Here is a 141336-nt window from a genome sequence, read left to right as displayed (position 1 = left end):
TAAAACAGTTAAGTCTAGACACTAGAAATATTTTTGAAAATTAAATATTAAATATAAAACACACACATACTCACACTTATATACATGTATTACCCAAATGGGGTCTAACAAATGTGTACTTTTTTTATTACATTTTTCCATTTATTTAATTTTCTTTAATTAATTACATTTGTGCCTATTTAATTAATTGCTCAATTTAATCAATGTAATAAAAAGTGCATTGCATTAATTTGAATTATTCAGTTTTATTTTTATATATTTTCATGATTTTTAGGAACTTAAACTTTGGCTCACTATTTAATATATCATTTTATGTTCTTTAATAATAAAACCCAAATTATCCAATTTATCTCAAAGGATTTTACTAATAGAAATTTGGCCAAAATCTCATCATACCTAACCATTAATGTTAAAAACAAGGGTTTTATCTTGATAGTGGTCTTAAACTAGACAAACAAGTAGCTTGTAGCACAAGCTTCTATCACCTATGCCAGTTAACCAAAGTCAAACAATTGTGAAGTAGAGATAGCTTTAAAATAGTCATTCACACTTTCGTTTCCACATGTATTCCTCGATTTCTGCAACTCACTGTACAGTATGTCGGACCACCTCTCTCCTCAATCTCTCGTCTTTAGATGGTTCAAAAGGTGGCTGCCTGTCTGCTAACGGGTGGCTGGATACGTGATCAAATCACCCCAATTTAAAAAAAATAGTATTGTGGGAAGTGTTAGCTCAGTAGGATAAATGGTTTTCTGATCTAGCATTTGGTGGTAATTTGACAAATAAGCAATAAATTTATTACACTGCCACTTGTAAATAAGCTATCTATGCACTTCATGTTTAGATGCTAACTGCATTTCATTGGCTCAGTACATGTACCTTGCACAATAACAATAAAGTTGAATCTAATGTAATCTAATATAAAAAAAATATATTATATATTAGGCTGTCAATTGCAAAAAATATTTAATCGCATAATTGGTGTAAGTTAACTCACGACAAATGTGTGCTGCATTAATCATGTGTGAATAAAATTAGTGCCGTTAAAATTCATTTGTGTTAACGCATTATCAATGCTATATATATATATATATATATATATATATATATATATATATATATATATATATATATATATATGTTTTTTAACCCTATGTTTATATTTTATCATTATACTTTATACTTTTAACATACTTTTATACTACTTTTTATTCTTTATTTCTATTTATTTAGTTTATTACTATTATATTATATTGTTATTTTATTTACTTCTATTTTTTTTACATGACGTAGCAAGCATTTCATACTCTGTTTGAATTTGTATGTGACAGATACCGCTTTGATATTTTTCCAAAAATCTTGGAGCTATCCCAAGACCACAGATCTTGAGATATAGGCTGCCTCAAATACTTCTGTCTCTCAATCTCAGACAGACTCATTGACATTGCTGCCATTTAAAAAAAAAAAAACCTTTCTACCTTGTGTCTGGTTGCTCTGCTCAGTCTTGCCATGATGAAGGACCTGTGACATGAAACTGTCTTTCACTGCCTCAACTTAGTAGCAGAGTTTGTCTGTTCATCACCTGTTTAAAACTCATACACAGCTGTTTCTGTTTCAATTAATGACTGGGTTTAATATACATATACAACCTACATATAATATTGATGATGATTAGCATTGCTATAACTGGTTCATCAGACACCTGACGCTGATCCCACAAAATCCTTGAACTTTGTGAAATTAAACAAAGTGTGCAATTGTAAGAACTGAAAGTCAAAAGGTGGTCACACCAAATATTAATTAGATTTAGATTTTTATGTAGTTAATTTACCTTTCATTTTATTAATTGATAAAAATACATTTGTTTAATACCTGTCTAAAGCTTTTGCACAGTACTGTACTGTATTTATATGATGTTAATAAAAAAAAAGATAGATAGATAGATAGATAGATAGATAGATAGATAGATAGATAGATAGATAGATAGATAGATAGATAGATAGATAGATAGATAAAATTAGTCTTTTGTACAGTTGCCATCTACCAGACATGCAAATAATGCAGATAAATATGTAGCATATTTACAGAATAGGATATATATATATATATATATATATATATATATATATATATATATATATATATATATATATGTAAACATATGTTCAGTGAATCAATATAAAGGCTATAGCAGTACAGAAATGTGTGAACATTGTTGAAAAGTACAGGTAAATGGTTGTAAGGCTATGGCATTGAAAACTAAACGTGCAGAAGTAGAAGGTATATATACTATATATATATATATATATATATATATATATATATATATATATATATATATATATATATATATATATACAGTACAGACCAAAAGTTTGGACACACCTTCTCTTTCAAAGAGTTTTCTTTATTTTCATGACTATGAAAATTGTAGATTCACACTGAAGGCATCAAAACACATGTGGAATTATATATGGAATTATATACATAACAAGAAAGTGTGAAACAACTGAAAAATGTCATATTCTAGGTTCTTCAAAGTAGCTACCTTTTGCTTTGATTACTGCTTTGCACACTCTTGGCATTCTCTTGATGAGCTTCAAGAGGTAGTCACCTGAAATGGTCTTCCAACAGTCTTGAAGGAGTTCCCAGAGAGATGCTTGGCACTTGTTGGCCCTTTTGCCTTCACTCTGCGGTCCAGCTCACCCCTAAACCATCTCGATTGGGTTCAGGTCCGGTGACTGTGGGGGCCAGGTCATCTGGTGCAGCACCCCATCACTCTCCTTCTTGGTCAAATAGCCCTTGATGCCTTCAGTGTGACTCTACAATTTTCATAGTCATGAAAATAAAGAAAACTCTTTGAATGAGAAGGTGTGTCCAAACTTTTGGTCTGTACTGTATGTATATATATATATATATATATATAGGAATACATATATAGATATACACACATAGAGGTACGTAAAGCACAATATGTGTGGAGAATGAGGAGTATAAAAGATATACTATGTAATATGTACATTGTATGTATAATTGTACAGAAGTTAGATACAGTGTTCTAACGGTCTAGTGTAGAGTTCAGTAGTGTGATAGTGGATGGAAAAAAAGCTGTCTCTGAACCTGCTGGTTCTGGTGCGTATGTTTCTGTATCACCTTATTGATGGAAGGAAGTTAAACAGTTATGAGAGAACTTTGAAGACTGACCCTCTAAACAGCATTCGAAATCTAGAATATTTTTATATAAACCTTTGTTCTCAGATACAGAAATTTTTAACCCTGTTATCAGCCCACTAACAGTGCATCTGCTACTCACCTCTGACCTCTCTGCTTAATGGTGGCTTCATTTCTCTCTGCTGCTCATTTTACTCGTATTGTCCGATCACATACCGATTAGAGTGTAATTGCCACACCATTTGCATGATGTTTTCTAATTAGCCAGTTGATTAAAGTTTAGAGTGCTGTCCGGAAACCATTAGCACTGACTGATTGCATGTTTGCAAACACAAACCTCATCAGCGCAGGGAGGCAGTGAAGTACAGAGTAGAGGTTTAGGTCTACTTTATGTTATGTGTGTTTATGTGTCAGGAATAAACAGGAGGTATCCTTAATGGCGATATGTGACGCTGTTAGGGCATTTGCTAAATTATTTCCTGATTATTTACAATATTTGGATTGTTGTATTTGAATGCATTTGGCAACATTCTAATACTTTACATTATCATACATTGAAACTGAAATGTAGCATTCTGCATTGGTCTTATATTTATTTACCCACATCAACAGTAGATTTTACATTTTTTCCAGAACTGGACAATTTTCTTGTAATTAAGCTAAACCACAGTTTCTTATCTTCACCTGACTGCCTAGAGTATAATATCATGGCATTATAGACCTTAATAATTGCACCATATGCCTAATATAACACCATCTGTGTATGTGGTTTAGGCAAAATAAATACTGATTCCAATATATACCAGTTTTAAAAGCTGTTAAATTAAATGCCTGTGAGAAAAAACAATATTACGACATTTTTCGTTTGTGTTTCAGATCAATTTAAAGTCTGATGTGGACAAGTGTGTGTGTGTATATATATATATATATATATATATATATAAAATTGTGTGTATATTACACTGAAACAGACATTCATTCATTTGTTCACTTGTCTGATTGTTATTCTGCTGTTGTCAAGATGAGAAAGCTCTGTCACCAACCACAGAGTCACACAGCTCCTTCTAAGGGGCTTCTCAGATTTTTCCCAAACCAACTGTAAGATAGAATCTCCTCAGCAGGACCCAGGTCAGCCTCAAGGTTCATGTGCAGTGGCACGTTTCTGATACAGCTCCAGAGAAAGTTAATAAGGTCGCATCCTTGGAAGGTGCCAAACCTTGGCTCCAAGGCTCTCAACAGTCTCACCCTATACCAGAGAGTAATCTCATTTTTACCACCAGTACTGGTAGTCTTATTCTTTTGATCTCTACCTGCAGTCTCTTAATCACAGGGAAAGGACAGGTGCAGAGTTTGATCAGTAATAGAGAGTTTCATCCAGAGGCTGAGCACTTGCTTTAGCGTCACAGACTGGTACAGTGACTCTGGCATCGTTTTGCTTCATTCGACATTTTCAGAACTGTCTTTTTCCATTCTTTGTGTTTGCTTCTGCTTGGCCTGGCTGCCAGGTTGCCAGTATTGGAATGGTCACTGCAGGCAGTGCTGGATCTGGCTACCACAGATAAAGGCTTTATTGGAGATGGCCTTCAAGCTCATACACACCCTATATCCTTCTCTGGTGCTATACATACTGAGGGGCTTATATTTCATATGAAGGTCCTACAGAGAGGGCAAGTAAACTATGAAGGTGTGTAAAAGAGATATGAATAGCTGGCCCCACAAATTTGTATTGCTTTTTGCACTAGTCACACAATCGGCAAGTATTTACTTCCTTTTCTGTAGCTTCTCAAGCAGTCTTGAGAAAAAAAATTAAACAAAAACCCTTCTCACTTCAGGTTTATTAAATGCCAATATGAATGTAAATAGTGCCACTGTGCCCCTAGTGTAAGAGATCCATTACATTACATACCACTTTATTGATATTGCTCATATTGTTTTTATTTTGAGGTAGCTTTTATTGCTTTAGGAATTATGTCTAGGCTAATGATCTTGATGTGTGTGGGGAAAACTCTCTTATCATGTCATTGGTATTTTAATCAACTTATTGTGTATGTCTGGTTCATTTCTTTCCATAAGTGTGTGTGACTTGGGGTAGTATTGGTGGTGGAGATGGAGATGGAGATGGAGAAAAGAGATCGCCATTATCTCTCCCTAAGCCTTCGTAAGTAGAGCTGTGACAGACTGCCAGACCTGCTTGTGCTATTACTGAGACTAAAGAACGACTATAGCGTTGCTTTTATGTGTGTTAGAGCACCTATGTGCATCTTGATATGCGACAGTTGCACCATAGCTCTTATCGGATACACAGTGCACGCAGATGTGTATAGTCATGGTATTTTAATATTTCAATGTTTTTTCAGCATAATTTTGGTCTGTTCCATTTGTAGCGTACGTGTTACCATGGGAATCAATTTTGACACGAGTTCCTGTACTAAAAGATGAAAAACAACAAAATTCAATAAAATGCATCCTTGAAATGGGTGTCTCAGGGCAGCAGTAGACTTCTGTCAATAAACCTGCAGTATAGGGCTATATATTTATAATATATATATTCAAAGCTGCAATAATTACATTTCAGTGGTAAAATTCCTTGAAGGTTTTTTGGGGGATGATTGATGCTGCTTTCTACCACTGGAGCAATACAGGCAATGTTATTATTATTATTATTATTATTATTATTATTATTATTATTATTTACATTTTCTGCATTATTTTATAGTATCCCATTGAAACATGTTTTATAGGCTGTTTTTTAGATTTTGTTTTGAGCTTTTTTTGCAGGACAGTACAACATGTCTGAATTGTTTCATAAGTATTTACTCCCCCTAGATCAGTATATGTAGAATTAATTTTGGACTGCATTTACAGCTGCAGGTCAGCTGAGACACATTATATGGAAAAAAGTATAAAAACACCTGACCTTTAACACCATATGTGGTTCTTCCCCAAAATGTTTTCACAAACCTGGAGGCAGACAGGTATATAGGACATCTTTGGATGCAGTAAAAATAATTTGAACTAGGAGAACCAAACCTGTACCAGCATGACACAAAGGAAACTCCATTAAGATATGATTTACATAGGATGGAGTGGAAGATCATGACTGGCCTTCTATAGAGCTGTGACCTATTGAACACTTTTGGAATGAATGTAACAACGACTACACCCCAGGCCTCCTCACCTCACCTACATCAGTTCCTGACTTTACTAACAAATTTCTGTCTGAATGAGCACAAATCTCTACAATCTAGTGGAACATCTTCCCAGAAAAGTGGAGGTTATTATAACACTAAATAGTTTCTAAATGTGGAATGGGATGTCCATAAAAAGCACATATAAATCGTATGGTCAGGTTCGACAAAAATTGTCTATACTATGTGTCTCTTTGTCAACTTATTGTGCAAAACTGGATTCTGATGTTTTTGCTAATTATTCCTAGCAAAATTGTTACAATTACATATATAGCATTTGGCTGATGTTCTTATTTAGAGTGACTTACAATTATCTAATTTATACTATACTTATAGCAGTTTAGGTTTAGGGGCAGCTTGGTGGTGCTGGGATTTGACCTCACAACCTTCCAATCAGAAGTTTAACAGTGTAACCACTGAGCTTCCCCCCTGCCACTGGCTCCCCATAGATCAGCATCAGAACATCAGATTGAGGTCTTGACATTGACTGACGTATTCTAACCCATAAAGGTTATTGGTTCTGAACAGCTGTAGTGCAGCTGTGGTGTCATGCTCAGGGTCACTGTCCTGCCAGGAGCTGGACCTTGTAGTCTCTATAAAGAAAAGCTTGTGCACTGTGTTTGGCTTTTTCTAATTTGCCTTCATATCAAATAATATTTCTAGTTCCTGATGATGAATCTCCTCACCACATGATGCTACCACTGCTATGTTCTTAGGGTGATAAACAAAGGTGGGTTGCAAACCATTGTTTTAAAGTCAGAACATCAAAAGGGAATGTTTTTTTTTTTATGTTTATCAGGCAAGAAATTGTTTGAATTTGCTATTTTTTAAATTTGTAAATCATTTTATTGACTTTTATAGTTTTGTAATTTTGTAGTTTTAATTTCCTTTAGATTTTTCCATTTATATTCGATTCAACTTGATTGTCATTGTGCAATTGAGCCAATGAAATGCAGTTATCATCTAAACAAAAGTGCATACGTGGCCTATTTCTAATCAATAGCAATGTGGTAAATGAGTGATGGGTGCATATATACAATGGTGAGAATGATTAATGTACAGAAGGTGCAGTAGGTAGTAAGATTGTATATTAGGGATGTAACGATACACAAAATTTACGGTTCCTACCTCGTTTTTAAGTCACGGTTCGGTTTATTTTCGGGAGGGTTAGGGGGAAGAAAAGCAAAACATAAAATAGCTTGTCAGGTTTTAATGACGCAGTTTTTTTTAAACATCAACAGCTTACATTTTTAAAACAATTTTATTTAAAATGCCTGCTTGGTTAAATAATATATAAAATAATATTTTATAATAGGATATAAAAAATAAAATCAAAATAATTTCATAATATTAGCAAAGAATAAGCAATTTAATGCAATACACATTTATATTATATTGATTAAATTGAGTAATCGGTTAAATTGGCACAAATGAAATTGTGAAAATAAAATAAAGTTAATGGAAAAATGTAATTAAATTGTTTACAATTGTTAGACCCGATTTGGGTAATGCAGATGTGTGCAGATGTGTGCGTGTGTGTGTGTCTCTGTGTCTGTGTCTGTGTCTGTGTGTTTTACATTTGATATAGAATTTTCTAAAGATATGTTCTTCTTAACTGTTCTATGTATTTTAGCAAACTTTAACAAATGTCTTCATTTTCTTCCATCCTTCATTTATTCACTCCCTCAACATGTGCAATTGTCAGGATTTTCTCCATTTAATAGAAATTCTTGAAGCTGGACATAAAACGCTAAAGAATCCATATGACTTGACTGTCATCAAAAAACATTGGCGATGGCAGGAAGTGGTGTGATTTTGTGTACTTTTTCGTTAAACAAAGAACTACAAATCGTACTTCTGGTATGAAGTGAGTGGCCACAGTGACACTGCGCTAACTCTAGCTTATTTTTTAAACCCCTGGTATTGTTGTGTATGTTTTCAAGTTTAATAATAATAAAAAAAAACAACAGTGACCCTGCGCTTAAAGTGCGAGGCTGAGACTAAACAAACTTGCGGTCTATTTGTGAGGGAACTCAGATTCTTTCCACACTGAATCGTGTGTGTGTGTGTGTGTGTGTGTGTGTGTGTGTGTGTGTGTGTGTGTGTGTGTGTGTGTGTGTGTGTGTAATAGAGATACAGCAGAGGGGAAGCAAAGAAATTACAGATCAGAGAACACTCACTATTGGCTTTTACTACTTCACCCCTGCCGGTTTATTTAATACAAACTGTCTTGCTCCTGTCAGATCTTATGTTTACTCTTATCACACACACACACACACACACACATACATAGACAGACAAAACACAAACATTTTTAGGTCAATTGAAGCTTGATTTTTTTGGTATGTGATGCCCACATCTGTGTGTGTGTGTGTGTGTGTGTGTGTGTGTGTGTGTGTGTGTGTGTATTTACACGTGGGTGTTAGTTGGATGCACTCCTTTGTTTAATCACTCCCCCATGCAAACGCATAAAGACATTAAAAATGCTCCATGCGTGAGACAAAACTACAAAGTGCTTTTCTTCCCACACTGACAAACCATCATCTCAGCCTTCGGAAGCCACAGGCGGCTGATGAAATGACTGCTGAGGACGCAGACGACGACAATTATGATGACGCTGATGTGGAACTCGACTCTGAATAGTGTATTTGTAGCAGCGGGATGGGAAAAATTTGGTGGTCTGATACAGCATGGGTTAAAAACGTCTGTCAAATATTTTTTTTCTTCATCCTTGTCACTAGCTATGGAGTAGAAAAACAGAAATATGTCTGTCTTGAGGATCAGAGATGGAAGCTGTTATCTGTCACTGTTGTGAGCAAGAACAAGCAAAATGAACATTAGATTGAAAGAGAGAGAACGAGAACACACCAGCTCCCCTTCTTCACACTCGCTATGTTGAGAAAGAGCCAAATCAGTGCTGCGCCTTAAAGGTGCTGCCAGGCTAAAAAAAAATAAGAGGAACGCTCTAATCCCTGTGTAGTAGACCATCAAATGACAGTGTGACAGTTGATTTCGAACCTGACAAAATGGCACCACCTAGTGTTTTCCTAGCGTTTTTGCACTGTTGAAAGTTTGCTAATATAAAAGATACGACTTATAACAAACTGCACTTTTCATTTATTTCCAAATACAGTAAATATTTAGAATTATTCACCTATATTTAAAAAATACAGTTATCAAAAGTATTTGCCAAACTTCTGTTTCTAATTAAATCTATAAAAACAATTCAGGAACTTAATGTAAGTAACACTGAGTATAAAGAGAGCATTCAGTTCTGTGGAAAGCAGTTCCCTGGATCGTATTATGTTTTTAGGGGCGACAATACACGTAACATTCACCTGTATTATGATATTAAATATGCCTCAGATCTCTGGGGATTGGGGCTGGAATCCTGCCTCTATCCTGTGATTTTGTATGCTGCTCTGGGTTTTCCTTTAGTGACTGGTTTCCATGCATCGTAGGCTGATTGGCATCTCTAAACCATGTGTAATGTGTACATTTTGTGTGAAATAGAATTGGTATTGAAAATAAATGAATGATATTAAAAAATGGTTTGTTTTTTTTCTTGTAGTTTGTGTTCTGTCGGGACTGTAAGGAGGAGTACCATGAAAGCGAGTGTAGACTGCAGTCTGCCACTGCAACAGGAGGTCCCATGCAGGTATTCGACATACACGTACATTCACATATAAGCCATTCTTGATAGAAGTCAACAAATATTGTTATTCATTAATGCAAATATGGCCTCCACGGATTGCATTACTCACAACAAGGAAGCAAATGTAATTATTTACTGTACTTAAGTAGCTTTTTCATGTATCTGTACTTAATCGAAGTGTTTTAATTTGGGGAGACTTTTACTTTTCCTTCACCACTTTTTAAAGTTAAATATTGTAGTTTTTATTCCACTACATTTTGCGAAGTGGACTAATAACGTAACTGGTCAATCACGCAGCAATTCTCCAAAACAATTCTCCTTGTTTTAATTGCCGCTTGGTGGTACAGTGCATCCCGAAAGTATTCACAGCGCTTCACACATTTTATGTTACAGCCTTATATCAAAATGGATTAAATTCATTCTTTTCCTTCAAATTCTACAAACAATACCCCATTATGACAACGTAAAAGACGTGTATTTGAAATCTTTGCAAAATTGTGAAAAATTACATGTACATACGTTTTCTCAGCTTTTGCCATGACACTTAAAATTAAGCGCAGGTGCATCCTGCTTCCACTGATCATCCTTAAGATGTTTCTACAACTTGATTGGAGTAAATTCATTTGATTGGGCATGATTTGGAAAGGCACACACACACACACACACACACACACACACACGTGTCTATATGATTTTCCACAGAAAACTTTCTGCAAAATTAAAGGTACCAATGAACACAGTGTCCTCAATCATCTGTAAATGGAAGAAGTTTGGAACCACCAGGACTCTTCCTCAGGCAAAACTGAGTGATCAGGGAAGAAGGTCCTTAGTCAGGGAGGTGACAAGAACCCGATGGTCACTCTAAAAGAGCTCCAGCATTTCTCTGTGGAGAGAGGAGAACCTTCCAGAAGAACAACCATCTCTGCAGCACTCCACCAATCAGGCTTGTATGGTAGAGTGGCCAGATGGTACCCACTGCCCAGTAAAAAGCACATGACAGCCTCCTATTTTGCACAGTACTGTATAATCAGAGTATACAGTAGGTTTACTGGTCAGCTGTATTTTGTGCTTTTTTAGATTTGTCCACCAGACCACATACCCATAAATTCATATACATAATATTCAAAGTTATATATTATCCTAATCGGGTTTCTCTTTTGCTCTCCTCTTGTGTGTTATGTGACAGGGTTATGTGGTTGATGAAGATGCTGCCCTGAGGTCCCGTTGGGAACAAGCCTCACAGGACACTATAAAAGAAACAACACGGCCCTGTCCCAAATGCAGAGTCCCTGTGGAGAAGAATGGTACACCCGTCTTCATTCCACTTCAACTTTGCTATATATATATATATATATATATATATATATATATATATATATATATATATATATATATATATATATATACTCCTGCCTCTCTCTTCCACCCACTTCACCCTGCCTTTACTTCTCGAACACACTCTCCATTACTTTGTACTGTTGACCCTATGTCAACTCCTCCTCCTTCACCACCTCTTCTCCCTGCAACCCCACCACTCCACTGACCTCCATCTCATTTAGACACATGTACTTTGTCTTACTCCTACCGACTTTCATTCCCCTTCATCGTCCATGTAGACTTCTATCTGAACTCGTCCAGTCCATCAAAACTGCAAACATGAAAGGGCTCAGAGCCGATCCTTGATGGAGACCCACCTCCAACTTGAACCAGTCTGTCATTCCTACCGCACACTTTACTGCTGTCACACTGTCCTCATACATGTCCTGCACCACCCTCACATACTTCTCTGACACACCTGACTTCCTCACACAATACCACAACTCTTCTCTCGGCACCCTGTCGTACACTAAATCCACAAACACACAATGAAATTCCTTCTGTCCTTCTCTATACTTCTCCATCAACATACCCAAAGCAAATAATGCATCTGTGGTGTTCTTTCTCGGCATGAAACCATTCTGTTGCTCACGGATGTTTACCTCTTCTCTCAGCCTGCCTTCCACTAATCTTTCCCATAACTTCATGGTGTGACTGATCAACGTTATTCCCCAGTAGTTACTGAAGGTCTGCACATCTCCAGTATTCATAAAAGATCAGTTCCAGCATGCTCCTTCTCCATTCCTCAGGCATCTTCTCACCTTCCAGAATCTTGTTAAACAATCTTCTTAAAAACTCCACTGCCATCTCTCCTAAACATCTCCATGCTTCTACCAACATTTCTTCTGGTCCAACCGACTTTCCACTTTTCATCCTCTTAATAGCTGCTCTCACTTCCTCCCTACTAATCCTATCCACTTCCTGCTTCACCATCTCCACATCATCCAACCTTCTCTCTCTCTCTCATTTTCCTTATTCAGCAGCTGCTCAAAATACTCCCTCCATCTTCTCAACACCCTCTCCTCACTAGTCCACACATTTCCATCTGCATCCTTTATTGCTCTAACTTGCAGCACGTTCTTCCCAGCTCGGTTGTTGATGTAACAGATGTTAATAGCTATTTATATATACATATCCCATTACACACATATAAACACTGACAATTTGCACATTTCATTCTTTTTTTTCTTACTTTTTGAATTGTTTTTTATGTAGCAACACCCCCAAGGATCAATAAAGTATATCCAAGTCTATGTCTAAAATAAGTTATAAATGTATATTTTATAATTATAATATATTTTTTTATTCTAATATCTGTTCTATGACTATATTCTCAGGTGGCTGTATGCACATGGTGTGTCCTCGAGTGCACTGCAAGTTCGAGTGGTGCTGGCTGTGCCGTGTGCAATGGAACAGAGACTGTATGGGCAGCCACTGGTTCGGATGAGCCGCTGTATATGCCATGTGTACCTGTGTATGTGAATAAAAATTACAGACCAATGGTCTGTATTTGTCTGTATCGTATTGCACATTAAATCCTATTCAATTTATTTAAATCATAGCCTCTGAGTCATTATTCAGGTATCTACAGAATATGTAATAGTCATATTTTTTATGTACACTTGTCAGGGGACAGCCTGCCACGCCATTCCCCAGCTCCACACACACACGTAGTCTGTCCCCATCATACTAAGTATCGGCACCTGCGGCTCGTTATCATCAGCCCTACATAAACCCCTCTCCTGCTCTCACTCACTGTCAGTTCTACTACTTCACGTAGAAGACCCAATTCCTTAGTGTTCAGCATTTCTGTTGTTGTCTTTTTTTGTTGCACTCTTACTTCAGTTTTCACTACCCTGGAGTTTTTGCTTCCGTCACTTCGCAACCGTGACAGAAGAACTGACCAAACTAAACAGAAGGAGTAAGAAAGAACCACGCAGCCTTACCGATGGAACCTGATCCTCAGCCGGGTGCAAACGCGGAGCTTCTGCGAGCTCATCGGAGCGCTCCGGGCTGCGGTCGCCGCTAATCCGGTTCACCGGGCTCCACCTCCGGCACCTCCGCCACCCTCTAACAACCCGATGGCTCTCCCGAACTCCTTCTCCGGGGATGCGGCTGAATGCCGCGGCTTCCTGCTTCAGGTAGAGCTATACATCGCCATGCAGCCGCACCGCTTCGTCTCCGACCGCGCAAAGATCGCCTTTCTGATCTCGCTGCTATCCGGAAGAGCTCTCGCGCTATGGAGCGCAAATAGCGTAGCTCTCGCCTCCTTCGCGGTGTTCACTACGCACGTAACGGAGGTTTTCTGCACGGGAACAGGAGCGCTAAACAACGCGGATGAACTGCATCTCCACCAAGGAACAGACGGCGTGGCGGAATACAGCCTTCGTTTCCGCACTCTAGCGGCCTCCAGTGGTTGGAATGAGAATGTACTGTTAAGTGTATATCGGCAAGGTCTGAATCCGGCGATTTGAATGGCAATGGCCACCCATGTTGATGCGGTGGGACTAGAGACCTTTATACAACGTTCCATTTTGGTCTGACAACATCTATCTGCCTGTTCCATGCCGGATTCCACGTCTCCCACTGCATCGGCCGCTGCATCAGGGCCGAACCCCGAACCCATGCAGTTGGGGTTTCAGCGTCTGTCTAGGAGAGAGAGAGAGAGAGAGACGCCAAACCACCGGGGCCTGCCCGTACTGTGGTAATCCAGGTCACTCCCTTCCACAGTGCACCGTTCGACCCCAACGCGCTGAGGTGAGCAATATCGCCTTTTCCTCTGGAATTTCTCGGTTAACCACACTTTCTGTAACCCTTCTCGGTCCTAACACCCGCCTTTCCACCTCCGCTCTAGTCGACTCAGGTTCTGCCGGGAACTTCATCTCCCAGGCATGCCTAGACCAGCTCCAGCTACGCCGGAGCGGGACACCACGATCTGGCCGTCCAGACTATCCAAGGACGCCCGCTTGGACAAGGCTGGATTAAATACTGCGCTCCCGTCATCACCCTCCAGATCGGCCTGTTCCATCAAGAACGTATACAGTTCCTGGTCCTGGAAAACTCCACAGTGAACATCATCCTGGGGCGTCCATGGCTGACTAAACACTCACCTCGGTGTTCCTGGGGCCCTTGTGACATCCTCGAATGGAGTCCCTGGTGCCACAAACACTGTCTCCATGGTCTTCCCACTCCACTCAACCGAAGGGTGACCATGGCCGCCACGCGGGTTGAAAACTCCCCTACACCCTCTCATACGGAGATCCCGCCTGAATACTACGAGTTCGAGGAGGTGTTCAACGAACAAGCCGCAACCCGACTACCTCCTCACCGACCCTGGGATTGTGCCAAACTCCCGAAGGGCTGAATCTATCCCCTGTCCGTTTCTGAACGCACATCCATGGAACAATACATCCAGCAGGCCCTCGACCAGGGCTTTATCACCCCGTCCTCCTCTCCCGCTGCCTCGAGCTTCTTCTTCGTAGCAAAGAAGGATGGGGCCTCCGGCCTTGTATCGACTATCGGGGCCTCAATGCCCTCATCACTCCTCTCCCTTATCCGCTCCCGCTTGTCCCTGCCGCACTAGAGGACCTCTGTGAGGCACGCTACTTCACCAAGCTTGACCTCAGGAGTGCCTACAACCTCGTGCGGATTCGTAAAGGAGACGAGTGGAAGACCACCTTCATCACTCCCGCTGGTCACTACGAGTACCGGGTCATGCCGTACGGCCTTTCCATCTCGCCGGCTGTGTTTCAGGGCTTCATGAATGAGGTGTTCAGGCCACTCCTACACCGATCCGTAATCGTCTACATCGATGACATTCTAGTCTACTCCCGGACACTTCAGGAACATCACAACCACGTGACCCAAGTGTTGGAGCTCCTGCGTAAACACCAGCTATACCTGAACCTCCCTAAGTGCGAGTTCCACCAAACCAGGGTCCAGTTCCTCGGCTATGTGATCAGCGCCAAGGGAATCCAAATGGACAAGAAGAAAGTGCAGGCGGTGCAGGAATGGCCGCCCCGCTCTGTCAAGGAGTTACAGAGGTTTCTGGGGTTTGCGAACTTCTACCGGCGCTTCATACGGGGTTTTACTACTCAATCACCCGAACCCGGAACGCCCCTTTGTCTGGGAGGTGGACGCATCATCCACCGGGGTCGGGGCTACGCTCTCCCAGCACTCCGGGTACCCCGCTCGACTTCACCCCTGTGCCTACTTCTCGAAGAAACTGTCCCCCGCCGAACAGAACTACAATATAGGGAACCGGGAACTCCTCGCCGTTAAACTGGCACTCGAGGAGTGGAGACACTGGCTAGAGGGAGCAAAACATCCGTTCATGGTGATCACGGACCACAAGAACCTGCAGTACCTCAGAGAGGCCAAGAGGCTAAACCCCCGGCAAGCCCGATGGGCCCTGTTCTTCACCCGGTTCAACTACACCCTGACCTATCATCCGGGGTCCAAGAACGGCAAGGCCGACGCCCTTTCCCGCATCTACGGTCCGGATGAACCTATTGAACCAGAACCAATCATTCCTCCCGAGTTGTTCGTATGCCCCATCGTGTGGAACCTGGAAGAGGAAATCCGCTTGGCCGCAAGCCAGGAGCCCGCACCCTCCGGGTGCCCAGAAGGCAGGACGTTCGTCCCCACAGCCTGCCGTCCCGCATTGTTGAGCTCCATCCATGACACTCCCGGGACCGGCCACCCAGGACGCCAGGGGACCCTACTACTCCTCCAAGCCCGGTTCTGGTGGCCCAACATGCACAGGGATGTGGTAGTTATGTCCAGGGCTGCCCGACCTGTGCCATGTCCAAGGTCCCGCGCCACCTACCTGTGGGTAAGCTGGTCCCGCTGATGATCCCGGAACGACCCTGGTCCCACCTAGGCATCGACTTTGTTACGGACCTGCCACGGTCTGAAGGTCACACCTGCGTACTCGTGGTGGTGGATCGATTCTCCAAAGCCTGCCGCCTCATACCTCTCCCTGGTCTGCCCACCGCCCTGGAGACCGCCGAAGCTCTCTTCCAGCACGTGTTTCGGAACTTTGGCCTCCCGGAAGAGATAGTGTCAGACCGCGGACCGCAGTTCACGTCACGCGTCTGGAGGGCGTTCTTTCGCCTTCTCGGCGTGGCGGTCAACCTATCATCCGGCTACCATCCTCAGTCCAACGGGCAGACCGAGAGGAAGATCCAGGAGTTGGGGCGCTACCTACGGTCGTACTGCCATGAGGATCAGACGGAGTGGAGCCGATTCCTGCCTTGGGCGGAGTACGCCCAGAACTCCCTACGACAGAGCACCACTGGCTTGACCCCGTTTCAATGCGTGCTGGGGTACCAGCCCCCCTTGTTCCCGTGGTCGGACGAGCCGCCCAACGCCCCTGCCGTCGACTACTGGTTCCAGGAGAGTGTCCGGTGTGGGAGTCGGCACACCCAGCTCCGCCGAGCCCGTGATGACACGCGACGACATGCGGACGCACGCCGGCTGGAGTCTCCTCCTACCATGCAGGAGACAGGGTATGGCTTTCCACGAGGGACCTACAGCCCTGTCTCCCGTGCAGGAAACTGAGCCCCCGGTTCATTGGGCCCTTCCGGGTTATTCGCCAGGTCAACGAGGTCTCCTACCAACTCGACCTCCCTCCTCTGTAGCGAATCCACCCCGTGTTTCACGTGTCCCTTCTGAAACCCTTTCGCGCCGACTACACCACCTCCTTAGGTGGGCAGGGATCCTCCGCTGCCGGACATCAGGGGACAGCCTGCCACGCCATTCCCCAGCTCCACACACACGTAGTCTATCCCCATCATACTAAGTATCGGCACCTGCGGCTCGTTATCATCAGCCCTACATAAACCCCTCTCCTGCTCTCACTCACTGTCAGTTCTACTACTTCACGTAGAAGACCCAATTCCTTAGTGTTCAGCATTTCTGTTGTTGTCTTTTTTTTTGTTGCGCTCTTACTTCAGTAAAAACCCTTTTTCACTACCCTGGAGTTTTTGCTTCCGTCACTTCGCAACCGTGACAACACTACATGAACCATAGCCATAAGATTTGTATGTGCTTTTTTTAACATCCCATTTCACTTCTAGTCACTATTTACTGTTATAAAAACCTTCACTCTTCAGAGAAGATGTTTCACTAGATTTTGGAGTGTGCTTGTGGAGATTTTTGCCTGTCCACCCACAAGGGTGTTAGTAAAGTCAGGTACTGATGTAGGTGAGGCGAGAAGTCCTGGGGTGCAGTCAGTGTTCACATTCATCCCAAAGCTGTTCAGTAGGGTTGGAGCTGTCCTGCTGGAACAGGTTTGGTTCTTCAAGTTAAAGAAGGGAAAATGTTATGCTATCACATTCAAAGAAACTCTTGTGTGCCCCCGACTTAATGGTAACATTTTGGAAAATAACCACATAAATCAAATGTACTAAAACTTTTGTCCATACAGTGTATCTTTTCAAAAATGCAGTCAACATACTCAGATTCCCGTTCTCTCTCTCTCTCTCTCTCTCTCTCTCTCTCTCTTCATTCCTTCATCATGTCTAATTTCAGCTCTTAATAATAACCACGTTGCCAAAATCATGGCCTTAATGCTTAAATTTGACCTCCAACCAGCTGATAAAATTGTCAGTATGCTATAGGTCAATTTTTCTTGTTTCACATTCCAGAGCAGCTTAATCATGGGTATGTTGTCGTTAAATGAATTCTATATAAGATTTATTATATTAGTTGTGATTTGAAATGATTGTGGGTTTAGTTTTTTGATGAAGTGTGCTTTATACTTGTCACATGTACATTACAGCACAAATTCTTTCTTTGCATATACCAGTAATGTTCGAAAGCTGTTTAGAGTGCAGGTTCAGCCATGATACAGTGCCTCTGGAGCAAAGAGGGGCTAAGGGCTTTGCTCAAAGGGCCACATGCTTGGCAATAGAAGGGGTTGAAACCCCTGACCTTGCTATCAGTAACCCAGAACCTAAACCACTGAGCTACCTCCTTTTCACCACTTCATGGTGGTGGTGGCATTTTTTTCCCTTTTTGTGTTTCACTCACTATTTAGCAGAGATGGCAAATGTACACACATTCTTCACTCTAATGGTAGAAGTACAGATACTCATGTTCTAAAAAGACTGGTTAAAGTTGAAATACTGACTACACTTTTTCACTCAGGTTAAAGTGAACAAGTCTGGGTTCTGACATGTTCTTAAGTAAAAAGTAGCCACACTGGTAACTGGACCTTATATCATATTCATATATTAATACAAAAGAATAAAAAATTAAGTTATCGAATGAATGTATCCAGGCTGAACATCCACCATATAGAACACAATCAGAGAAAAGTTGATGACAAGGTAACCAGGAATGTCTCTGTTCATGTCTGTTCAAGTCATGTTTACATCGCTGACGCCCTCTGTCTCATCCACATTAACCACGTACATCTTGTTACCTTCTGCCTCACTTGTTGTTAGCTTCATAGGCTAGCCTATGTCTGTGGTGTGTGATAGCCTGGAAATGATACACCAGTGGTTGAAAAAGCTGCACAATGACAAGAACTAGGTTGACGATTAAAAACGGCGCACATTGAGAAGAAAAATATTGACCATGTCACCAAATAGATTAAAACTGTTTTGAAAATGTAAGAAGTAGAAATAACAGATATTTGAGTAAAAAATGTAATGAGTGAAAGTAAAAAGTTGTCTGAAAAATAAATACCGAAGAAAAGTACTGATACCCGAAAAACTACTTAAATACAGTAACAAAGTATCTGTACTTCGTTACTTCCAACCTCTGTTATTTAGTAATGTAATGAACATTCTCTTTGGTTTATAACATATCTTCTCAATTACCAGCAATATTTATGGAAATATTGGAAACACAAAGAAGTCACACAAAGTCACATGCGTGAGGAACCTTGAGGAAGTCAAAAAGAGACCGAAGGAATGTGACCGTCAGTAAAAAAGGTCTGTCCTTTCTTCAATTTAATTACTAAAGACCTTTCTTCAGTAATTCGAGGCCTGTAACTGATCTACCACAGACTTTCGATCTGTTGTGTCAGATGTAATTAATTTGAGTGATAATTAACAAAGCAATATGATTCATATTAAAAAGGAATTATATCGTGCGTATGTTGGTTTGCCGATGCACATGATTATCCTAGTGTTTACCTGGTGATTATATGTGCTTTATGTCAGAAGCAGATAAAGTTGCCATAAACATAGGCTTTGTCTTGTCTTCTCGTTTTTCTTCTCGTGCAAATTCTGCCCTTATCAAACATTATGAGATAAATACAGTTACAGTGCATTACATTGCAGTAGGTTTATGAGTTAAGGGCAGATGGACTGTTGCATAATGAGGACACGAGGGTGCTTTTTACGATTCGATGGCTAGAAGTAGCCGAGGAACGGACCATACAAACACAGGAGGATTTAAATACAGTGAAGGTCACACAACATACTTAAATATATTCACTGGAGAGTCAAAACAGCTCAGACTTCACATGTGGCAAGGTATTGTACAAAACAATGTTTTTAAAGGTTACATTTAGTATAGTTTTCACAAAAAAATTTACATCGGGTTGTCTCTTTTTTGTTTGTTTGGTTAGTACAGGTCATGTGCTTTATTTAGTCATGTGAGAAATAAGCTTTTAGCTGGTGATTTTGAATTGTAACCTTGTGGGCTGTAAATGTGGTGTAATCAGAATCTCTTTTGTTTAAGTTTTAAAATATCTTAGTATTGAACTATGGAACAAATGTGTACAGCAGTTTGTGAGAATTATGATGCAACCTAGATAAATAAAAATAATTTCGCTCTTGTCGATGTAGATGTGTTTTCCAAAGACATCATCGAGACCTAGCCTACAGTAGCCTAGCCTACCCAGGAGTCTTAAGAATGGTGATAACTATGGAGTAGTTAATATTTTAACAAATTACAGTATATCATTTAGCAAAAGAGAGCCATTTACAGTACCATAATGTATAAACCTTACAGTATAAATGTATGTAGCAGTGTACAAGCGCCGATGGACAACGGAGCCAGACACACTCTGTTTCAGCAGCCGGCGACGTCAATAAAAAGGGCAGACACGAGAGCTAAAATTGGGCTTTGAAACACCAAAAACCCAGAACAAATGTCCACTCTAACACAGAGACAACAACTGCTGGCAAGAGTACGGCATGACACAAGGCGGGAAATGTTTACATCCTGGCAGTGTTCCAAAGGATCATATGAAAATTTAAATGCGGCATAAAATTACAAAATACGTAAATAGTTTTTAATCACTATCGTCATCGTAAGATTGAAAAAATCTTAATTTGAAACATTGGAACTTAGGGTTTATCTCTACTTATATTAATATATGCTTATATAAAATAATAATCTGTTTAACCCAGACAATTATCATCTTTAACGAATTTCCAGAAATGTATTCCATTCAAGAATTCAGAAAAGTCCATAAGGACCAATATAAAATGAATTCATGTATATGTGTTGGGTATAGGCAAATTTGGACGTAAATATAACAATATTAGTCAGTGTAGTTTTTTTCATGATCAAATATACAATATGGACTACACTATATGGACAAATGTTTGTGGACACCTGATCATAAGATTAATATGCACTTTTTGAACATCCCATTCCACATAATCATAATTTGCTTTTATTATAATAACCACCATTCTACTGGGAAGATGTTCCACTATTTTTAGAATGGGCTTGTGGACAGGGACATTATCATGATGGAGCAGGTTTGGGTCTACAAGTTCAAATAAAGAAAAGATGTAATGTCCAAAGATGTCCTGTACAAATTGTGTGCCTACAAATTAGTAGCAATAGTTTGGGGAAGAACCACATATACCTGGAAAATTCAGGTGTCCCAATACTTTTATCTGTATAATTTGTGTTATTCAATGTTAACTAAGGTAATAGTTAAATAAGGAATGATATTTCCCATCTAAAGGCAGTAGCAGTGAGTCAGTAAAGGAAACAACCGGAAGAGTGTTGGGTCGAGATCAAGTATGAAGAGATTAAATCGCGTTTCCCCAAGTGGTCATGACAACCCAGGTCTGGAGCTCAGGAATGCAATGTCCAGCCAGGTAAGGATGTTAAGATTACTGTGAGTGTGTAATGCATTTGTCTGCAGTAACCTTAAAAATATATTCCATAAAAGTTTGTTATCAGTGGTCTTGTGTTGTTTTTTTATCATTTTGTTTGCATGTTGACAGTTAATGCAGCAACATACTGGTACCAGTACCTCTGTAAGGTCAACCTCAGTGGTGCGCTCTGTTAGCCAATGGGCTTCATATGCCCGGGGTCGGTGGAAACGTGCTACTCGTAAATGCACAAAGAGAAAAGCCTCAGGTACATGACATATTTACAAGCATTATCAATCACACTACCAGGCATCAGTTGAATCAGTTTAAAGAGCAAGATAAAAAACCCAGTGCATATTATTTTATTTCGATTTATCGTTATACATTAGTTTACTAATTAAAGTGTAACAGCCATGTGAATTTTTTTTATGTGCACAGACCCACCAACAATGTCTGTTTTAAGTATTACAGAAACTACTGATCTCCTGGGATTTCCAAACACAGTAGTCTGAAGTGTACACAGAATAGTGTGGGGGGAAAAAATATGAGCAAACGATAGTTATCTTTTTGTGGAAATTAGTTACTTATTTATATCGTTTTTACAACTTGTTGATGGTTAAGGGTTGTGCTCAAGGACCCAGCAGTGGCAGCATGGCATAGCTGGGATGTTGAAGTTCAACATCTTAACCACTGAGCTACCAATTCCCATAAGTCAATAAGTGAGCTTTGAGCAATCAAGAAGAATGTAATAACACTAATTTTTACTTTTGACAACCGTGGAACACTAAAAAGCATCTTAGTGTGCACCAATCATTGAACCTTGAGGTGGATAGGCTTCAACAAGAGTAGACATTATAACAGCAAGTGGGGACTAGTTCAAGTTCAAGTTTATTTCTACAGAGCTTTTCACAATAGACATTGTCTTAAAGCAGCAATTAAAGTGACTAGATGTGGAATAGGATGTTCAAAAAAGCAGTTAGGTTTTAAAATACTTTTGTTCATATAGTGTACATACACACATACAGCAATCATTAAGTGCAACATTGTAGTGAAAATTGCAACCCCTGTGTGATTACCCACTCACGTTAATGTTATTGTGTGCTGACAGGGGAATCTTCAAGCAACAAGTATAAGGGCCTTGCCTGGGAGGAAGATGTTTTAGATGGAGCTGCCAAAGAGCATCAATTAAACAAACGCCTGCTGGATCACTTCAGAGTGCTGGCTGCCAACAACGAGGACACAGATGAGGTTGTTAGTGATGGTATTTTGTTTGCTATAGTGTTGTGTAGGCCAAGAATGAGCTGTGTTACAGAGCTGTTTAGAAAGGTGTGTGCTTTGAGAAAGCCTGATGTCATGTTTGCTCTTATTGATCGGTTTGGCTCCAGGTTGATCTGCAGTACCTGAACGAAATCCTTGGAGATGGCGCTGATCCCAATTCAGCAGACAAATATGGACAGACAGCACTTCATGAGGTGAGTTTTTATGGCCTCTAAACGTCAAATGTTGTATCGAAGATGCAGCTGCCGTATTCTGGGGTTCACTCGCAAGCAAACATTTGCTGTTGGTTCAAGCTGCAAGTATTTAAAAATCACATACATTTCACGTGTGATTACGTGAATCAAATGTAATTGCATTTGAAACATTGTTTTACATTTAATTGAACTTTAATCTATGTAAAAAAAAAAAACAAGCTAACATAATACTATTGTGCAACTATAAATGTGTGCTCTGGTAGATCTCACGAGCCTGGAATGTAGATGTGATGAGGTTCTTCTTTGAGAGAGGAGCTGATATCTGCAGACCTGATGCATTTGGGGTTACACCTCTTCACGTGGCTGCAGCCTTGGACTATGAAGATATGATCCGTTTTCTTCTGGAAAGAGGAGGTGCATTTGTTAAGAGTGAATCTGCATTAACATTTATAACCCAAACCAGGTTCTTACACCAGGGTGTACTCATAGGTACCAGCATCTGGTCTACTTCAAAATTAAGGTTTGAGGAATGGTTCATGGATATACAGGTGTGGGCTGGGACTGAGCATTTAATAATATCATTAGTAGAGTTTGATTATTGTCTAGATAATTGTCAAGTTTTACACTTTTGCAGAGAAGTAATTTAATCGCACGTAACTATAAAACCTCTACAAGACATTTATTTGTTTAAAGCATTATTTATTTTTTCATCTGTATCAGGATTATGGTCTTGGACTATGGTTCCCATCAGCCATGGTACCCTCACATGACAAGTGGCATGGTTAATTTTCATAGTGAGCTTTATGCTCACAGTCCTCTGAACTCTTTCCTTTGTCTTTCAATGTGTTTTCCAGTGTACCCAACACTGAGTTTCTTGGGTAGTTTACCTGTTCACACCTCATAAAGAATGATCTGAACTTGCATTAATTTCTTCTATAATACATGATAAACTCCTTCAGCCACACAATGTATCAAAATAAACTACTTTATTGCTGAGGATGGAGCCACCAGGAAGGAGGAAAAGAGGAAGGCCAAGAAGGAGGTTTATGGATGTGGTGAGGAAGACATGCAGGTAGTTGGTGTGAAAGAGGCAGATGTAGAGGACAGGGGGGTATGGAGACGGATGATCCGCTGTGGCGACCCCTAATGGGAGAAGCCGATTTTCAAAACTACATAAATACAAAACACTAAAGTATTTTTAAAACAAAATATGAAGCTATTTTCAACAAACCTATCAAAAACAAATTACAAAAGCCTATTTTATATTTGAAATACGTATATGATATACGTATTTCAAAATACTGTTTATTATTATAGTTTTATTGATTTCTTATTCAAACTTAACCAAAACAACAAGAGAGCTGATCAGTCAACACACACAGCATGCATTCAAACCTATTAATACAATATAACAACAATGTATTGTTATTTTGAAGAAGTGACCATGGAATGGCAAAGGGCAAGTCAAGACATGCAAAAGAAAAGGAAGAAAAAGATGGAAAAGGAACATAAGTCAGGGCTAGGGTCTTGCTTGTTGAACTAAATCCCACAAAGTGGCCCATAACTGCCAGAATAATTCAGATTTGTTCTGTAAGTTTTTCCAAAGGAAGAAGATTAGCCACTTGTGCTAAACACATATTCAGAGTTGGAACCTAAGAAGATGAACATAGAAAAAGTATAAATTTCTTTGCCAAATAAATGATAACATTTAATAAAGAGTGTGAATCAGTAGAGAAATCTAGTGATGTCTTACTGTTTAGGAAGTATATAGCTGGAGACATAGTGAATTTTCTAGCCAGCATTTTCTGAACCATATCATGTACCTCATGCCAGAAGGGTTCACGTTTTTTACAGTCCTAAAATAAATGCATTAATGTTCCTATTTTAGAATTATATTTGAAACACAGCTGAGAAACATTTGGGTACATTTTATGGATTTAAAGTTTTGCTCATACACAAAGCTTGAGGTTGATTTATGAAAACCTCCTCACATATAGAGAGCAATTCATCATCAGTAAATGATTGGCCCATATCCCTTTCTTAAATCATTTAAAGGTGAAGAGGCTTCTGATAACAGAGAATACAGACAGGAAATCTGACCCTTTAGCGCCCCCCAGAAGAAGCAGACGATTTTTAATATCAGAGAGTTCCCAGTGTATTTTCCTCTGTCTCATTTCAGACTGAATAAAATGATGTAGTTTTGTAAAAATGTGTAAAAATCTGTTTTAGGAATTTGGTGATCTATTGTAAGCATCTAAAAATATTTTAAACATTGCCTGTAAATAAACTGGATAGTAATAAACCTTTCTACCCAGGTCTGAAGGCCAATATTGGCTAATGAGGCAGGGAAGTCAGGGTTCCAAGAGATTGGGGATTGCATGGTCAGATTCCTGGGGATATTAAGATGCTTGAAGATCTTTCGAATCCAAAAGGGTGTTAAATAACAAAAGGTTTTTACCTACTGTGGCTGTCACACTCGGATCAACAGTCGGAGACCGGAATACAGTCAATAAGCTTTATTTGCCTTAGTACACGAGACAGGAGCTTCGACAGAAGCACAAACCGGGAAGTACAGGGATGATCTCTAGTGCAAACTGTAGATCGGACGGTGAGTGAGTGGGAACGGGGGCCTTATAAAGGGAAGAGTAAATTCAAGACAGGTGAAGGTGATTAGTATTGGGCGAGGCGTGGCTGGTGGTTCCCTGACAGTGGGATTTTTTTGGAGGCAGGAACAAACCAGAGAACTTGGATGAAACTTGGACATTAAAACACAACAGAAGCAGTAACCCAAGCTCAAGATCAAACTGGGGGACTCTGGAGCTGTGAGGCAGCAACACATTTTCCACCACCGTGCCCTAATAATAATAATACAATAAAAAACATTTCAATAGTGACACATATAATCATTGATCGATGGTGAAAGAAATTCAGTATAACATAACTCTCTATTTACTCTAACATGGTCAGCATGTATGTATCTGTTGTTTCAGCTGACGTTGAGGCCCAGACATACAGGGACATGCAAACACCATTACACTTTGCTGCTAAGAACGATGCGACTGAGGCCATTCAGATCCTGCTGCAGAGCGGAGCAAACATTGCTGCACACGACTACAAACAAAGAACTCCACTACAGCTTGCTGCCAACTTGGGTATAGCTTTCTATAAAGAAATGTTGTCCTATTGAATATCCAAAATCTATACTTCATATTGGGTTAGCAGAGTAAAATATGTATAAAAGCTCATTTCATAGGAGGAAAATAAAATATCACTGAATGCCTACATTAAAACCAGTATAAACATGGAAAAAAAAAGATGCATGAAAAGAATAATGCACCCGAACCCCATAATAATAATAATAATAATAATAATATTATGATTAATAATAATTAATAGAATATTGAGATTTTTTACTTCCATTTGATCGAGAAGTTGTGTATGTGTTCTTAAAGATCGCAGTGAAGCCGCACAGACCCTCTTGGAGCTGGGGGCAGATGCTGGGGTTCAGGATTCTGATGGACAGCTGTGTATCACTGCCATGATTGACAAGATGACGCCTGTGGTCAGAGTCAATAATCCATACCTTCATAAATTCACGTATAGCAACCGTTCTCGCAATGTACTGTCTGTCCAAATGTATTCATCTTCCACAGGCCAATTTGGCACTAAATCAATTTCTTGTGAAAGACCGAATGACACGCCAGCAGTTCTTCTACCTTCACTTGCTGGAACCAGAGCGAACATGGCAGAAAACATCGCCAGGTAGTGACAGTATGGAATCAAGAACAAATGTGTTGCAGCTGAGGAAATACAAATGTTTAAATTAATGCATAAATCTCTTTTTTATTTTGCCCTCTAGGGAAAACTAAAAGTGAGCCGACATCACCGGTACTCCATCATCAGCCTGACAAGACTTCATCATTCTATTAATTTTAGTTCTTGTATATTCAATAACTAGAGCCAATTCTTGTGACATTGATTGATCGATTCTAATAATGCACTCTCACTGTTGAACAGCTCGCGTTTATAGTGCATCAAGGGAAACTGGATCTTATTATGCATCCGGTCATGTTAAAGCTCATCACAGTCAAATGGAACCTGTATGGCAGGTGAACACCGTACTATTTACTATTTAAATGCAAAGCATTAGTTGGAAAATGAAACAAACTGGGATCTCAAATTTTCATCCACAGACTCGGTGCATGGATCCTCCTGCTGCTCAATTTTTTATTTATCGTTTCCTGGACCACAGTGGCCATATCGGTGTCTGTGTCTTCAGATGAGGAAAAACGCTATGTTTTCCCTAAGGTATGAAGCCCAACACAAACTGCTGATTAACCACACTCTCAGCCTGGCAATAGACATGGATACATACCTATACACAGTGCATTCAGAAAGTATTCAGACTCCCTTCACTTTTTTTAATGTTGTTATGTTGTAGCCTGATGCTAGAACCGTTCAAATTGATTTTTTATGTGTCCATAACTATTCAGACTCTTTACTCAGTAATTAATTGAAGCACATCTAGCAGCAATTACAACCTTCAGCATTTTTAGGCATGACACAACAAGCTTTACACACCTGGATTGAGGGATTTTCTGGCGTTCTTTATGCCATATCCTCTCAAGCTGAGTCGGGTTGAATGGGGAGCATCAGTATAGCCTCTTTCAGGTCTCTCCAGAGATGTTTAATAGAGTTGATATCAGGACTCTGGCTGGGCCACTCTAGGACATTCACAGATTTGTTCCTAAGCCACTCCTGTGTTCTCTTGGCTGTGTGTATAGGAACGTTTTCATGTTTCAATTTCAATCTGAGGTCTTGAGTGCTGTAAACCAGGATTTCTGTTGAGGATATCTCTGTACTTTGCTCTATTCAGCTTTCCATCAACCCTGACCAGTCTCTCAGTCCCTGATGCAGAAAAACATCCCCACAACATGATGCAGCCACCATTATGCTTCACTGTTGGGATGGTTTTGGAAAGGTGATGAGAGGTACCTGGTTTCCTCTAGACATACTGTAAAGTTTAGAATTACGGCCAAACAGTATTTGTTTCATCAGACAAAAGAATCTTGTTCCTCACAGTCTGAGAGTCCTTCAAGTGATTTTTTGCAATCTTAAAACGGCCAACTTCCATAGTTTTCACACAGAGGAAAAGCTTCTAGCTTCTTCTAGCTACTCTGCCATAAAGCCCAGATTGGTAGAGGGCTTCACCATCACTTTAGCTCGGGGCAAGATTTTCTCACCGGCTTACTAAGTCCCTGAGTGTACTCTTGCCACCCTGCCTGTTCCTGTTCCTGATCCTGACCCTGACACCTGATTCCTGCTCTGCCTCTGTTTCTGGTTTGGACTCTAGTTTGTTTTTGGTTTTTGGCTTTGCGCTGCCCTATATTGCTCTATTTGTCAGCTCTCGGATTTTGGACTGTTTTGGATTTCTGATTTTGGGTTTCCTTTATTGCTCTTTCTCCTGGCTCTTGGACTTGGACTGTTTTTTTACCTGTGTTTTTCCCCCTGCCTCTTTTCCCATTGAAACCTGCTTTGACCTTACACCTGCTTGCATCCTGCATTTGGGTCCACTCAGTCTCACAGTTTCCTAACAACAGATGGACTTTGATCAAGGTTTAGAAACATCTCAGCAATAAACAAAAGACAATAACTTATGTACATATGATATTTCAGAGTTTAATTTTTCATACATTTGTAAAACAATTCTAGAATTCTGTAAAAAATAATAATAATTTAAGTGATTGTAGTATCATGCTGCAGTATAAAATAGAAAATTGTAAAAGGGGTCTAAAAAGTTTCTGAATACACTGTCTACATATTATGTACCATCTCTCTACAGGACTGGTGGCGTGTTATTGTGGTTATGATAGCCTTAGGGCTGACTATGCTGGAGGTGTACAGGGAGGTGATGGAGATTCTGCGCTCTGTTAAAAAGCTCAAATATTGGCAGCAGTGGTGTGAACAGAGACTCAATGAGGATCTTGCCTGCACACACCCCATGTGGCCAGAGGTACTACATCCAACATGCAGAATTATTAAAGAGTTCATTCTGGGGTGTATTTAGGATATAGTTTATAGTACCTAATAATACATTATGGCTGAAACTGTGTTTGTTGTTATTAAGACTGTAAATACACTGCAGAAAAAGTATGCAATGTCATTAAAGTATTAATCGTGCATATGGCTCTATTTTATGGCTCAATAAATTGTATTACAATAAACTTGCAAACTGCAGCTGTAACCATAACAGTGCTGAGTCAGCTGATCCATTAAATCTACAAGCATAAAAACAGGGCAAATGATCCAAAACATAGGCACAATTAATTAATCCTAAATGTAAAAATAGCACCTGAGAGCATGAAAAACATACATTACGTGTACACACAACAATGCAATGTCATGACCTCAATTTGTATCTCATTGTCTCATTAAGTGTCCAGTACTACATCAACAAATGAAATGGGGAAAAAAAATGAAAATTATTTTGTTGAATTTAATAGCTTTGTTTTTCAGTGATGGCAGAAAATAGACTCTTTCTAATATATTATTTAAGAAATAGAATGCCCTTTTCAAATGCTTTTTTATAGGTTGGAAATCAATGAATGTGGGTGTATTTACAGTGATTGTGTGAATAACATGATTATAATGACTAGGATCTTTCCTACTTTTAATTAACCCTATTAGTCTGAAAAGTATGTTATACTTTTACATTTCTGCTACACCATATTGGAATTGACACTAAGTATGGTAGTATGTTTTGTCACTTCAGAGACATGAACATTCATTTCATAATAGTAATTGTTGTCTGACAAGAAATGCAAGCAAATATGTACGCTGACACCGAATATACTGTCGAGAACCTTGTAAATATTGACATTGCATTTTCAAATGAAGTTCCAGACTCTGAATACAGAATACAGCAACAACAACAAAAACAATCAAACTGATCAACTAAAAATGAACAACCTTTTCTAAAGAATAATTCACATATCCAGTTCATTGAAAAACATGCTGATGTATTTTACTTGTGTCCTAAAGGAACGTCATTACTTTGAGGGTCAGATTAAATTCATTCACAGCATCAAGGGAAGCTACATGCAGGATCCCTGGTAAAACTCCAACATTCTTCCTCCAAAAATATATGTATATGTGCAAATTGTAAATTATTTTAGCAAATGATTTCTTTGCTATTCATTTTCATAGGAATATATTTGATTGGCTTGTGTACACATTGCTGATAGCAGTTTTGGGTCTTCACATGGCTGATGTTTACCTGGTGTCTCAAACACTCAGAATGTATAGCCTCCGAATGTTTGCTGTGGCCGTCATCGTCCTCTGGCTCAGGTTGATGAAGCATGTCAGAGGATTTAGGTAATAGGTGTCACCTTTTTGTGCTTGGTGTTGATTTCTGTAATAGACATTACCTATTAGTAGAAAATGCTAGAACTACTAGATCTACAACTACATTTACTTCTGCTACTACTTCTACTACTAGTAATAATAATAATAATTTAAATTTAAGAGATCATTTGAAAACTAAAAATGGACTTTGTAAAGTTAAAGAATAATTTATTTTCTTTTACATAACTTACATTTCTAACTAGCACTTATAGAATACAGAATACTTTTATATAAAAGATAATGAATAAGTATTGAATGCATATCAAATTGTTATACAATCAATAAGGATTCACCCCTTCTTCTTTCAGTATTATATATTTATACATTAATAGAAATGTCATTTCTAAGAGCTTTAAAACTTGTGCAACATATGTAAAACAGGGAACACATGTCACATTGTGTCCAAACTGAACAGTGAAATATCACTAAATATTTATAAAAATCAGCTAAAATTGATTGATTGAGATGGTTTGGACATGTGCAGAGGAGGGACATGGGGAATATTGGTAGAAGAATGCTGAGGATGGAGCCACCAGGAAGGAGGAGAAGAGAAAGACCAAGAAGGAGGTTAATGGATGTGGTGAGGGAAAACATGCAGGTAGTTGGTTTAAAAGAGGCAGATGTAGAGGACAGGGGGTATGGAGACAGATGATCTGCTGTGGCGACCCCTAATGAAGCCGAAAGAAGAAGAAGATGATCAGCTAAAATCTCCGGTCAGATAAGAAATATATGGAGAAACTGAAAAAGTTATAGCACTGAAGAGATTTTAGAGCTCACTGGCTGAAATAGGAGAACCTGCACACACCTTGACAATATCGTAAGCTCTTCATGGATATGGCTCTAATGGAAAAGAAGTTCCTGTGACCACTGTTCCTGCCCCTCTCCCCTCTGTGGATCTTCCCACTTCGTCCAGGCCTGCCTCTGGATAGTGTTCTCTTCGACTGGAGGCCACTCTGTGCAGCTTGGTACGGTTTCTCATCAACGCCTTGGATGGTTCCATTAAATTCCGGAGTAAGAATGGGCGCTTTTGAGGAAGGATTGGACTGTAGTTAATGTCAACAGTCTCCTACACTGACTGAGGACTACTTTTCGCTTCTGATCATCATCACTGTACCCCGCAACATCTTATATCTGCAATAAATGGACATTCGGTGCAACCCAGATGAGGATGGGTTCCCTCTTGAGTCCGGTTCCTCTAAAGGTTTCTTCCTTATGCCATCTCGGGGAGTTTTTCCTTGCCACAGTCACCACCGGCTTGTTCATCAGGGACAAACTTACTTATAAAGAACATATTCACTTTAAATCACCACATTATCTGTGTAAAGCTGCTTTGAGACAATGTTCATTGTTAAAAGCGCTATACAAATAAAAATAATTGAATTGAATTGAATTGAATTGAAAGAAGGACAAAGGAAGCCATGGAGCTTTTGGATAATATATCATTGTCTAATGAGGTTAATGCCCACCCATTTGCTCTAAAAGCAAAGCATTATGCGTGGTGCAAAACAAATACGGATCTGTATCCAATTAACACCATACATGCAAATAAGCATTTTGGTGGTAGCATCATGCTCTGCTTTTTTTTAAGCATGCTGAACTATAGGAGGGGATAGCTTGCGTTTTGCCATGGCTTGTTGCCATCCTAAGCAAAGATGATAGAGCCAACTAAGCTATTTATTGAGCGCAAGCCAGACAGACAGAATTTAGGGAACAAAATGTATGTTCCAACAGGACAATGAGCCAAAGCACCTGGCACAGAATACAAGCAAAGAGAGACAGTTGAGACACCTGAAATCTATAGTTGCTGCCAAAGGACAGTTCACGGGGTGGTGCGGGTGAAAACATTTGTTTTTTACATTTTCAAATAACTAGCAAATAAATACAACTACATAACCAGGGAGAAATAATCATAACTATTACTTCACTGCAATATAAAATTCATGAGACATGAGTTTTATTGCAATATAGCTATATACAGTGAGGAAAATAAGTATTTGAACACCCTGCTATTTTGCAAGTTCATCGTAGGTGCATGTCCACTGTGAGAGACATAATCTAAAAAAAAAATCCAGAAATCACAATATATGATTTTTAAACTATTTATTTGTATGATACAGCTGCAAATAAGTATTTGAACACCTGTCTATCAGCTAGAATTCTGACCCTCAAAGACCTGTTAGTCTGCCTTTAAAATGTCCACCTCCACTACATTTATTATCCTAAATCAGATGCACCTGTTTGAGGTCGTTAACTGCCTATAGACACCTGTCCACCCCATACAATCAGTAAGAATCCAACTACTAACATGGCCAAGACCAAAGAGCTGTCCAAAGACACTAAAGACAAAATTGTACACCTCCACAAGGCTGGAAAGGGCAACGGGGAAATTGCCAAGCAGCTTGGTGAAAAAAGGTCCACTGTTGGAGCAATCATTAGAAAATGGAAGAAGCTAAACATGACTGTCAATCTCCCTCGGACTGGGGCTCCATGCAAGATCTCACCTCGTGAGGTCTCAATGATCCTAAGGAAGGTGAGAAATCAGCCCAGAACTACACGGGAGGAGCTGGTCAATGACCTAAAAGAGCTGGGACCACCGTTTTCAAGGTTACTTTTGGTAATACACTAAGACGTCATGGTTTGAAATCATGCATGGCATGGAAGGTTCCCCTGCTTAAACCAGCACATGTCCAGGCACGTCTTAAGTTTGTCAATGACCATTTGGATGATCCAGAGGAGTCATGGGAGAAAGTCATTTGGTAAAATGAGACCAAAATAGGACCTTTGGGTCATAATTCCACTAAACGTGTTTGGAGGAAGAAGAATGATGAGTACCATCCCAAGAACACCACCCCTCTAGTGAAGCATGGGGGTGGTAGCATCAAGCTTTGGGGGTGTTTTTCTGCACATGGGACAGGGCGACTGCACTGTATTAAGGAGAGGATGTCCATGTATTGCGAGATTTTGGGCAACAACCTCCTTCCCTCAGTTAGAGCATTGAAGATGGGTCGAGGCTGGGTCTTCCAACATGACAATGACCCGAAGCACACAGCCAGGATAACCAAGGAGTGGCTCTGTAAGAAGCATATCAGGGTTCTGGCATGGCCTAGCCAGTCTCCAGACCTTAACCCAATAGAGAATCTTTGAAGGGAGCTCAAACTCTGTGTTTCTCAGCGACAGGCCAGAAACCTGACTGATCTAGAGAAGATCTGTGTGGAGGAGTGGGCCAAAATCCCTCCTGCATTATGTGCAAACCTGGTGAAAAACTACAGGAAACATTTGACCTCTGTAATTGCAAACAAAGGCTACTGTACCAAATATTAACATTGACTATCTCAGGTGTTCAAATTCTTATTTGCAGCTGTATCATACAAATAAATAGTTAAAAAATCTTACATTGTGATTTCTGGATTTTTTTTTTAGATTATGTCTCTCACAGTGGACATACACCTACGATGAAAATTTCAGACCCCTCCATGATTTCTAAGTGGGAGAACTTGCAAAATAGCAGGGTGTTCAAACACTTATTTTCCTCACTGTATATATATGCTGCCTATTGGTTTGTGTTCTAATTATCTTAATTATATTCTTTTATATAAAAAAAGATAGATGATTAAAAATAATTATACAAGTTTTAATTGTCTAGAATCAATAGCCTAAAACGACAGGGGAAATGAGCATTTCTATCGTTTCCAATTTAAGGTGAACAGAAGATAATATTTCAGCAGTGCGGTCAGTCTGAACTCATCTGATAGATTTTTAAGTGTTTCTGCAGTAAGTTGTCTAATATTCTTGGTCTAATTTTTTTTTCATTTATATTCATTTTGTCTGTGGATGATTTGAATTATTATTACTTTTTTTTTTTACTTTTTACATTTTTAAATAATTAGCAAATAAATACAGCTAAATAACCAAGGAGGAAGAATAACAGGAGGATTAGCAGCATTTGATTTATTTTTTTTGTGTCTTTTCCCCATAAATTTTGTTTATTATAATAATTACAATAAAAATATGGTATACCGAGTGTTAAAAAGTTTTCACTAATTGGTTGAATGGAAAATTATTTTTTCCTGGTCAGTTGGAAGTGCAGAGTGATGAAGTCACCAAAACACAAATGATCACTTGCTTGGTGGATTCTATTCCCATGATTCCACTGGCTTTTGATAGATGTTCTCAGACTTATAGATGAGAAAACACCTCCTAAGAAATCATTGCACATCTAGAGTACCCCATTAAGAAAAGTACCATGCGGTCAGTTGCCTTTTCTCAGGTTTCACTACACATAACAGGTGCATCTTTGTGTTTTAAGTAACCATGGTGATTCAATGGCCACTCAATACCAAAGTAGCTATAGAAACCTGTTCATTAGTGGCTTGTGCACCATAGTCCACAAATTTGGAGTCATTTATGGACAGAACATTCGCTGTCTTTTTTGTATAGTGATGATACTGATTAATATTTTCACAGGGTTATGGGTCCTTTCATTGTCATGCTGGGGAAGATAGTTGGGGATGTTCTGCGCTTCCTCTTCTTATACGCTGAGATCTATGTCCCATATGCCTGTGCTTTCTGGATTATATTTGGAGGTGACAGCAATCAACAACTCGACTGCCCTGTCTAAAATTCCATACTATATGCTGTATTTTCTTGTAAAATAATATGTTTTTACTAACTTTCCTCTCTTGCACAAAGGCTCAACAGCTGTACCTAGTATGAAAACCGTGCCACAGATGCTCTATAGCCTGTACCGTATTACACTAGTGGACGATTATGAGTTTGATGCTATGGTAGCTGTAGACCCTATTATGGCTCACTTGCTCTGTGGTACATTCCTGGCCCTGTCTGCTGTTCTGTGTGTCAACCTAATGATTGCTCTGCTCTCAGACACCTTTCAAAGGTAGGAGGAATTGTCCACTTGTTAGATAAGTACATTGTTTGGGTCATTCAGTAAAGCTGCAGTGAATTGTTTCTTCAGAGTATATGACAATGCCCTGGCGAACGCAGTGATGCAACAGGCATCCATAATCCTGCAGGTGGAAGAATCCATGCCTCAGCTGTGGCATTTCTATGACAAGCAGTATATCCACAGATGCTGTGCCCCACTTGGGGAGTTTTATGATGATGACCTCCTAACAGATCCAGACCAGCATGAAAGGATGAAGAAACTTGCAGCAGAGATTAAGGTACAAGCTACGGTCACCCTGCACTGACCACACATATTATATGTTCACAACAAGGAGCTGTGATTCCTGTGACAACAGTAAACATTTGAAATTAATTCATTTTCTTTTATTATTATTATTATTATTATTATTATTATTATTATTAGATTAGATTAGATTAGATTCAACTTTATTGTCATTACACATGTACAAGTACAAGGCAACGAAATGCAGTATATGATTTTATACCAACAAATACAATGACTGGCACAGTGAATTCCTTCGACCAGCCCTGAAATTCATCTTTTCTCATCTGAGGAACTTCAATTTACTTCAATGTCTGTTCATTAATAATTCAAAAATGAAAGAAATAGCTATGGGTTCACTGCAATATAAAATACATGAGACATGAGTTTTATAGCGATATAGCTACAAGTTTTATATGCTGTACACTTTACAATTAATTATTGCTGCCCATTGGTTTGTGTTTAATTTTGTTGAGATTCTAGATAATTGTCTAGAATCAGTAGCCTAAAATGACAGGGAAAATTATCATTTCTACCATTTCCAGTTTAAGAAGTATAGAAGATAATATTTCATAATAATATTACCAGCAGTGCGGTCTGTCTGAACTCATCTGAGTTCTCATCTGATAGATTTTTAAGTGTTTCTGTAGTAAGTTGTCTAATATTCTTGGTCTATTTTTTAATTTATATTAATTTTGTCTGTGGATGATATGAATTATTATTAATTGTTTTTTAACTTTTTACATTTTCAAATAATTAGCAAATAAATACAGCTAAATAACCAAAGACAAATAATAATAGGAGGAGATCTATGTTTTCGGGAGGCATTGTATACGTGCCATTATGAGAATTAGTCTGCATTTGATAGATTTTTTTGTGTCTTATTCCCATAAATTTTGTTTATTATAATAATTACAATAGAAATATGGTATACCGAGTGTTAAAATGTGTTCACTAATTGGTTGAAAGGAAAATTCTTTATTCCTGGTCAATTGGAAGTGCAGTGATGAAATCACCAGAACACAAAGGATCACTTGCTTCGTGGATTTTATTCCCATGATTCCACTGACTTCTGATAGATGTTCTCAGCCCTATAGATAAGAAAACACCTGCTTGGGGATCATTGCACGACTAGAGTACCCCATTAAGAAAAGTAACATGTGGTCAGTGGCCTTTTCTCAGGTTCCATTCCACTTTACAGGTGTCTAATTCTAATTAGGTCTAATTTTAATTTATATTTATTTTTTCTCTGGATACTGCTCCTTGTCTGACACTGTTGTGGGCCTATTTAATCCCTCTGGCCCAAAATTTTAATTGACCTTGACCTTTCATTGCCTTTTGGATGAAAACATACAAAATGTTTTGACCATTACAATCACCTCCTAATAACAACTCTAAGACAATAATAACCCAAATCCTATTACCCTAATCCTATAATCCTAATATCCTATAATCCCAACCCTATCACCCTAACCCTATAACCTTAACCCTAACCTATAACCCTAACCCTATACCTTAACTCAATAATCCTAACCCAATAGCTCAAATCATATAACCCTAAACCTATAACCCTATAATACTGCAACCTTAATCATATAAACCTAACCCAATAATCATAATCCTATAATCCTTTAACCCTAATCCTAATCCTATAAACATAATCCTACAATCCTATAACCCTAAACATATAATCATTTAACCCTAATCCTATAACTCTGTAATCAAAATCCTATAAACCTAACCCTATAATCATTTAAAACTTATCCTTTAAACCCTAACCATATAATCCTATAACCCTAACCCTTATAACCCTAACCCTAATCCTATAACCTTATAACCTTAATACTATAAACCTAATGCAATTATCTTTTAACTCTAATCCTATAACCCTAACCACATAATCCTATAACTCTAATCCGATAACCCTAACCCTAATCCTATTACGCTAACCTGATAATCTTATAATCTTAACCCTATAATCCTAACCCTATAATTTTAACCCCATAACCCTAACCATACAATCCTAACTCTGTAACCCTAATCCTATAGCCCTAACCATATAATCCTAACCCTATAACCCTTATCCTATAACACCATAACCCTATTCCTATAGCTATAACCCTAATCCTAATTATAGGTTTATAGGATTAGGGTCATCGGGTTATGGTTGTAGTATAAAGGATTAGGGTTACAACCTAATTCGGATTATAGGATTATAGGGCTAGGGTCATAGGGTAAGGGTTATCGGGTTATAGGGTTATGGTTATGGTTATAGTTATAGTTTCACAGGATTAGGGTTACAGCCTAATCCTGTGAAACTATAGCCATAATTCTATAACACAACAACCCTAACACTATGACCCTAACCCTATAAACCTATAATACTAAGACTATAATATTAACCTAATAACCCTATAACACTAACCCGATAACCATATAACCTTAACCCTCTGACCCAAACTCTATAACCCTAACTCTACAACCCTACCCCTTTAATCCTTTAACCTAATCCTATAACCCTCACCCTATTGCCCTAACACTATAACCCTAATCATATAGCTATAACCCAACCATAATCATTCTATAACCCAACTTCTATAATCCTAATCCTATAAACCTAATCCTAGAACCCTAATCCTATAACATAACCCTTTAATCCTAACACTATACCACACACTATATGTCTCTAATTATATAACCTAACCCTAAAACTCTATATCCCTAAACCTAATTCTATAAACCTAATCCTGTAACCCTATAACCATAACCCTTATTCTATAAACCTTATCCTAATCCTTTAACCCTAATCCTGTAAAACTATAACCATAACCCTACAACCCTATAACCCTAACCCTATGACCTTAACCCTATAAACCTATAATCCTAACCTAATAACCCTGTAATCCTAACCCGATAACCCTATGAAAGAATGACAAAAAGACTGTAATGTATAAATGTGCAACAGTGTTAGAGAATTTGTACATGTAACGTTTTTTGAATAGGTGTTTGTAAACAGGTCCATTTGGGCAAATAAAAACCTTGAACCTATAACCCTATCCCAATACCCTAACTCTACAACTCTAATCCTAACCCTATAACTCTACCCCTATAATCCCAAAACACTAACCAAATTACCCTAATCATATAGCCCTAAAACCTTAACCCTATGACCCTAACTCAATGGAGTTATGATTATAGGGTTAGGGTCATCTAACCCTATAACCCCAAAACACTAACCATATCATCCTAACTCTATAATCCTAACCTTATAACCCTAATCCTAATCTTATAACCATATAACCCTAACTCTATGACCCTAACTCAAGTTCAAATTGAATATATAATTATAATACAAATAATATAGCAGTGTTTTATTCATGTGCAGGAAAATGTCTACAGCCTGCAAATGAAGCACTAACCAAAGTGCAGCTTAAAGAGGGATCTGTAGATCTATGTTTTTAATAAAAACACAACAGTGTGGAAGAACTTTGTGTTTGACACACATCCATGCAGCGTTCACACACATGAATATGTTCCACTAACCAAATAATATTTGGTTTCATTGTGGTTGAAGATAAATGAATTTTTCCTGGGTTTTTCCCAGTTTCACAAACTTTAAGCCAAAAAACTAAACCCCATAACATTGGACCAATGACATTTCTGAAAGGAAACGAAAAAACGCACCTCACCTGTGTTCTGAGCTGCACGGCATCGGGAGAAATTTTTTTTTTTTAAACGCACGACGATGCCAAAAGAAAAACTCTTGAGAGAAATAGTTCTAAAAGAAAGGAGGAAGACAGTGAACAATTGCTTTCTTGGTAGGCTACTGTTTAGATACAAGCCGTTGTAACGCGTTGAGTCTGGGTCATGGTAACTCCAGTTGCAACAGAAATCATATAAGCACAGACAGGTTTCCAAAACTTGTGCTTTTTTATTTTTCTTGGCGTTTTCAGCGTTACGGGTTAGTCAAAGAAACTTAGAAATGAGCATCAGAAAATAATAAGGACATATTCCTTGGTCTTGCAGACATGCAGTAACACTGGAAAAATGCGGCGGCAGCCTATTCCCAAAATACCGCTATGCTCCTAAATGAGCCACAACATATTTCACCCGTTACACCGTGTTACAGACACTGTCTTTCGTTAAAGCCTGTGTAAAGTTCATTAGTTTCAGTGTAGACAGCGGCTTATAGACAGGTGCGGCTTATTTATGTTTAAAATAAAAATCTTTGTCAAATTCAGCAGCTTATATAAGGGTGCGCTTTATAGTCTGGAAATTACGGTACGTATATGGATCTAATTTTGTTAAAACTACAGGATACTTTGAATGAATACCTGAAAATCCAAAAAGAAGCCAAACTACTCAACCCAGTTCAACCTGATAATGATAACCGATCTCCCAGGTGAGTTTATCTGGGATGAAATGGTAAAATGCAATCCCAATATTACACTGCAATAACTTGATGAATAAAAGTATACAATTTATGCCCTATGAAGGAATAGTTCCTCATCTCAACATGAACCTCTGAGCAGTCTAATGAGGCTGGAAAAGGACCAACAGCAGCAGATTAAAGATCTGCAAGACCTAAGGGAAGATGTAAAAAAGCTCCAGGGATTACTGCTACAGCTAATGCAGACAAGATCTACACCATGTAAGTGCTGTTGTGGAAACAAGCAAGAAGAAAGTTAATAGTTGTTTGCTGTTTGTCTTCTCTGGCAGGTATTAATGTGAATAAAACAAATAATACAATAAATTAGAATCACTTATGTGGATGTGTCATGTTCACAGCAGATGATGCTTCAAATACAGCTTCAAAAGGGCTTTGCTAGGCTGGAACCAATCTTGTTTGCATTCGTGGAGTTTGACAAGAAGCAAGCCCTGAAAGACAGCAGGATATTTTTACTATAACAAATGCTCTAGTACATGTAGGTTACTGTTGAAGTTCTAGAAATTGACGATGTACCGACTTACAATGTCGTTTTATTTTGTTCTACAAAGTTTTGACATCAATTAATTGGTTAAACAAATTTACTATGCTATCGGAGATTTATACAACTGTAATATTTTCATGCGTGTACCAAAAGTGTGTCTATATGTAGATTGATTTTTCAATCGTTAAACGTGTTCCTCAAGCGCATTCTCTCGGCGTGAATATGACGTATCAATTCACTATGGAGACCGGAGCGTATTCTGAGAGTCACATAGAATACAGATTAACATGGCAGAGGTAGAGCTGCATCTTCCTGCAGACAGAAAAAGAAAAGAATGTCTGGATTTATTTAATCTCTTTTCTCTTTTTTTTGCCCTACAGGCCTGTTTGTGAAAGGGCAATGCGTTAGAAGTCAGAAGGCACTTAAGTTAATTGATGCTTTGCCTTCTATCTGAACCAAAGAAATGAAACTGAACTATCTGTACAATATTGAATTGCATCATATTTTTTCCATTGCATCGAATTGTATTGAATCTAATTGAAATCAGATCGCACTGCATCATAATAGAGGTGAATCAAATCGCATCAGTAGCTGCTTCATATGTACCTACTATACAACAGACAGGGCAGGATTTAGACCTCTAAATGCAGTTTACTTAAGTACAAAATACAGCGACATATCAAGAATCGCTCTAAATGGAAGAAACAAAGACCCAAAGACAACAGATGAAGCAGAAAGTGGTGGAGACAATGATGAATGAGAGGATACCAACTGGGAGTGTTCAAGTGTTCAGTGTGAGTTAAAAATTGTTCAACTAAGTGAGAAACTACAATTTTGGCAATGGTGCAGTGTTTAAACCTATTTTATGTCAGAATGGTTTATAAATGGTAAAGACACATATGCACTCCATTGCAATGGCTGCCAAATCACTTTGTATTGTTTTGTAGCAAATACAGCATGCAAACTTGAAGTGGGGTGACGAACGTTGTTTGTTTTGACCTGAATATGCATTAACATTTGTGAGGTCAAGATATTGCATGCCTGAAAGAATCTGAACCTTATTTTAAAATAGTTTATTTTTTTATATTTAGATTACATGGTCCATTTAGGGACACACAGATGTGGTTGTTGTGTTATGCATACAGCACACCATATCACACCATACCAAATAAGTATTTACATGTGGGTTGTGTGTGTATGTGCTGTTTCACTGCTGGAAAGTTGATTATTTTCTGTACTTTAGTGTGGGAATATTAATACTGAAGACATTGAAATGATGACAGAACCAATATAGAATTATATAGTCAACAAAAACATGAATAACCCAGAATGTTTTAAATATTCATTTCTTCAAAGTAGCCACCTAATGTTTTGATGACAGTTTTGCACACTCTTTGCATTCTCTCAGTCAGCTTTAGAAGCAGTCACCCAGAGGTGATGAGAACTTGGTGGCTGCTTTTTCTTTACTCTCAGGTCAAGCTCATCACAAAACATCTCAAGTTTAGATCGGGTGATTGTGGAGGGATCTAATGCAGAACTTCATCACTCTCCTTCTGGGACAAAGCTCTTACATAATCTGGAGATTTGTTTGGAGTCATTGTCCTGTTAAAAAAGTAAATGATGGTCCTATTAAGTGCAAACCAGATGTGATGGCATGTCACTGCAAAACACTATGCTTGTAAAGTGTGCCCTCAATTTTGACTATATCGCCAACAGCGTCACCAGCAAAGCACCTCCTCCATGCTTTAAAGTGGGAACCACACATTCAGGAACCGTCTCTTCACCCTTTGTACGTCTTACAAAGACATGGCGATTAGAACCAAAAAAGTACAGTTTTCCACTAATCTAATGTTCATTCTTTGTTTTTCTTGGACCAAACAGGTTTCTTTCACTTGTTCTAAAAACAAAAAAAACTTTGTTTACTTTGATGCAATTTGACCATAAAGACCTGGTTCACACAATCTTCTCTGAACTGTGGATGTTGAAATAATGTCCGTCACTTGAACTGCGAGTATTTATGTAAATCTGCATTTTTTTGTGGCTGGTAAATCTAATAAACTTATCGTGTGCAGTAGAACTAGCTCTTGGGCTCCTCTTGGGCTTCCTGCAACCATCCTCATGAGAGCCTGTTTTTGCAGACTGCACTTGGGGATACTTTTAAAGTTCTTAGGCAAGACAGTTTTCTTGATTTTCCTCACCAGGGCATCACCACACATGCTGTACACCATCTGAGTCGAACAAGTTTATCTTAATCTCATCAGATCACAGGACATGGTTCCAGTAGTTCAGGCTTTCTTCTGTGATGATGGCAATGCAAACCAACTTTTTGCAGTGTGCAGCGTATGGTCTGACAAGTGAACCATCCGCTTCTGCAACCTCTAAAGCAATGCTGCAGCACTCATGCATCTGTTTTTTAAAGCAGCTTCTGCACCTGACGCACAGCATGAGAAAGCAGCTTTTTTGATGGACCCTTGCGAGGCCTGTTTCGAGTTGGAACTCGTCTTAGAAACCCTCTGTATCACCCTGACCACTGTACTGTAACTCAGTTTCAGGGTGTTACTGATCTTGTAGCCTCAGACATTTTTGTAAGAGTATATATTATCTCTTATTTGAAAATTTGTATGATCCTGTCAAGCAGACAAAAACATGAACATGAATAGGACATGTGGCTTTGCATCGTTACTTACAGCTGTTATCACTTTGTTGCCAGCTATTTTGACAATAATGGCAATATGTTGAGTTATTATCAGAGGACAGTAAATCTCTACTGCTATACAAGCTGCACATTGAAATATATCCAAGTTTTATTTTTATATTTGGTCCCTTGAGAAGATATACTAAAATAGTTGCTAAAATTTTAGGGGTGTACTCACTTTTGTGAGATACTATATGTCCATTAATCATATGATGATGATAATGGTGATGATGATGATTATGATAATGATCTTGATGAGGACAATTGTGGTGATGATGGTTCCTCAACGTGGAGAAGACCAAATAAATTTTTATCGACTTCAGAAGAGGACCTCCACAGCACCCCCTACTAACCATCAGCGGTGCCGCAGTGGAGAGGGTGAGCAGCACAAGTTCCTGGGAGTGCATATCTCTTAGCATCTCACCTGGATGACAAACACCACATCACTAGCCAAGAAAGCTCATTCACGCCTCTACTTCCTACGCAAACTAAGGAAAGCACGAGTCTCACCTCCCATCATGTGCTCCTTCTACCGGGGCGCCATTGAAAGCATCCTCACCAGCTGCATCACTGTGTGGTACGGAGGCTGCACTTCTTCCTGTCAAAAGACTCTGCAATGCATAGTGAATGCAGCCAGCAAGATCACCGGTGTCACTCTGCCCTCCCTTATGGACATATACCACACCCACCTCACTAGCAGAGCCATCAGCATAGCTGAATTTACAGCTCACCCACACTTCTTCATTGCACAAAAGACACTTTATACTCTCTGCAGAATTCTGCATGAATGGACATGTTTACATACACCTATTTAAAAACCATACATGTACAAATTATTTGAATCTGACCTTGTTGCATTTGTACACATTACAGTCTTTTTTGTACTCCTGTCACAATGCTGCTATCTGTCTTGCACCTTATAAATGCCTTTATACTCAGAACTTCAGTATGTTAACATATACCAGGATGTACATTTTGACCTTACACATTCAGATGTTTACAATATATATTCATGTCTTTTTATATAGACTGCTTAAACAAACTTTCTATATTGCATTGACAATGGAAACACTTGAGAGAGAAGAGAACTGGTATTTTGATTCCTCTGTATGTCTGCACATATGGTGGCATTGACAAATAAACCTTTAACCTTAATGATAATGATGATGATCTTGATAATGAAAAAGGTGGTGGTGATGATTCTGCTGATAAGAATGATGTTGATGATGAATTTGATGGTGATGATAATGATGATGATCAGAATGGTGATGATTGTGGTAATGATGATGATGGTGATGTTGAAGATGATGATGATGGTAATGATAATGATGGTGGTGGTGTTGATAATGAGGATGATTAAAATGGTGATGGTGATGATGGTAATGATGGTGATTATGATGATGGTGGTGATAAAAATGATGATGATGATGGTGGTAATGATGATGATGATGATGTAGAAGATGAGGGTAATGATAATAATGATGATGGTGATGATGATGATGATGATGATGATAATGCTGTTGATGATGAGAATGGTAAATGTGATGATGGTGATGATGATGATGTGGTGGTGATGATGATGATGATGAGAATGGTGATGGTGGTAATGGTGGTGATGATAATAATAATAGTGGTAAAGATGATGATGGTAATGATGATGATGGTGATAATGATGGTGTTAAAGATGATCATGGTGGTATTGATTTTAATAATTATTATTGCTTTGAGTGTCATCATCCTTCATACTAGAGTTACAGGATGTTGTTATGAAACTCCTCCACATGTACCATATTTTCGTGGGACTTTCTTTCATTAGTCAGCAAAAAATAAAGTTAGCTCGGACAGCAAAAGTTGTGCGAGCGGCTGATTTCCGGTTCCGTCGCTTTGCGCTCCGCCAGTGAAGTGAAACATGGCGGCGGCTGAGACTGATCGGGAAGCGGCGAGCGTTCTCTGCAGCGAATTCCTCCATTTCTCGGCAAAGGACACTGCTGCGGTAGGCGACAGTTCTCTTGAACACATCAGAAACCGTTCCCCTTTCGCATGGGGTCCGTGTGAAAGCGGCTCGTGTTTGTTTCGCGGTGATAAATTTCACCATTTTCCACTCGGCTTGTTTTTTTCACCGAGGCGTCCTGCCTAATGCTAATGCTAATGGCAGCGCTATGATAACTAGCCAGGTTCTTACTTGTTTTTTTTGCTGCTCGCAAGTACTCCAATAACAATGACTTACCAATTAGCTATTATTAAATGCCTTATTCACATTTAATCTCGTTTCCCACTATTGCTAACTTGTTTTTTTTTTTGCTTTTATTTGTCCTTTTTAAATTTTTATAAACTGTTTTTATGACGAATTAGCTAGCTGGCTAACTGTAGGGATGTTTTGTCATAGCAGAGGAAACTGATAAACAACACTGGCTTTGTTCTGCTCTCAGGCAAGCTGGGGACAGCTCTGTACTGCATTAATGGATTCCAACCTGTTGCTCTTTATTTTTTTTATTATTTTTTAATTAACCTTCTTCTGTTTTTGTGAACAGCCACTCGGGTCTGTATTTCAGATTTGGTCAGGTCAGGGATTTTGCTTAGAAATGCAAATAGCTCATTGCAGGTTGGACAATCCCATGACATTACATGTATCCCATAACTTTGGATATATTTGGCTTTATAGAAAATAAATAATTGCTTTAGTGTTTTAATGACGTTTTTTTTTTTCTTTAAAGTAGGTATTTATCATCCGTCAAAAACTCCAGGTCATCACAGTGATCATGACTCGGCTTTATATTGACGTTCAGCCACTTGTCATGATACAGTGTAGGACTGCTGCTTTCGATTCGTTTAGTAATCGAGTATTTTAACGATTATTTAATTAAATAATCAAGTAATCGGATAAGATGTACCTTTTCTTTATCAAAGAGCAATACTAAATGAGAGAGAAAATAAGACTGGTCTCTTAAAATAAACAGGACATTTTTATTTATTTATTTATTTTAAATGTAAATTTCTATTGCTGAAATTGCATAAAAGAATATCAGTCAAAACCAAACCTATTTAGTGCATTTAATAGCCATATTGCATCAAAATACAAATACAGTTGCGTTTGAAATGTCCCTCTGCCGTGGCCGTGTAGAGCAAGTTATGGGAAAATATTCGTTTAATGAAACTCATGATTATTCTCACTCATGTATTTATTAAATCTCTGTGATTTCTTGTCTCCGGAAAAGCTGCTTGAAATTGTCCATGCACCAAATCCATGCATTTATCAGCAGCTTTATTTAATTAATTAATTACAATTAGATTAATTTGCATTTTCGTATTTTATACGCTGCTGGAAATCAGCCGACCTTCTTTCCGGTTCTTCCTCACTGTTCGTTCTCTCCGACGCACACTCGCAAGCGATTTAAATCGTCCCATCAATCCAGTCTTTCAATTCTGCCGTTCTGGGACATTTCCAGTTGCATAAGATCATCCTGACACCTCGAATACGACCTTAATAAGAATATATGCATTTTTGGTTGTTTGTTGGGTGCCACTTGCTTATCTTCAAAACACCTAGGCTTTCTTTAGGTATTTCTTGGCATTTGCACCAGGATGGGTAACCTTAAAAACATTCTCATATTAAATGAAAATAAGTGTCTTCCATTTCATTGCATTTCCAACATAAATTATTATTATTTTTTACTATTTTAAGTCTGGATGTATGCTTTTATGCACATTGTATAGATTGTCCAGCCGAACATCATTAATTTTAATCCCCAAATCATTCAAACGTATTGTCGTTTAAGTGGCATTAACTTTAGACCAAAACCCTTTTTTTTTGTTTTTGCTTTGAATAATACTGTTAAATGAAATATTTCAATTTGTCATCACCTATTTGTTCTTATTATACATGCTGAGAAAAAGCAGACTGTACCAACTAAAAGTTGTGTATTGCAATGAATTCAGTGGTAATTAGTGATGTAGGTTAGTAGGTCAGAAAAGTGCCTTGTAATCCCTTTGCACCTGCAGCCTTTTAATACCTTTTTCAAGGAAACACATTTGAGAATTACACGCAAGTATAATTAGCATTATACCATACAATAGAGATCAGATTTGGTGCTATTGTTGAAGCCAAAAGTTTACAAATCCCCCAGGCTAAAGTCATATCAACAATGTTGCAGTCCCTGTGTCAAGCCAGTTTATTTAAATGGTATGATCTCAATTCCATAAGAAGTCATTTTAGAATTTCAGCTCTATATATATCATATCATGTCGGTGCTGTTTAGTGCCTTTTGCTTAACCTAAATCAGAAGCTTTTAGTAGGGCTCAAGCTTCTTACAAAACTTTGCACAATTTTTGCTCAACCCTCTACAGAATTGTGGGGTAAACCGTGAAGCAAGAACGCATGATCAGGGAACTTTTAATGTCTCAAACTGTATCACAGGGGTTGTAATATCTTCAGCTAGGTAAATTATCATGACAACCAACTTTATATGACTAACCTGCTAAGTTGAAGTCTTGTCCAATCAGAGAGCTAGGATTTATGATAGGCAATTTTTCTGGATACTTGGTTTGTTTTTGAATAAGGTGAAATGTTCCAGAGGATTTTAATTTGTTTTGTTTTTGTATTTTAAAAATCAGAATAAATCAGCTATCGATGATGAATCTATTTTATTTTTTTTTTGAGTAATTGCTGCATTATACTGCACACACATTACTTGTTAAAGCGGTTAGTGCACAGGAATTTATATTAATAGTTTGTCTGTATATAGCATCAATGTTTAGGTAGTCTATTTATTACATGCAATATGCAGTATCTATTAGTAGCAAAGTGGAATTTAAACAGACAATAACAGAAAGCCATGACCTCTTTTCGCCCCTATTTGCATGACTTGTGATTAGTCCATGACTACCAGCGTTAAGGCAAATTGGCCTACGCCATTTTTCTATTTGTCAGTCTTAAACTACATGGAGCTTGGCATGGATCTTGATTCCCTAACGGTATTGCTTTCTTAAAATGTTTGTCCATTCTGCATTACCAATCAGTTTAACGATCAGTTTGTCGATCAGTTCAACAGCCCAATTGGAGGGCTGTTAAACGCAAGTTTCTCTTTCAAACATCCGTTTGGTATCTGACTATGGGAATCACCTCAGGCGTGAACAATTCTGGAAGCACCTATCGCACAACGGCTGTCAGTTGACGGACCAATCACCACAGTGATGCGGGGGTCCCGCCTCCCTATATACACCCCTCTAGAAGGTCCCTGCCTCATTCTCATTCTCTTCCCTGTGAAGATCAATTTTGGAAGCTATCCTCAGCAGATCCTCTTAGGGGTTGGCTAAACTGTACATGGGTGAGCCATTTTGGTACGCCGTCGACCACTGAGGCTTCTTTTGCGGGAAATGTTCACTGTTAAGGTGAATATTTTTCTTCTGCTCTTCCTGTTTTTCCTTTAGTTGTTACAGCTCTTTTCCTTCATTTTTCCCTCTTATGTTAAGTGGGCCTGATATCAAGAGGTCTCGTTTATCTCCTGGTGTTCGCATCTCTGTTATGGTGACTGCGAGCCCATCTAGTTACCCAGCGGTAGGAAAAGGCCCCTTTCGTCCGTGTGCATGTGTGTCTATGATGTCATCCCCAATGGATAGCGTGTTTGGAAGTTAGCACATGCTAACCCGTTAAGGGTTTTGGAGCGCTGACGGGCCGCACATAAAGGAAACCCATGTCTCTCTCTGCTACCCATGGAAAGGGATGAGTCTGCTTCTCAGGCATGGTGTTGTTTGGGAGAGTTGATGGATGAAGTCCTTTTTGACCTTCCTCCCTTCTTTGATTTAAACTTTATAGTGTGTGACAAGGAAGAGGAGGAAGATGATGATGAGGATGCTTGTCTATTGGAGGATTTGAAGGAAGACGAGGATTGTGTGATTCTCCCTCCTAATCTTCTTTCCAGGGATTTTTGGGACAAACCCTTCTTGCATAGAGTACCTGTTTCTCTAGACTGGAGGTGCACAATATGGAGGATTTGGGGATGTCCGACCCTCCCTAGTTGAACTGTCAGTGGCAAGTCGCCTCCACCCAATTGGCGGGCAGCCCTATTCTCCTCCTCCCCTTCACTGCCGAGACGGACAGAGAGACTGTCTGCCTCTCTTTGCCAAAGCCCAGAGGCAATGCCTATTTTACAGCAGCAATGGGTAAGCTTTGCCCAGCTTACTCTCAGGGAGGAAAGAAGAGATGGGCAACCTAAACTGGGGTCTGGTTTTGGGTAAAAACTGTAGCACACCTCTACTTAGCACAGGAGTTTTGTTTCCCGTTTTAGCACAGGAGCTGTTTCCCAAATGGGGATGGGTTCCCCTTTTGAGTCTGGTTCCTCTGAAGGTTTCTTCCTCATAACATATAAGCGAGTTTTTCCTTGCCACAGTCTCAAAAAATGTTTTCTGTGCATTTCTGGGCAGTGTGCCGAGGCCCCGGACGTGTGTAAAAAGTCAAACAAAAACACACCCAAAGACATACGAATTAGTGTTGCAACCACCAGCTCCGGGCTGGTGGGCAGCGGCCCATTCTCTGCTCGTGCGGAGAGTTGGTGAGCATGCGCAGTTCACCCTTGGGTATTTTCCACAATATAACGAGGGCGCACAGAAAATTCCTCGGGTTTGCCTATCGGGGCACAGCCTACAAATGTTGGACAGTTCCGTTTGGGGTGGCACTAGCCTCAAGGATCAAATGTGTCGAGCACTAGCACCTCTGTGTACAGTGGGTCTCGGAGTGTCAGCATATTTGGAGTCCTCTGTGCTTTGTCACAGCGGGAGGTGGAGGTGGATACAAATTACCCCTTGCCTAAAGGGTGTAGGCTTCGAAGTAAATGAGACAAAAAGCTGCTTAGTGCCCAGGCAGGAAATCATTTATCTGGGTCTCAGGCTGAACTCAGACCTGTACCAGGCTTTTTATCAGAGGAGCACATCAGGTTGATTGTTGGTTGCCTTTCCCTCTTCCAGTGAGGCAAGAGACTCCCAATCAGACTATGCTTATGCCTTCTAGGTCTGATGGCCTCGGCAATGTCTGTCATCCCGAATGAGAGAGTATCAGTGCTTGGTAGCTTTGCTTGCACGCTCTCTGCCACTGGAGAAAAACACGTTTTTCGAATCAGGAACCCCGGTGGGAGCTGTTTCCCGGAGAAAAGTAATGACAACTGATGCGTCGCTCACAGGTTAGGGTGCAGAGTGCAAGGGCAGAATAGCGAAAGGGAAATAACCCATTTTTATTCAATACGGGCGACTCATCCCAGGAGTAATAAATGCAGGGGCGTATCTCCTGTCCAGGGGAAATCCCCTGTACGGGGAGTGGATTCTCCACCTTCAGGTGCTGGACCTGTTGTGGGAGAGGTTCGGCCGGGCTGCTGTAGATTTTTTTTCGCCTCGCACGAAAATACTCATTGCCCTCTATTCTTCTGTGGATGCGTTGGCTCACCCGTATGATCGTACCGACTCTAAAAAAAGAGTAAGTGAATGCGGTCACTCAGTAATATTGATCTCTTCGAACTGGCCAGGGAAATTGTGGCTGACAGAGATAATGCATATGAGAGGAAATGGACTGTATTTGTGCAAAGACATATTGTCCCCTTTCCCTGTTCTGTGGGAGAGGTGTTCTGTTTTACTGCAAGAACTTTTAGATAAGGGCAGAGCCTTTTCAAATCAAAGGTTTATCTCGCCGCTATTTCTGCATGCCATTTAGGGATTGACAGAAATGCTTTAGGTCATTTACCCCGCTTGTGTGCAGGTTTATGAGGGAGCGCGGCGCTTGAACACAGTTTTAAAGCTGCTGATTCCGCCGTAGGATCTGTCTGTGGTCTTAGCGCGCGCTCTCAGCCTCCTTTTGAGCCGATGGAGAGTATTGATTTGAAGCTCCTTTCACTAAAGGTTACTTGATGAGCTCTTTCAACCGCGAAGCGGGTTACTGAACGTCATGCTTTGTCGGTTCATAACTCCCGTATGTGGTTTGCTATGGATTTCTCACCAGTAACTCTCAAGACTAGTACGCCATTTGTCCCTAAGATGAGCGAGTTAGCTTTCGCCTGCACACAGATGGATTTGCTGTTTTTTCCATCCGCCCTTTTTTCGTCGTTGGCGGAGGAGCGGCTTCATTGTTTGTGCCCAGGACAAAGGGATGAGACGGAGTAATCGGGGCTGATTCTCATACGGGTAAATTTCAACCAAAGTGTGTTAAAAAGATAATCAATAAATAAATAAAGACCTCGCAAGCGAAGGATGGTTACATTTTTCACATCTCCACTCTCCGGAAAGGGTGGAGCGCTTGTATAAATTTTGCCACAAATTGCTAAGTTGCTATGTTTGAAAGAGAACTTTAGGTTACCTTCGTAACCCCGGTTCTCTGATAACAGGAATGAGGTATCTCGCCACACTTCTCTCCTTGCAGTGGCAGATCTGAGCTATATATGAGTAATATATGAGAATGAGGCAGGAGTGTATATAGGGAGGTGGGACTCCTGCATCACCGACAGGTGTTGTGTGATGGCTTCCAGGATTGGTCTCACCCGAGGCGATTCCCGTCGTGACATACCTCACTCCTGTTATCAGAGAACCAGGGTTATGAAGGTAACCTTAAGTTCACTTGCCTGAACTACCTGATCACTCACTAGCCACAGCCTGGTCTTCAGGGTCAGGATTAAAATGGGCTTTCAATTGTTTGACAGCAGGCTTGTGACATTTGGTGCATCCTGTCATCATAGAACAAACAGAGGACTATTCCTTACCCTGGTCACTGTGAATTATCAGTTATCTAATCACAACTAACACAAAAATTACTAATGGCCGGTAACTGCTTTATTTATTTTATATGTAATTACTAGGGTTGTAACAGTACACATGCATACCGGAATTTTTCGGTAAAGGGGTTTTGGTGCTAGAAAGCTTTACACATTGAAAATAAATTTTTTTTGGTTATTTTTTTATTATTATTAAACACCACAACAATGTCAGGGGTATAAAAAAATTACCTAGAGTCTGCGCAGTGTCACTGTGGCTACTTTACACCAGATTTGTTTTGTGCATGCATGAAAACGCTTTATGTCTAGCTTCAATTCCTCGAGTAATCGGAGAAACACTTTTTACTCATTACAGAGCAAAAGTAAATATAGAGAAAAGAGAAAATAAAACAGGTGTGTGTGTGTGTGTGTGTGTGTGTGTGTGTGTGTGTGTGGAGGGGGTAGAGGCGATAGGCGGAGGGAAAACTTGTTTTTTACTATCACTCCTGTACACTACATATCCCTAAACGTTAAAATTTTTACTTTTTCTTCTTTGCTTATCTTAATTTTCGGCACAATTCGCTTTCTGGCTTCGCTTCGCCATCTAGCAGCGGCGTCTTGAGCTCGTACCTCAATTTTTTGCTTGCGTAACAAAGCCAAAAAATCGACAGAGTGACCGCTTGTATTTCGGAAAACTCGTACATTAATGCACTCACAGGTCAAGGTACCACTGTAGTTGTGAAAGGAAGGAGGAACACAGTGAACAATGACTTACTTGATCGGCTACTGTTTAGATACAAGCCGTTGTAGCGCGTTGAGTCTGGGTGAAGGGAGAGCTCACTAAAACTACAGTTGCAACAGAAATCCTTTAAGCACAGACAGGTTTTCAAAACTCGTGCTTTTTTTTTTCCTGGCAACAGCGTTATGGGTTAGTCAAAGAAACTAAGAAATAAGCATCAGAAAATGAAAGAAGGACATAATCCTCGGTCTCCACACACGCAGTAATACCGGAAGAATGCAGTGCCGGTCTTTTCCCAAAGTACCGCTATGCTCCTAATAGAAGCGCAACATATTTCACCTGTTACACCATGTTTAACGTGTCTTTCGTTAAAGCCTGTGTAAAGTACATTAGTGTAGACAGGCTTATAGACAGGTTCGGCTTATTTATGTTAAAAATAAAAATATTTGTTAAATTCAGTGGGTGTGGCTTATATAAGGGTGCGCTTTAAAGTCCGGAAATTACGGTAAACGTATTTGTCAAATTTGTAGCCTTAGTGTTACATTTCCAGCTTTTCCATCAGTATGCAATCAATCCAAGTAGACTAGATGGGCATTCACTTGCTCAACTTAACCATAACCGACATTGTGTTGCTGATTATGACTACTCATGCTACAGCCCTCTGGGGTAACACTGTTAGGTGTGTGGGCCACTTTGCCCTGACATGCTTTTTTATCTTGGTCCACAAATGGGATTTAGGTCAGGCCGTTGCTATGGTTGCTCCAGTACTTTTGCTCTGTTGTCTTTAAACCAGTTTGTTACTTTGGTGGTGAGCTTTAGTTCTTTGCCGTCCTTAAATAATCTAGTTAGAAAGAGGTTTTTAACTTTATTTTAACTTTCTGACTGATGTCTCGAGGGAGGAAAGTGGAAGCTCAGTGGAAAGACTGATCAGAAATTTCTAATCCCAGCACCACTGCTGGTTTTTCTTTAAAAAAAAAAAAAAAAAAAAAGGCTCATAAATGAAATTTAGTTGTTCAGGATGACTACCCAATAACAAATGTTATTTCCATTGTTCTATCAGACAAGAGATTAATTCTCCAAAAGTCTTGGAACAAAGGGGTTCTCAGCAGTCTGTTGTTCACTTGTACCCTTGAGACCAACCTTTCTTCTTCCCTGAATTTCGCTGTGTTTATAAAGATTTTTTTAGTATTTTCAGTTGTTGAAATTTCTCTTGAGAACTGGAACTGTGAAAGGCACCAAATAATAAGGTTCCAATCACAAGACTTTAATTATAGCTACAGCTAGACAAGTTAAACTCTCAGGGCAAATCGGTGCTCTAATTCCCAACGACTTGTTACGGTGCTGGTGTTTTGCATAAAAGCAATGGTACAGCCCTTTGGTGTAACTCTGCATCTCAGCCATGTTTTTGCGCCAACCTTATCCGAAATACTCTTTCAGTTCAATCCACAAATAGGATTTATGTCAGGGCTTTGTAATGGTCACAATCAATGCATTTAATTAGCCTTTAGGACAACTTTGGAATAATGTTTAACTTAAAAGTCCAGCTTTATGACTTGGGTGTTTCCTCCCAGTGATGCTGTCAATGTCCTTTACCAGTCCCTTTTTCCAGCGAATATGCATTCCATCTAGCAAATCCTGCAGTCTTTTTTTTTCTTTACTAGATCTGTATTGCTTTAAATGTCCTGTTCTAGAGATTCAGACCGACTGAATTGACTGACGAGACAATTGCTTGAAAGTATAAGGTGTTCCTAATAAAGTGCTTGCTGATGTCTGTGTACAGAATTGTGCTGTAGTTATTAAATTGCTGTTATTTAATGAACCTAGTGTCTAGTTTTGTAGTTGTATTTGATTGAAATGCTACAAATAACCTTTTACATATGTTATTGGTATTTAATCTATTTTTAAAACAATTCATGCAGTCATTAAATTAGTCCCCAAGTATCTACCGTATCTTTCGGACTATAAGCCGCTAATTTTTTCCCACGTTTTGAACCCCTTGGCTTAAACAACAAAGCGGCTTATTTATTGATTTTTCCTGGGTTTTTCCTGGTTTCACAAACTTCAAGCCAAAAAACGGAGCCCTATAACATTAGACCAATAAAATTTCCGAACGGAAACGAACAAAAACACCTCACCTGTGTTCTAAGCTGCACGGCATCGGGAGAAAAAAAAACGTTTTTTTTAAACGCGCGACGATGCCAAAAGGTGAATTCCCAAGAGAAATAGTTGTGAAAGGAAGGAGGAAGACTGAACAATGACTTTCTTGGTAGGCTACTGTTTAGATACAAGCCGTTGTAGCGCGTTGAGTCTGGGTCATGGGAGAGCTCGCTAACTCCAGTTGCAACAGAAATCATAACTTTTTTATTTAATAACTTTTTTTAATCAAATATCTTTTTTATTATTCTTGGCAACAGCGTTACAGGTTAGTCAAAGAAACTTAGAAATGAGCATCAGAAAATAATAAGGACATATTCCTCGGTCTTGCACACAGGCAGTAATAGCGGAAAAATGCGGCTGCAGCCTATTCCCAAAATGCTGCTCTGCTCTTGAAGGAGCCAGAACATATTTCACCCATTACACCATGTAACAGACACTGTCTTTCGTTAAAGCCTGTGTAAAGTTAATTAGTTTCAATGTAGACAATGTAGACAGGCTTATAGACAGGTGCGGCTTATTTGTTTAAAATAAAAATCTTTGTCAAATTCAGTGGGTGCGGCTTATACATCGGTGCGCTTAATAGTCAGTAAATTACGTTAATTAATCTCACTTCAACTATTTTGGCAATGAGGCATTTTGTTGTTTATTTTCTCTGTAGGTTGCTCTGAAACTGTGTACCCAGAAGGTATGAGACAGAATTGTTCTTTTGAAAATCAGTATCTGGTGAGGGGAAAATGCTGGCTAGTACCATTTTTCCGTTTAATATTTAGTTTGAGCTCTACATTAGCAGCCAAAAAAAGCGAAGCCAGTCAGAATGCAGCGTAAGAGGAGTACAATAAGAATTTTTTTTAATTTAACTTATTTCTCCTCATGACACATTTTACTGACACTCAATCCAGAATAAGTGCCACGACAGAAAAAAAAGTTGCTTTTTTTATTTTATTTTATTTTATTTTTTTAACATCCCGATAAAACTTTCCTACAATTTAATGTATTGATATTGCAGTTGTTTGATATGTTCTCATTGAAATAAATACATATATTTTGTTTGCAATCCTCCCATTTAATATCGTCTCCTTAAGCCTGTTTTGGAGGGTGTCTCATATTGTGACTTAATTGGGTAGTTTAGTGTTTAGTGACTGCCATACAATGCAGGATGACTTCATGTCATGATGGGCTTCCATGACGCATACATCTGCATCTGGTTGTGGTTTGAAAAGGTCTTGTACAATCTTAAAAGCATTTTAAGATCATGACATTTTGGTGGTTTTTGCAGACTAGTCCTCAAAGGCAGCAGGTTCAACATCTCAGCTCACTAATGCACTCTTTATGACCGCAGTCAGACAACACACGCATTTTTAAAAAGCCATTCTGGTTTCCGGATTAGCCGTATATCAGAACATGTTGATATCTTAGATATTTCTTTGCTTAATTTCTGGTAATTACACCTCGGTGTGGTTTGGTTTCTACTGGGGTGTTTGATGTTCAGGCATTAATAGTGGTGAGGTCCATGATTAGTTTTTGTTTGTTTTATTTAAACTTTTTCTTTACTTGTGTTTTGCTTAATTATACAAATGTGCATTTATTTATTTACAACCACAATATAAAAAACTTGACAGTGTTAAATGTAAATTAAAAAACAAATGTAATTTGCAAATCTCATAAATCCCTATTTTGTTTACAATAAAACAAACAAACAAAATGTTTAAACTGAGAATGAATTAGGTCTTTTTGAATTTGATGGCTGTAACAGGTCTCAAAAAAGTTGGGACAGGGCCATGTTTACCGCTGTGTAGCATCACGTTTTTTTTGTCTGTATACTTCTGGGAACAGAGGAGACCATTTGCTTAAGTTTTGGAAGATGAATGTTGTCCCATATGCGACTGATACAGGATTTTAGCTGCTTAACAGTTCTGGGTGTCTTTTGTTGTATTTTTCATTTCATGATGCGCAAAATGTTTTCAAATAGTGAAAGGTCTAGAGTGTACGCAGTTCAGCTCAGCACCCGGACTCTTCTACTACATATGCTATTCTATTATTATGCTATAACGTGTATATACCATTCAGTATTGCTGGAGCCTTTTCGAATGTGCAAGCTCCCCATTCCACAGGCACTAATGCACCACCATACTATCAGAGATGTGGCTTTTCCAAACGAGCGCCGATAACAAGCCAGACGGTCCCTCTCCTCTTCGGTCCAGGAAGTGGTGTCCATGGTTTCCAAAATAAACGTTTTCCGAACAGAGCAGTTTTTTTTACTTACTTTACTTGAGCGATTGAGACTTTTAGAAGTCTAGTTAATGTACCAAATTTTTGGACTATAAGCCGCTACTTTTTTCCCCATGTTTTGAACCCCACGGCTTAAACAACGAAGCGGCTAATTTATGGATTTTTTCCTGGGTTTTTCCCGATTTTACAAACTTCGAGCCAAAAAACTGAGCGACATAACATTAGACCAATGAAATTTCCAAACAGAAACGAAAAAACGTACCTCACCTGTGTTCTGAGCTGCACGGCATCGGGAGAAAAACTTTCACCGGTGTTGATTTTTAAACGCACAACGATGCCAAAAGATAAACTCTAGAGAGAAATACAGTAGTTGTGAAAAGAAGGAGGAAGACAGTGAACAATGACTTACTTGGTCGGCTACTGTTTAGATACAAGCTGTTGTAGCACGTTGAGTCTGGGTGAAGGGAGAGCTCACTAATTCCAGTTGCAAATGAAATCATATAAGCACAGACAGGTTTCCAAAACTCGTGCTTTTTCATTTTTCTTGGCAACAGCGTTATGGGTTAGTCAAAGAAACTTAAAAATAAGCATCAGATAATAATGAGCAAATAATCCTCAGTATCACACGCACACACATGAAGTAATACCTGAAGAATGCAGTGACGTGCTGTTCCCAAAATGCCGCTCTGCTCTTAAAGAAGCCACAACATATTTCACCCGTAACACCGTGTAACAGACACTCTCTTTCGGTAAAGCCTGTGTAAAGTTCATTAGTTTCAGTGTAGACAATATTTTTAAAATTCAGTGGGTGCCGCTTATATAGCGGTGCGCTTTATCGTCCAGAAATTACGGTATGTGCTGCATGTTGAGCAGCCTAGTTAGTACATCATTTGAATCTACGTGTGTTTCAAATTCAACCATGGGCTAATTCTCAGCTCTTCTGTTCACGCTACAGAAATGGCTTCAGGCGACAGATCTGCCCAAAGACGTTTACCAGCATCTGGCTTGCTACGTGCCCAAAATCTACTGCCTTGGGCCCAACCTGAACCCTCAGAGCGAGGACCTGCTGGCCCAATTGCTGCTGCAGGCACCAATGGAGTGGTACCTGTGTGGAGAAGAGCCTTCAACCGGGCTAGCCAAGCTCGAGCAGAACAACCAGCCTTCCCAGCTGTGTGGTCACGTCTTTAAAGTGGGGGAACCCACGTACTCCTGCAGGTAGGAGACCACTTCAGATTTATTAATTTTTTTTAATAGCTGGAAGCTTGCCAACTTTTTTTATTTTTTTTGTGTGAAATATACCAAATAGTACGGATTAGGGGTGGACGCTGTATCGATTTGTACCTGACTACTGGTATTATGTTGAGCCATGATATGGATTTTGCTATACAGAGGATGCAAATTTACAAATTCTAATTTAGTCCAACTCCTTACTGCGCAGGCATTAGTAATCATCCACAGAGCATTATAACAGTCCAGCTTATTAGAGCACAAACCGCCTAGTCAAACGCACACCAGCAACAAACTAGTTTGCCAACTAACGAGATTTAACATTCGGCATGGCAAAAGGGAACAAGACGATCGAACACGCAGAAAGTCACGTTGAAAAGCTTGAGGAAGAATTGGTTAAAAAGAAAGGGGGGCTCCTCTGCTGTATGGAACTGGTTTGGGTTGCCAATCTCGCAACATCGACCAATACTATGCATGTGGTGTCGCCGTGTTGTAGCCAAAGCTGGAAACCCCAGCAATCTTTTTAACCACTTGAAAACCATAAAAGTTCCTGAATATGAAGAACGCTCCCAAAATGCATGCAACAGATATTCCCGCCCGAAAACGAGCACAGCTTCCACTCAACAATCATAAAATCTTTATTCTCTGCCGCTACTCCTTATGACGAGACAAGCAAGAAAATGGAAAGCCATAAGTGAAATGGCGCATCACACGGTAAAGGACATGGTACCCATTAAAACTGTGGAGAAGGAAAGTTTCAGAAACTAGAGATTTGAAGTCAGAATGTCCTATAGAAGTGTCCAAAGTCACAGCAAATACACAGCATTTTAATACTCTTCCTCAGAGCATGGATAACACTGTTCTTTCTTTTTTTTTTTTTCTTCAACGGTTACCTCATCTTCCACCATTATCTCCAAGATTTTCATTGCTTTTCATTATATTGACAATGGTGGCAAGTCCCATCCATTTTTTTTTGTATAAATTAGGCTGACCTGTCCATTACCTTCAAACATGTCATGCATCTGCACCTGCTAGAGACAAATACTTTCACACATTTGCACACATTAATCACTTACTGTGGATATACTGATTATAATTAATTGTCGAGAAAGTTTAAAACACACCTTTAAATGTAATTCCAATTTTTTTTACAGAAATTATTTGTTTGTTGCTAATTGGCAACAGAGGTTAAATTGAGAACTGCAGCTTTTCTTAGACTCTGAGGCTGCTGGCCATCCTTACTGATGAATGATAGGTTGTTATTAGGTTAAGTGATTCAGGGCAGATTTCTGTAAGCCTGCTGGAAGGCCAGAGCGTGTGTCTTTTCTGCTGACTGAACTCAAGGAACTAATGGTTATGATGACTCAGCACACATTGCTCATACCCATCTGCATATTTCATTGTTAGAACATCAGTCTTGTTTGGTCAGTTGTATCACAGTGAAAATGCCAAATGTTTTGCCATCATTTCTATGTTTATGCTACATTTAATGGCTAAAATCTAATTTGTTGTTTTATCATGGAAACCTGGTTATTAATGTAACAATCTCAGTTAATCTACTCAGTTAAATAAATGTAAAATTGTTCTTTGTTAATGTTAACCGAGGCAAATTAAACACTGACGTTTTAAGAAAATTCATGCATTTTTGATGTCTAAAAATGTTTGTATTCATTTCTCCTTTTTTTAGGGAATGTGCAGCAGACCCAACGTGTGTGCTGTGCATGCAGTGCTTTTTAGGCAGTGTGCATAAGGAGCATCGTTACAGAGTAAGCGCAGACACGCCTGAGCGCACACATCACTTTCTGGCTTCCTGTGGAATCTCTGTTTCTGAGAGTTCAGATGGGAAGATCATTATTTAGAACAGTGTGTGCCGGCTGTGCAGGAGTCAAATGTTTCTATGTGCAAAATGTGTCTCGGTTAACACGTGTCTTGGGCTTAAGGTTTGCTCTACACACAACGAGGAGGTCAGCAGTGAAGCAATGCTTCCGAATTTTTAAAGACCCCTCTAGTATAATCACTCTGCATTGAAACCATGTCTCCTGTAAGCAGAGTATCTCCTGCACCAGTCGCCACATGTCTGTTCCAGGCTGAGCGTGTGTGAAAATGTCACTTCCTTAATTTGGTTAACGTGACCCTGCCCTAAACGGCAATCTACTGTGTCTGATTCCTTGAGAGTCCTGATCCAGCCGGACCTGTCCTTGACACATGACTCTTTCTCTCCCTCTCTTTTTAGATGACAACCTCTGGGGGAGGGGGGTTCTGTGACTGCGGAGATACAGAAGCATGGAAGAAGGGTTTTTACTGTCAGAAACATGAGCCCAACCTCGGTGACTCCACTCAGGAGGTCAAACACCAGTTTGTCTTTTAGCTTATATCTAAAGCACTAATAAGAGCACAGTTATAGGGATACAAGTGGCTTAAGAAGTTAGTTTAAAATCCATGTTGCTTAGTCATACGTTCCAAGTCACACAAATAAACTAATGGCATGAATCAGCTCATTTTTATTTCGGCAACTTTAAAAATAAAGATCATAAAAAGACCAATAACCATGCCATGAGTTTGTGACTTTCTGTTTTTGTAAATTCAGCACAAAGTTTTAGAACTTTTTTGGTTCTATGTAAATTGAAGTGTTAGGTTGTGAATTTGCTACATTTGAGTTGCCATCTCATATTTCTTTGACACTGAAATTCAATCCCACTTATTTCAGGATCCCCTTGCCAGTTTCTCTGCAGACATGATTGCCCGCACTTACAATATCTTTTCGATCCTCCTGAAATATGCTGTGGACATGCTCACATGGGACAAGGAGGATGAGCTACCCCTAGGCCTTGAACCACCGTATGTACAAACACCAAACATCATTTGCTGCTGCTGCTTTTTTTCTTTCCTTTTTTTAAATTTTAAATCAGCCTGACATTTTCACTTAAAAGCATTTCTTGTAAAGTGGATATGCTTTCTTTTTTGCAGAGAGCGTGGAGACACCTATTACTGCATGCTGTTTAACGACGAGGTGCACACTTATGAGCAGGTCATATACACTCTACAGAAAGCTGTGAACTGCACACAGAAAGAGGCTGTCAGCTTTGCTACCACAGTGGACAGAGATGTAAGATTCTTCCCTATTCATGACTAACACTGTAGTTAGTAGAGGTCGACCAATTCATAGGTTTTGCTGATTAATTGGCACCGATAGTTGATTGCTGGAACTATCATCTATCAGCAAAAATCCATAGAGTTTTTCCGGTTTCCAGTCACTAGAGCGGCCTCTAGAGGTGAATCACTGACACCACATGCTGGTTTTATTTACGCATGCGACTGCGCACTTCACAAAGAGCGCAATACTGTATTATATTCTTTACTATAGAACCATAAACTTTGTTCTGGGTGCATTCTCAACGTTCTATTGTGTTCAATTAGGCATTTCTATTGTGTTCAATTAGGCATTTAAAAAAAAAAAAAAAAAAAAAAAAATATATATATATATATCCGATTTTTCAAATTGTACATTTTTATGATGCAGTACTTTTTTTTTGTAATTAAAGTTCTAAATAATGTCATTTCATTTATTTATTATTTTATTGTTTTAAATCCTGTATTCTTTTACAAAAAATATTAGTTGATTAATCGGTTATCGATTAACTGTTTCCCCACAAACCATTATAAGGTTTAGAAACGCCCATTATTTTCTCCTATGTTTAAAAGCAAGCCATTTTAACAGTTGGTTAAATAATTAGTCATTACTGTTCTGTTTGGAGCAGCTCATTTGTAGGGGAAAATCAGTAATGATAAATGTTCTGTATTTGTAATGCATCATAGGAATGTTTTGAAAGAGGTGATGTGCAACCATGATTTACCCGCCTCATTAATGTAATACAATTAGCCTTTATTTATTCAGTGTTTGGGGATATACAGTGGTACCCTGCTTATCGACCGGCTCGGACATCGACCCGAAATTTGCGCCCGCTGAATGACCAAATGCCCGCTTATAGATCTTTATTTTTTTAAAATAAATTTATTTATTTTTATTACCCCGACCCACGTGGAGCGACGGAAAGGATCTTCCCAGTCTCGCCTCAGCCTTTGTGGAGAGAGCATCTATCGTAAATTATACTTTGGTTTGTGAACAATAGTGTTATTTAGCGGTCAATATAACAATTTAGTGCGTGTATATTGTATATTGCGTGTACATTCGCTCTTCGACCTTTTGCATTTTGACCGTTTTAAGGAACGGATTAAAGTCGATAAGCGGGATACCACTGTATTAATATTCAAGCCAAAATATTCAACTTTTTATGCACACGTGTTCCTTATAAACATGATGCAAGTTTTCGGGTAATTTTCTAAATTGATCCTAGTTTAAATTCTCCCCTATTTTCTTGTGTAAACTCTGTACCCAAGGTGTGTGAGATCATGTGGTTCAGCATCTACATCATTGGTTATAGCAAATGAGGAATAGTCTGTTTTCTAAAATAGTTGCATTTAAAGTCTTTTGTTTTTTCCACTGCAATCCTCTGCCTCTGCCCCAGCTTAATATTTCTGTACCAGATCCTCAGTTCTTTGTTGTGTGTTTTGGTATTTCAGGGGCGGAAGTCTGTGCGTTATGGGGATTTTCAGTTCTGTGAACAGGCCAAGTCGGTCATTGTGGTAAGTTGTGTGTTCGTGTTTCAAATTTCTTTGCCTCACTCTTGTAGACATGCCGCTTCTGTACTGTAATGTGTTTGTGTAAAAAGTATCTAAACTGCGTTTCTGCAGCGGAACACAAGTCGTCAGTCGAAGCCCTTGCGAGTTCAGGTCATGCACTCCTCAGTGGTCGCACACCAGTGTTTTGCTCTCAAAGCACTCTCCTGGCTTGGCTATATCATCAGATACTCAGGTTTCTGCCTAATACTAATCCGTTGCATTCTTGTACACCCTGAAGCTTTATTTTAATACAATACGCACATTCGGATTGACGCACAAAATCTCTGCTTTTTTGATTCTTTAGTATGTCACTTGTACGCAGGTTTATGTAACAATCAGTTTTCTTTCTTCTAGATGCCCTGAGGAGAATCCTGTGCCAAGTAGGGCTACAGAATGGCCCTGATGGAGAGAACTCCCTTGTGGACACTTTAATGCTTTGTGACTCCAAAATGTGGAAAGGTGTGTGTGTGTGTGTGTGTGTGTATTTTTTTAGGTTTATTATAATTCATGACATTTAAAGGGTTTTAAAAAAAAAAACTCTTATTTTCTTTAGGTGCAAGAAATGTGTACCACCAGCTATTCATGAGCAGTCTGCTTATGGATTTGAAGTATAAAAAGCTTTTTGCTATTCAGTTTGCCAAGGTAAGATATCTAGTCCCTTTTGATTTTTGGGGGGGGTTTTTTGGTTTGTTAGTTCAGTCTCTCCCTAAATTATTTGTATAATCACGTTTATATATATATAATATATAATATTAAATTCACACAAACACACACACCCATCACATTTAGAAATAAAATTTGGATATGTTTTAGAGTAGTCAATATGCAGTACAGATTTCTTGTTCTCTGAAAATAACTTCTTTAGCCTTTATTGTCTATATAACTGTCAACAAAAGCTGAGTACACCCTAAGAGAACATGCTAAAACTGTGTCCAAATCTCAATATTTTGTTTGACTGAACTTTTTTGATGGACCCTTGCGAGGTCTGTTCGGATTGGAACCCGTCTTGGAAAACCTCTGTATGACCCCGGCCGCTGTACTGTAACTCAGTTTCAGGGTGTTACTGATCACCTTTTAGCCTTAACCATCTTTGTGGAGAGCAACAATTCTAATTCTCAAATCCTCAGTGTGTTTGCCATGAGGTTCCAGGATGAACATCCAGTGGTCAGTTTGAGAGAATTGTATTTGAAGCACCAAATTGTACCTGCTCTAATACAAGATACACAAATTTGTATGGTCCTGTCAAGCAGACAAAGATATGCCCATGATGAATAGGACATGTGACTTTGCATGGTTGCATGACATACAGCTGTTATCACTTAGGGTGAACTTACTTTTGTTGCCAGCTATTTCTACAACAATGTGTGTGTGTGTGTTGATTTATTATCAGAGGACAGTAAATCTATCCAAGTAAGTCTATACAAGCTACACATTGACTACTCTAAATTATGCAACTTGGACATATTTTAGAGTAGTCAATGTGTAGCTTGTATAGATTTACTTGGATAGATTTACTGTCCTCTGATAATAAATCAACACACAATTGTCTCATGTTTATGGTTTCAATCATGTGTCAAACTTGTTTTTGGTGATTTTGATATTATGGCAGACATGATGATTTGTGTAAATTAACAGATTTTTGCCCATGTATAAAAGTAAGAGATTTCACAAGGATTGTTTGTATAGTGTACCATCATAGTCCATTTACTTTGCTGCAATAGCTCCCATTAGCATTGCTTTTTCTGGCTCTAGTAGTTCCACACAATCTCTGCCCTCCCTATCTCAGTTTCAGGCTATTGCTCAATAGGTCACAGAACTGCACAGCATAGGATGTGTTTCTCCTAATAATGTAAGAGGAACTGTAGAATACACACTTACAATACCAATATTATCCCGTGCCAATTTGGCAGTTTATTATATTCCCCTGTGGATGTTTAAACAATACTTCTGGCGGTTTTACTTTTAGCTCTCACCTTCCTGTACTATAGTCCGTACCTCTGGTTTAAGCACCGGGTATAAGTGAAGGGTGAGGTGTCCCCTGACCTCTGACCCAGAAGATGAATGTGCCCCCATCCCCTTTCCCTTGTCGTAGAATTACCAGCGCCTTCAGACAGATTTTATGGAGGATGATCACGAGCGCTTAGTGTCAGTGACCTCTCTGTCTGTGCAACTCTTCACCGTCCCCACCCTGGTGAGTACCTCAACCCCAAACACTCGTTTTCTCTTTCTTCTGTCTCTCTCCTCTCCTCCGCCTGCCCTGCTGCTCCTGGCAGAACTATGAGTGCTTGCAGAGTGACTACGTAAAAGACGACCATGACCGAGAGTTCTCCATTACTGACCTGTCAGTGCAAATTTTCACCGTGCCTTCCCTGGTGAGTAGAGGAAGACTTCAGAAAGACTGCTCCAAGTGATAGTTGTTTTGTTTATTAATTCTCTTGGGTCTGTGTTTCCCCACATACTCGCTACCGAGGTTATTTTTATGTATCATTAGTGTGGTCATGTCCACACTAATGTTTGTGAACAGAAATGTAGCCTTGTAAATTTTACTTAAGCTGGCCACCAACTTTTTTTTTTTTTTTAAACTTGCTAGATTGCAATCAGGCTCGATCCACCTCCCTTTTTTTTTCTACCTCTGTTGCTCCACCTCACCTCATTCATCCTGGTAACACAAAACTGTATTGGTCACAACCAATTTAGAAGCAAGGCATAACAATTTCTGAGAATATGTAAGTAAATGACTTTAAATAAATACACTTTTTTTTTTAATTCTTTAAATAAATGACATTTTTAAATAAATATAAATGCAGTTGCAGGGAGAAGAGGTGGAGAAGGTGGAGGCGTTAAAGTACCTGGGGTTAACAGTGCAATGTAATGGAGAGTGTGTTAGAGAAGTGAAGAAAAGAGTGCAGGCAGGGTGGAGTGGGTGGAGAAGAGTGATATCAGGAGTGATTTGTGATAGAAGGGTATCTGTGAGGGTGAAAGGGAAAGTTTATAGGACTGTGGTGAAACCTGCGATGTTGTATGGTTTAGAGACAGTGCTATCGAGTAAAAGGCAGGAGGTGGAGCTGGAGGAGCAGCAGCTGAAGATGTTGAGGTTTTCGTTGGGAGTGACGAGGATGGACAGGATTAGAAATATGTTTATTAGAGGGACAGCGCATGTAGGACGTTTTGGAGACAAGGTGAGGGAGGCGAGATTGAGATGGTTGGGGCATGTGCAGAGGTGGGGCATGGGGTATATCGGTAGGAGAATGCTGAGGATGGAGCCACCAGGAAGGAGGAAAAGATAAAGGCCAATGAGGACATTATTGTTTTTTCACAAGACTTTACTAAATTAACTCAGTTTGTGTGAAAAGACTGTTACTCTTAATACACCAGTCTATTAACAGAATGATGATAATAAGTCAAACACTGATATCTATTACAAATTATCATGAGCCCAAAAGCTTAAAAGAATCATCAAACAAATCAGGCCACGGGTGGTGTCTTCCATCTTTTATTCCCTGAAAATGTTCTGCTTTCTGCTGTACTCGTGCTGAACTGTGCTGCTTGGTGGCACCAGCATAATCAACACAAGGTCAAAACGGAGCATGAGCTCAACCCTGATTGGTGGATTGCTGCGTGCCTGACCAGTTAAGTTTTTATCCAATCATTAATCACAAGGAACGACTGATGCATTCAATTCAATTCATTTTTATTTGTATAGCGCTTTTAACAATGAACATTGTCTCAAAGCAGCTTTACACAGATAATGTGGTGATTAAACGTAAATATGTTCTTTGTAAGTAAGTTTGTCCCTGATGAGCAACTGTGGCAAGGAAAAACTCCCCGAGATTGCATAAGGAAGAAACCTTGAGAGGAACCAGACTCAAGAGGGAACCCATCCTCATCTGGGTTGCACCAAATGTCCATTTAAAGCAGATATACAATGCTGCGGGGTACAGTGATGGCGATCAGAAGCAAACTGCACTCCCGAGTCAGTGCAGCAGACCGCCGACACCAACTGCAGTCCAATCCGTCCTCAAAGCACCCGTTCTACTCCGGAATGTAGTAATGTAGTTGAGATAAAAGTACAATATTTGACTTTGAAATGTAGTGAAGTTAAAGTAAAAGTCTCCCCAAATGGAAACAATTGAGTAAAGTACAGATACGTGAAAAAGCTACTTAATTACAGTAACGAATTACATTTACTTCATTACTGTCCACCACTGGTAATTATAGAGTGGTTGGTTAAAGTGGCAGGGTCAATTCCAGCAGCAACTTTAGGGAAAACATTTATTTGGTGGGTTGAATGAAGCGTACCGACTTTTTACTGATGATTGGAATTTTGTTATAATGTGGATCACTATTAGATGTTGAAAGAGGTAGCTGTAGAAGTAATATGGAGACGGCTTAACCCTTCATGCTGACCGCCAACGGGAGCAGCCGAAAGAACAAGGATCACTACATGATATACTGATTAACTTGACTGTTATTTCCATTGCCGCAGGCACGGATGCTGATCACAGAGGAGAACCTGATGACCACAATCATTCGCACGTTTGTTGATCACCTGAGACATCGAGACTTGCAGGGACGATTTCAGTTTGAGCGCTACACTGCACAACAGGCCTTTAAATTCCGCAGGGTCCAGAGTCTTATAGGAGACCTCAAGTAAGACGGGGCAAAAAAGGCTGAATGCGTGAATTCTGTACATGAATTTTAATTCACACAGCTGAACGTGTCATGTTTGTTCACTTTGAAAACAATGGTACATGACTTGTCCTTGTATAACAATTTCAAACTTTTCTCCCCTCAGATATGTCCTGATTAGCCGTCCAACGGAGTGGGTTGACAAACTCAGGGAGAAGTTTCTGGAAGGACTCAATGCTTTCTTGGAGCTGCTCAAGTGCATGCAGGTAATTACAAGTTGCATACTTGCAGTTAAAGTTATAATGATTATGCCGAGTGCGGTTGTGTAACGAGTGGTTTGGGATTTCTGTAGGGTATGGACCCAGTGGTACGACAGGTGGGCCAACACATCGAAATGGAACCGGAGTGGGAGGCAGCCTTCACGTTACAGATGAAGCTCACACACATTATCTCAATGATGCAGGAGTGGTGTGCCAGTGATGTGAGTACCAACTAGTGATCGTATATTACAACAAAGCTGGTTGTATATTTAAGACAAGAGCCTTCAGTATACTCCCAAACCTCTTTTCATTAAAAGTGTTGTTTCATCACCTCTTTCATCTCTTACAGAACATAAATCTAGACCAGTGAAGAATATAAACTGACTTGATCAGTTGTAAAACCACATGATCTGTTTATTCAGGGAGATTTTGGAACTTGGAGTTGGTGACACTGGGGCGCCGGTGATCGTTTGGAACCAGTGCATTCAGTGGAACCCTTTGTCATTAGTTATAATGGAGCGTGAAGTCGTGCGCAATAAGCTTTCGCAGTAAAATGCGTTTTTATAAGAATGGTGGTAATGCGAGTGTCGCACAAAGACAAATCTGTCACGATCGTGTCCCATCCGCCAATGCTATTACAACACAGATGCGTCATTTTGAAGGGCTCCTCGCTGTGGCAGCTCGAACAGCTGCAATATTCGCTGGTGCGGGTGCCGATCAAACACAACGTCGGGGCTTTGACGCTGAACCTGTTTCTTTGAAATCAGGGACATGATAATGACATCCTAACTGGTAAACAGGTCAAAGTTCCCTTTTTTTTCCCACAGGTTTTTACTGTGTACGCCTGTTGCACACCAATCCATTGCTCCATTATAACTAACGACAAGTTCTTAACACTGGTTCCTAATACTGAGTTTGAAACACAGAGTTCCTGCACTGGTTCCAGTGCAAACAATTGCACTGGTTCCAAATGATTGCCGATGTCCCAGTTCCAACATTGCCACCCAGTATGTCTGAATGCAGTCGTAAAACTAATTTCAGTGGTCAGGTGCCAACTCGGACATTTGAAGTGTGGGACTTCCAAGACACACCCAACAGTCTGCTCTTAGATTCAGATGTGTCCATACTGAGCCAGTTATTTATGTTTCCAGGAACGGGTGCTAATTGAAGCCTATAAGAAGTGCCTAACAGTTTTGACTCACTGCCACAGCGGTTTTACTGATGGAGAGCAGCCCATCACTCTCAGCATGTGTGGCCACTCAGTGGACACCATCCGCTACTGTGTCTCACAGGAGAAAGTCAGCATTCACCTACCCGTGTCTAGACTGCTGGCAGGTAGGGGAAAAAGACTGTGCATGGTTTACCTTTTTTTTTCCTCCAGATTTTATGCTTATGATTGTATGCCTTTTTTTATTTATTTCTTTTTTAAGGACTTCATGCTCTCCTTAGCAAAACAGAAGTGGCATACAGGTTCCCTGAACAGCTACCTCTGGTAAGTCAGAATGTCAGTTAGTTGGTGTGTCTCTGTGAGTGAATATTTACACCAACAAATGTTATGTGATTTTTTTTTTTTTTTACACAGAGTGAACTGAGCCCTCCCATGGTGATTGAGCACCCACTTCGCTGCCTGGTTCTCTGTGCTCAGGTGCATGCTGGGATGTGGAGGAGAAATGGCTTCTCGTTAGTCAATCAGGTATGCTTTAAAAAATAATATTTATACTGTTGAACACTGAAATTTCAAACACTAATCACCCCCATTATTATTATTAATCTTTTTTTTTCTTTTCTTCAACAGATCTACTACTACCACAATGTAAAATGTAGGCTTGAGATGTTCGATAAGGATCTCATGATGCTACAGGTTGGTATTTATTTTTATATAAACTGTGTCTAACAGGTTGATCTGTTTGATGATCATCTGACACATGATTATGGTGCATTGTAAATAGGCAGGGGCTTCCATGATGGATCCCAACCACTTTCTGATGATTGTGCTCAGTCGTTTTGAGCTCTTCCATATCTTCAGTTCAGCAGACTGCAGGAAGAGATACAACAGAGAGAATGCCAACAAGGTGTGTGACATTATATTATTATGATTGCGTCTCGAAATAATCTGCATTTTCTCATTGTTTCTTACAGTGATTTTCTGTTCCAGGATGTAGTTCAGCAGAACAGCACTTTAATAGAAGAGATGCTGCACCTCATTATAATGGTTGTTGGTAAGTGCAGACTGTATTCTGGAGCACTTGGGAATGGCATTTTAGTGTACTGCATTATATTTGTAATAATAAACACCTAGAAAGAAATTTGTGCCTAACAATTGTGACTTTTCTTACTACATTGCCTATATATGAGGTGGTATCAAAAAGTTTCAAGTTTAGTGCTGTCTACAAGGAAGTACTCTAAAATAGTCTACTTGCACAGCAATACAGTGCTCCCACTGTTCCTGCAACTTCTGGAAAGTTTCCTGAATGTCTTCTTTTTTTTTTTTATTTTTATTTTTTATCGTGTCCGACACCTTCACACTGGATCTCCGCAATAGGATCATCAACTTGGGGGAGAGGGCGAAGTCCGCTCCTGAAGCACGTGTGCTCGTTGCAGCGGCAACGTTTTTCAAACTTTTGTCGTGTCAAACGTCTCCGTGGCAGATTTGCCCAGTTTCATGCAGAATTTCACGCTTTCTCTTTGTTCTCACTTGCTGTCCATGATGAAATCGCAGATGTGGTCAGAAGCACTATTAGTCTCAAAACATTTTTATACCACCTCATACCTGTATCGCAATGCATTTATTGATGCTTTTTAAAAAAAAAATGTTATGTTACTGGATGTCCTCCAAATGATTTAAATGCACATAAATGTTTGTATTCTAGGTGAACGCTTTATACCAGGTATTGGGCACGTCGCAAGCTGTGACGAACTAAAGCGAGAGATCATTCATCAGCTTTGTATTCGTCCAATGGCTCACAGTGAGCTGGTCAAAGCCTTGCCTGAAAATGTGAGTACACTTGCACATAGAACTATTCAATTCCTCGTAGATTTTCTGTGTGCTGGCTTTCAGTTATATTATATTTGAAATCTACGTATGTGTTGGAAAGGCTGTAAAAGTCTGTTTTTTCCCTTTAGGAGAATAAAGAAACAGGACTGGAGAGAGTCATTGATAGTGTTGCATTGTTTAAGTAAGTGTCCCTCTCATTCAACATCCAGGCTTGATGCCATATTATAAAGTAAACCTTTACCTGGAACTCATTATTACTTTTTACTTGCGTTTACTGTGTTTAACAGGAAGCCAGGTGTGACTGGTAGAGGATTGTATGAACTCCGTGCAGAATGTGCCAAACAGTTCAACCTCTATTTTTACCATTACTCCAGAGCTGATCAGTCCAAGGTACGCAATCTTAATCAAACATTGTCAGAACCCAAAGCCCTTCTCTGAGAAGACACATTCCCAGGCTTCACCTTAGATTAGTTACTTACATACCTAATACTATTCAAATGTAAACTTTAAATAACAAATGAGTAAACAAATAACGTAGTGTTCCAGCCATGGATGAGGAGGAGCAAAATGCTTCATTGGATTCAAACAGCACGTCTTAAAAAAGCTCTTCCGGAGGCACTTCTGCAATGGCACAAGCCAGCAGTAGCATACAAGTGCAACTTCAAATCGTTTTTAAAGTCTCGTTGACCTCATTCACAATATATATTAGATTCAACTTTGTCATTACACAAGTACAAGGCAGCGAAATGCAGTTTGGGTCTAACCAGAGTGCAATATTAGCGAGTGCAGGATATACAGTGTTTACATGATTTACATAAATTGAATAAAATGGTATTATAGGACTATAAATAGTAGTTTACAAATGTGTATGTACTATGAATATAATATACAGATGAATATATATGTACTATGAATACAATATACAGATGAATACCGTATTTTTCGGACTATAAGCCGCTTTTTCCTACGCTTTGAACCCTGCGGCTTAAACAACAAAGCGGCTTATTTATGAATTTTTCCTGGGTTTTTCCCGGTTTCACAAACTTCAAGCCAAAAAACTGAGCGAGATAACATTAGACCAATAAAATTTCCGAACGGAAACAAAAAAAAAAAAAACCCACCTTACCCGTGTTCTGAGCTGCAGGGCATCGCGAGAAAAGCCTTCACCGGGTGATTTTTAAACGCATGACGATGTCAAAAGAAAAACTCAGAAAAAAATAGTTGTGAAAGGAAGGAGGAAGACTGAACAATGACTTTCTTGGTAGGCTACTGTTTAGATACAAGCCGTTGTAATGCCTTTAGTCTGGGTGAAGGGAGAGCTCGCTAACTCAAGTTGCAACAGAAATCATATAAGCACAGACCGGTTTCCAAAACTCGTGCTTTTTTTTTTTTAATTTTTGCAACAGCGTTACGGGTTAGTCAAAGAAACTTAGAAATCAGCATCAGAAAATAATGACATAATCCTCGTCTTGCACACATGCAGTAATAGTGAAAAATGCAGTGGCATGCTATTCCCAAAATACCGCTATGCTCATAAAGGAAGCGCAACATATTTCACCCGTTACACTGTGTGTAACGTGTCTTTCGTTAAAGCCTGTGTAAAGTTTATTAGTGTAGACGGCTAATAGACGGGCTTATAGACAGGTGCGGCTTATTTATGTTAAAAATAAAAATATTTGTAAAATTCAGTGGGTGCGGCTTATATTTGGGTGCGCTTAATAGTCCGGAAATTATGGTATATATGTACTATGAACATAGTATACAGATGAGTATAAATGTACTATGAACATAATATACAGATGGCTATTACTATAAACAGAAATTTACAGAAGGATGTGAACGGTGAACATAATATATTGCTATTACTATAAACAGAAAACAGGTATATATATACAATGGTAATTAGGTAATGGTGAGCAGCAATGCACAGAAGAGTAAGTGTGCAAATGAGCATAGTTTTGTGTAAACAGTCCATTAGTGCAATAACCAAGTGTGAGGTAAGAAATGAGCAAGTGTACAAGTGAGTATATGTTTTTGTGTAGACAGTCCATTAGCGCAATAACGAACAGCTCTAGAAAAAAATTAGCTCCTTTGTCTTGGAGGTGTTAAGGAGCAGGTTATTGTTATTGCACCATGTGGCTAGGTGCTGGATCTCCCCCCTGTAGGCAGTCTCATCACTGTTGGTGATGAGACCGATCACGGTAGTGTCATCTGCAAACTTGATGATGGAGTTAGATCCATTGACAGGCCTGCAGTTGGAGGTAAAGAGGGAGTAGAGGAACGGGCTCAGCACACAGCCCTGTGGTACACCAGTGTTGAGTGTGATGGTATTGGAGCAGATGGCGCCAGATCGAACCTGCTTGGGTCTGTTAGTCAGAAAGTCCATAATCCAGTTGCAGGTGGAAGTGTTAATGCCCAGATCTACAAGTTTGGCTATTAACTTGGATGGAATGATGGTATTAAATGCTGAGCTAAAGTCAACAAACAGCATACCTGCATAAGTGTTCTTATTGTCCAAGTGTGTGAGCACAGAGTGCAGTGCCATGGAAACTGCATCTTTTGTGCTCCTATTGCTGCGGTAGGCAAAGTGGTGAAAGTCCAATGTGGATGGTAGAGACTCCTTCAGGTGTGCCAGGACTAGCCGCTCAAAGCACTTCATGACAATGGGTGTCAGTGCTACAGGGCGGTAGTCGTTCAGGCACGTTGGGTTGGAGTGTTTTGGCACTGGCACAATGGAGGTGCATTTAAAGCAAGTAGGAACAGCTGCTTGGGCAAGAGACAGGTTGAAGATGTCAGTAAAGACCCCAGCGAGCTGCTCGGCACATGCCTTGAGTAAGCATCCAGGGATGTTGTCTGGTCCAGCGGCTTTGTGTGTGCTGATCCGGCTCAGTGCATTGCAGACATCTGTGGAGGAGAGTGTGATTGTAGAGTGATCAGCTGAGAGTTTGAGCTTGGTGGCAGTTTCTCTGTTGTCTCTCTCAAAGCGAGCATAAAAGTCATTAAGCTCATTCAAGAAGAGGACATCAGTGGCTGCGGGGGTGGAATGGGAGGATTTGTAATCACAAATGGCCTGGATGCCTTGCCACATGCGTCAAGGGTCAGAGTTGGAAAAATGCTCTTCTATTTTTTGCTTGTAGCATTGCTTGGCCTCTTTGATGCCCCTCTTCAGGTTAGCTCTGGATGTGATGTAGACCTGAGCCTGACCTGAAGACAGGAGGCGCACCTCCTTGTTCATCCATGGCTTCTGATTTAGGTATGTGATCTGTTTCTGAGTAGTAACACTGTCTATGGTGGTACTTATGTAATCCAGTACAGCGGAGGTGTAGCAGTCGATGTCCGTGCGAGTGTCACTGGTGGCCTGAGAAGCAAATGTACTCCAGTCTGTGTGTAAAAACCTTTCCTGAAGTGTGAAATCTGCCTCTACATGCCACACCATTATGGTTCTCACTGATGGCTTCACCCGATTGATGAGGGGTGCATATTTGAGGGTGAGAGCAAAGAAAGGTGATCTGACTGTCCCAGGTGGGGGAGGGGGGTCGCAACGTAAGCCATGTTTGTGTATACATGGTCTAAGGTTTTGTTCCCTCTGGTGTGACAGGAAACATGCTGGTAAAATTTGGGTCTCCAAGAATACAGGAAAATTGCAGGTTAGACTTTTCTGGAAGAGACTGTGCTGTTATTGTCTCTGGAGCAGGCATCAGTTAATATTGGAGCGAATAACAACATTATAATACTAAAACTGGTTGTAATATGTGAAGCATGCACTTGAGCTCCTTCTATACAGAGACTAAAAATGTATTTGGATCTCTCACTTTACGTTTTTCCTATTATTATCGTCTCTTTAGTGCGGACTTTTCAGCCTGCAGCTAAACTGCCATAAATGACACAAATCCTTAATCTGTGTATTTGAGTGCTTAGCAGTTTAATTCGAAAATTCAGGTTGGCCTTTTATATCTTAATATACGCTTGGAACCATTTGCATTTTAATAGGCTGATAGTGCTTGGGATGTCTGAAGTGATGTGTTGCTTTTGGCAACACTTTGGTCATAGGAGAATGTGGCCAGTTGAAGACGTATTAGATTTTTCATCTTGGCGGACCTCTCGTGATTCGCTGGATGTTGAACTCAAAGCCTTTGGTTTTGTGGTTTATTTTGTACAGGCAGAAGAAGCACAGCGGAAGCTTAAGAGACAGAATGGAGAGGATCCAGGTATGTTATTTCTGTAATGATTGCAGTCTAATCTTAAACCTTGTTTAAAAATGATTGGTCAATTGTTTGCAGATTGCTAAAGTGTGTGTGTGTGTGTGTGTGTGTGTGTGTGTCGCAGCTCTGCCTCCTCCTGCCCTGCCTCCATTTTGCCCACTGTTTGCCAGCTTGGTAAACATTCTGCAGTGTGACGTGTTGCTTGGCATGCTGGGAGCTGTGTTGCAGTGGGCTGTGGAGCCCAGCGGAGGGCACTGGTCTGAGTCCATGCTGCAGAGGGTAATTGTTTTATATTATATTTTTTAACGACATGATGCGATGTGGTAAACTCAGCAATTTCGCACTTATGATACAGATCTCCAGTATATTTAATTGCTCAGTAGTGTTCACAGTTGTACGTGTGCTGCTGCAGGTGCTGCACTTGATAGGCATGGCACTACTGGAGGAGCAGCAACAGCTAGAGAGCAATGATGATGATAACGAAGTTACCTTCAACTTCACCCTCAAAATCTCCCGTAAGTTTTGTACATTAGCTCACACGATAGAAAGCCTCAAAACAGTAGCCATATCTGTGGTTCTCTTTGTACACCAGGTCCTGGTGAAGCTCCGAGCAACGCTCCGAGTATCCTGGCTCTGTTGGAGACTTTGCAGAGCGCTCCTCACTTGGAAGTGCACAAAGACATGATTCGATGGATCCTAAAGGTAAAATGCTATTTTGATTGCGTATACATTTTTGCCTCTCTGTGCAGCGTAAGTATACTTTACATGCGGACTTTGCCAAGCATTAGGGCACCTACAGATGATCAGCACTTGGCAATTCTCTCACTGTGAAAGTAGGGGCATCATGAAGTTAAATCTGTACTGTATTTTCAAGACCTGTTTAAAAACACAAGCAGTAACTCAAAGTGATGTTTGTAAGCAGAGCAGAACCTCTATGATCTTAGGGAAACAAAAATATCACCATCGCAAAGTGCTTTTGCTGCAGATCATCTGTTTGGAATCATATATTGTGCATACTGCTTAAGTCAACATGAATTTTTCCAGGATTTGGAGGTCGACTGATAGTGGATTTCAACGATACCGATAGCTAGACTGGATCGTATTTGCCCATAACTGATGTTTTTTAAAATGGTTACTGGCTAAAAAAAAAAAACCAAACACAACAAACTATAAAATAGTGCTGAACTGTATTCCAAAAATAACATCATAACTTTGAAATGTTCAAATAAAATACATTTGAATACATTAATAATTATTGAGGAAAATAACACATGCATTCATACTGAACACTTTAATCCAAAAAAAAAAAAAAGACTTCAAGAATAAACAGCATGAGACCTCAGTAATTTGCCTCAAGAGGCTGCACTTGTACTGTATAATGTGACCTGGAAAGTATGTATCATTATGGATATTTGCAAATAGTTCCAGCAATTAACTATCGCCAAACCGATGAATCGCACCATCTGTGATTTCAATTTTTGTGATGAAGCTTGTGCTAATTTTACATTCCTATTTACTCTAAACATACATAAAAATAATCTGAAATGAGCAGATCTTGTAGGTGTTATAGCGAACATGATGCACAATAGAAATGTTCTTTATGCTAGTTTTGTGTTTGCTATACTTATAGTATCCACCTATAAAAATTTGGAGTGAAGGTGGGCTGTGACTGCCTCATTGTTTGCTTTCACCACCAGCATTCAGTGAACGTTTAAGATACATTAAGATTCTTATGAACTATTAAAAGGAATGATGCATTATAAGGAGTAGTATTTCAAAGGGAAGCATGAAAATTTCACATGCACGAAGGTGTCATTCGAAGCGAAGGTGTTTACAGAGCTCCAGGTGATGTTTACATGCAGTCCTCAAAAAAAAAAAAATGCTTGTGTTATTTTATATGAAATGTGTGAATTGGGTATCTTTTTTCTGCACAGATGGTGGTCAGCATTAAAACTATGCGTGAGCGCACAGCGGCTGCACCTCTCTGTGAGGGAACAGGGCACTGCCATGAGGAGGTCGGTCTTTTACATCCATTGACATTATTAACCATTACCCGTTAGTGTGTTAAAGGTCTTAAACCGACCTGTGTGTGTGTGTGTGTGTTGCAGACTGTGAGGGATAAGGACAAAGCCGAGAGAAAGAGGAAGGCAGAGATGGCGAGACTGCGCAGGGAGAAGATCATGGCTCAGATGTCAGAGATGCAGAGGCACTTTATAAACGAGAACAAAGAGCTGTTCCAGCAGAGCTTAGAAGATCTGGACACCTCTGCATCTACGTCAGCAGAGCACAGGTACCAAAGCATCACGTTAAACACAGGCTGTTTTCAATAAGACAGTTTTTAAGCAATCGTTCGAAACGTAAAAAAGCTCGTCGCTTTTTTTTTTTTACGTTGTTTATTAAAATGCGCAAAACCAAACTGCTGGTCATCCCAAGTGATTCATCTCTAGGTCAGGATCTCAGAATAACTCTTCATAACTCTCTGCTCTCCCCTTCAGCCACTGCTCACAACCTTGGTGTAACTATGGACAGTCAACTGTCCTTCTCCTCACATGTTGCTAATGTGGCTTGTTCTTGTCAATTCCTTCTCTACAACATCCGAAGGATTCGAACATTTCTGTCCACACACGCTGTTCAGGTGCTTGTTCAGTCTCTTGTCATTCCGAGACTGGACTACTGCAACTCTCTGCTGGCAGGTCTTCACCTGAACGCTATCCGTCCACTGCAAATGATCCAAAACGCAGCTGCACGACTTGTGTTCAACCTGCACCAAGTTCTCCTACACCACCCTCCCGCTGCGTTTCCTACGCTGGCTTTCAGTAGCTGCACGTATTCGATTTAAAACACTGACGCTTGCCTACAAGGCCAAAAATCTACTTCAGAGATCTCGTCACATCTCGCACTGCACCACGCTGTCTGAGATGCTCCAGCACTGCTCGCCTGGTACCACCTTCTCTCAGAGTAAGAGGTAAGTATACTGCAAGGCTCTTCTCTGTCCTGGCACAGAGGTGGTGGAATGAACTTCCCTGTACAGCGGAGTCGCTGGCTATCTTCAAGCAATGGGTGAAGACCTTCCTGAAAACACTTAAAGTAACACTGTCCAAGTTAGCTTTGTTTAAAAAAAAAAAAAAACAAGCAAACAAAAACCTCTCAACAATGTTGTAGGCTGATTTATCTTAAGTTGTAATCTCCTGTACAGGTGAAGATTTATTACATTTTCTAGAGACTGGACAAGGGCGTCTGCTAAATGCCACAAATGTAAACATTTGTAAATATTAAAAGCTTAGGTTTTTAGTTTTTTTTTTTTTATCATTTTAAATAAAACGCCTACTTGGTTTAAATAAATAAATAGTATATATGTAATAGAATAAATCACAAATTCTCCAATAAAGTAAATACTTCTCAAATAAATGAAACTTAATATAAAATGTAATTTATAAATGAGTAGCGATTACAGTGCAGCTTTAACAATCACAGCTTGTATTCCTGCTCAGATTTCCTTTTCTTTATTTTTTTCTTTTTCTCACATTGTCTTAAGTACAACTACAACTCCTGCTTATTGCTCTGTTCAGTTTCACTCAACTGTCATGATCAAAAGAATGAACTTGTCTACACAGTCCACAGTAAGAGCAGATCTGCTGGCAGTCACAGTGTCTCCTGCTTTAGAAATCCCCTTTTACTAAGGCAGCAGGTACAGCAAGGTAGCACTTTGCTAACTTGGCAAAATGAGGCGCTATGGACTCATTGGTCACAAGAAAAGTAATACCTGTTTACAACTCATGAAAATTGACACTTGTTTTTTTTCCCCATGTAGCAGTGATATTCACATTTGTGTGGTGTTATTTCAAATGAGTTATGAAGCTTGATGGGTTGCCAGATACATACCCAATCACTGATGAACAATGACTGCACGCTGCGTTTGTCTTTTCCACCTGTCTTTGTCTGTTGTAATTCACTGGAAACCCGAAGTGTTGCCAAACGGAAGACCTGAAAGATAAGGGAGGGTCTTTAAGCTCTGGCTTGTCATTTGCGTTCACCAGCCAGAGGCTAGGCTAAGCATGCTGTATGTACAGTGTGCCTAAAGTGCGATGCGTAGACTAAACAAACTCGAGTCCACCACTTGATATAACGGTTCAGTATGAATACTTGTACCTCTACACCCCTAATGGGTGCTATCATATAAAAATGAGAAATATGTAATACTACGGGTCTCTGGTCTTTGGTTCAGCCCCAGTTCATGTGACAGCGCTCTGGTGTGTGTGGGACCTCGTCGATGGCGTGCCAGAGGCGGAGAAAGGAGGCAGGTGGTGACGTGTATCCTGTGTCAGGAAGAGCAGGAGATCAGACCTGATGGCAGAGCCATGGTGCTTGCTGCATTTGTTCAACGCTCTACAGTCATGTCTAAGAACCGCAAAAGACCTCCTCACAAGCCAGGTAAGGATCTGCTTTAACAGTTTACACTGTGCAGGTGCATTTGATAGGCTTGAGTAGACAGTGTGCATATTACATAAGGATGCATGTGTGTTACAGAGAGCTATGATCCCCTCTTCATGCACCCTGACCTGTCCTTCGGCACTCACACCGGCAGCTGTGGTCACATCATGCACTCTCACTGCTGGCAGAGGTGAGGAGCTCGGCGAATCTTCTAGCACGTTCAGCCTTATCCAAAATGAGAGTTTTGCTGGTTTGAATTGTTTGCAGGTGTAGGTAAAGATGCGCAAATCAATAAATTCAATTTGGATAAAAAGAGAAAAAGAAAATTGTATGACCTATGACCTCTAAATTTGATGAAATTGTTTCATTCCTTGTCACTGGTCACTGGTACATAAGAGCATGCTTAACCGAACAAGACTGTGTCACCTTTATCAGGAAGTCGTTAGAGGTGAAAAAGCCTACAGTAGCCTAATTCTGATTTGAAGATATCTTTTATTTGACTGATGCAGGGCTGTAATGATTTCTTGCTTATTTAATTTGCCTCGACGCGTCGTTCAGTCCATTTAACTAAACACAGAGCACTGTGTTTCCCACGGATCATTACCACTCACGCACCACCCGCTAAACTCTGGAGCGCTCTGGACAGAAGACGCTGCAAAATAAAAAATGGAAGCCCGTTTCCGTCTCATTAAATAAAAAGTTTGCCTAATATTTTTTTCCCAAACTGTTTTTCTTGTAATTAAGATTTTTTTCTTAATGGAAATGAAATTGGAAACAATCAATAGAATCGCATGGTATTAAACTAAGCCTTCGATCCCTGGAGAGAACTCTTAACAATCAGCTCTGGAGGAGACAGAACAAGACTGATGAAGCAGAGGAGCTTTGTTCAGGCTGAGAACATGGTTATTGGTGGATGCACCAGAAATGTCAGATGTTTACAAGAAGTATAGTTGGAATTGTGGAAAAAAATTTGAATTGCAAGAAACTAAATCAGAATTGCGAGAAGAATGTTGGAATTAGGCAAACTTTTTTTATGTGGTGGAAACAGGCTTCTATAGGATTCAGGCCAAAGAAAGAGAAGTTGTTTCCAATGTTTGGGATTATTTCTAACTAAAACATAAAGAAAACACCATACAGTGTGTTTTATATATATTTTTCATTTCTGAATTTTTTTTTTCTTGAGTAATCTAAAAAAAATTAGATTTTTTAATGCATCTATTTGTATTTACATTTTTATGTAATATGGCAGTTAAATGCATTATATGGGTTTAGATTTTATAAATATTCTTGTATGCAATTTCAGCAATAAAAATGTTCTAAAAAGGAAACAAATTACCGTATTTTTCGGACTATAAAAATAGAGGTGAGAGGGTAGAGGTGATAAGTGGAGGCGGAGGGAAAACTCGTTTTTTACTATCACTCCTGTACACTACATATCCCTAAACTTTAAAATTTGTACTTTTTCTTCTTTGCTTATCTTAATTTTCGTCAAAATCTTCGCTTTCTGGCTTCGCTTCGCCATCTAGCAGTGGCGTCTCGAGCTCGTACCTCAATTTTTTGCCTGCGTAACAATGCAAAAAAATGACCGAGTGACCGCTTGTACCTCGGAAAACTCATACATTAATGCACTCGTAGGTTAAGGTACCACTGTAGTTGTGAAAGGAAGGAGGAAGACAGTAAACAAGGCCTTATTTGGTCGGCTACTGTTTAGATACAAGCTGTTGTAGCGCTTTGAGTCTGGGTCATAGTATAGCTCACTAAAACAGAAATCATATGAGCAGAAATCATATGAGCACAGACAGGTTTCCAAAACTCGTGCTTTTTTTATTTTTTTGGCAACAGCGGTATGGGTTAGTCAGAAAATAATAAGGACATAATCCTCAGTCTCACACGCACACACGCAGTAATACCGGAAGAATGCAGTGACGTGCTGTTCCCAAAATGCCGCTCTGCTCTTAAAGGAGCCACAACATATTTCACTCGTTACACCGTGTAACAGACACTCTCTTTCGGTAAAGCCTGTGTAAAGTTCATTAGTTTCAGTGTAGACACCTGCGGCTTATTTATGTTAAAAATAAAAATATTTGTAAAATTCAGGCTTATATAAGGGTGCGCTTTATAGGTCCGGAAATTACGGTACTTGTTCATTTTAAGAGCCCCGTCTTATCTCCCCTTTTATATGTAGTATTGCTCTTTAATAAAGAAAAAGTACTTATTCGATTAATTGTTGGACTAATCGGTAGAAAAGTTAATTACTAAAATAATAGATAGCTAGAGCTTTAGAGTTTCTAAACCCTGTGTCTATGTTAAGATTAACATATAATAATGTCTCTGAACCTTGGTGTTTCCCTGCAGGTACTTTGAGGCAGTGCAGGCGAAAGAGCAGCGCAGGCAGCAGCGACTGCGTGTGCATACCAGTTATGATGTAGAGAACGGGGAGTACTTGTGTCCACTCTGTGAGTGTCTCAGTAACACCGTCATTCCTCTCCTGCCCCTCACTAAGACCACCTGCAGGTACTTGTGCAAACTTGTGATTATTCCAAATGAAATTGCTTCGTAATCTGGACACTCATGTTCCAAATATTGTACTGATTCATTTCATTGTAGTGTTGCTGTAACGTGTAATACCATGGAAGAGTTTCGAAAATTGAATTTCTGGTGTGTGTAGAAACCAATGCAACACAAATCTTTCACTGGTTTTTATATGATTTTTCACTGAATCTGAAAGTTTGATGAATAATGATTAAGTACTAAAAACACAGTACTGAATCATGAAAATGTGCTAAATGATATAGATATGAATATATTGGTTATAACAAAAAATACAAGCAATACTCAAAGTGGCTTGGTTTGTAAGCAGAGCAGAACCGCTGTTATCTTGGGGAAACCAACGCAACACAACCTTCCACTGGCTTTTACATGTTTTGTTTTTTTTTTTTACTGCCACCGAGCCAATTTATTTCAGTAAATGTTAGTGGTCGACCGAATGGGTTTTACCGATATTTATAGCTGGGTTGGCCCGTAATTGCTGATAACCGATTAAATCAACCGATGGATGGATACTGGATAAAACCAGTCAAAAGCAATCACTCCATGTAAAATAGTACTGAACTTTTTTACAAAATAAAAAACTGTACTGAATCATGAAAATGTGCTAAATGAAATAAATATGTATACATTAATTATATTAACAAATATTGACAGGGGAAAAACTAAACAAATTTAAACAAAAATGCAAAAAGTAACACTCCAAATAAAAAAACTGTTGCATCCAAAATGATTAAAAAGACTCTTTAAAAAAAAAAAAAGTGGTGTCAGTAAGTCGCCTCTAGTGGCCGCTCTCGTACTGTATAACGCAACTTGTAAAAATGATCATTATGGATTAACTAGCAATTAACTACCGGTGCCGATTAATCTGCAAAGCTGATGAATCGGTTTAGTAAATGTCCCTATTGTTGCATGAAATCATTTTTTTTCTTTGCTAATTATTAAAATGCACGAGCGTTTGTTGTTGCAGCAGTAGTGAGCAGCCAGGTCTGGCTCATTGGCTAAATACTACCTGCCAGCAGATCAGAGCCTTGCACTGTGCTCATAACAAGGCCAAGCCAACAAGTGAGTATAGAAGTGAGTGAATATATATACTGTATGGACAACTGGAATTAAGATTCATATGTGCATGTGTATGTGACATTAGTCCCCGTTTGCTGGTATAATAACCTTTACTCTTCTTGGGAGATGATCCCCTAGATTTTAAGAGTATGGTTATGAAGCTTTGTGCTCATTTGACTTCAAGCAGTCAGCGTTCCAATTCATCCCAAAGGTGTTCAGAGCGCTATAGCAGGCCATTCAAGATCTTCCACTTTAATCCAAGTAAACCATATCTTCATGGAGCTGGTTTTGTGCACAGGGGAATTATCATGCTGGTACTGTATTGAGTCGCCTTCTAAAAGACATCTTGTAGAATTGTGTGCCTCCATCTTTGTGGTTGCATTTTGAAGAAGAACTACAAATAGTTTTAAAGATCTGGTGTCTGACTACTTGTCCATGCTATGTGTTTTATTTTTTTATTTTTATTTTTTTTTTTTTTTAGTATTTAAGTTCATGTGAGTATGGTCTTATTTTGTGGTGTTTGTGTTTTAGATGCTGGAGAGACTGAGATTGTGGAGGATTATCCTCCTCCTGAGGGTTTCAGGCTGGACTACACTCCAGTGTAAGCATACCTGCTGTTTCTGTTTGTAACGTAACATGTCTATGTTGATTCTTTATATCTGAAGCATGGTGTTAACACTGACTTTTTCTGTGCTTTGTTAGCAACCCTTATTCAAGCTCCATAAGAGAGATGCTCACGACATTTGGGACATCAACATATAAAGTTGGCCTTAAGGTGCACCCTAATGAGCAGGACCCTCGTGTGCCTATCATGTGCTGGGGCAGCTGTTCTTACACCATCCAGTCTATAGGTCAGTCTGCACTATTAAGAATTCCTATTTAATGTTTACAGTGTTTGCTGATATGTGTTAGTGTCCAGGTAAATTATTTTTTTTGGTTGTTTGAAAATAACAATATTAATATGTATGCATTGTTTTTCTTGTATTCTTTTTTCAGAGAGGTTATTGGTAGATGAAGAGAAGCCTTTGTTTGGAAGCTTACCCTGTAGACAGGTAAACATAACTTATGCCAAGGTGAAATATTTCTGTGGTTGGGACGAGTGATAAATTCTGTATCAGAAATAGTATTAGTACTGTTGAAACAATGGCTAAAAGGGTGGTACTACACTTTAATTTCACGTTTTAACTACACATATATTGTGCATACCACCTAAATCATTATGAATTCTTCGAGGATTTGGAGGTCGACCGATTTTAACGATACTGATATCTAGATTGGATCATACTTGCAGATAACTGATTCATTAACTGATGTTTTTTTAAATGGATACTGGATTTAAAAAAAACAAACAAGCAAAACACTACATATTACTTAACTGTATTTCAAAAAAACAGTAATAATCATGAAAATGTGCTAAATGAAATAAATATTTACATATTAATTATATTAATAAATATTGAGAAAAATAAGACGTACATTTAAACTGAAACAATAACAGTGGATACTCACAACCTTGACACTTGCGACCTTGATAGTTTGCTACTTTTCATTTAGAACCGGACTAAGAGTAACTCGTGAAACTCATTAAAACATTTCAAAACAGAGTTTGTACTAACAAATTACATAAAAATATTTCAAAAACTATTTTATTACAGAATTATTCGTTTAAAGTAGTAAATAAAACATTGACAAGTTATTCACAATTTTTGTTGTTTACAGTACATGTACAATTCCCCTTGAGAAATAAACCATCCACAGGAGCGTGATTTTTTTTTTTTTTTGTTACTCGCACAGGATCATAGAACGTAACCCCCGCGAGTATCGAGGTTGCACTGTACATCCAAAATTATTAAAAAGGACACTCCAAATAAACAGCACATTCCATCAGTGATTCACCTCTAGACGTTGCTCTCATAAAGACAGCAGAGGTTCTCCACTGCCTCAGCCACAGACTAAACCCGGAAAAACTATGGTTATTGATTTTTACCAATAGTTCCAAGCAACTATCAGTGCCGATTAATCTGCAAAACTGATGAATCAGTCGACCTCTACTATATACATTAAGAGACGCTGCCCAGTTTGTGGTGTCGCTGCAGAAGCGGATATATTTTAAAATTGAAACACTTTTTAGTAAAAGTGTGTATAATATTGCTTTCTCTCGAATATCTACTGCTAATGTGATGTCTGGTTGTCATAGTCTTTGTTTTCTTTCTTATTGTACACTAAAATATTTTGTTGCAGTCATTTGATTTGCTTTTTCTTTTCAAATAAAATTGAACACAATTTATTTCAATTGAAATATAACAAATAATAACTTCTCACATTTCTGAGAACCACTGCTGCTCATATATCCAGAGGTTTGCTACATAGTGTTTGGTGGTCATTTATTCTCTAAAATTTCGAATCATAAATATATCTTTGGGCATTATGCTTTCTTTCCTGAGTATTAATTCCTTCTGTATCTCATGTTCAATATGTATATTTTGTATCCTAAATATAAAGATGAAAGTAACTGAGAATGGCAGATTCATGAACAGATCTGAATTGTTAAATGCGCCGTGTCTGCTTATGTTTAGGATGACTGTTTGCGTTCCCTGGCTCGGTTTGGCTCGGCTTGCTGGACTGTCTCCTCTCACTTCACTGTGCAACATCACTTCATGCGACTGTTGGCAGGTAGATATATTTTCACTGTATCTCTTCTTTGTAGTTATTTTTGGTTGTAACTGTAACTGTCTGTGTTCATGCTCTGTGCAGCACTTGTTCCTGATCCCAAGGTGGAAAATTCTCCCTGCATTCTGGATGTGGATATGTTTCACTTACTGGTGAGTTGACAAGTTTTTTCAAACAGCATTTTTAGACATTATTTTATTAAGATCAAAATTGAAGAAGAAACCCAGTTCCAGTTGGAAGGCTGTGTAAAATGTTAATAAAAACAGAATTAAATGATTTGCAAATTTCATAAAAACCCAATTTTATTCACAGTAGAACATAAACGTTCCAAAGAACATTACTTATAATCTTATACTCCAGTACTCTTGTTAGTTCTCACTCTCCAGTGTTCTGAATTGTTGAAAGATTTATGATCCAACTCTTGATGTCACCCAAATGAGGATGGGTTCCCCTTTTGAGTCTGGTTCCTCTCAAGGTTTCTTCATATCATCTAAGGGAGTTTTTCCTTGCCACAGTCGCCACAGCTTGCTCATCAAGAATAAATGCACACCATTCACCTTGACTGTTGATTTCTGTAAAGCTGCTTTGAGACAATGTCTGTTGTGAAGCACTATAGAAATAAACTTGACTTGACTATTTGAAGGAGAAAATAAGGTCATTTTGAATTTGATGGCTGTAAAACATTTTAAAGTTGAGACATAGCCAGGTTTATCACTACTGTGTAGCATCCCTCTTTTCTTTTAACAACAGCCTGAATGTGTCTCGGAACTGAGGAGACAAGCTGCTGGAGATGATTTTAGCTGCTTAAAAGTCCTGGGATGACTTTATCATATTTTTCATTTGATGATGTTTTCAGTTTCTGAAAGGTCTGAACTGCAGGCGGAAAAGATAAGCATTCATACTCTTTTACTCTGAAGCCATGCTGTAATTATTGCATAATGCACTTTAGAATTGTCTTGATGAAAATAGCAAAACCTCCTATACCACAGGAAAGGTGGATTTTTAAACTGTTCAGGGATAACAAGCCTGATGGTCCCTCTCCTCCTTAGTCTGGATGATGTGGCATTCATTGTTTCCAAAAAAAATTAAAAAATGATTGGTCTGACCACAGAACCGTTTGAAAGAGCTTTGGCCCAGAGAGGATGACTGTGTTTTTGGATCATTTTCACATATGGCTTCTTCTTTGCATTTTACGGAGCATTAACCTGCATTTGTGGATGGTACAGAGGGACTGTGTTCTAAGACATTGATTTCTGGAGCTGTTTCTTAGCCAATGCATTTATTTCCATTACAGAATCCTGTTGTTTTTATCGCAATGCTGCCTAAGGGCTCAAAGATCACGGGCATCCAATATTACCCTTGTTCCCTTGCATAGAGAGGTTCCTCTGGATTCTCTGAATCATTTTAATGATTTTAAATAATGTAAAAATGAGATTTTGCATAGTTTTTTGCAATGCAATATGTAGATGCAGGTTTACACGAATTGGTAATGCTCTGCTCTACCAATTCGTCTCTTCTGAGAGACCCTGCTTCTCTTTTTTTTGTACCCAGTCATTTTATTGACCTGTTGTAAACCCTTTAGTTTAAAAGGTTTCTCCAGCTGTTTATTTATTTTATTCATTTATTTATTTTTTTTAAGTAACTGTTACTTTTTAAACCAGCCTTTTGTTGCCCTCATTCCAACTTTATTGAGACTTATGGCTATCAAAAAAAAGTCCATAGTTAAAAATTCTCTGTTTTCTATGTGCTTTTGTGAATAATGTATGGGTTTATAAGATTATCAATTCGTTGCATTTTGTTTATTTACATTTTACATGACATCACAACTCTTTTGGAATTGGGAGTTGTAAAATAGTAGTCCCAGAATTTCCAGTGCTTTTCAAATATAGTCTCTGAATTCGCCTCTCTCCTGTTTCTTATTTGTGTGTGTGTGTTAGGTGAGTCTGGTGCTGTCCTATTCAGCGTTGCACTGCTTGGACTTCTCGGGTCTGAGCGCGGATACTGCACAGCTGCATCTCCTCCACTTGGCCACTATAGCTCACGTGGTCCAGATTCTCCTCACCTCTGTGCCAGGTAAGAGCATGTACAACTTAACAACAGATGGGGAGCTGCCACAGGTGAACAGCATTGGTTTCGCCTCTGAAATGGGAATTAGGTTTTGAGTTCAGCGTTTTTTGTCAAAACCCACTGCTTATTAGAGACATCCAACCTGGAGCATATTGCAGGTCAAAACGCATTAATGGCGTCCTGGAAATTGCTCCCAAACTTGCATATTATTAGCATGTTATTAGCAGTAATTTGACAGCCCTTGTTAACATGGGTGGTGTGTCCACAGAGGAGCTGACTATGGAGCAGGAGAGTGAAGGAATGGAGCGAGAGGAGGAAGAGAAAATCTGTCTTCTCTATAACACGCTAAGAGCTCATCTAGGCTGGTGAGAAAGCTGTGATGATGATGATGATGATTTTTATTTTTATCTCAGTCCCATGTGCTCTTTTAAACCCTTTTACCAAATAACACTTAATGTAAGCCTGAGAAAAGTAGTGTTTTGAATTCATTCACAATATTAAGTTTGCAGACTGCTAGAAATCACTTTAATGTTTTTTTTTTTCTTTCTTTCTAAGTCTGCGTGAGGTTAGCTCAGGCTGGCATCTCTGGCGTTGTGTAAAGGCAGGCATCCTGCCCTTCCTCAGAGGAGCTGCTCTGTTCTTCCACCATCTCAATGGAGTTCCCACTCCATCTGAGCTCCATGGTAATGCATCATTTTCTCTTTTTTTCCCTTTTTTCATGAACTTGTCAAGCTACATTTTCTCTTCTTTTCATGTGCACAACACATTCAATTTTGCATTTGTAATGTTCCTACGTTGGCTGTGCCCTAGGGGGAGTTTAGGAACTGTTTAAGGTTGTTTGGATTGAAAACATGATGAATGTGAATAGGACAGGAATTATGTTCATTACATTTAATGTACAGAGGTACATACAGAAAGTGAACACAACACAGAAGACATAATGCATGACACTTCAAAGGTGTCAGAAGGCTAGGCTTATAGAGAAGCTGGATGGTGCCAGAAAAATTTATTAAAAAACTTCTCGGCTGCATTTGAAATAAGCTAACCTAACTAATAGCAAATTGAAACTAGCTGACTATTGTTAGGCTAAAGTAACAAAAAAGGGGTCACATCCTTCTCTCTAACCAAGGGATCATAAAACCCACGTGCTGGAATGTAGTTGCATGTGCCATCTTACCTGTTCTCGTACCAAGTGAGCTAATATATGACAGAAGGCACAACAATAGGCTGCCAAGGCTGGAACAGAATACTGGTTTTCAAAATAGGCTTAGCCTCGTCTGGTCATTTTTTTTGTTTTTGATTGGTTTCTTCCGTGCAATCGTTTAATTATAATTGACAGGGGATTTCAAAGACAGAGGGAAAAAACACCATAATTACCATGTAACCGCACTTGAACTTGCAACTGCTTCCACCTGGTGGTGCTATCTGATCAAAAGTTGGCCTAGAACAGAATCAGTATCAGAATAAGAACTTCTTTGCCATGTATGTTTGCACTTACAAGGAATTTGTTTTAGTGACAGATGCTTCCATTTGCAAATTTTTTTATAATAGATAAATAGGGAAAAAAGTGGTATAGCACATTTTATATATAAAAAATGAAAAGGTATTATTGCACAGAAAAATACAGAAATTAGTAAATAAAAAGTGGTGTTGCACAAATGGTTTCTTGCACAATGGGAAACATTTAATGAGGCAGATTGCCTGGGGCAGGAAACCTTCATTGTGGGAAGAGCAGGAGAAGTTCATCAATTTTTTTCGGGTTGAGAGCAGAGATTCGGCAGATGTATACTAGGCAGCACAGTTCTAAAGCTGGTTTGGGGGGGGGACAGGAAAGTAACTGCAGCGCCATCTGCAGCACCATCTTGGAACACTCCTCCCTATTAGATGAGGTTAGTATTAATGAAGAGATGTATTTTTATTTGTCTGGTTAGTTGTCAGAGGTAGTCACATCGACTCTGCTAGTTCCTCTTGATCAATTGATCAGTTGTTCCTTCCCTGTTCCCTACTCTAGCTGTAGGTGCTGGTGAATGGGAGACACTGTGTGCATATCTGTGTCTGCCCTCCAACCTGCTCCAGCTCTTTTATAATCACCTGGAGATTCTGGAACCCCTGCTTCAGGGGTGAGAAATACATAATGAAGCTTCAGGTTTTCTCTGAACGCTGATTGTATTTGAATGTATACACATAACACTTGTTTTTTGGTCGTCTGTCCTGCAGGTGGTGCTCACATCCAGGCATACAACAGTGTCTTCAGTCACCTAAATCCCTTATAAGGTGAGGGTTCTTTTTCTGCCTTTGCTTTGAGGTGGTGGTTTTTAAAACTAAATGGTTTAAAAAATCATTTTTTTTTTTTTTATCACCCCCAAGTAGTTTTCCTCGGGAATCCAATAAACTCATTGTTTTGCCTGAGGACTACAGTGCACTGATCAACCAAGCTTCCAGCTTCACGTAAGTTTAATTTGGATTGCACTTATTTATAACCATTATCTAGAGACACCAGAGTTCTGATTGACGTTTATATTTATTGCTTTTGTGTATATTTGTAGTTGTCCTAAGTCGGGCGGAGATAAGTCTCGTGCTCCAACGCTATGCTTGGTGTGTGGCACAATGCTGTGTTCCCAGAGCTACTGCTGCCAGACCGAGCTGGAAGGCGAGGACGTTGGAGCGTGTACTGCACACACTTTTGCCTGCGGTGCTGGTGTTGGCATTTTCCTCAGGTTAGGAGGGAAGGAGGGTTTGTGTTGATTGCCTAGGTTGTCGGTGCAGTGCTTACCCGTCATGGATTTGTCACGGATGTGCATTCAGTTGATTTTAAAAAGGAATAACACCAGCATTAAAGTCTTCTGTTAATAAACTACATATTACCATGTTCTGGTTATCTTGTGACCAATCCAGTGAATAACTTGCACGCTGGAGCTAAGGATGTGCACCTCGATAACTGGGACTGGTCTCAATGCATAGCATTGCGATACGCTCCCATTACGATGCAGTCCGATCCGAATTCAATCCGATTCATCACAGTGTGATGAAAAATACATCATGCTATACGATTCGCTATGGGACAGAAAGTTCAATATTTCTTAGAAGAAGATTATATAACTTTTTCCTGTTCAGTCTTTAGGAAGATGCAGCTCTACCTCTGCCATGTTAATCTGTATTCTATGTGACTCTCAGGCACGTCTCGGTCTCCGTAGTGTCGTGATACGTCATTCACGTAGCAGCAGCGGTGCTGAGAGAACGTGCTTGAGAAACAGTTTAGCGAGGGGAAAATCAATCTACATATCATTTATTGGTCACAATTTATTGGTCACAAATAATACAATTGTTGCATATCCACTAATTATATGTCGAAAGCGTGCATGGTGTTACACGTTAGCTTCACTGTTCTTACTGTGCAAGCGTTCATGGGTTCTTGGATTTGTTCTGAAGATCTTATCACCACCGACAAGGAGGTAAAACGCGTACATTAGCCATAGCGGATTAAATGGTGCGTTTTAACAAATCCCTGTTTTCATGGTATTATCTCCATTTCTTATGTAACGTTATAACCTCAAATTTCACTCATGTTTTTTACCAATGCAAATGCCAACTTGTGTCCAATTGCATCACATCGACGCGTCACATTAACTTTTATGCCAATGCACCAATCTTACTATCCACATATGTGTCTCTACCTTGCACTATTTGAAATGTCCTATTTTTGGACAGGGTGAGGGAGAGTCAGGTTCTTTTCCTGGCTGGAAAGACTAAGGGCTGTTTTTATGCTCCCCCATACCTTGATGACTACGGAGAAACCGACCAAGGGCTCAGGTGAGACATTAAACCCAGCAGATGTAAAGCAAACGTCTTCAAATGGCACGGATTAAATGATCTGTTCTTGTTCCCCCATTCCAGACGGGGGAACCCTTTGCACCTGTGCCATGAGCGCTACAGGAAGATTCAGAAGCTCTGGCGCCAACACAGCATCACAGAGGAGATCGGTCATGCCCAGGAAGCTAATCAGACTCTGGTGGGCATTGACTGGCAGCATCTGTGAAATGACTTCCCAAGAGGTCCTGAAGATTCTTGGCCGATGCCAAATCTAAGCTAACCAGAGCTCTGCACATTTACAGCAGAGGTGGCCAGACCAGTGCTGCCTCATGCACACTCCTCCATACATCCCCAACCCTGCTTTTTTTTTTTTCTTTCTTTCTTCTCCTTTTGTGGGAATGAATGCATGGCTTTTAAATTTTTTTTGTTTCTTTTTTGGGAGGTGTTCTTACTTTTGACTTTATTATTTGATCGAAATTGATGATTAAAAAAAAAAAAAACAATTGCCAAGGTATTTAACTGCGAAAGGATACATTCCCCTGTAGCATTGGTTTTCAAAGTAACTGAAAGAACAGAGAGAAGCTATTTAAGTTCTGTCTGTCCCTGAGGCTATTAACTTATTTTATGCTCTTCAACTCCAATACTGTTTACTGCACAGACGCAGTTCTCTTATTGCTTTACTATCTGAATAATGCTGGTGTTTTTCTCTCCGAAGCAAGCACAATGTTCCTCAACGACCCTTGGGTTTAAATAGTAGCCATAATGGAATGGCGTCATCTTCAGGTCATACGGCTGACTCCCTTTCTCTCTGTTCCCCATCACTGCAATATCTCTGCTGGGGGACACCCAGGACCTGAGCGCTCAGTGAAGCTAACAGAAGCCAAACTGAGGAAATCTGGGAGCGTGCACACACGTGATGTGTGTCTATCTGTCAGTGGCTGTTGTGCGTGTACTTCGTGAGATCGTAAGGCCGGTGTGTTTATAAGCGTGATGGATTTATATCGTCGTCTACGTGAACAGAACGAATTGAACACCGTTGTCAGGTTGCGCAACCTTTTTTTTTTTTTTTTTTGCTCTTATTTATGTGTAGCTTTGAAATTTTATCATGGAGAACCTCCACTTGGGGGGGAAATAGGTTTCCGATTATTTGCTTTTGTGTTGAAGCTTATTACAGCTACTGACTTAGCGAGCGAGCGTGGGTGTGTGTGTGTGTGGTATTTGAATTTTAAGCTGTGACAGCAATTTTGTTAAAAACAATTAAAATAAGAGGGAAAATAACTATATAATTTTTTTCACATGTTCATCCCATGATCCTCTATAATAAACTCAATCTTGGGCAATCCTTATTGGACACAACCATTTTTTTTTAACATCATGTCAATCAAATTACTAACATGGGCAGATGTAAATTCACTTCCTGCTCCAATGTGATGAAGAAAATCGTATTACCGGTCACCTCATGTTGGCAGCAATCCTCACGAAATGTCCGAGAAATGGAACACCGCTTGGGACGTCAAATATGAACTGATGACGCGGTTGAACAGCATCGAGATGGTGACACTGAAGTGGTAATGATTCCTGCTTATTCACATGATGTAAAAAGAAAAAAGTGGTTTCACTCTATTCAGACAGGATGTTTTTTTTGTTATTTTCTCTCTCTTCTCAAAGCGTGTACATGCGCGCACACACACTCGAGGTATCCTCAGGCTTTCCTTGGGGTTTTCTCACAATAAGCATGTCTCCTTTGTCGAGGTTTAATTGGAATCTGACGTCCAAGGCTTACTTGTTAATATGTGAATTATTGTATAAATTGATACATTGTACAATATTGTAAAACAAAAATAAAATAAGAAAAAAGGAATGCTGTGTGTAGTGTGTTGGATGTTTTGTAGTGCATGCTTCTCATTACATGCTGTCAATATTACTATCCACAGATTTCCTGTAAGCTCCTGTTGTGTCCTGGCATTTTTGTTTCAAAATGTGGTAATGCCAACACAAAGGAACGGTTACAGAGGTCATGAGTTCAAATCCCAGCACCGTTAAGTTACCATTGCTGGGTCCTCAAGCAAAGTCCTTAACCACTCGGATGCCCTGGATAAGGTCGTCTCCAAAATGCCTTAAATGTTACAACCTAGACGTTTTTGTTAATACATCATACCAGTCCCCAAATTCAACAAGTATTTTGTTATCATTGGTATAACTGGTTTTGTCCTACCACTCCACTAAGCTTTCTGTAAACAGAGATTTGCCTGCTCTGCTGGATATCCCAAGGTGCCTTTTGTCCTGTGCCTGCGTCAGAGTTACCGGTCCCTGAGTTTCACCTGAACGAGGCAAAGCTTTATCAAAGCAGCTTACGCTATACTCATGTCCTCACCCATTACTTATAGGCTTTATAGGTGAAGGCAATTCAAGATGACAGATGCCCTTTTTACCTTTCTGCCAGTCAGTTTCAAATGTGGTCCTGTTAATAATTGTGAACTAAAGAAACATCCAAGAACAAGCCATTGCTAAACATACTTTTGGTTTGGTTGAGATTTCTATTTGGAAGGAAAATGACTAGTTTTAATAGTAACAAAAAAAAAAAAAAAAAAAGTGTGTCCTGGGAAGCATGTAGTACTTCCTGCCTTTATTCTTTATCCTATAATCTAAAGCGGAACACATGTTTGGGTGTCCCAACCTCTTTCCTCTGCGTCTTTGTTACTAAGACATTTTGTTACTTCCCTCTATCCGATATGTCTATAAGAAAAACCTTAGCACGTTTTTAATGTATAGACGTGCTGAAATCACTGAGAATGTCCAACGATTAATAGAATCTCAAAAAGTTAGTTTAACAGCTTTATCATGCACAAGTCTCTATATATTCCAACACTGTAGTAATTCTGTATAGTAAAAAGATAAAATGCAAAATAAGTATAAATTAACAATGTAGCTGCATGAAATACAACAAACACAACAGGTTCTGGGTGGACCCAGAAGTGAGCTGTTCAAACAGAGAAAATTCTGTACAAAAATGCTGGTCAAGTGTAAATTCTTGATGAAACCAGGTTTTAAGAGATTTACCAGATTTTATCTGGGAAATTTTGGAAATATTCCATGTTGGAAACTTACCAGAAAATTATGGGAAGTTACAGATGTTTTTGGGAATTAATTAGAAATTGTGTATATATATAATGTATTATATACAAACATTTTTGTTTGGTCATAAGCTGACATGCAAAAAAAAAGCGGATACAGAGTCAATAAATTACATTTTCGACTATTGTGCAACAAATAATTTTGTTGCACAATAGCTTACACACGGCACAAGGAAGTTTTAAACAAATCTGTCATTTGTGAATACTCCCCAAAGTGGAATTTTTTTTTACATTATTTTGTGTGCAGGATTCAAGAATTAAAACTTTGTTTAAACCAAGATTATTCTTGTTTTTCAACTACATGTGAGTTCTCTAAATTCCTATTTTATTCTCATATATTGATGTTAATTCCCATGGCAATTTTCCAATCTTGAAAATTCCAGGAATTTTGCAACCCTACACCTCATTTAGGGATCACATATTGATGAGAGTGCTGCATCCTTCATTCCTTTATATCAGTTTATTGACCACCAAATTTCTTTCTTACTATCTATAAACCTTTCTTTCTGAAACTATTGAAATGTGTATTTACATGCCAATATGAAAATTTACATTTTTCCTCAAATCATTAAGGTTTCATTAATAATCTTTTGCGTAATCTTAATTGTACAGCCCACAGAAACAATATATTTCCAAGTGCTTATGTGATGTATGTCAATGTTTGTAGGAATGTGTTTTCTGTCCAGAAGGATATCTTCAGCTGCCACTGGCACTGGAAGCAGCCTCAGCCCCCTCCACCTGATTTGTTTTCCCGACTGATTTGATCTTTTGCAGGACATTGGACACAGTCTCTTTCACACTCTTTTCCAACAGCCAGCCTTCACTCTCACTCTCGGGGTTCTCGACGGTCTCCAAAGAGGTTGTCAGGTACTTCAGCCCAACCATATCTGCCACCTACAACACGGTTGCAAATACAAAACAGAAAAATGTCTCGTTCAGTGTTCTGGTTAATCTCAGGTGCCATCAAGCCTAAATATTTACTTCAACTCTCATAGCTGATGGCTTTACTATTTATTGACCAATATACAAAAATCTTCCACATCCATCACCTTCACTGGGTCATCCTTTGATTTGTTTATTCTAGGAAGAGTGTCTGGAGTTCTGCTAAAGTTTAATCCGACTGAGATACTCGCACTCAGTGTTACATCAGTGCTTATATAACCTCAAACAGACACGATTCTTCAAACGCTATAGCAAAGGTCTTAAAATAGATCCACAAACGTCTGGTTTTCATTTCAACCAAGCACAAGACACCTGATTTCACTTGTCTAATTATTTCACCTTGGAGTCTAATCAACTACCAAGTGTACCTCATATTGAAAACATGCAGCCACAACAGCCCTTTAGTGGATAAGATTGAGGACCCCTGTGATATAGTATACATTTCATTTCTTATCCCTTGCCAGTGTTCAATTTATTGCTGTTATGTTTTAGGTTAGGGTACCATATTTTCTTTCACCTGCAAGACCATGACTAGCAGCACAAGACCCCCGATGCTGTTCATCATCCCCGCATAGTAGGAGACCAGAGCTTCACGGCAGCCTCGGGTCCAGATGTTCAGCTCTTCAGTGTGATGGTCGTAGTCATAGTGAGCTGAGTTATTGGTCAGATGGTGCTGGATGCAAGGCCGTGGAGAACCAGGGTTGCAGCAGCTAAATGGAACGCTGTCCATAAGATATTTACCTTCAACGTTGCTCATGATACGGCTGTGGAAACATGAGAAGCATACAAGTAACGGATCTGCGAAGACCGTCATTTATAATACAGCCTTAATAATTTTAATAAAGAAAATAGTCTTGGTATTGAGACCCAAAATATTCTAATACTTTCCCTGATTATCCTTATATTATAAAACTTTTGCATTATTTAATGATGAGGGGAAAAAACATCTATTCATTTTAATGGTGGTGGAGCATTATTTCTCTGTCCAAAATCTCCACCTGGTGCTTGATTGGATTGAGATCTGTTGACCAATCTGTGATTTACATAATTTGCATACTCTTTCAACCATTCAGTGAAACCTCATGACCTGTATATGGGGGTGTTGTCATGCTGGAAGAGACCACTCCCATCAGGATAGAAATATTTTATCATAGTGACCCTTTCATTGAAGGACGGAAGTGTGTTTAAACCATGCAAGCAAAATTTTCCTTTAATTTGTCATCCCTTCAGTATTTGTTCAGAAACCTTCAAGGAATGTATGGAACTGTCACATAGTTTGTCACATTTGTTTATATATATATATATATCACATCATTGGTTATTACATTTTACATCTAATAAATTATAATTTAGATATAATTTAGTTAAGAGGGTTTTTTTCCATATCTGTTTTCAGAGCTCGGCAGATAAGTGTGGAAATCTTAGTTTGTGATGCATAAACAGCTCTAAATCACAACAGCCTAAACACTACTTTTCTTTTTTTCATTTCTCTAGTTTACCATTAACATAATCTGAAATGGACATTAAAATCCACATATTATCTCAATGTCCTACACCCGTTAATTTTAATGAGTTGTACAAGGTAAAAGCACTTACTCTTTGACCTCATCGTTGCTGAAATCCAGGTAGCGGTTGCTAACCCACTGGATCTCAAACCAGTCTCTAAAGTTGTTGTTGCCACAGCAACGGAACTCAATCTGGGTCATGTCCAGCGTCCTCTTCATGAAGCATCGCCCCGGTGTGTCTGTGTCTTTGTAGTATTTCATCCCATTTTTAAGACCTTCAGCCAGGGCAAAGTGCAGAGAAATCTGCATTAGAAAGCAAAGCAGAGCCATGATGAAGAGGATGATGGACAAGATAAAGCATCCACACAGGTAAGTCTTCAACATGGGCTTCCACTTGGAAAACTTGACTGAATCTAGTGAGTCATGACAGACTTTGCCACCAAAAGCATTGATCCCGCATGCAGCCAGTCCTACCAGGATGAGCAGGTTGGGTACAAAATGACTTTCATTATTGTCCATCATCTCACTTCTTTTGCGAAGTTCAATCTTGAAGAAAAGGCCCATGGTGAAGATGAGGATCCCACCAATGACTGCAAGCCAGTAAAGGAGCCATAGTCCCTGAGCTAGTTTGATCCGTTTGGCCAAGTCAAATTTTAAAACCATCAGAGCCATGTTTTGTTCCTTGATTTTTTATTCTGTCCTGTTTTTAAAATAAATTATATAAATTGTTTTTCACCAGCTTACTTCTGTATTCCATTCCAAAATTGTGCTTCCAACGAATCCATGCCAATAATTTTCCTCCACATGATCATTCTGACCATCCAGAACTCACAGAGGTCCAGAGTATTGGAAAATAATATTGCATAAAATTGACCAAAAAGTGGCAGTTCCCCTTCCTAAAAAAAAAAGGGGCGAGCAGCTGAGGCATTAAGTGATTGAAGCAACGAGTTGCTTTACGTCATGCTAAACCCTTCTAATCAGCCTTGATCTCATGTTCAGCAGAGGAACCTTGCGGTGTAATCCTTTATCTTTCTGTGTAATTGGTTAGTTGTTTCAGTTTTTCCTGCTTGAACAGCACAGTGGGAGGAGAGTTACATTTCTAAATCTTAGACTATTGCAGCATTGATCAGGCACACAAGGCATGGTGTAAATGGGTGGTCTAAATAAATGTGACTTTAGCTCAATCTGGGGTTTTAATCAGGTTGGAGGGAATTATTATTAACTCCTGAAAACAATCAACTATGGTGCAAAACTTCAAGAGGAATAAATATATAGGAAGATATAATCAATAGAACCAGAGCTGTCTTAGTATCCTCTATTAAATGTAGTGATTTGATGGCATCTGCTTGCTTAGAGGACCCTGCCTACAATCATTTCATTTCAGTCAGTTCTTATGCAGTGTTACTATTAAACTATCATGTTAACTTACAGCCCGGTGAATGTAGCAGTGGTGGACAAAGTACACAATCCATGCACTTGAGTTAAAGTAGAGATACACTGAGTAAGAAATATGCCTTCAAATGTACTTAAGTATCCAAAGTACTGTACTAGGATTTATTATGGTTATAATGTTCCAATTATCATTTTTGTCAAGACTCTTGCTTAATCAACTCAGTTCATGTGAAAAGACTTTGGTACTCTTAGGACACCAGTCTATTAATTGAATGATATTAGTGAAGTTATAGTAAAAGTCTCCCCAAAAGGATATACTTTAGTAAAGTACAAATATGCGAAAAAAAGCTACTTAAGTACAGTAACGAATTACATTTACATTGTTAATGTCCACCACTGGGATGTAGCTGTAGGTCTTATCACTTTTCTTGATATTAAATTCACATTTAATTAACTACTAAAGACAAAGCTTTTAAAAAATGTGCATTAAAGAGTGGCAAGGAAAATTTTATTGTCATATTAATTATCCTAGTGCTGGTGCTTGACAGCTCTCAAATTCCAAGTTTGAACCTGTTCTCAGTAAAGTTTTGTTTTTCTAACAGTAAAGTTTTGGTTTTGTGCACAGGGACAGCATTGTAGGAACATTGCATAATAGGAGAATGTAATGCTATAAAGTCCAAATATATCCTAGTTAATTGTGTCTCCAACTGTGTGGTAACAGTTTGGGGAAGAAGCACATACAGTATGGCTGAGAAAGTCAGGAGTCACAGAACTTTTTTCATATAGTGTATGTATCCAAGCTCTGCTGGAGAGCTTACTTAATTGAAACCCCTCTAGCAGCAATTACATACTCCAGTTTTTTCAGGAATGACACAACAAGCTTTACACACGTGGACTGGTGGGTTTCTGACATTCTTCATGGCAAATACACTCTCAAGCTAGGTCAGGTTGGATGGGGAGCATTGGTGGAGCCACTTTCAGGTCTCTCCAGAGATGTTTAATAGCATTGAAGTCAGGGATCTGACTGGGCCACTCTAGGACATTTACAGAGTCGTCCCTAAGCCACATCTGTGTTGTCTTGACTGTGTGCTTAGGGTTGTTGTCATGTAGGAAGCTAAACCTTCTGTCCAGACTGAGGTCCTGAGTGCTATGGAACAGGTTTTTTACATCTCTGTATTTTGCTCCATTCAGACCAGAGAATCTTGTCCCACACAGTCTGAGAGTCCTTCAGATGCTTCCATGGGTTTTACACTGTGGAGAGTCTTCTGTTGGGCTACTCTGCTATAAAGCCCAGATCAGTGGAGGGCTGCAGTGATGTTTGTCCTGCAGGAAAATTGTCCCATTTCCAGACCTCCAAAAAGATCTCCAAAACTCAATTAGTGTGACTACCTAGTTCGTGGTAACAATTCTTACTTAGACCCTTCTGTCCCGATTGCTCAGTTTGGCTGGGTGGCCAATGTACTCTTCAGCAATCTTTTTGTAGCCTTCCCTAGATCTGTGCCGTGCAACAATCTTGTCTGCAAGAGGTTCATTTGAGCTCATTGCTTGGTTTCTGCTCTGATATGCATTGTCAGCTGTGGGACCTTCTATAGAGAGGTGTGTTTCTTTCCAAATCATATCCAATCAATATAATTTTCCACATGTGGACTCTAATCAAGGTGAAAAAAAATCTCAGCAATGATCAAGACAAATAGGAGGCACCTGAGCTCATTATCAAGTGTTGTTGTAAGGGGTCTGCATGCATGTATATACATGTGATATTTTAGGTTTTTCTAATAAAAATATGCAATTCATAAGAAATAAACATTTATTTAAACAAATTGTAGTATAAGGCTGCAACATACCAACAAAAAAAAAAGTGAAGAGGGGTCTAAATACTTTCTGAATGCACTGTATATACTGTATATAGCACTGTATATCTTATCAGTCCAAACAATGCTTTAGGTATTTATTGTGTATTTGTAGCGGTATGTAATGCTGTCATGCCAAAGACTAATCACGACGTTTTATACACACTAATCACACAGTTATAGTGATTTAGTAATGATTTAACATTTCCAGATTGCTTCAATAAATCGTGATTAACATGTCTGGTAGAATAAATCGTTATAGCTTAAACATTTGTTTTTAATGTATTAAAGATTTTCAGTAGACACAGACCTGGAATGTAATAAGATGCATATGGTACTGCTACACAGCACATACAGTATGTATAGTAAAAACAGTGTATAGTTCAAAACTTTAATTTCTTAATTGACATTCTCTAGGTGCATGATGTAATGGAGGAGAACACAAACTTTTTTTTTGGTCTGGAAACAACAAAGAAAAAAGCTGATGCCAAAATACACATTATTAAAGAGCATGACTTGCACCAGGAGAACAGAAAGATATTGTTAAAAGGACAGCTTTTTGAGTGTGACTTTGAGATCAAGGCTTCAGTGTTGGCTGGCGAGCTGAACTACACAGTTGCACTCAGTAAGCCTGTGGTTCTTCTGCAGTACATAAGCAAATGAAACATGACCGAGATGACAGAAAGAGGTGTGTGGGGGAGGGGTGGGGGGTTCACGTCTTTGACTGCTAGACTTTATTGGCTTCATCATCTTAGATGAAAGGATGCTGTGAGTCTCCTGACTTTGCTATATCCTGAGCAGTATATTATGGCAGGGCCAATTTTGTGAGCAGCTGCAGAGCTCCACAGTGTTGGTTTTGTGTGGGAACCGACATGCATTGCCCTACCCCTATAATTAGCATGCCGTAGTCACATGTGACAAGATTAGAGAAGGAGCAATAAGATTTTGCTGACTTACTGTCTCATCTATTTAGGGTGCAACTGGACGGGTAGCATGCACTGCATTTGCGTTGGTAACAGCAAGAAAGAACAAAAAAATGGCTGAAAATACACGGCTTCATCACTTTTTGTGTGTGAAAAGCAATGTGGACGAAGTACACAAACCATGTGCTTGAGTTAGAAGTACTATGATTAATTATGGCTATAATGTTCCTATTATCATTTTTATCACAAGCCTCTTTATTAATCAACTCAGTTTATGTAAAAGGACTTTTTACTCTTAGCACAGCAATGTAGCACAAAACCTTCTTTTCAGCCACTTAAAAAAATCTTGCAAATGAGGCCACGGGTGTGATTGCTGTGTGCTTGACCAGTTAGGTTTTTATCCAACCATTAATAAAAAGGAACGTCTCCAGGTTACATATGTAATCCTAGTTCCCTGATGGAATGAGACGCTGCATAAAAACGCTTTGGAAATGCCTTGCATTGTCCATGCTCTGAATAACGTCTGAAATCCAGCCAATAGGCAAGTCAGGAAGCCACAAAATGGCTGAGCATTAGTAGTGACATTAGCATCTGTGAAGGAAAGAAGGTAAGCACCACAGGGATGCAGGGAGTATGGCCTGTTGATGCAGCATCTCGTTCCCTCAAGGATCTAGGGTTACATGCGTAACCTAGAGTTGTTCCCTTGCAGGAACTCAAGCTGCGTCGAAATGCTTTGGAAATGAGTGTCCAATCACGCCATACTGACTAGTCCCTGCCTAGTGTGTCTGAGCACCACCAGCATGCAGGACAGAGGAGCCAGGAGCGGCTCTGATGTAGAGGTTGTAGAACCTGAGAAAGCGTTGCATATGTCCTGGAGAGAAACTCCCAAAGGACTCATAAGATGAGGAATGCATCCACTATCCATCTGCTGAGAGTCTGCTTATTGGCTTTCCTAGGGCCATAGCAGACAAACAGCTGCTCCGACTTTCTCCACGGACTTGTCCTGTGGAGATATGTATCCAGTGCTCCCTAGGGCTAACAGCCTGGCCTCCTGTACCACGGCATCTGATTGGGGAACCAGCCTCTCGAGATTGGTTTCTGACCCTCTCAGAACAGCTTGGGCAGTACCCTGCAGCCGTTGAAGCCTCCAGAGAGGTGGCAGGTCCCCTCCATCTGCAGCGATCTCTCCGGCGGAGATGGGGGGAGACACCCCCTGGAGGGAGGCTGCGCTCCAAAGCACATCCTGTGGCAGAGCTAACAGCCTGGCTTTAGGGCGCTCTGGTTGTCAGGCCCGCTTCACCACTGACCGTTTGTTCGAGGAGAGGACCACCCTTAGGTTGGCCCACCACTATACCACTAAAACGCCGCAGTGGTCTCCTGAACCTGTCAGCGATCGCCCTTACCTACAGCATCGCCTGAATAGGCCAGGAGGAGACACCAGGGCATTCAGAAGAAAAGCCCTGTCCCTGTCAGGAATCTCCGTTTACAGGTTGAGCCACAGAAGCATTTCTTGCGAATGCGGGGCAAAGGTAGGGGCCGCATATAGGGTATCCCAGGACCTAGACACCTCTGTGTGTAGGTCGGGAAAGAACGGTAGGCCCCGGGGCGGAGGCTGTGCCACGGGATGCAGAAAATTGTCATCTAGCTTGCTGGGAACGCGTTGCTTCTGCTTCTCATTAGGCCAAGCTATCAAGCTTAGGGACGGCCCAGCTTAGCACAGGCTGTGAGGAGTCCGTGGGCTCGCTAGCATCCGAAAATTCCCCTCTTCAGAGGAAGAAATACGGAGCTCCGTGTTACATGCGCTGGAAGAAGGAACCGCTGAAGTGAGTGCTTTCACTGGGGAATGAAAGCTCAGCCCAGCAGGAGAGGCTGGAGAGGACTCATCCCTCAGAGAGAGCTCTCTGGGAGCACATAGCCACACGGCTAAAGATGCTAACAGTTGACTCCCTCGAGAGCCAACTAAGCATGATCTTAAGCTAAGCAAACAACACATCGGCTGTGTGTATCCCCCCGAATGAAGTGGGGCAGGAAAGAACACACAGTCAGAATTCTACTTGCCCCTAACGCTCATGGCTGCACAGATTCACACACAAAGCGCTTACCTGAACAAACAGAAGCTAATGTCGCTACCATCGCTCAGCCATTTTGTAGTTTCCTGGTTTGTGCGACGTCGCCCGCCAATGACGTCACGACTTGCCTATTGGCCGGATTTCGCACGTGATTCAGAGCGTGGACAACACGAGGCATTCACAAAGCGTTTCGATGCAGCTCAAATTCCTGAAAGGGAACGATTGATTTTGCAAGTAAGGAATTACATTTTTTTCATTACTGTCCACCACTGCTGAAAAGTGATGAGTTACTTTGCAAAGCAGAAACTAGAATCCAATTGCAGTTGACAAACAAAGTCTAGCCTCTCCTTTTAAAATGGTGGGTTTTTGTTAGGTAAAAAAAAAACTTAAATTAATCAGTCAGAACCTTTTACAGTGGTACCGTGACATACGAGTTTATTTCGTTCCGTAACCTTGCTCGTATGTCAAATTGCTCGTATTTCAAAGCAAATTTCCCCATTGAAATTAATTAAAAAATAATCCGTTCCAGCCCCCAAAATGCCACCCCAGTGGTTTTTGTTACGTGTTTTTGAATGAGAAAAATGTATTTATAAATGAAAAATATTGTATAAAAACATAATAAGAGAGAATGTAAAGATATAATAAGGTTTTATTCAGTGTATTTTCCTTGGAGATGAGACGACATGAAAAACGCCGGTGGGGTGTGTGTGTGTGGAGGGGGGGTAGAGGCGATAAGCGGAGGCGGAGGGAAAACTAGTTTTTTACTAATCACTCCTGCACACTACGTATCCCTAAACTTTAAAATTTTAACTTTTGCTTCTTTGATTATCTTAATTTTCGTCACAATCTTCGCTTTCTGGCTTTGATTCGCCATCTTGCAGCAGCGTCTCGAGCTCGTATCTCAAGTTTTTGCTCGCGTATCAAAGCAAAAATTCGACCGAGTGACCGCTCTTACCTCAAAAAACTCGTATGTTAGGGCACTCGTATGTCGAGTTACCACTGTATATATCTTAAAAAAAAAAAAAACTCCCATCATACCATAATTGTGCATATCCTTTTTATAAATGCAAATGTGTATCAATCACATCTAAACCCATGTTACATACTAATTAGTATACACCTGCTTCCTAATCAACAACTAAATTACAGCTGTTGCTATAGCATATTTCTGAGAGCTTCTTGGCAACATCCAAATGAAAAAGCCATGGACCGTAAAAGAGCTTACAAAGCAGGAAAGGAAAACATAGCACAAAACTTCACTAAGAAAAATCCTTCTGAAACTGATGAGAAGACCAGGAGAAATCTGAAGAGAGAGAGAGAGAGAGAGACTGGCCGCCAAGAACCCTACATCAACATTAAAAAGAAATTTGCAGCAATTTCTGCCTGTTAGTGGTTGCTTGCTACATTAAATAACAATCTCCCAAATTCTTTATACAGTATATAGACAGAAATATTGAGACACCTGACAGTTTCAGTCATATTTGGTTCTTTCCTAAACTGTTACCACACAGTCAGAGGCACACAATTGTATAGAATGTGTTTGGATTCGGTAGCATAAAAGTTTCCCTTCCGTTCCCTGCTCCAGCATAGCACGTTTAGATCTTAGCAGGTTTCGTTCATAGCAGGTTTGGCTCCTGTATACAAAGCCAGATCCATGAACATATAGTTTATATGGATTGAATGGAAGATCTCCTGCTATAGAGTTCTGACCTCAACCCTGTTGAACGCCTTTTCCACTTTCATTTATAGATCTTTCCGTTATTTCATGTTGAAAGCATAATGTTCTGCTAGGATTTACATTATATCACAAAAACTAGCTATCTTAATAGAGGGCTGCACATTTTTTTGTATCCAGTGCACATTCAGATGAAGCTTTTTCATTTAAGCGAGAATTATTGGCATTCCTTGTCTAAATATATAGAATGTTAATTATAAGTAGGCAAAATGGTGGTCCTGAGTTTTTTTTACTGACTGTTAGTGTGAGGCTTGTGGACATCTCAAATAAAGTGTACACGTGCTTTGTACCTAGTGTATATACAGTATATGGCATAATCTCTGCTTCAACCTTGACCCTAAATATTAAATCTATAATTTAAATATATATACAGTACAGACCAAAAGTTTGGACACACCTTCTCATTCAAAGAGTTTTCTTTATTTTCATGACTATGAAAATTGTAGATTCACACTGAAGGCATCAAAACTATGAATTAACACGTGGAATTATGTGGAATTATATACATAACAAAAAAGTGTGAAACAACTGAAAAATGTCATATTCTAGGTTCTTCAAAGTAGCCACCTTTTGCTTTGATTACTGCTTTGCACACTCTTGGCATTCTCTTGATGAGCTTCAAGAGGTAGTCACCTGAAATGGTCTTCCAACAGTCTTGAAGGAGTTCCCCGAGAGATGCTTGGCACTTGTTGGCACTTTTGCCTTCACTCTGCGGTCCAGCTCACCCCTAAACCATCTCGATTGGGTTCAGGTCCGGTGACTGTGGAGGCCAGGTCATCTGGCGCAGCACCCCATCACTCTCCTTCTTGATCAAATAGCCCTTGATGCCTTCAGTGTGACTCTACAATTTTCATAGTCATGAAAATAAAGAAAACTCTTTGAATGAGAAGGTGTGTCCAAACTTTTGGTCTGTACTGTATATATACAGGCATAAAGTCAAGTCAAGAAGCTTTTATTGTCATTTTAACCATATATAGCTGATGCAGTACACAGTGAAATGAGACAACGCTTTTCCAGGACCCTGGTGCTACATAAACAACATAGAGCTAACATCACACAAAATAGCTCTGTGCCCTTTATGTAACTCTAAGGACTAAAGTAAGTTGTCTAAAGTGCATCATGTGTAACTGAGTGCAAACAGACAACACAAGACAGTGTGGGACATAAACACAAAACAGAATAGTGCCGACCAGTAGACCTACAATGTGCAAAAGAGAATTTTGTAATAAACACGAAATGTAAACACAAAGGATTGTGCAAAGGTTGTGCAAACCAGTCATGATACTAGTCTGCTACTTCCAAAGTACCAGAAACTTCCAGGACATCCAAAGTGAGTTATACTGACATCTTGTGGTGGGCCCGAATTTATTCAGCTCTGTTGCTGACTGGACCTGAGAGCAAAGCCACAATATCAGTGAACAGAACACTCATTCATATCTTCATCTATAGTAAGCAAAGTGGAACAACCCATTAAGGGTGGATTCCTTTTTCATGCCCAGTGCTCATGGGATTGGCTATAGAATTCTGCATATGAAAAGGAAATACATCCTGAATGGGTTGTTCCAGTTCGTTACAGACCACCATGCACACACATCATACCTATTTAGTGTGGCATGTTTTTGGAACGTTCAAGGAAACCAATATAGACACACAGTCAGTAACCTAAACACAGGATCGAATCAGGGAACTGCTACAGCAGAACATTTTATATTCCTCAATATACTGTAGGATGTTCGGCCTCCATGTCCCCTAGTTAAATTTTACTCCTAAAAAATAACATTTATTTACATGTGAAATTTATTTTCGATGTGTTCAAACTAGGGATGTAAGTTTCCCAGATTCGCAGCAGCATAAAAGTTAAAACTATGTGATGCATCGATTTAAAAAAGTGTGCATCGAATACAAGTTGGCATTTGTATTACCATTCAACGTTTTTAATATATTTGCATCTATAAAATGTTTTTTATTTATATATAATCATCATTTGTGCCCAATATTTCATATGTAGATTAATTTTTCATCATTAATTTGTTTCTCAAGCGCGTTCTCTCAGCACCACTGCTGCTACGTGAATATGACGTATCACAACACTACAGAGTCCGAAGCTTGTCCTGAGATTTACATACAATGTAGATTAACATGGCAGAGGTAGAGCTGCATCTTCCTGGAGACAGAACAGGAAAGGAACCCCTGGTTTTATTTGATATTTTTATTTCCTTTTGTCTTTGCACTACAAAAAGCCTGTTCAAATCAAATCAAATTTTATTTGTCACATACACATACATATAGAGTACGACATGCAGTGAAATGATTTATACGACGGTCCGGCTGATTGAAGGGCCACGTGTTTGAAGTCAGAAGACACTTCAGTAAATTGACAATTTGCTATCTGTCTGAACCAAAGAAATAAAAGTGAACTATCTGTACCATATTGAATTGAAGAGCATCATATTTTTTTCCCATTGCCTCATATTACATTGAATCGCATTGTTTTGAATCAAATCGAAATCGTATCTTATCTTATCACAATGGTAGCTGCTTCATATGAATCTTTAATGTAGAGTATTGTTGCCTATGCATTAAAATGTGAATCACATTGGCCTCAGTTATTGAAATCCCAAGTTTTTTACCCAGGACCATGTAGGTTTCCTCAACTTCTTTTTCTGTTGATTTTACATGTAATTTTGAAAAACTTGTAATCTATTTATTGATTAATTTCATGTGATTTTAATGTCATGCTTTATTTTTTTTTGCATATTTATTTATTTACATTTACACAGTTCATAAAGATGAGCTCTAGTGACTGTGCAGAATGTTCTCCCTGTGTCTATGTGCATCTAGATGTGGATGTCTGTGTGTGAATAGAGCTCTGTAGTGAACTTGCTTTACGCTCATGCTCACACCTCCAGTGCTTTGAAAACAAATGTTTAACTCTTGATTCTTTTTTATGCTTGAACTCATTGAAATTGATTGAAAGCATGTACAATCCCCATTTTTCCTATTTCTTAAACTTTTGGCCATACAAGAGACCATATTAATCAGCGAGAACCATAATAGAGGAAGAGACAAATTTTAAAACACTGCCTGTGTGTCTCTCTTTAGGTGGGACATGGATGGTTAAAGTTCAGTTGGACAGAACTGAAGTTTTGTTCCACAGGCCACCCTCTGAGCGCAGAGCTTACATCTAGACATACCTTGTTGGATCGTTTTTTTTTTTTTTTTTAAGTCAGGCAATTCAACCGGCCGCTGACATTGTCTGTGTGTAATTAGGTATAGCGTTTGGATTCACGCTCACTTCAAAGAGCAGCGGTCTCTGCGGAGGCCATTATTTTTCTTCCTTGTGATGACTCTTTAACAGATGCCACATGTTCATCCTTTTGCTCTTGCTCTGTGTTCAGGAGGTGCTTCGAAAAGTTTCGAACAGACCGGGGCAGTGTGCTGCCACTTTCACTTTTTCCAGGAAAACAATATTCTCAAGCTCGCTTAGTCATTTCTTCCCAAGTTTCTTAAAAACACTGAGCCATCAGTCCTATCCCTGTGTTTTGTAACGAATAGCAGAAAAGCACAAAAGCAATTGCCAGACAGAGAGAAGTAAAGATGAACAAATAGCTAAAGGGAAAATGTTTCACAAACAAATGCACACATACAGACACAGGCAAAAATCCTGCAACCAGCATTAATACATTTAATATGCTAGTGGCTCACTGGAAGCAGATGTGGCCCCATTGTTCCTGAATGTACAAATAACCATCTCACTAACAATCTTTTTGGTGATTTCTTTAACTGCTATTAAAGACTTGACCTCGTATAGTGAAACTCTGATTTTTTGATGAATGTAGCGTCCGAGAGAGAGAGAGAGAGAGAGAGAGTTATCTGTGCCTTTGACTGACGCCATTTCCATCCCTCAGCTCACACACACCGTATAAATGTGGAGAGTTCTGGGTGACAGGCTGACAGGAGGAAAAGGCTTATTATTTAATCAATAGAATTGCATCAATTTAGGGAAAATTTGTCTCCAGTGAAAACAAACGGTCGGCCAGTAAAGAACAGAGTCACGCTTTTGTGCGAGAACACGTGAAATGATTTTGGCCCAGCAGTCTTGGCTCGGATTTTATGCACGAGTGTGTGAGCGAGTCACTTTAGAACTGAATTGACGTGGGGAGAAAAGTGGTTTCGCAGTAACACGAGGCGTTTTTACATGGCTTTCACAGACTTTTGAGCAACCCAAATCTGCGCAGGAAATCCATTACTGAAAGACGTGCTGAAATGTGGAATTTCAGCAAGGATTTATAAACATAGACTTAATCTTGAAATACACTATATGGATACAAGTTTGTAGGCACCTGACCTTAAGATTTCCACATTTAGTACTCTTTTGGTGCTACAAACGTATGTAAAATATATCATTTTGCTGTTAGTAATGTCAGTTACTGATGTAGATGAGGTGAGGAGGCATGGGGTGCAGTCAGCATTTACATTCATCCCATAGGTGTTTAATAGGGTTGAGGTTTAGAGCTCTATAACAGGCCACCCAAGATCTTCCACTCTATCCATTGTAAACCATATCTTTATGGAGCTGGCTTTGTGCACCTCTCAAATTTCAACAACCATTTTAGAATGGAACAATATTATAGAAATAAAACTTATATTTAGAATATATTTTAGAGTAGTCAATGTGCATTTTGTGTAGCAGTACTGATTTATTGTCCTCTGAAAATAACTAAACATATAACCATTATTGTCAAAATAACTGGCAACAAAACTGAGTACACCATATAAGTGAACTTGTCAAAACTGTGTCCAAAGTGTCAATATTATGTGTGAACACCACTGTTATCTAGCCGTGCCTTAATCCTCCTGGGCATGGAATTCACTAGAGCTGCACAGCACTGTTGCTGTAATCCTCTTCCATAATGACATCATGGAGCTGCTGGATGTCAGACACATGGTGCTTCTCCACTTCCCACTTGAGGATGCCCCACAGGTGCTCAATAGGGTTCAGGTCTGGAGACCTGCTTGGCCATTCCATTACCTTCACCTTCGGCTTAATCAGCAAGGCAGTTGTCACCTTGGTGGTGTGTTTGGGGTCGTTATTATGTTTGAAACTTAAGGGAGGACGTCATGTTCTGTTTCAAAATGTCACAGTACATGTTGGAATCCATGTTTTGCTCAATGAACTGCATTTCCCCAGTACCAGTAGCACTCATGTAGCCCCAGACCATGATGTTACCACCACCACGCTTAACTATAGGCAAGACACAATTTTCTTGGTTCTCCTCACCAGGGCGTTGCCACACATTCTGGAAACCATCTGAGCCAAACCAGTTTTTCTTAGTCTCATCATACCACAGGACATAGTTCCAGTAATTAATGCTCTTGAACAGGTTGTCTTCAGCAAACTGTTTGTGTGCTTTCTTGTGAGCCAGCTTCAGAAGAGGCTTCCTTCTGGGACGATTGTCATGCAAACCGATTTGTTGCAGTGTGCGGACCATCCGCTTCTGCAACCTCTAAAGCAATGCTGGCAGCACTCATGCATCTGTTTTTAGCTTCTGCACCTGAAGCACAGCAAGAGGACTCAACATCTTTGATTGACTTTTGCAAAGCCTGTGCTGAGTAGAACCCGTCTTGAGAAAACCTCTGTATGACCCCAGCCGCTGTACTGTAACTCAGTTTCAGGGTGTTACTGACCATCTTATAGCCTTGGCCATCTTTGTGGAGAGCAACAATTCTAATTCTTATATCCTTAGAGAGTTCTATGCCATTAGGTTTCATGTTGAACATCCAGTGGTCAGTATGAGAAAACTGTACTGGAAGCACCACATTTTAACTCCTCAAATACAAAAAATGTGTATGGTCCCTTCAAGCAGACAAAAAAATGAACATGATGAATAGGACATGTGGCTTTGCATGGTTACATGACATACAGCTGTTATCACTTAGGGTTTACTCACTTTTGTTGCCAGCTATTTCTACAACAATATCTGTATGTTGATTTATTATAAGAGGACAGTAAATCTGCACTGCTATACAAGCTATACATTGAACAGTCTAAAATACACTGCTTGTCCAAAAAAAAAAGTTTGACTGCCTTCAGCTTTGGTTATGGCACGTATATGCGATGACATCGTTTCAATCAGCTTCTGCAATGTCACAACATTTATTCCTGTCCAGAGTTGCAGTAATTTTTCACCAAGATCTCTTATTGAGGATGGGAGAGTCAGACTGCTGCGTAAAGTCTCCTCCAGCACATCCCATAGATTCTCAATGGGGTTAAGGTGGCCAATCCATCTGTGAAAATGATTTCTCTTGCTCTCTGAACCACTCTTTCACAATTTGAACCCAATGAATCATGGCATTGTCATCTTTGAATATGCCCATGCCATCAGAGAAGATAATTCCATTGATGGGTTAACCTGGTCATTCAGTATATTAAGGCTGTCAGCTGACCTCATTCTTTTGGTCACATAATGTTGCTGAACCTAGACATGACCAACTGTAGCAACCCCAGATCCTAGCACTGCCCCCACAATCCTGAACGGTAGGCACTAGGCATGATGGAACAGGGTCAGTTTGGATTCATTAGACCACATGACCACCTTCTATTGCTCCAGAATCGGCTTCTCCCATTAGGGTTCGCCACAGCGGACCATCCGCATGTTTGATTTGGCACATGTTTTTACGCTGGATGCCCTTCCTAACGCAACCCTCCCCATTTATCCGGGCTTGGGACCGGCACTAAGGCTTGTGCAACCCTAATGGCTGGGGTTGGTTCCCTGACCGGGGATCGAACCCGGGCCGCCGCAGTGAGAACACCGTATCCTAACCACTAGACCACCAGGGAACCCCATCATGCCAAATTGCAAAGAGATTGAAGTTATCATCATCTACGGTGCATATCATCATCCAAAGATTCAGAGAATCTGGAACAATCTCTGTGCGTAAGGGTCAAGGCCAGAAAACCATACTGGATGCCCAGGAATGCTACTGTAATGGAAATCACAACATGGGCTCAGGAATACTTTCAGAAAACATTGTCGGTGAACACAATCCACCGTGCCATTTGCCGTTGCCAGCTAAAACTCTATAGGTCAAAAAAGAAGCCATATCTAACCATGATCCAGAAGCGCAGGTGTTTCCTCTGGGCCAAGGCTCATTTAAAATGGACTGTGGCAAAGTGGAAAACTGTTCTGTGGTCAGACGAATCAAAATTTTAAGTTCTTTTTGGAAAACTGGGACGCCATGTCATCTGGACTAAAGAGGATCAGGACAACTCAAGTTGTTATCAGCGCTATGAGTGCGTGTCGCAAGGGCAGCTTACACATCTGGAAAGGCACCACCAATACTGAAAGTTATATCCAAGTTCTAGACAACATATGCTCCTATCCAAATGTCGTCTCTTTCAGGGAAGACCTTGCATTTTCCAACATGACAATGCCAGACCACATACTGCATCAATTACAACATCATGGCTGCGTAGAAGAAGGATCCAGGTACTGAAATGGCCAGCCTGCAGTCCAGATCTTTTACCCATAGAAAATTTTGGCGCATCATAAAGAGGAAGATGCGACAAAGAAGACCTAAGACAGTTGAGCAACTAGAAGCCTGTATTAGACAAGAATGAGACAACATTCATATTCCTAAACTTGAGCAACTGTCTCCTCAGTCCCCAGACGTTTGTAGACTGGTATAAAAAAGAAGAGGGGATGCCACACAGTGGTAAACATGGCCTTGTCCCCACTTTTTTGAGATGTGTTGATGCCATGAAATTTAAACTCAACTTATTTTTCCCTTTAAATATTACATTTTCTCAGTTTAAACATTTGATATGTCATCTATGTTATATTCTGAATAAAATATTGAAATTTGAAACTTTCACATCATTGCATTCTGTTTTTATCTACAATTTGTACAGTGTCCCAACTTTTTTGGAATCGGGTTTGTATATACACAGTAAGTGAGTACACCCCTCACATTTTAGCATCCATTTCAGTTAACATAGATAACATGTTAAAGCAAATAAGTTTGAACTGCACTTATTTCATTAACACAAGATTAATGCAGTAGATCAAGCACCAAAATCCACCATGATGCACATATCAGGCAATTAAAAACGTCAGTGTGGAAACATAGCAAACAGAACATAACCCCTGCGAGTATCGAGGTTGCACTGCATATATAAAATCAAAGAACTCTGTTGTGCTTATGGCTTCAGTGCATTAGCTGAAAGCTGTGAAGAATTTAATTGTCATTTTGGTTTGTAGGCTGAGAACAACCTGTGCATTCTTCACCTGAAAGCTGATAGGCTCGTGCCAGTGACAGGTGCTGACCCAGTAGGTTAAGATCTTGGCTGCAACATTGAATAGTCCATTGTGTGCTATGATTTTGCATCACAAGTTAATACAAGTTGTATGAGGAATTTGTCAGAACATTTGTGACTGTCATCAGATACTTCTGAAATCGATCAGTTCAAATCTTACAGAGGAAATTCTATTTTTTACGTTTCCTCAAAAAAATAAAAATAAATATCTGTCACATGCTAAATTGAAAGGTTGAATGTTTAAAGTTTATTTTATTTCAATGTGTAATCAAAGGAGCTGTGCATGTCATAAATCTGTTTTTATTAGCAGCATATTCCTGGTTTCTTGAGAAAGTTATATCACAAATTATTTCCTATGGGTATCAGAATCATTCATTTGCAGAATATATGGAGTTTGTTAAGTGAAATTATACTGAAAATTATAGTTATTAATAGAGTTTTAAAGGCAAAATGACGGTCAGAGCATTAGATAGAGAGCTAATACAGCTACCCACTTTGCGCTATCACACACACTGTGTACTAGTCAGTGCTACACTGCCGCAGTGTTAGTCTTGTTGTACTCTACTGTGGAGTGTGTGTTTATGTAGTCCTGTGTATAGGTCTTTTTGTTCTTGTAAAATTTGTGCAGTCAAAACTTACTTTATGTTGTTTCCTCTAGCTGCATGGTCCTGGAGGAATGTTGTGTTTCACAGTGTTCTGTGACAACTGGATGTGTTGGAAATGATAATTAAAGCCATTTGACGTTACAGAGGATTTTGCAGCCTTTTTTCTTTTGCTCACAATTCAATGTGCTGTTGGTACTTAACAATGATCAGGAGAAAAAGAAAAATACATACATAACTAGTTAAAATAGGCAGTGGTTATGGTGGGTTGTAGTCAGTGTTTTCATTCTGTCATGATCTAGGATAAAACATTTATCTTACAGCTTTCGTCATGTTGAAGTGTTGCATTAATACTTGGTCATTATAAAATCAAATGTCTATAAAGATGTAGGCCTGGAGTACCTATGTAATATCATTTACCAATACTTCATGTACTGTATAGTTTCTCCATGCATACATTTATATTGAAATAGTTATTTGAATGTCCTCATCTATAAAACAAATGGCTGCGTTGGAAAAATATATGGTCGGTAAACATGATTTTTTATGTCCTAAAGCACTGAATGATGATGAGCAGAGTGCTGAGAGCCTCAAATGTGCCAAAGCAAAGACCCATGGAAAGAGTGAAAATTGAAAAAGAAAGAACACTTTTAACCCCTCATGAAATAATAGCTTGAGAATTGAATTTGCCAAAGCAGCTTGTATGACTTATATTTCTGGCTACAGGATGTAGCTTTAAAATTGCTTAATAGTGACTGTCATTTCTGTCTAGGAAATTCTGCCTATTGGTTGAGAAGCTGCCCCAGCAGACAGTCTGGACACCGAGGGAGGGGGAGAGAGACAGGCCCACAAACATTAGGATTCTGCCCATAAATTGTCCCATAAAAACTTGACAAAATCTCTCACCTGTAAGTTCACATTCCAAACGATTATGGAAGTACAGATGCCAGAGGGTATAAAATAAGAGGAAAATGTAATGTGTGTAATGTGTGCTTGTCATGTGGCATGAAAGGTTACAGGTGTTATCTTAGGTGACAGCTACTGCTCTTGTGATCTCTGGCCACAATGCAAGCTGTGGGCAGCTAAATATATTACATTAATAACGTGCGAGTTAAGGAAACCTTGAGGTAGAGTTTAAAAGCAGTTTCCTTAATGCTTAGTCTGCAGCATTGACCAGAGAGCCTGTATCTGAGTGCTGTCTCATGCTCTTCTCATCCAGGTGCAAAAACATTCCATACCCTCCATAACACACTTACGGGCTTAATTTATAATTTTTTTGGTTGCTCATATACAAAGTATACATGGCAGGGTCCAGAATCGTGCTATAACATTAAAGCAAGTATAGCGACTCCATCCTGCAGAGAGAAGAGCAAAATGAGAAATCTGTCATTTCGACTTTCTCCCTTTTTTCCACTTGACAGTGCCAAAAAACACTGCTTCTCAGAAGAACTGTGACGCTCCCTAGTAAGACACCTAAGCAAAAAAAGATTAATCAAGATTGCTTGCATGTGTCCAGGCCTCCACACATTATCTCAGAGTGAAAATGGACTAGTCTTCACTGTTGCTCTTGTGTGCCTTCCAAGAGATTTGTTACATTTCCACTTGTGTTTCTGATTATAAATTATAACCTTCTGAATGCCAAAAAGGCATAGGGGTTAAATATTATACTCGCTGACACGATTTCAAAATTCTTCGAGTGGTCAGATGAACATCAGGGACAGGACACAGCAATGAGATGTGGTGATGAAAAATCACATAAAAAAGATGTAGTAGATAACGTGTATATTTATTCGTTGTGACCACATATGAAAGCAGACAGCAGTAAAACTGCCAGCAAAGAATTCGCCTCAGTCTACATATGTGCTAAAAATACACTGGATGGAGAATAGGCTGTTAAGCTGTGGTTTTATTACGACTATTTTGGCGACAGAAGCCACGCTGGCTCTTTAGTTGACCTTTGACACTTTGCTGTTGACCCTAATAAATAATTTCACCAGTGATGGGAGCAATAATGTCACTATGCATGGGTGTAACTATTACACTGTAATAGATAATACATTTATTTCTCTCTCTCTCTCTCTCTCTCTCTCTCTGTATGTATGTATGTATATATATATATATATATATATATATATATATATATATATATATATATATATATATATATATATATATAAAGACACCTTTTTTTAATTTTATGTTGCAGCTTGATACTAAAAGCTTTCTAATTAATTAATTAATTAATTAATTAATTAATTAATCTACACCCTAAGTGCCTTATTATGATGTACATAAACATTTGAGTAAAGACCCTTTACTAAGTGCTTAGTTGAACCACCTTTGGCAACAATTTCAGCATCGAGACTTATATGATATGATTCAACAAGCTTTTGCACACCTGGATTGCAGTATTTTTTGTCGTTCTTTAGTGGTGCTGAGAGAACGCGCTTGAGAAACAGTTTCATCTGCATCTAATGATCTGTTTATCTGATTACTTTTCCACTTCTAGAGCTATTGTATTATTGATCATTTGTGCGGACATTCTGAACTCATGGCAGCAAACACATCACGTTTATTATGAAATTATGAGTCGGCTAGTACTAACTTAAATATTTCTGTTATAAAAAAAAATCCATTATCATAATAATGGAGTAAAAGGATAGAAATGAATAAAGAATAAAGGACTCATTGTGACAGCTAGAGCTTTGGAACGAGGGATGATGGTGATGATTTGTAGGAAGCCAGAGCTGACCTATGCTCTCTATTAAATTCTAATGAACAGCAGAAGAGTATGGCCTTATCTGAGAACTCTCACGAACACACACTCATACACCGGTGCTTTAACAAGAATCTTCACTGAGAACAAAAACCACACTGTAATCCAACCTTGTGCACGATGGTTCAGTGTGTTCCTTTCTTCTGCATTTGAATGGCTCTTTGTTGTAAATCATGTTTTTTTTTTTTCAGGCATGATATTTTTATAGCGAAATATCAAGTGCAATGTCATATTTCGTGATGCAGAAGCATAGCCTTTGTGAAGATTTTATTTACACTTATCCTACCACAACACAGAAATTAAGTACTCCATTAGAATCTTACCAAAAGATGAAGTATTAGGGTTCTGAGTGGTGTGATTAAAAAACACTTTTTAAATCCCAGTGATTTTATATCCCTCATTGATTGGTTGTACAAGATAGTAGTGCTCTTTAGTAAGGCATTCCTCACTTCCTTCTCAATTATAGCATGATTATCCAAATGTGAGCATCTGTGAGAACATGTATGCTGAAGAGGGTAGATAGCACTTTAGATAGACACATGCTATACATGATTCGCAGCTTTGGTTTTATAAGGGAGAAATTGGCAAGGTGACCAAATAGAGATTTTTATGTTAATAAGTCAAATATAATTTACACTATGTGGACAAAAGTACTGGGACATCTAATTTTTCCAGCCATATGAGGTTCTGTTACCACAATGTTGTAAATTTTGTCTTCGCTTAGAACTAGGAGACCCGAGCATGTTTCTTCACCTGACTTTATAAACAGCCGTGTGGCTGAATGATCACAAATCTCCACAACCACACTCTAAAATCTAGTGAAACATCTCAGAAGAGTGGAGGTTATTATAACAGCAAGTTGAGACTTAATGTGGAATGAGATATACAAAATGCACATATGAATCTTATGGTCAGCTGTCTACAGACTTTTGTCCATATAGTATTTATGTGTATAGTCTATAAAAAATCTTCAAAAGTTCAGATAGTTATAAGAAACTTTTTCTGAAAGGAAAACACTCGGTTGTAAGATCACAAAAAATATATTTTTTATGCAAGAAGGAAGAGTTTGCATTAGAATTTCCTTTCAATTACATCTTTATGCTATATGTATTGATTATTTTTAATGTAATAAATTGTATATTTTCATGCTGCACCATACCCACCAGTGTGACAAAAGATTACATATTTGTTCTCTCAGGTTATGTTTACGCCAGTGGTGGACAGTAATAAAGTAAATGTAATTGGTAACTATACTGTAATTGGTTACTGTAGTGTGTATCTGTACTTTTACTTTATTTCCATTTGGGGACACATTAACTTCACTACATTTCAAAGTCAAATATCTCACTTTTTACTCAACTACATTTTGTGAAATCAGTCCTACACAGCAAGCCACCAATCAGGGTAGAGCGTTTTAAACTTGTTTTGATTGGCGCTTGGTGGCATCTACTTATCACAAACCTACAGTTCAGCGTCAGTTCAACAGCAGGAAGAATATTTTGAGAGCGATGGAAGAAACTCCTGACTCGAACTTACCACAACACCTTTGTCCTGATTTTCACTATTAAATTTTTTTTAAGTAGTTGAAAAGAGGTTTTCGGGCTCATGATCATTTAAATAGATATCAATTAGTGTTTGACTCATTAATATCATTCTTTTAATAAGCTGGTGTGTTAAGAGTAACATTAGAGCCTTTTCACATGAACTGAGTTGATTAAGAGTCTTGTGACAAAAATGATAGTAACATTATAGTCATAATAAATCATAGTAGTTTGGATACCTAAGTAAATTTGAAGGCAAACACTTGAGCCAAAGCTCAATTAGAAAAGCTTTTTCGTCAATTTCGGAAAGCCTCCGTTTTTAACGGCGTTTTTAAATTTATCTACTTTGGAGAATGTTTTTTTAAAAAGCTACATTTTTGTTGAATTAAAATGTTGTTGTAGTGTGGACAGAAGGCCAAAACGGAGAGATAAATATAAAAACCTATCAGTGTGGACCTCCCCTAATAGACACAACTTTGTGGCACTTGGCCTTAACTTTGAAATAGTACATCTGGTTCAAAAGTGAGGCTAAAAATGTTGAATAATTTCATATTCAGACAAGTTTTCATTATTCCTTTAAAAATAGATGTATCTGGTCAGATGACAGTGGTTTCCGTTAACCTCCTCCCACTCCCAGATTATCATCAAGTCCAAGCAAAAGTTTATTTTTTTCCCCCATGAATTTGCTTCCCCATAGCAAGGCTGTCTTTAATAAGCATTGGTTCCATGGACACTGTTTCCTACAGGCAAGCTTAAAAGCTATTTTCTCCTTATTACATGCATGATTTTAACTAATCCCAGAAAAGCAAACATGCCAAGTCCCTGCAGCCTGCTCCTGATCGGACTGCCACCAGTCCAATTGCTCCCATTTGGACTGTGCTAAGCACTGCGCAGGCATTTTGCTTGTCAGTTTCTATATGCTTTAGGGGAAGTGATAAAGGTACAGAGAAAGTTCAGAAACCTTGTTCACACAATACTGCTCTTTGTTGCTTCCAAGCACGAGAGCAGGCCCGAGTTGTATCCATACACATTTACTGTATGGCCACTTTCCTGCAGATAGACACACACTAACAGCCTCACACCCACACGATGAGGGATTTGCGCATTGCTGTAATACATCATCTATCATTTCAAACTCATAAATTAAACCGCCATGTCCATATGGAACTGTTTTGGTGTCTGGCGTAACATAGAGGCCAGCTATAAAGAAAGAGTATGCAATGTAAATTTCTCCAAACACAACTACACATTTCTCTCAGACTAAAAAGACCTAACTCACAGCTACCAGGCAGACAAAGAGCCGATTGGCTTCAGGACGAACCAACCCAGCCCACAAATATCATCAGCAATATTTGCGAGTGATTAACGTGAGGTTTACGAGTGCTGCCGCGGCGGTTCAGTGCAAGGCGAATGAGGAGAAAATACAGTCAGCGTGAGTATTTTTCACATTTTACTCTGTTGGACTTGGCCCGACAAGCTGTATTAGATCATCAGCAGATGTCAAAGCCTCCTGAAATTTGCCAAGGAAAACACAAATGATGAAGGGATAGGGGTGAGAGAGCGCGAGAGGCAGGGGTGATAGGAGTTAGGACTAGAACAATAATTACATACATTTAGGCATTGCGCATAAAAATGGGTGAAATAAAAAAAAATTATTTTGTGCTGTGATTTAAATGTTCTGCAGAAATATTTTTAGACATTACTTTGCTCTAATCAAAGATGACAATTAAAAAAAAATTCTCAAGTTCACAAAGGTATTGATTACAGTATTCAATATTTACGATTGAATAACTGCCGATGGCTATAAATTTGTGTTTAACTGTAAAATCGACACCAAAATAAAAAAAATGTCATTTCATTTTAGTCATGATGTATAAATTCACACCCGAAATGATTTCATTAAAATGGAAAATAAAAAGGATTCTTCTTGGAGGCATATATACTAGATTTGTGTTGTTAAAAAAGTGAAATCCTCTCAGATCTTTTATAGCAAGAAACAAAATGTAGGTGGATAGATGGATAGAATTATAAATTAAGAGGTAGGTGGTTGGATAGATGGTTGGATAGTTGAATAAATGGATTGGTCGGTTAGTCAGTAGGTAGGTGCACCGACTCAATGCTAGATGAGGGTCTAGCTTGAATTAATAGAAAAGCATAACAACCCATTTGAGTCGAGGGAGTAAGAGAGAAAATTAATGTGTGTGTCTTCCACTCAGCTATTCCCAAGAAATCCACACCCAGCTGTGGCAATCCAGTGCAAGCAAATGACATGTGCCAACCTCTGGGTGGGCACTTCTGGTTGGTGAGCTTGGTTTGCATGTGTTGTCTGTGTAGAGGAAACCGTCTTTAGCCACAGGTTTATACCTACAGGAGAGTTTTCCTTGTCGCTTTGTAGCCATTACATCACAAACCACATCGATTAAACAATTCCACTCTCTCCCTAGGTGATCAGAGACATTTTATACATAAACCTGACTGTACATTAACTTAATACCCTAACAGGCTGTAGGCTATTTTTAAACTGTAACCTTCCAGCTCATTATCACCAGCACATCACTGCATAAACAAAAACGAACACAAAAAACAAGAAACACATGCTAAAGCTAAGGCTTGCTACAGAACCAAGAAGGAAAACACATGCAAACCAAACGCTCATATGCGCACACCTGTGGAATGTTAGAGTTAAGGATAATGAGCAGATCACAGATCTTCCTCCTTTGCTGGACAGGCTGGGATCAGTGAAAGACACTAAAAGCCCTGGGAGTGGATCCCAAAGATTCCAGTGCTTTATTCAGGATCGCTTTAAGAAGTGTCCGAGTGCTTGAAATAAAGAACAGAACCTCCGAATATCAGAGCCATATGGGTCATAAATCAGCACTGGGTCATAAATCACAGTCCGTAAATCATAATCACAAACACCAAAATGAACACATGCACGTACACAATATGTTGTGTGAGCAGAGGTTGCAAAGCTATGGGTTTGGGTGTGCATTTTTGTATGAATAAGTGGAGGTGACATGTGTGATGTACAGCAAGTTCTGGTAGTCTGGAATCCACTGTTCAAATGCACACACAAATACTACATAAATCTTTACACAAATCTGCTGCACAGGGCAAAATCGAGCAGGGCGCTTTCATGTGGCAGGATGAATATCAAGTCTCTCTTCCTCTCTGCTTTTTTGCACTTAAAGCTGCTTTTGGAAGCGCAGTCTTCAAAAGCCAATTGAAAAAAAAAATGGTTCAGAGAAGAGAGGTTAAGGAACAAGTCTGATTGAGAGCCTGAGAGCAAAAGTTTTTTTTCTGTAATTCAGGATGAAAGATAAAGCTCATTTAATCTTTTTTGCACAAAACACACATACACAAAAAACCTTTTTATAGCGTATTTACACTGGTATTTAAAATATTTGCAGCATGTTCTGCTTGCTGTTAAACTGATGCTGAACTGTTTGCTAAGTAAATACCATCAAGCATTTTTGGCTTGCTGCAGGCTTGACCAGTTAAGTGTTTATCCACTCATCAATAAAACCGATTGATTGATTTCACAAAATGTAGTAAAAAAAAAAAAATGGAGTGAAATTTTAGACTTTAGGTTATCCAGCGCTGCCCACCAAGCCCCTGAGAACCACCTCAACGCACGCTAGGTTGGTTTTAAAGGAAGCTGACTGGGAAGATTGCGTTTGCATGACAATGCTCTCTTAAAGCTCCAGCACTGCCCACCAAGCCCCTGAGAACCATCTCAGCCCTGGTGGGCAAGGCCTATGCCTCAGCGGGGCAGGCCGCAGGCTGTCTGCACCCCATGGCCGATTAATGCAGGAGCTAGACGTGGGTGATGTCTCGGGTGGTCAGCAAGTCTGTGAGCTCCGCTGTGCTAGAGTACTAGCCCTTAGGGCTACCAAAGAGACTGCTAAGGTCCATGGCCACCCTCGTTTCCACTAAGAGACACATTTAGCTCACCCTGTCAGATCTTTTCGTTAGGGAAAGGGCTTTTCGGCAATGCTGTAAATGTGGTCATCGACAGGTTTCAGGAGGCCAAAAAGCAGTCGGTGGTGTTCCAGTGATTCCTCCCATGTCACCCCCGTGGGACAGCTCGGCAGGCACAGCCCCCACTATAACCAGGCAGCAGCATCCAATGTGGTTCCTCTTGGCCTCCTGCATGTGGGACCCCCGGTTTAAGAACTGGGGGTTTTCTCAGAGGGGCAATCCACTCTGTACTATCAAGGTCATGTGGCGAGCCCTACGTGCCTTAGATGTCTGGGGAGATCCTGGGTTCTTGACTCAGGGCACCGTGCTGGGAGTTCCTGGACGTTGCATAATGCTTACGACAAACGTGTCCCTCATGAGTTGGGGAGTGGTCATGAGTGCCCGCTATGCTCAAGGTCTCTAAACGAGGCCTCTTCGGACGTCGTTCCTCAATTGCCTAGAGATGCTGGCCGTGCTTCAAGCTCTGAGGCATTTCCTCCCAGACCTTAGAGGCCACCATGTGTTGGTCCGTATGGACAACACTTCAGTGGTTTTCTATATTTACCACCAGAGGGGTCTGCAATCTCGTCTCTTGTACAAGCTGGCACAAGCCGAGGCACGGGGAATGGTGACTCCATCTCGATGTGGTGGAGCAAACATGGGAAGAATTTTAGAGCGCTCAAGGTGGACCTGTTTGTGACTCAAGAGACATTGCACTGCATCCTCAGGTTTTCCCTAATACCCCCAGCCCCTCTAGGGCTGGATGAAATGGTATATGTTACAGGGCCTTTCCCTCTGTCGCTCTGCTCCCAGGAGATCTGGAGAGAGTTCGCGGAAAAAGAGTCCATCTCCTCCTAGTGGCCCCGCTGGGAGATTCCTCTCAGGAGGGATCTTCTATCTTAGGCAGGGGGTACAATAATACACCCCTGCCCTGAGCTGTGAAGGTTGTGGCTGTGGCCCCTGAGGGGGTGCAGCTCCTAGCCACCAGCCTCTCCACCGAGGTTGTAAAGACCATTCTTAAAAACCAGAGCTCCCGCCACAAGGATGTCGTATGCCACGGGGTGGCACCTGTTCACTGCATGGTGTGAACAACACCACTTAGATCTAGTTAACTGCCCAGTCAGTTTAGTGCTGGAATTCCTTTAACAACAGTTAGTCAAATGGTCGGCTCCTTCCACTCTAAAGGTTAACATGTCTGCCATTGTGGCCTGTCATGGCCCTCTTTGTGCCCCTTATCTTTTGGAATTTACTCCAGGCTTGGCCAGTGCCTTACTCTACCCTAGATCAGGGTATGTTCCTAAGGTACCCGTTCCCACCCCACAACCTGTTATGCTAAAGGCATTCACTCCTCCTCCCTTCCAGGCCCCAGACCAGGAGAAGCTTAACCGAATTGAACAGAATTGTAGAGGAAGTCGAAGCAGCTGTTTGTCTGCTATGGCCCTCCAAGAAGCCCTGATACTATTTCTTCTCCTCTCTCTTATTAGTCCTTCGGTCTCCCCCGCTCCTTTCAGGGTCAGAGTGCACTCCACTCAAAGTGAAGCTGCATCTAAGGCCTTGTCCTCTGGAGTTTCCCTCCAAGACCTTTGTTATGTTCTATAGTATCGGTCTCAGTGCCACTCCTGGCCCCTCTGTCCTTCGCCTTAGCTGTGCCCGTCCACACTAGGCAGGGATTAGTCAGCCTGGCTTGATTGGACTCTCTTACCCAAAGCATTTTTGACGCAGATCGAGTTCCTGAAGAAGAACATCTCCAGGTTACGTATGGAGACAGTCATTGCATTGAGATGATTACTACACTTACTACAGGTTGTAAGTCACTTTATGACTAGTTAAAGAAATTTCCCCACTGTGGGATGAATAAAGGTATATTTTATCTTAGGTATATATCTTTAAAAAAAAAACTAAAAAGACACTATCTGGACAATAGTATAGGGGAATTATTTTCAGCCATATGTGGTCCCCAAACTGTTACCACAAAGTTGAAGGAACACATTGGTATAGAACATCTTTAAATGTAGTAGCATTACATTTTCTTTTTACATGAAATAGGAGACCCAAACCTCTTCCAGCATGACAGTGACCTTGTGCACAACGCGAGCTCCATAAAGATATGATTTACATTTTTTGGAGTGGAAGATCTTGCGTGGCCTGCTATAGACCTCTGACCTTAACCCTACTGAACACCTTTGGGATGAATGTCCCTGCACCCCAGGCCTCCTCACCTCACCTACATCATTACCTGACTTTACTAACATCCTTATGGCTAAATAAGCACAAATCTCCACAAACACACTTCAAAATCTAGTGAGACATCTTCACAGAAGTTAGAGGTATTTATTACAGCAAATGGGAAGTAGACATGGAATGGGAGGTTCAAAAAGCACATACAAATCTTATTTCAGGTCTCCACAAACTTCATGTTCATATAGGTTAACTTGGTAAATGGAAAAGAAGTTAACTATCAGAATCCCAGTCAAGAGGTAATATTTTAGCAACGAGTCATCATTTCATATTAACTTGAATAATGAGCCACTGTGGTGATGGTTCACCGTCTGAGAATTCTGCCGATCAAAATATCATACAGGAAGGAGACTTGGCAGCAGCAGTGAATGAGATGCAGACTAGAATTAAAGCTGCTTTAACAACAAAAAAAAGATTAATCAAACAAGAACAAGTTTTAATCCAGTTACATGCATTTCTGTAAATAATTTAGCTAAAGTCATCTCATTGGACCAGATGACTACTAAGTTTTTCATGTCATTTACCCTTTGTTGACTTTATTAGTGAAATAATGACATGGCTTATTAAGAAAAAAGTCTTTATTAGTCAACTAACCAATATACTATTCTCATTAGTCAACTAACTGATATACTATAAGTTGTCCAAGGACATAGCTATCTCCACACTATTGGCACTATGTTACAGTCTTAGTGCCTTGATTTTGAGAACAAACTGCCCATTGATACAAAACCTTCCGGTTTTCCGCTAAAAATATCCTCTCTCACCCATCTGTGTGCACATACAATTTTGATGACATGCTTATGCTTATTCTCCAGATCTTCTTTAGTAATTTCTACACAAATAAGAAACTACTACAATCCTTTTGTAGTCTATAAAGACATTTAGAAATAAATAAGAGAGAAAAGTCATATGCTCTGCATCTTCTTCTGCCTGCATGAACTCTCAGCAAAACTGATCTTTCATTTCAACACACGTTAAAGGAATTCCTAATAGTTTTCCATGGGCTCGTCATTAATCTTGAGGAGGTAAGGTTTGTTTTTATGTGTTTTTTCCTCCTTTCCTTGAAATCGCGATCTGTGTGCTATCTCCGTCGATACTGTTTGACAGTACAAATCAGGCTTGTGGTGTTTAGATTGCAATTCGATTTATCCTGATTGTTTCATATTATTTATTTATTTTGCTGGTGTCCATTAAAGACATTGGGGAGTAACAATAACCAACTAAATGAGACAAATTTACCAAAGCTTCAATAAATTGTAATTATAGATTGATGGTATTTTTAGTCCATGACCCAGAAAACCAGAAGCAGGATGTAATTTACTGACAGAGACTTCAATAAGTGCCATAAAGGTAAATGTAAGCTAGGAATTATTAAAAGGCATTCTATGAAACTAGACTTTGCAGCTGTATAGCATTGAGATTTATCTACAAGTGTCAGTCTAATGAAGTTCTGTGCCCACATATTAAAGAGCTCATACATTGTAGAGTTAATGTCTTTATTTTTTTCCCGTAGTTGTATAGATTTTTTATATTTTTATAGCAACAACACACCAAGACAAATTCCTCAATTTTGATTATGACATTCTGTTGAACATGTATTGTACTCCTAACATTGTAATGCAGTAGATACTCTTGCCCCTTAATGAAATAGGATTAATAGTGAGAATAAAGTATACTAAAATATAGGAAGCAGCAACAATATTTAACAGAGCAAATTTTGCTTTAAGTAGAGGACAGTCAGGAGAACTTGGTTACTTGTGTTGACAGAACCGGCTGTTAAAGGAGTTCATTTTGATAAGTATAAATTCAGCATTAGGCAATTTGTGTGTTTATCAGTGATATAGTGTATAGTAATAGTTTTGCACATTGAGATGTGTGTGTGTGTGGGGGGGAGAGATAAAAAATGATGCTGTGTGCGTGTTTGTGTGTGTAAAAGGTCCAGACCAGAGCTTCCATCATCATTCTTACATTTCTGGTTTATTTGGTATATCAACATGCTGTGGTCCCACCTCGGGCCTAGACAGGCTGTAAGAGACTTATAACATAAACATGTGGAACAAGGGCAACACACACACATACACAGTATGATATTGTTTGATGTAGGAAATCAATTTATACACAAGAAAAAATACTTGTGGGAAAATTAACAAAATGTCTTATGAAAGTTTTAATACTAGCTTTTATGAAAGTTTTCCCCAAAGGAAACATCCCACATGAGACTTTTGCCAAAATTGGGACTGTCCACAAAGTCTTCGTCTACTGCATATATTAACTGTGTGTATTTACCATATTTTCTTGACCTTGAAGATTATATTACTTTTGGGTTTTTTTTGGTATTTTTACATATTTGGTAAACTGGCAGTTCCCGGTTTGTTCTGCTTTTGCTCCTTCACCCCTTTGCTTGTTAGTTTGCAGAGATTTATTGTACCCCTCTGCTGCATGTCTTTATGAAATATGAATATGTGCTGTATCAGAAGAAGGCCACAGAGGGCCATTGTAACCTGACGCTGGACTAGGAAGTTGAGTTACTCTGCGTGTCTTTTAGAAAACACACATTCAGTAAGCGATAGCCCATCCAGGAGATTTACAGCCACTTTAATACAGTAGGTTTGCCATCAACAATGTCATACAAATATAGTATTTATAGCAGTAGCCCCCTGTAAATCTATATCACAATGCAAAAAAAAAAAAAAAACTGTAAATGTAGACATACCTGAACAATCTCAAACACTGTTACAGTTTTAAGCGAAAGTGACTGAGCCTCTTTCAGGCCCAATGAGCGTACAAAGTGTGTGGTATAGGATTATATTATTATCAGCTTTTATCCGTCTGGAATGGCTCATTCAAGGAAACATGAAAATGTGTATTTAAGGTAAAGTCAAAATGCCTGAGGGTTTTCAATCTAATTACCCTATAAATTTTCCTTTGCCCGTTCCCCTGTAAGCCAAATGCTCGGCTGAGTAGTGTGATTATTTTTATAGTGTAGCCGTTGTTTGGTTATACAAACTTGCCTGTCCACATGACGGAGGGACTGTGGCTACTGGGGACACCAGGTGACACAAGGAGCCAAGACAGACCCTGGAATATTTTATACACACTCACACACACACACAGACACACACACACACACACACACACCTCTTTATGGCTCGTTTAACCTCATAACCTATTGGTTGCGAGCACACAGCTTGCAGATTCTCAAGAATTTTTTACTGGGGTGACTGTTTGACTCTTTTGTGTGTGTGTGTTTGAATGGTCTAGACTCATGGATCTATCGTCACTCATGGTTTATTTGATCAACTGGCTCTGGTCTTGTCCAGATCCTGGGAAACGGCCTGGATCAGAAATTATTTTCACATGAAACAAAAACAAACACACACACACACACACACACACACACACACACACACACACACACACACACACACAGAGAGACAGATCAAAGAGTGCTGTAGAAAAACTACACCATAAAGACCAGTAGCTAGACGACACACTGCATTATTACACAATATATTAGACATCAGTGTGTCACTAATTTTCATAGTCTGGTCCAATCTGGATGAATTGTGAATTGTGAGTGCATTTATGGAAGACATGGCAAACTGTGTTTACAGACAATGATTTCTGGTGATGTTATGGAGCCCATAATCAGTGATTTTCATTACAAAATCATGCCTGTTTTAAATGCCCGAAGATTACAGGCATCCAATATTGCCCATCTTTACTTCTTAGAGACTTTCCTTCCAAAAGATACACTATTTATACCCCCCAACTTTATTGAGTCATGTTGTAGCCAATAAATTCAAAATTACCTGATCTTTTCCTTAAAATGCTACATGATTTATCTGTCCAATGAATCTTGATCCAGATCTGGGCAGTCTTTTTAAATGTTTTCTAGCAGTCTAAACTGACCTTAATATTTTTGAGTAGAATAACCCCTTTGGATTTACATTTATAAAGGCATGTTTTGATTGTAGACTTTGACAGTGATCCTCTTACCTTTAATTTAGCTGGAGGTCAGTTTTCCCATTATTTCTGAAGCCATAAAAAATAAAATTCTTTTCTTACAGGACACCAAAGACTCACACATCAATCAGGCATAACATTATAACATTATGAGCAGTGAGTGAATAACACTGATCTCTTCATCATGGCACCTGTTAGTGGGTGGGATATAATAGGCAGCAAGTGAACATTTTGTCCTCAAAGGTGATGTGCAAGAAGCAGGAAAAAATCGATAAGCTTAAGGATTTGAAAAGTTTGAAAAGGGCACAATTGTGACTGGATTTGAGCTTCTCCAAAACTGCAGCTATTGTGGGATGTTCCTGGTCTGCACTGGTCAGTATCTATTAAAAGTGGTCCAAGGAAGGAACAGTGGTAAACCAGCGACAGGGTCAGGGGGCGGCCAAGGCTCATTAATGCACGTGGGGAGTGAAGGCTGGTCTGTGTGGTCTGAACCAACAGACGAGCTCCTGTAGCTCAAATTGCTAAAAAAGTTAATGCTGTTAATGCTCGACGGGTCAGGACTGTTTTGGCAGCAAAAGTGGACCAACACAATATTGGGCAGATGGTCATAATGTTATGCTTGAAAGATGGCCATAAAGTTAAGCCTAGTCAGTGTATATATAGATAATTGTTTTCAGTGATTTTTGTTTTAGGTAGAAACAATTGCTTTAACTGATATAGCTTCTCATTTCTTAAACACCATGTCAGAAGACATATTTAGTGTTTAAATTACCGGTCAGCATCAAGCAAAAGGGGAGGTGGTAGCTTTGTGGTTAACACGTTGGACTTTAGATTCAAAGGTCTTAAATTCAGATCCCAGCCACACTAAGCTGCCACTCCTGGGCCCCTGAGCAAGGCTCTTAACCCCGTAATTGTTCAGTTGTGTGAATGAGATAAATGTAAGTCGCTCTGGATAAGGGCATCTGCCAAATGCTGTAAATGTTAGCAAACAAAACAACTAAGGAGATTGCTTTGTCCAATGCATGGTTACAAACAGAAAGAACTATGGTCACAGTTTGCAGAAAACATATGGTCTGAAAAAAATTAATGTTGAATGTTTGTAATCCAGATTAAACCTATTCAAAAATTAGGGGCATGTAACGATGCACCAGTTATGTATAGTGCTTGCTGTATAAGCCTCTGGAGCCCCTGTTATGATCTCCATGCTTCATTTGTTTAGGTCTAGTCTCAGTAACATTATCCAACAATAAAATGAAGTCAATTGAATACCTGAATGACCAGCTAATCCTATTAATGGATTTTGTCCATAATTGCGCTGGCATATTTCAGGATGATAATGCCAAGATTCATCAGGTTCCAATTTTATTTTAATTATTCGAAATTTTTTTTGAAAGAGTGGTTCAAGAAACACAAGCAATTATTATCACACATGAATTGGCTCCACAAAGCCCTGAACTTGACCCCATTAAAAGTATTTGGGATGTGCTGGAGAAGGCTTTCCAGAGTGGTCCAAGTCTCCTATTCCCAATAAAATAATTCTAGGAAAATAAGACTGTCGAAACAATGCCAGAAAAATGTGCTCTGTAATCAACGCTAAATGCTGTGCAACAATATATTAAAATGTGCAACTTTTTTTTTTTCTGGCCAGACAGTCTATTGCCAGACTAGATTTTAAACTAAAACAAAGTCTTCTGACAGCTTCAACAATTTCTTCCCATTTGCAAATCAAATACAAATGAATATATCTAAAAGTTTTTCACCTCCTGTTTCTGAATTGGCAAAATTGTCTTTTGGCATCCATCTTGCAGTAACATATTCCCCTCACCATTTTTAATATGGCTTTGCTTATGATGGCTCTTGGCTGTGTAGTGTGGAAACAGTTAGAACAAAATGCACTGAACCAAGACTGGGTGTTTACATTGTGCCAGGACACACATTTTTAGGTGACTTTTTTTTAGTTTGTTCAACTTTTATTGATATTTAAAGTCTATTTTTATGTAATTTATGGGGTTGTACATTCCTCAAAATATAGTTTTGGATACCTGATTGTGATTTTGACTTTGGTTCATAAGTTCTCAACATGCAGTAGCACTGCTTTAGTCCAGGACTTTGCCACTTTTTGTACGCCATGGACCAGTTTCATTATAAAATGTTCTTGCAGACCTTTTGTTAGAATATGTACAGTATCTCACAAAAGTGAGTACACCACTTACATTTCAGCAACCATTTTATTAGATCTTCTAAAAGGGAGAATACTATAGAAATGAAAATGGAATTATTTTAGATTAGTCAATGTGCAGCTTTTATAGCAGTACAGATTTACTGTCCTCTAAAAATAACTCAACATACAGCCATTATTGTTAAAAGAACTGGTACAAAATAATAAAAGTGGGTTCAACCCGAGTGATAACAGCTATATGTCATGTAACCATGCAAAGTCATGTCCTATTCATCATGTACATGTTTTTGTCTGATTGACAGGACCATACAAATTTGTGTATCTTGTATTAAAGCAGTTAAAATTTGGTGCCTTGCCTACAATTCTCTCATACTGACCACTGGATGTTCAACATGGCACCTCATGGCGAAGACTCTCTGATGATTCGAGAATTAAATTGTTGCTCTCCAAAAGATGCCCAGGCTATAAGAAGATTGGTAACATCCAGGAAACTGAGTTACAGTACAGTGGCCAGGGTCATACAGAGGTTTTCCAAGATGTGTTCTACTTGAAACAGGCCTTGCAAGGGTCCATTGAAGAAGTTGAGTCCTCGTGCTGAGCGTCAGGTGCAGAAGCTGGCTTAAAGAAACAGATGCATGAGTGCTGCCAGCATTGCTTTAGAGGTTGCAGAAGCCGAAAGTACACTTACCATATGCTGCACACTGCAACAAGCCGGTTTGCATGGACGTAGTACCAGAAGGAAGCCTCTTCTAAAGCTGGCTCACAAGAAAGCCCACAAACAATTTGCTGGAGACAACCTGTTTAAGAGCATGAATTACTGTGGTCTGATGAGATCAAGATAAACTTGTTTGGTTTAGATGTGTGTGCAGCAGGTGTGGCGACACCCTGGTGAGGAGAACCAAGAAAATGTCTTGCCTACAGTCAAGCATATGGTGGTGGTATCATCACGCTCTCGGGCTGCATGAGTGCTGCTGGTACTGATGAGCTGTGGCTCATTGAGGGAAACATGGATTCCATCATTTGTCTTACATTTGTTGGCAGTTATTTTGACAATAATGGTTGTATGTTGAGTTATTTTCAAAAGACAATAAATCTATACTCCTATACAAGCTGCACATCTTAAAACACAATAAATAAAACAGTTCCATATTTATAGACTGCTTTATATAGGTTTCTGCAACCCACTAGCAAATCTTTCACAGCCTACTTTAGGGGGAGCTATAGCCTATTAAGCTCCCTCACCACATCTGTAAACTCAAACAGATAACTAACTCTGTTACCCTTGTGCAATTGCATTGTCTATCTACAGTGCAGTGCAGAGTTACGTACAATATTACAATGTACCTCACTGTCAACACTAATTCCCTTTTACTTTTTAATAGCAAAATCTGACTGTTATTCCTCACATTTTGAACTGTTAGAATATTTTCTGTAACATCAACCTTTTACAGGAATATAAACAAACTAATTAGCACCAGCATCTCTAAGCAAATCAAAAATATTTGAATATCATCAATACATTAAATGTGAAATCAGGCTGGACATTTTCCTACATGAGAACAGGTGTTCCACTATAGATTGATAAGTCAAACATGATTCAGAGATTTTGGCTCACAAAGGGTGAAATGTCAGAAAAAGGAACTTGAAAGGAACTCTGGAAATGAGATTCTGGACAACCAGAAGGAAAATATCCTTCATCTTTATTAGAACTGCACTGAATCCAGCGATTTGATTTGAAGTTGAAACTCAGCTCAGTCTAAATTATGGCAATTCTTTCTGTTTGGAACATCATTTAAAACACAGTGATGAGTTGTGTCCTCAAACTCCTATAAATCTTTATCTGCTTCAGTCCAGATGTGCATAACATTAGCAAGTCCCACTGTCATGGCCTCAGTCCACCTCCAGACCCACCTCTGATAAATGATTGTTTACCTAAGCATTAAATCTGAATATTTGCTGGAATCTGTAAAGACTAAGAACACTGGAGCAGACTATGTCTACCAATGAACAGAAAGTTTTAAAAAGGCAACAAGCCAGTGATTTGTATTTTAACAAGGGAAAGGGAGATTCCTACATCTGCACTGTTTAAGAAGACCCCCTCTCTGTTTGGAGGTAAAAATAAAAATCTCCTGGCAAACCACTAAACCCTCATTTGGCTTTAATTGCAGCTCTGCAAAAAAGAAAGGTGGTTTTACGACCTTCCACTGAGGCAGTTTGTTCTTCATTACTACCCTCTTAGGCTTCCTCATCTCACTGTGTGTTTTAATTTCAGCAGTGTAAAAAGCAAATAAAAAAATGGCCTTAGAGCACAGTACTGAACTTATGGTGACGAGGTGATAAAGGGAGAGCAGCATAAAAAAAAAATTTAAATAAAAAAAAAAAAACACAGTCTCTATGCCGCTTGTTCCAGGCACCCGTGTGTGCAGTGGTATCCATGTTTCTCCCCACAGAGTAATCATGCCATTTCCTTTGTAGTTTAACTACAGCACCAGAAACAGAACCTGCACACTTATTGCTGGTAGATGCTAATTTACCATGATGCATTAACTTGTTCAGGGGACGTGAAATCTCAGTGGTTAAGGCTCTGGGTTAGTAACCTTGGCAGGTCAGGAGTTGAAGCCCCAGTATCGCAATGCTGCCACTCTTAGGGCCCTTGAGCAAGGCCCTTAACCCTCTGTGCAGAAGGGGGACTGCAACATGGCTGACCTTGTGCTCTGACCCCAGCTTATTACTGGGATATATGAAGAAGGTTTTCCTGTGGGATCAATAACATATTCTTAAATAAAATCACTCGACTAACCAGCTAATTCAATAGTCATATGAATTTGAATATGGCAGAAATAAATAGGTTAAGAATGCGAATAGTATAATTTTTCAAATTGCTCCAGATTATTCCAAATGAGCAAAACAGAGGTGACAAAAAACCCTCCTGGGACAATATTAGGAAGAGGTACCAGACTCAAAAGGGAATCTGCATCTGGGTGACATTGGATATCCATTTAATGTAATTTCATGTGTTCAATGTTGAGGTTCTCGCCTGTCCACTGAAGGACACGAGTTTAAAATAGTTTGTGACAGTTGTTTTCCTAAGCCAGAATAGCAAACTGTTCATATTAATTGCAGTCCAAAGTGTTGATCATAAGCACATTTTACAGTCTGTATATCTACAGCAGATGGGAGTTTTGCTTACTCAAATAAGTTCTAAGGGCAGAAAGGCTAATGATTGGTTTACAGATTCAAGTAAAACTCCCATCTGCTATTTTTCATGGATTGTATAGCAAAGCTTCCTAAGAGTGTTTCAATTGAAATAATCTAAAATAAAAAAAGCATTCTTTTTTCCACTGAACAGAGAAAAGCAAAAAATAGTCTAGATTGAACCTCAGCACATTCTCACTTCATGGAAGCTTAGCAAAGGCCACTACTGCAACATATAATGGGTAAAGAAAAGACTGTGGTAAACAGATACCCAACAAAAAGCACACAATCATTTTCCAGCGGTTTTTGCGTCTCATGGGAAACTCTTTAAGGTTCTCTGTAGAACATTAGAGCAGATGGTTTTCCTATCAGAGAAGGTCTGGACAGAAAGATAAGAATCCTTGACTATCCAGAGACCCTGTGAGCTAACTTGTTTTTTTTTGTAAATTAATGTATGATAACCCAGTTCACAGTCATATTTTTGGCAAAACAGTCAGGAGCATAAGGTATAAATAAAGCTTCATGTTAAGAGGATGTGACTGAATGCCACACATTATTTGTGGTTGCAGTCTGTCATCTGTTTGATGAATTGAACATTTTGTATATTTTCCAATTGATGGGAAAAAAAAAAATAAAATGACGGAATAATGGAATATATTCTTGTCTACAACCTACTCTAAATAAAGAAAGTTTTGTTATTTTTCTTCATAGAAGCCAATTGTTCATTTTAAGGTTGCAATGTTTTAAAATAGATCTATCCTTGTTGACTCGATCGCATGAGTCTCTGTCCCCACTATCACGAACATTTACACCTCACGCTGCATCCGCAAAGCCAACAGCATTATGGACGACCCCACACATCCCTCACACACACTTTTCACTCTTCTACCATCAGGCAAGAAGTTCTGAAGCATTCGGGCCTCACATCCAGACTGTGCAACAGTTTTTTCTCACTCAATTGTGTGTACTGAACTGCTACAAATCTGAACTCAAACACACACTCATACTCATTTCACACATCCATGACTTTAGTATCAACAATATAATATTATTTATTAGTACACAACTGTTTACATTCATTTTTTTTATTATTTTATTTTACAAGTACACTCCTGTATCCACTTCTGTCTTGCACACTGCACAATATAATATACAGCAGGTTTACTGGCGGAGCTATTGTGTATTTGTCCTACACTGTCTTGTGTTGACTTTTGCATTGTCTGTCTTGCACTGTTTGCACACAATGCACTTTTTGTGGCGAGGACACTTACTAGTCTTTAGCTCTGTGTTTTTCTGTTATGTAGCTTTATGTTGTTTTATGTTGTTTATGTAGCACCAGGGTTCTGGAGAAATGTTGTCTCATTTCACTGTGTACTGCGTTAGATATATACTGTATGGTTGAAATGACAATAAAAGCTTCTTGACAAGTTCTTTACAAGTTGGCATTTGTATCATGATGCATTTTTTTTTTTACATATTTGCAGCAGATTTAAAAAAATGTAATATTATTATTATTAGTAGTAGATGCGCTATACTTTTATGATTCAGAAAGTGACAAATTGTGACCAATTTTTGATATGTAGAACATGGCTGGATGCGAGTTTGCTACATCAAACATAACACTGCGCTGAGGTTTGGCCATAAAAACAAAACAAAAAAAAAATAGATTATATAAAGGTTTTTCTTACTAGATTGCATTTGGAAACAATTTTTATAATTGTGTTGTTTGAATAGTCATTCTTCCTGATATGCATTCTTCTGTAGTTGAAGGTTACACACACTTACTCTGAAACCAATTGTGAAAACAAAATGCAGTGCTCCATACTTGTTTTGCTCATGAAAAATTTGTTTTATTTATTTGAACTAAATATAAAATGACCACATCCCACATCATTTTTTTCCATTTAATATCATCCGTTATATATTCTATTACAACCTAAAATTGCACATTTCTTGGAGATCTTCCTGGATATGAGGCAGCTGCCAGAACCAAATTACTATCATTATATAATCGGCATAGGCATCACACATTTCACTAGGGATGGTAAGATTTACTGATTCGCAAGTTAACAATGTGATGCATCGATTTAAAAAAAAGTGAGCACTGGATACAAGTTGGCCATTGTATCACTATGCATCCTTTTTAAAAATGGTTGCACCGGATTTATTTATATACAATTATTAGTAGATGCGCTATGCTTTTACTATTTAGAACGTTAAAATTTGTGACCATATGTAGAGTGATTTCTCCTTGCAAAACTGTTTCTCAAATGCGTTTTCTCAGCACCACTGCTGCTACGTGAATACGACGTATCAACACTACAGAGACCGAGGCGTGTTCTGAGAGTCACAGAGAATACAGATTAACATGGCAGAGGAAGAGCTGCATCTTCCTGGAGATGGAACAGGAAAATAATGTCTTTTCATTGCACTACATAGGCCTGTTTGTAAAAGGTCCATTTGTGAGAAGGCACTTGACGATTAGTTGCATCGTATTGCATTGAATTGCATTGTGTTGAATCAAATTGAAATCGGATCAAACTGCATCGCAATCGGAGAAAGCGTATTGCATCTCAACGGTAGCTGCATCATCTGTATCTTTAATGCATTGTATCAAAGCTGTGCATCGAGATCTAAATCGCATCGGCCTCATTTATGAAGATGTACATCCCTAATATTTACTCAAAACCTGAAGAAAATGATAGAATGGATAAAAGTCCAGTTAAAACTACAGCTGCCTGGTGGGAAGATTTCCAGTTGAGATTTATCTAGTCTATGGAGTCTGCTAATATCAGTGTAGCTTGTGGCTAAAGCAACAGGTGGATACCACAGTGCTGAGTGTTTATGAAGCTATAAAGCTGCAGAGCATTTGATAATGCCTTGTAGTTTAATGGCTATAATTAAAGAACCCCGGCGTCCGGCACAACCACAAACCATAGACAGAGCGCAGCAGAGCGAGCTTGGTATGCAAGCATGGAAGAAAGAGAATGTATGTGTGCGAGAGAGAGAGAGAGAGGTTCTGTTTAAGTAATAAAAGCCCAGAGAGAGCAGGGAGTATTGGGTAGCTGTGTGTATTGATCTGGAGTGACCCTGATGGTGCCCTGCCTACAGAGGCCCCACGTACACCCACTCAGCATGCTATCACCTAACCACTTAACACACATCCCCTTCTTTTCTTCCCCTTCCCTCTCTCTTTATGTCCTTAAACTACATATCCTCAATAGTACTGTCCAGTGATGCACAAGCAGTTCGCCATCAGCATACCACTCATGAACCATACAGCATTAACATCTATTTCAGTCATTCCAAAAGTCCTACGCATCATGCCTTTCACATCATCCTAAGAGGCTCCATTCCTCAAAGCTGCAGACACAGGCACAGAGGCTAAATGCCTGGGAGGGAAATCATTGCTGACCCTGTCAGCCCTGAATGGAGTTTAGGGCTTAGACAGACCACAAAAGACATGCTGCAGCCTCCAGAAGAGTTTCACAGATGCTCCACCAACTGAGACTGTGTGTGTGTGTGTGTGTGTGTGTGTGTGTGTGTGTGTGTGTGTGTGTGTGTGTGTACTGTACTGTGTGTGTTCGTCCTTGAAGCACATGCTTTGTAATGTATAACTCCCAACTGGAAGATTTAACAGTTAATGGAGCCTTAGCAGCTAGACCATGCAGCTGATGGAAAAGAACAAGATCTGTTTTACACAAATTATAACGTATACAACTAAAAATGTGCCAGAACAACACATGTACAAAGTTTACATATATGATTCAGAGAACGTGACTGGATGCAAGTTTGCTACATCAAACATAACACTCTGTGCTGATGGTTGGCCATATAAAAAAAGAGAATCGATTATAGTGTTTTTTTTTATAAGATTGCATTTGGAAACAATTTTTTTTTATAATTGTGTTGTTTGATTAGTCATTCTTCCTGACATGCATTCTTCTGAAGTTGAAGGTTACGCACACTTACTCTGAATCCAATTATGAACAACACACAGTGTTCCATACTTAAAAAAAAAGTTTTATTTATTTGAACTAAATAAAAATTAGCACATCCTCCAATCTTTTATTGTTTAATATCATCCCTTATATATTTTACTACAACCTAAAATTGCACATTTCTTGGAGATCTTCCTGGATATGAGGCAGCTGCCAGAACCAAATTACTATCATTATGGTAAAGAGCACAATGTCTCTTTGTTGGCCTGAGCACTTTCACAAAACTCTTTTCCCTTTTCCAGGGTACTTTTACAGCACTCCACCTGGTGAACTGTCTACAACATGGCTAGGATCTCACTGTCTTCCAAATGTGGAAACTATTTGGTAAATTGTGCCAGTGAACTGTAGTTTAAATAGACAGCGATCGCTGCAGCAAGAAAATGTTGTTATTCCATTAGGGAGGAATTAGGTGTAAACATTCCCTTCGGGATAATGGAGATCTCATTACATTGCTGTTCAAGATGGTATTTGTTTTGGAAAATATTTATATAATAATAATATCCTAATACATTTCTGACAGACAGCTATATAGAAATAAATTATGATAAAATTATAAACAAAATTACTTTTTTTTGTACAGTAAAGAAGTAAATATAATTTGTTACAGTACCTGAGTAGCTTTTTCTTTACTAAAGTTTTTCCATTTGTGGAGACTTAAACTTCAGTACATTTTAAAATCAAATAACTTACTTAGTAGTAGCACAGTGGTAAGGGCACTGGGTTACTGCCCCGGGATCGCCAAGCTTCGCTGGTATCTTGGGCCCTTGAGGAAAAAACAAACTGGGCTCCAGGGGTGCCGTAGCATGGCTGACCCTGAGCTCTGACTCCTAGTTCCAAACAAGCTGAATTTCACAGTCTACATGTGACAAATAAAATCTATTCTACTCAATTATATTTTGCGAAGTCAGTCGTTCCATTTTATTTATGAGTGGATAAAAATGTAATTGGTCATGCCACCAAACAAGGTAGAGTGTGCAATCTGTTTTGAACTTATATTGATTGCCTCTTGGTGGTATCTTTAGTGTAAGTTCAACAACAACAAAAATATTAATAAATATTATTAAAAAAATAGTAATAAATATGGGAAAAACTCCTGACTTACCACAACATCTGTGTGTAAGGAAGCTGACGCTGAGGGTTGATTGCGATTCATTTGTGGATTTATTAAAAACACAAACACAGTTCGAAATATCCAAAATGCAAAAAGAATGTCGAGATACAGGTGGAGGGTCAAAATACTGTAAATCAGTCCAGGGGCAAGAAAAAAAACAAAAAAACCAAGAAACGAGAGGCAGAGAATCATAGTCAAACAGGACGAGGCAAACAGGTCAGTACACACAAGGCCAATAAACATAAATTAAGGCTTGGTATGCAATCAAGCATATACAATACTTCACATTGTAGCTTAGCATAAGCAGGCTTTAAAAACACAATATCCCAGAAGTGCCCTGTAGTCCAGAAGTGCTCAAATCTCAGGAGATGGCTCCCTCTGTTGGGGTGGTGGGGCTTTAGCAGTTTCCACTGTTGTGGAATCCCCCATGAACACCACATGGTGTTCTTCTCCTTCGAGGGCGCCCCTACATGTAAGACTAATGTTGATCCCCAATAGAGTGCAGAAGGATTGTCATACACCTGAGATTAATTGAGTTCCCCTGTCAGACACTGACATGGCCTCTGGAAGACCACAATTGCTTAAAAAAATATGGTCCATTAGCAGTCTGGCCATTTCCAGATATGTGGGGAGGTCTTTCAAGGGCACAGATCTGCACGCCTTTAAGAACCGATTTACTACAAGACAACTTCACCCGCTTGTGACCGTGACTCCTCCCTCCCAGATGAACTTCTATGCCTGGTTTGAGGAGCCTGGAGGAACATTGAAAGTGAAGGGTCTTCTCTAGACCAGGGGTCCCCAATACGTTGATCACAATCTACCAGTCGATCGCAAAGGTAGTGTGGGTAGATCGCAAGACATTTAAAAATTATCTATTTATTTATGCATTTTTATAGTAGGTAGATAATTTTGACATGGTCATTTTATAAGTAGCTCACATTCTGCAAAAGTGTGTGCACCCCTGCTCTAGACAAAACTCGAGACAAGTTGGAGACTTTTCATTGTGTTGCCAAAAGATCATGGGGTCATGTGTTTGGAGCCAGGGAAACCCCAGAATGATGGGACTGATCAAAACAGGCATGAGGAACAAGCTGATCTCCTCCACATGAAATAGTCCCACTCGTACTATTTTGGGCATTGTTTTATGTAGCCCTCCCTGATTGCCCGATTGTCAACTGCTGTTATACAGAGTGGCGTTACACAGGGAAGAGTTTGGATCTCAAGTGCATTGATAATCTCTTGGGTTATCAGATTATGGCTGACCATAAGCCTTTCAGAGCAGGAAAAGAATATTACCCATTCCTGCAGAGCAACTGTATGGGTAGAATAAAACTGTCCTGTCCGTGTCCTGCCGAGTTGCATGGGTTCAGGAAAGCCTGTGGGATGAGCCTAAGCTGGCTCTGTTTGGGCAGCAGCGGGATGGAAGGTTCATGCAGGAGGTTGATTTTGAGGTTTTGAGGTTATCCAGTTCAATTGTGAGCATGATGAACTTTGACAAGGAGACATCTTGGCCCTTGCAGGCCATTTCCACCTGTAGTGCAGGGTTTAGTCCCTGTCCAAACATGGATCACAGCGCAGTGCTGTTCCAGCGGCTCTGAACCGCTAGTGTGCGGAACTTAACACTGTACTTAACAGCCGAATTGGACCACTGACATAGCTGCAGTAGCTGAGTGGAAACTCAGTCTAATCTTTCCACAGGGTACTCGAATACTTCCCACAAGTTGTGAAAAATAGGAGTAAAAGTTTCTCACCTGATCATCACTTTCCCAGACCACAGAAGCTTAGTCCAGAGCCTTCCCGAATAGCAATGTTAGCATGAGAGCGCATTTTGTGGGATCCTCGCAATAAGCATCTAACTGGCTTGTGAAATACATGCTGCATTGTCTAAGGAAACCACGGCAGCGGTTCGATTTAACTTTTCTGGCATGGCCATTCTCGGGGGTCTTGGTTGGACCGCAGGTATTACTTAAAATGTCTGCAGAAGGTGGGCATTAGTGACTTGGTGTGCCTTGAGCTGGGCTAGGTAGGCCACTAGCATTTCTCCCTGGTATGTGACCACCATTCCCAGCTAGGGATTGTCCGCTGGATTTTCCGGAGACAAAGTATTCTGAAGTCGAAGGTTGATTAAGATCCATTTGCAGATTTAGACAGTGGTCTTATTTGTGTAATTTCGTTGAAGTAGTTGGAGGTTTTGGGCTCATGAAAACGTTAATAGATATCAGTGTTTGACTCATGAATATCATTCTATTATTAGATTGGTGTGCTAAGAGTAACAGTCTTTCCACATAAATGAGTTGATTAAGTAAAGAGTCTTGAGA

At 39.4% G+C, this 141336-nt stretch overlaps 4 protein-coding genes across 12 annotated transcripts in view; 3 read left to right on the top strand and 1 right to left on the bottom strand.

The window, feature by feature from the left end:
- prkn (parkin RBR E3 ubiquitin protein ligase) overlaps positions 1-12947 on the top strand; it is a 153589-nt gene extending 140642 nt beyond the window's left edge. Inside the window, exons 10-12 of the mRNA XM_046875994.1 lie at positions 9931-10017; positions 11201-11318; positions 12729-12947. Coding sequence (XP_046731950.1) covers positions 9931-10017; positions 11201-11318; positions 12729-12838 — 315 coding nt within the window. The 3' untranslated portion in view covers positions 12839-12947. The remainder of the gene's footprint in view (positions 1-9930; positions 10018-11200; positions 11319-12728) is intronic.
- Positions 12948-19782: 6835 nt separating this feature from the next.
- si:ch73-193i2.2 (transient receptor potential channel pyrexia) lies at positions 19783-40221 on the top strand. Its single transcript, XM_046876098.1, has 20 exons — positions 19783-19880; positions 21332-21467; positions 21597-21732; positions 22573-22712; positions 22850-22936; positions 23200-23350; positions 25927-26088; positions 26389-26498; positions 26590-26698; positions 26796-26824; positions 26954-27045; positions 27130-27244; positions 28779-28949; positions 29978-30048; positions 30143-30310; positions 34805-34923; positions 35030-35234; positions 35313-35520; positions 39842-39927; positions 40022-40221. Exons 2-20 carry the CDS (start codon positions 21390-21392, stop codon positions 40212-40214), a joined length of 2430 nt encoding a protein of 809 aa, XP_046732054.1. The 5' UTR covers positions 19783-19880; positions 21332-21389; the 3' UTR covers positions 40215-40221.
- A 4627-nt stretch (positions 40222-44848) lies between these two features.
- ubr2 (ubiquitin protein ligase E3 component n-recognin 2) lies at positions 44849-93443 on the top strand. 9 transcript variants are annotated; one of them, XM_046868030.1, is made up of 47 exons: positions 44849-45144; positions 57958-58217; positions 59917-59995; positions 60463-60573; positions 60937-61067; positions 61197-61335; positions 62811-62873; positions 62982-63102; positions 63264-63368; positions 63463-63551; positions 65183-65281; positions 67396-67559; positions 67705-67804; positions 67891-68019; positions 68950-69133; positions 69229-69290; positions 69381-69491; positions 69594-69659; positions 69748-69870; positions 69954-70017; positions 70669-70793; positions 70922-70974; positions 71081-71183; positions 74953-75001; positions 75120-75274; positions 75408-75510; positions 75588-75697; positions 76930-77010; positions 77104-77285; positions 79221-79426; positions 79523-79616; positions 81782-81940; positions 82944-83038; positions 83567-83636; positions 83738-83886; positions 84032-84087; positions 85612-85708; positions 85790-85857; positions 87643-87778; positions 88041-88137; positions 88328-88455; positions 89784-89892; positions 89990-90046; positions 90140-90220; positions 90319-90489; positions 91481-91582; positions 91667-93443. In XM_046868030.1, the coding sequence occupies exons 1-47, from the start codon at positions 45061-45063 to the stop codon at positions 91806-91808; spliced, it is 5262 nt and encodes a 1753-aa protein (XP_046723986.1). In that variant the 5' UTR covers positions 44849-45060; the 3' UTR covers positions 91809-93443. The 9 variants fall into 9 exon arrangements, with proteins under 9 accessions (XP_046723986.1, XP_046723995.1, XP_046723938.1 ...); XM_046868039.1 differs by having other exon boundaries at positions 82944-83050; positions 90143-90220; XM_046867982.1 differs by having other exon boundaries at positions 82944-83050.
- Positions 93444-94407: 964 nt separating this feature from the next.
- On the bottom strand, positions 94408-98152 carry prph2b (peripherin 2b (retinal degeneration, slow)). The gene is made up of 3 exons (XM_046874017.1): positions 97255-98152; positions 96176-96422; positions 94408-95610 (listed from the first exon to the last, which is right to left on the bottom strand). Exons 1-3 carry the CDS (start codon positions 97833-97835, stop codon positions 95413-95415), a joined length of 1026 nt encoding a protein of 341 aa, XP_046729973.1. The 5' UTR covers positions 97836-98152; the 3' UTR covers positions 94408-95412.
- Positions 98153-141336: the final 43184 nt, after the last annotated feature.

Source organism: Silurus meridionalis, chromosome 2 (assembly GCF_014805685.1).
Source record: "Silurus meridionalis isolate SWU-2019-XX chromosome 2, ASM1480568v1, whole genome shotgun sequence".
Taxonomy (NCBI): Eukaryota; Metazoa; Chordata; class Actinopteri; order Siluriformes; family Siluridae; genus Silurus; species Silurus meridionalis.
This window is presented reverse-complemented; position numbering and strand designations above follow the sequence as displayed.

Bases quoted from the DNA above. Each gene is read 5' to 3' on its own strand.
- si:ch73-193i2.2 (XM_046876098.1), top strand. From the start codon at position 21,390: ATGAAGAGATTAAATCGCGTTTCCCCAAGTGGTCATGACAACCCAGGT. The intron at 27,046-27,129 runs GTGAACACCGTA...TTTCATCCACAG, and splicing joins AAATGGAACCTGTATGGCAG to ACTCGGTGCATGGATCCTCC. The intron at 35,235-35,312 runs GTAGGAGGAATT...TTGTTTCTTCAG, and splicing joins CTCTCAGACACCTTTCAAAG to AGTATATGACAATGCCCTGG.
- ubr2 (XM_046867982.1), top strand. From the start codon at position 45,061: ATGGCGGCGGCTGAGACTGATCGGGAAGCGGCGAGCGTTCTCTGCAGC. The intron at 75,275-75,407 runs GTAATTGTTTTA...GTGCTGCTGCAG, and splicing joins CTGAGTCCATGCTGCAGAGG to GTGCTGCACTTGATAGGCAT. The intron at 89,893-89,989 runs GTGAGAAATACA...TCTGTCCTGCAG, and splicing joins CTGGAACCCCTGCTTCAGGG to GTGGTGCTCACATCCAGGCA.
- prph2b (XM_046874017.1), bottom strand. From the start codon at position 97,835: ATGGCTCTGATGGTTTTAAAATTTGACTTGGCCAAACGGATCAAACTA. The intron at 96,423-97,254 runs GTAAGTGCTTTT...ATGTTTCCACAG, and splicing joins AGCAACGATGAGGTCAAAGA to CCGTATCATGAGCAACGTTG. The intron at 95,611-96,175 runs GTGAAAGAAAAT...ACCGTGTTGTAG, and splicing joins TGCTAGTCATGGTCTTGCAG to GTGGCAGATATGGTTGGGCT.